Raw genomic sequence first — 144,179 nt, forward strand, 5'->3', positions numbered from 1 at the left:
AAATGGTCTTCATTTATATAACTGTAATCACTGCAGTTTTAAAATTTTTCTTTCTTCAGTCTCTGGGCTTCATACAAGTCTTCCCCACGTGTCTCAGCCTGGGGTAGAAAGAACCACAGATCTGGAAGTCCTGAGGCGGACAATCTCTCTGAGCTTCTGATTCCATTAACACCTATCTTACAGGGTTTGTTCCTTATCATGCAATGACATCCTTTTGACATATACTAATGTTAAAGACATTAAAAAGCATAGGAACACAAATATCTCCCCTTAATATGATGAAGAGCTGTTCATTTATTATTTAATTAAAATCAAGAGCTGTTAATTACATGTCACAGAGACACACTGGAAGCTTTCCCACTTAGTGATATGAATAATATGCATGATTATTATTGATTTTTCCCTTTATCTAGCTATCTATTTCTCTTTCTCTTCTCCTTTCCCTTTCCCCACTCGGTTAAATAGTGTTGCAGTAATACAAAATTCTATAAATGTTCAAAGTTTATTGTGAACAATTGCAGCTGGAGGATTTGCTCTCTTTTCAGAGCAATGGATCCCAATATATAAATATAATGCCATATTTATACAGTTGTAGACATATAGGAGCTCCATCAGATGGGAAATGAGCCAGCTTTAGTGTGGTCTGGATTGGAAAGAAGAGATAGAGTTTCAAGGGCAAATTTGATGGTCACATGGTGCCCATAGTCTTGGAAACTAGTATCGAATGGGAGAAGGGTTTGAGACAAAATTGTGCTATTTAGCTGTTCATAGGAGATAAGGGCACCTACCTGCATAGTGGGAAATGGGGGAGGATAGTCATGTCTGAAACACAGAAGCCCAGCTCTTATCCACAAAAACCCAAGGAGGACAGAGAATGATTTGGATATAAGAGAAAAACCAGTGTTTCCAGCTTTGTAAATTTGTACATAAAAATAGATTTCTTTTTCTTCAGCTTAAAAAAGGTGAACCAGTCCTATTTTCATTTCTAATAGGAAAATAGTTTGTAGCTTAAGTTAGACTGTGATAAGCATTTATAAAACCAAGCAGTAAAGATAGTGGGAAAAAAGAGTAAGGCAGATTTTAGGCACTGGCTTGAATCTTCCCTCCTTTCCTCCAGCTTATTTTTTTTATTAATTTTCTTTTGCTGTTCCTTTTTCTAAAAAATAATTTCTTTACTTTGTCCTCTTCATTATTCCTCTGCCCTTTCATCTATTTTGAATTATATTTTCTGATTTGTGGGCTATACCTTTATTTGTTCCTTTGTCCCTCAAGAGGTGAAAGCTTCTGAAATAGCAGGATTAACTTGCCTCTTCCAACCAGTTTCTCTATTATTGCCTTTATAGATCTTGTCCAACCTTCCCTTTTTCTCTGTTGTGGTTCAGTTTCAGAAGTTTCAGTCCATGAGGGAAGTGGTGTCAGACAGAAACAGCAGCATGTGGTGGAAATTTCCCTGTGTCCCATACCATGCTGCCCAACCTGATCCCCATGTTTGTCACTATTAGCAGAAAAAAAAAGGAAAAGAATGAAAAGAACAAGCATTGACAAAGAGGAGGCTAAATCATCTTCATTTGTGGACAATTCGATAGTTCACCTATGGAGCTCAGGCCCCAGCTAATCATGGGCCCCATGAAAATTACTCTAGGTTCAATGAAATATATGTGTACAGCATTACAAACCTTAAAGCACTATAAAAATGTTGTTATTATTATTAGAAAAATCTGGACATGCTTCAATCTAATTTTACCAGCACTTATTATGTGACAAGTACTGGGAATACAAAGAGAAAAGAAAATGCGACAGTTCCTATGCAGGACATTCTACTGGGGTGAAACAGCTCACATAAGAGACAGTAAATATATAATATATGTGCAAAGTAGTTTTTTTTTGGTGAGCAGTAGGGGAGAGGAATGAGGAAAGCACTAATAACTGGATGTGTCAGGAAGAGAAATTTTAAAATTTCCTAATAATTACAGCCATGTAAAAGTGGCATGGTGGGCCTGGAGTCAGTTTCCTCTCATTAGAGATCATGAAGAAAAAGCTAGATGAAAAAAAATTTAAAAAAAAGGCTAGATGACTTTTTTCATGTAAGGAAACCTTTGTAATGGTATTGGTGTGATTGTTATGGTGTCAGATTTAATGCAGCATAAATCGACATTTAATTTTCAGCTTTTGCTTTTGGAGTATTTGTTTTTAGAATCAGTGGACCACAGTAAAATGAGGGGGTTGGATTGGATGACTTCTAAGGACCTATGTGGGATGATAATCACAACAGCTAAGGTAACAAGGCATTTCACAAATACGATATCACTTTATTCTAGCAAAAACCCTATAATGTACGTGCTATCACTGCCTTTATTTTGCAAATGAAGAAATTGAGGCAAACAGCCTTAAGTGACTTGCCCAGGGTCACACAGCTAGTAAGTGCCAAAGCTTAGATTTGAACTCAGGTCTTCCTGACTCCAGGTCCAGTGCTGTAGTTTATGCGCCACTTAGTTCCCTCAGAATCCTAAGACCCTATTTGATTTGGAAAATGACTAATGATATTGGTAAGGCCTTAACAAAACAAATAACAAAAAAAATGCCCCACTCTCAACTATGTGATTTCCTTAAAAAACTTCATTAGAAACTTCCCTTTAGACATTTATTCAAATACCTAAACTTGCTTAGGGCCTATTTATACTTAATTAAGTACAAGGCATAAAGTATTCTACTCCTTTTTCTGCGAGTCTCCTCCTTAGATTATAACCTCCTTGAGGGCAGACGTTGTCTTTTTCCTCTGTTTTAGCACAGTGCCTGCTACCTTTGTTGTTGTTCCATCCGATCCTGTGGGACCATTTGTGATTTGGTGTTTTCTTGACAAAGCTACTGGAGTGGTTTGCGATCTCCTTCTCCAGCTCATTTTACAGATGAGGAAACTGAGGCAAACAGGGTTAAGTGACTTGCCCAGGGTCAGTTAGATAAATGTCTGAAGCCGAATTTGAACTCCTGACTCCATGAACTTGGCCTCATCCACCACCTAGCTGCCCTGGTCCGGCACACAGCGGGCGCTTAATAAATGTTTGCCCGGCTCCAAGGTCCGATCAGAAATTCTTTGTCCTTCCCCTCTCGCTCACTTTTCTTCCTGCGATGGAGGGGCAAGCTGGTGGTGCTTGGTTGACTCCATTTCCATCTTTCTAGTTTGGTTTTTTTTAGCTCTGCATTATTTTCATTGGGGCTTCCCAGATTTCTTTGTATCCCTCACACTCGCATTACAGAATTTCATGAAATCGAGGGGATTTTCCTTTTTTAGCTGCACGTTGGAGCATAGGGAACCCCCCGTGCACGGGTCCTTGTGATCCTGCTCCTCAGGGCTGGCTCACCACGTTGACCAGCGGCCAGACTTAAAGCCCCAGGCTCCCTCGTGCGCTCTTCCCTTTCCTGTCATCAGAGCGCAGTCGGCCCTTCTCTGGCCACCAGGGGGCGCCGATTCTCAAGGGCGGCCTCCGAGGTGGCAGCTCTGGCCCTTCCTCTCGCTGCTCCTTCCTGAAGGAGGGAGGCGGGGCCTGCGGCCGAGGGCGCTTTGCACTCTGGGTCGGCGTAGCCATGGCGGCCCGTGTCCTCTCCGCCTGTGTCCGCCGCCTGCCCGCGGCCTTGGCGCCGCCGTCCGGGCCCAGGCGCCCCGCGCTCGCCCCGGTCCGCGCGCTCGGCTCGGTCCCGTGCGCGGCGGCGGGGCGGAGGAGGAGGACGGCCGCGGCGGCCCCGGCCTCCGCGCACTTGCAGGTGAGGGAGGCGGAGCGGGGCGGGCCCGCGGGCCGGCGGTGACTTTGCCCGGCCCGCAGGGGTCACGGCCGGGCCGGGCCGGGCCCGGGGGCCGTGGGCAAGGGCGCCGCAGCCGACCTGGGCCTTGGGCCCCCGGCCAGGGCCGGCTCGGGTTTCCGAGGCCTGCGAAGGTCAAAGTACCCCCGGGGCGCCGGGCCCGCCTCGACCCCTGCGGGCTCGGGGGGCGGGGGCGGAACCCTCGGGACCGGAGCCGGAGGGAGCGTGGACACGCGTGCCCCGGGGGGTGCTGAGAACCCACGCTTCGGACTCAAAAAGCGCTTTCCTCCCAGCAGCCGGGCGCAGGCCGAGCAGTGCAGGGTTGTTTCCGTTTTTATTTCGAGCACCCGCTTTTAGAGGAAGGCCCCCAAAACTTTGGTTGGCGAATCTCCCCTCCCCCTCCTCGTGGCCGACATGGACGGGCCGAGATCCTTTTGCTGGGAGGGAATTCCCACCGCGATCCTTCGGAACATTTGAAGGATTTCATTGAAGTACTTTGTCCATGGTCCTAGAACAAGTGCTGGGGCTGTTTGAGCAGAGGTGGGATCACTCCTGGTCTAGGGTGTTGAGAGCCAGCCCTTGGAAGTCAGGAAAGGTTTGTCCTTGCTGCTCTGGGGTGACTTTATTCGAGTCATTTGCCGTCTCTGGAGCTCAGTTTTCCTGCTAGTAAAACAGAGGGAGCTCTTAGGTCATTTCTAGCTTTGCAGTTCTTTGGGGAGGTTTGCAGTGCAGGACTTTCCTCCTTTCTCTTAACCTCGAAGGCAAAGGGTACCCTAGCTTGATCTGAAGGATTAAAATTGGGGAGATCGAAGGGGAAGGGTTATTGTTTTCCTAGTGTCTGACTTTCAGAGAAGCGAGGACTTGGATGTGCTCCAGGGATAATGTTTGGGATAGGCTGCTGGCTGGAGAAAGTTGGTCCGTGAAAAGGGATTTCTTCTGACCATCAGATTTCTCCGCGTGGTGGTGGTGGAGGGTAGCTCACACCTGGTTATATAATGCCCCAGGTAAGATGAAAAGCTTCACCCTATGGTTAAAGCCGGTTAGCCAGACTCGAGGAACACAGGTTAGTTTAGGGAGAATTGTGTTGAAAACACTAGAAAGGAAGCTTTAGAAATCAAATAAACCCATTTTATAGACGCAGAGGTTGAGGCACAGAGAAGGGAAATAATTTGGCCAAGATTACAGATTACAGACCACAGCTCATTTGCCCTGACCCTAAGGATAGTGTTTTTCTTTTGAACTGTGCTGCTGTTGGTTGAAGTTCAGAATGACATTCCTATATCCCCACTGGATGATACAGGAAAAATGACAGTAGGTGGAGTTGTTGAGTAATTGTGTTACTGGGGCTCTTAATGCTATTAGAGCTTCAGTCTAGATAATCTGAAACTTTGAGTTGTCCCTATTCTAATAACTGATATGTTGCTATATCTAGCAATGTTTTCCAAACGAACTTTGAGTTATCAATACCACTGGCTGGTAAACATCTAAGTAACAGTATAATTTGTTTGTAAAGAGTAACCATGACTGTGTGTTCTTAGAAAATATTTCCCATAGATTTTGGGGAAGTCTGGGGGTAGTTCCACCTAAATTAATGTTGAAGGTTCTTTAGAGAATGCTCCAGTTAGGTTGGATTGGTCATAGAATGTATTTGATTCAAATTAAATTGATTTAAATTACTAGTCACAATTTTTTTCCTCTAAAAAGTGTATTTCATTTAGTATATGATGAATACATACCCATATCAATTCAAATTATAGCCTGTTGGAGCTAAATGACCTTTAAAGTCATTTAATCCAACTGTTTAGCATGACGTGGAGTTAGTCTATGTAAGTAGCCAAAGTAAGTAGTACTAGAGCCAAAACTAAATTCTAGTTTCTTTTCTAAAAAGATACATGTCCTTAAAAAAGGTATACATCTACATTTTATAACAGTGATTTGCCTGAGTAATTTTTCATTTTCGGCAAATGATTAATTTCAATGCTAATTTAAACTACTTTTGAAAGTATTACAGATCATTTCCCAAGCCTTTCTGTGAATCACAGATCTGGGGAATATTTTTGCCAAGTTAAGTTATAAAAATGACAATATGCTTCAAATGCTTCAAAATTGTTTGATTTGTCTTTAAGAAGGAGTTTGCATATTGTGGATATGTGTTTTCTTTGACAAGTGGTACTTTAACCAAAAACATACTTTTTGAATTTTATTGAAGAGCCATCATTCTTGACTATAAAGAACAGGGCCAGAAATGAAGGAGGAGGCAAACCAGGTAACTGATCAAAGATAGTAGATTTCACCAAGCCCATTTTACTCAGGACAGAGCTTCTCACTCCGTACTCAGATATGATTTAACTCTTATTTTGGGCATAATAATCCTGATAATCTGACTTCTTACGGGCAGCAGCCTAGAGGAATTACTAATGGAGTGCAGAAACACTGATAATAGCAAGAAGTGGCCACTGACAGTAATTAAAGCAAACCCACTGGAAACTGAGAAGCAGATAGGAACTCAGAAAAGTCGGATCTACTTGACTATCCCTTACAGCACTGCTGTATTATGGTATTTTATTGTAGTGATCTCAAGTGATTGTCAGAAGGTTGAGCTGTGTTCATTGTGTTCTATTTAAGAATACAGGGGAGAATATAATGCATTTATAAAACATTTCCATTGAAAGTTACAGTTTTAAAAGAAGCTGGCAATTCAAGGGAAGGGAAAGGAACAGAGTAAGTGTTTGTATTGTATCTGCCGTGTGACTGAGACTGTACTAAGCACTTTACAGATACATTTTGATCCTCACAACAACCTTGCAAGGTTACAAATGAGGCAAACAGAGGTTAAGTGACTTGCCCAGGTCACATAGCTAGTGTCTTAGCCTTCCTGATGTCCGGGCCCAGCACTCTGTCTACTGCACCAAAGTCCCCTTTTTCTCCTTTCTTTGACCCCTGCCTTCTCTCAGATTCTCTTAACATTATCTCATTTTTTTCCTTCTTTAATTTGTGAACCAAGCGACAACTCTGATTATGATGGCTAAGCAGTGACGTGCCGGTGTTGTGCTAGTGATAGGCCTTTTCAGAAAAAAGTTAGGAGTGCATTTAAGATTGAAATTGGATAGGAGGATTCTGGGGAGACGGTGCAGTAGGTGAGCTCTCCAAATTTCCTCCACAGAAAAATACAGAACTTTGCCTCGGAGGAAATGAACAAAAGTCAATGAAAAGCAGTTGTTCTCCTAAGATAACCTAGAAGGCCCTAGGACAGACCTGACCTCTGGGGGCAGAGGTTCTGCCTGCGTGAAGTGCACATGTCTCCAGGCCAACCTTCTGGAATCAACAAACAGCAAGCCCTGGGTGCAGACTCAGCCGTAGAAACTTTGGGGGGTCTGGTGGCTGAGGACCTTCCATTGTTCAGGGATACAAAGCAGAGCAGTGCTGACCAGACTGTCTTGGGCTGTGGCTGTAGGGAGAAGGAGCTAGCACACACCTGGTGAGCGTAGTGGCAGCAGGCACCCTGCTGCCTGTGGACACTTGGAAGAGAGCAGAGTCCCTGGCTTCAGTTCCAGGGCAGAGAGGACAGCTGTAGTTTGTAGTCATCAGAGGGGCAACAGGAGCTAGCCGTGGCTTAGGGATGGAGAGCTCAAGGTTGAGCCCCAGGACAGAAAATAGTAAGGAAGACCTGAGGCTTGGGGCATCATCCCCCATACTTTGAACTATAGCTTCATTATACTGACAGTTACTAAAATCGATAAAACAAATAAAAATGAGTAAGCAAAGGAGAAAGAACTCAACCTTAGAAAGCTAAGGTGGGGATAGAGAAGATCTGGGTTCATGTTCACACGAGGATAATGGAACTAAAAAAGCCACTCCTTTTTCATTGAGGAACATCAAATGGTCCTGAACACAAAGACTTCTTGGAAGAAGTTAAAAAGGACTTTAAAAATCAAATAAAAGAGATCAAGGAGGCCAGGGCAGCTGGGTGGCGCAGTGAGTAGAGCACCGGCCCTGGAGTCAGGAGGACCTGAGTTCAAATCCACCCTCAGACTCTTGACACACTAGCTGTGTGACCTTGGGCAAGTCACTTAACCCCAATTTGCCTGCCTTCTCCCCTCCAAAAAAAAAAGAGAGGTCAAGGAAAAATTAGAAAAAAAAATAAGAACAATCCAAGAAAATTACAAAAAGAAAGTTGGAATAGAGAATCAAGAACTTCAGGAACAAAATGGTGCTTTGGAAACTAGAATTGGGCAGAGTCTAAGACCAAGAAATAATAAAATCAAAAGGATGAAAGAACAGAAGAGAATGTGAAATATCTCATCAGAAGACCAATCTGGAAGACTGATCGAGGAGAAATAACGTAAGAATAGTCTGACTCCCTGAAAATTACAATTAAAAAAGGACCTTGGTACAGTATTACAAGAAACCATCAAGGAAAATCTCCCTGAAGTTCTAGAAGAAGACAGAGCAGAAATGGAAAAGATTCACTGATCGCCACCGGAAAGAGATCCCAGGAGGAAAACTTACAGGAATGTGATAGCCAAGTTTCAAAGCCCCCAGGTTAAGGAGAAAATGTTGGAAGCAACAAGAAAAAACAGATATTGTGGAGCTACAACAAGGATTACATCTAGTGACACAACAAAAGGGAACCACATGTACTGAAGAATTAGTGCTAGACAGATACTGAAATAAATCCAGGCAGGGAGAGAGAAGCTGGCAGGCACTGGCATCATGTAGGCCCCAGGTACTAGGAAGCTTTGATGAGAGAAATGAGGCAGGGGACATGGACCGTCCCTTTTGCTGTGTCACTGAGCCATAATAGAAAACCACCATCACCAGTGACTCCAGTAGGTGAGAGCTGCTGCTGAGACCAAACCTTCTGTCCCAGTACCCTTCTTTATCATTACTGGAGAATTGAGCTGTAGTTCTGGCTTTTCAAAGACTGGATTTGGAGACCTCCTTGCCCTAGAACTTACTGCCTGTTGTGTGTGGAGGTACAACATCGTAAACCATCAGATGTCCTTACACTAGGCTCTTTGTTGCTAGGACGTGGAGTAGAGAACTAGGACCTCAAATATTGAGCCCAATCAGAAACCAAGGGGATGCGGCATATCTTCAGGATTTGCGCCATCTTGTTTTATAGTTTTTCGTCATAGATCATTTGTACTTCAGCTAGTTTATGGGATAAGTAGTCCTTTTTGAGTTAGTCTAGGCCAACCATCGGAAAATGTTTTCTAAACTGCAAACAAATGAATTTTTGCACCACAGCCTGCGTGAGGTGGGGCTCCTTTGTGTGAACATTGGAGAATGGGTTGGAAAGTTGATGAGAACATGTACAACTTTTTGTCTCTCTCAGGCTATAGCAGAATTTGTACATAGCAGGGAGTCAAAAGATCAGGGTTCGGGGACTGACTCTGCCATTTAACTAGTCATGTGATCAAGGCAAGTCACTCATTTTCCTCATTTGTAAAATGAAGATCATCATACTTGTTCTATCTGCTTCACAGGTTGTTGTGAGGAATGTACTTTGTGAAGTGCTATATAAATAGGAGTTATTATTTTTGTAGCAGATGCTTATTAAATGTTTGTATGAATGTTGTGCAAAGCCCCTGAAATCTAGCGAGGCAATAAGATCTGTGACAGCAGTGATGTATTACTATATTAAGGCACATACCAATAGGTGGCAGTAACTTTTTTTAAAGTAAAAAGGAGGCAGAATTTGATGTTTAATGGAGGTAGTGGCCGTGTTTCCTAAGTCAGAACTATTCTGCAGAACGGTCTTCCCATGCAGTTGTTGTGTTTTGGGCCCAACTTATCCATTTAGACTGTCTAAAGCAGTTGGATGGATGAGCACTATACAGCGTCCCTCTTACTGTCTGGCAGTTTGTGGACAGTGAACATTCTTTTTTCTTGTGCAGATCATAACAGACTAAGTCAGCTTTTGGAAGACCAGTCTAGTTAAGTTCAGAGAAGCTTGTCAGCAGCAGCCTGGCCCCTTGGTAATGATTTATTTGGCCTTGGCAACCCTTCTCACTGGCATAATATTGGTATTAAAAAGATAATCTGAATGCTTTACTGCTCACTGTTCTGCCCGCTTTTATAGTTCAGAGTATGAGGCTGGTGGGAGCAGGGAGAACCAGGAATGGGCGTTGTAAGAGATGGAAACAAGGGACTGTTACTTTAAAAAAAAGTTCCTGGGAAGTAAGAAGACAGGGACTTTTGGTAGTAAAAGTATTGTTTAGTCGTGTTTTACTCTTCGTGACCCTGTATGGGGTTTTCTGGCCAAGATTCTGACTGGAGCGCTTTGCCATTTCCTTCTCCAGCGGATTAAGGCAAATGGGTTAAATGACTTGCCCAGAGTCACACAGCTAGTGAGTGTCTGAGGCCAGATCTGGACTCAGGTCTTCTCGACTCCAGGCCCGGCATTTGTCTGCTGCGCCACCTCGCCATCCTAGTACAATTTTAGTGGACCTCTAACAAAGAGTGTCTTATTGGTGGTATGGAGGACAGCTATACCATGGGTGAAGTGTGTCCAGTTCTCTGTGATGCCTAGTTAGAACCTTTTCACTGCCAGTAAACAGTTGGGGAGATAATCCTCATTTGAGCCTCTTATTTCTGCATAGTAGTTGTTGTCTATGGGCTGTTCTTAGGACGACGTATCCCGTATGAGAAGCAGCCAGTTGTCGTAGAGCGAGCATTGGACTGATTTTGGTTCTGCCACTAACTTGGCATAGGGCCTCGAGCAAATCTGCCCCTCCCTGGACTTCAGTTTCCTTTTCTTTAACATGAAGATATTCGGATGATTTTTTGTTTGTGTTTGGGAGGCAATTGGGGCGACTTGCCCAGGGTCATACAGAACTAGTAAGTGTCTGAAGTTGAATTTGAACTCAGGTCCTCCTGACTCCAGGGCCTGTGCTCCATCTGCTGTGCCACTTAAGGATCCAAATAGCCCATTCGATATTTGTGTCTGTGCTGGGTCACTTCTCTGTAAGTTGGGGCTTAATAATACGTATACTACTCTATCTTATAGGGTGGTTGTGAGGAATATGCATGACAAACTTAAATCACTAGACGTGTGAATTAGTACGTCTCCTCGATACTGTTTTTCAGTCTCTGCACCGTTAGACAACATGGGATTCTCAAAATGAACCCTGATACATTTGTGAAGGAGAGGTTCCAGTGGTTCATTTCAGAAGCACTAAAATGAGCTTGCTGTGCTTTTTACCTTGTTCTAGGTTTCCGGGATATTTCTACAGTTGAGCCGCCAATATAGTGACTTGCCCCCTCTGACATTGGAGAGCATTACGGACCGTGTCCTCTATGTCTTGAAACTATATGATAAGATCGATCCAGAAAAGGTAATTAATATATTTGGGAAAATTGTCTCCTGGGGGTTGACTGTTTTAATGACTAAACCAAAGGTCATAGTTATCAGAAACATTTTGAATTTATAAGCTCTTTAGTCTGCAGACCAACCACTATACCTGAAGAAAATGATTGTCACTTGAGTTACAACTTCTTAGTGCCAGTGCAGTTGGTGTCAGGCTATCAGAAACCAAGTTTCCCCTTTGCACCTTTAAATAACAGCATATTCAGAATTATTTGCAAAATAATGACTTTATGCAAAACAGTGTTCCCAAGGGTAATTAGGAACAGAGTTGTAAGCAGACTGGTGGTTGGGGGTTAACGCCATTGGACACAGCTGCTAGCTCCTGTTGCCCAGTTCAGGCCCTTGGTGATCAGGTGCACAATGTTACCTTTGGATTTCATGATATTATAGTAGGTTTAGTTATAAAGCATTAGTGCTGCTGTGTATCGGAGCAACAGTGCTGGTCTGAGGTGTGTTTTATATAGTGATTGACACATGGTAGCCCATGTTTTTGATGCAGGAAAACTATATCTTTGGTGGTTGGTTCCCTTAGAAACAAATACTCTTACGGCTGAATTCCATACTAATTCTATCTTGCTTTTCGTTTTTCATAGCTTTCAGTATCTTCCCACTTCATGAAAGACCTGGGCTTGGATAGTTTGGACCAAGTAGAAATTATAATGGCCATGGAAGATGAATTTGGTAATAAATCCATACGCTGTAATGTATCTACATGCTTTGGGTTATGATCAGAAAATGACAGAATTATGAACTGAGGGTTTGGCTTTAGGAGATTGAATATCCCGTGCTGCTCTTCTGTGGAAGTATCAATAATGAATGAATTAAGTATTCATTGAACCCCAAGAGGGGGCTTTAATGATCAAGTGGATATGGCCTAAGTGTGGAATTTGTGCCCTTGAGAACTAAAGATGTTGCATAAAAGAGAGGGAGGTTCAATAATTGTAGAGAGGCAGAGAAATTCACAATGCCCAGCATCTTCAAATTTTGAGTTATAAATGCTGTTTCCTGCTCCTCCCTCACCCATTGAGAAGGCAAGCAGTACGTCATTATACTTGTGAAGTCATGCAAAACATTTTTCCATATTAGGCATACTGCAAAAAAAATCCAAAAAACAATAAAAAACAAGAAACAAAGTGAAAAAAAGTATGCTTTAGTTTGTACTTGGAGCTCATGAGTTAAGAGCATTCCTTTTTTTTTTTTTTTTTAATTTGAGGGGAGAAGGCAGGGCAATTGGGGTTAAGTGACTTGCCCAAGGTCACATAGCTAGTAAGTATGTCAGGTGTTTGGGGCTGGATTTGAACTCAGGTACTCCTGACTCCAGGGCCGGTGCTCTACTCACTGCACAACCTAGCTGCCCCCAAGAGCATTCTTTTTAATATTAGTATTGATGTCTTCAATTTCTTACATCATTTTAGTTATTCCCCCTTCCAGAGAGAGCCATTCCATATAACAAATACTATTTTTTAAGGAGGAAAAAAAATCAGCAGAGCTAAACAGTGTATTGAAAAGACCAAAGGCATGCAATATGTAACACCGGTGGACAGTGTCTTCTCATCTCTTCATTCAAGTCATGCTTGTGCTTCATAATTTTGTTACATTTACTTTTGATTTTTTGCTGTGTGATGTTCTTTCCCTTTATGTGTAGGTATTGTGTGTGTTGTTTTCTTCACTTTGCTTACTCCAGGTTGCATCAGTTCATGTATTCATCTCATGGTAATTTATTATAGCGCAGTAATATTACATCTTCTTTCATTTTCAGGGTTTGAAATTCCTGACGTAGATGCTGAAAAGTTAATGTGTCCACAAGAGATTGTAGATTACATTGCAGATAAGAAAGATGTGTACCATTAAAGTCTTTTTTTTTTAAACTCAAGTAAGTAATTTATTTTCTATAAAAGATGGTTTTCCATGTAATAAGTGTATATGTACCTTTTCACATAAAACCGGAGTCTGACTGGAATGAATGTAAATATTCGTCGGGCATTTTCACCAGCATAATATTACCAGATGAGCCCTTGGCTGGGAGTTGGGAGCCCTGGGTTCTAGTCTTTACTAGCTAAGATAAGATCTTGGGCACGTCATTGTTGCTTCTCAGATCTCAGCTATCATGTTTGTAAAATTGGGGCGTTGGACTAGACGATCCGTAAGGCCTCTTGTGATGTCAGAACTCTGTTAAGTTCAGAGAATTGTACGATTCTAGCTTTGGCGGTGGTAAATAAATTTCAACAAACTAGTAATTAAATTCAATTCAGTAAACATTGTTGAGCATTTGCTTTGTACAAGGGAATGTACTAGATGTAGGGAATAAAGAACCAGAAAAGTCCCTGTTTTCTTTGTTAACCTAGACTAGGAAGGCAAGACTTCTGAGTTGGAGTGAGGAGAGATACAGGTTCAAATATCACCTCTGACACTTGCGCTTTGGCCGTGGAGCTCTCAGAGCTTTTTCTAAGTTATAAATTGGGGATCGTATAGGAAGTACCTACTTCCCAGGGTTGGGAGGATCATATTAGGAGGTACATAAAGCACTTTGTAAACATCAAAGGGCTATGTAAGAGTCCTCTCTTATTACCAAGCAGAATATAAGCTTATGGCTTATTACTGATGCTTAGCTCAGGCTCTGCCAGATCTAGTGTTATATTGTTCTAAATTTGCTGAAAATTTTTCATTTTTAACTGACAGTTCTTTTTTACACAGAGAACTCAGATGATCCCAGCGAGTGTCTGAATGTGAGACCACATTTTGAGACCATTGCTGCTGTTGTCAGAGTATTTCTGTTGGAACTATATTTAAGTTGTCTAAATATGTGTTGGCCTTTAAAAAATAAATATATAAAATCAATATTCTCAGGCCTTAATTCTGTGATGCTTTTGAGTACTGCCTTTGTTTTGATTCTGTTTAATGTTTTAAAAGAGATCTCATTGATAAAAGAACATTTATGTCAGATGCAAGTGGTTTTTCTGAAATTCAGTATTTGCATCATTGGTTCCCAAACTCATGTTTTCTCTTTAGTTCATGACCATCCCTCTCTGAATAAACACAGGTTTTACTTCCAAATCACTTTGTTAGTTGTACAGACTAATACGAAAGGCTGATCTCTCATCCCCATCCAAAGGACACTGTTAGACACAATTTTTACACATGCCGCTTTGCACCTAGAATTTTGAATGAATCTTGGTAGTTGGTTACTTTTTAGGGACTGTAACTTGAAGGGGAGGACAACCAGGAGGGTGAGAGCACTCCAAATCGTACCATGCATTGATTGGTCAAAGGAAACTAGAGTTATTTGACCTTGAGAAGACTTAGGTGAAATATGATCCCCATCTTGGCAATATTTGGAAGACAGTTATGTGGAAGTATGATTAGACTTGTTCTCTTTGGCCCATAGAAAGCAGAACTAGGACCATGCATGAAAAGTTACAGAGGCAGATTTTGGCTTGATGATAACTTGAAAAACATGCTGTCCAAAGTATAAAGTGCTGTCTTAGGACATAGAGTTCCTTCCTTTTGGGAGTCTTCAAGTAGAGCTGACAAAACTACTTGGGGGTATTGTAGAAGGAACTCCTTTTCAAGTACAGGTTGGACAAATGATTTCTGACATCTCTTTCCACTCTGAAACTCTCTGCTTTTAAGGCTAGAGGGCATTCTGGGAAGAGAGTCACAGCGGGAGCAAAGCTTTCGGGCTGAGAATCAGTGGGTGAATTTTGGGGCACAGTAAAGAAATATGCCTGGCTGGAGATACTGTGTAGTCAGTGGAGAGAGCCTCGAATTGTGACTATTGGGATTAGCTTTTGTCAGGTTGGAGCACAGACATTAAGAGGAAGATCCCGAAGTAATAGTATTCCCCTATAACATAGTTTGCATCTAAATACTGGTTTTATAAAAATGTCCCCAAAGGAAAGTTGACCTGGCACAGTGGAGTCTTAGTTTTTCAGAAAAGCCTGTCCCAGGTCCTGATGAGCTCTTTGGAGAGGAGTCCTTTGGGCAAGAACTGCCCTTAATTCTAGCCTCTTGTGTTTGGATAAATGCTTTTGTGGGTGATTGCAAAGTTAGCATGAAAGGTGCAGACTTGGAAGTCTGGAATATTCAAAGGAAAGTGACGCAGATATAGCTCTGAAGGTGCCACATTTGGGTATTTTGCTCTTTGCTGTATTTCCTTCCTTGGAGGTGGAAATACTGGATAGACTTCTTCCTTCGGCACAGTTGAGTGTACTGTGCAGAGGAAAAGATCTAGATTTCAATCCAGGTTTTGTCCCCTGCTAGCCTTGTGGCCTCGAACAAATTCCTTCATCTGTGAGTCTGTTTCCTTTTTGGAAAGAAGGGACAGTAATTCCTGTGCTTAGAGATTTGCACGGGGCCCCTGCAGGATTGTGTTGTTGGAGGGAGTTTCATCACCTGGAGCTTCCTGCAAAGACGAAATGATAGTTGTAGATCAAAAAAGTTGCTAACCTTCGCCTGGGGTTGTCACAGGGTTGTTGTCAGCATCAAACAAGAGGGGACATAAATTATAACGAGTAATGCAGACATCAGTAGTTACATAAAACTCTCCTCTAAGAGACCCTATTCAATAGCAGCAATCCCAAGCCTTTGCTGTGCCATCTCTGGGCCTCAGTTTCCTTGTCTCTGGAGTGAGCAGTTAGACTAGGTGATCTCAGGAGGGACTTGATCCCTTCTAGCTCTCTATCTATGAGCCTATAACCCGAGAGGACTAGTGTTTTAGAGTACTGATTGTAGCACAGGTTTTCCAAGTTTATTGTTTTGAGAAAGCTCTTACGAATTATTCTTTTTGAGGAAAAAAAAGGTTAGAGTTCTACCTCACTGTTTTTGCAGATATATAGGGGAGGTGGATCAGGGGATTCCCCAACCTGATGACTGTAGTTACGGTCTATTATGTACAACAAGAGTTATTAACCAGCAGTCCATGAACTTATTTTTAAAAAATATTCGGATAACTCAGTGCACTTGGTTTCCTTTTTTCCACTATTCCCTGGTTCTCTTACCTGTCTGATCCCTCTCAGTAGATCACACTCACTAACTACGGGTGTCCTGTGGATTCTGTCCTGGGCCTTCTTTCTTCCTCTCTTCTACTTGGTGATCTCATCCCATGAACTTAATTAACATCTGTAAGCGGATGATTCTCAAGTCCAACCTCTCAGCTGACACCCCTTTGCTCCCCACAATCTTCGGTGCACCGACTTCTTGCTATTCCACCAACAAGGCACTCCATCTCTTGGCTCTGGGCATTTTTTCTTGCTGCCCCTCATACCTGGAATCCTCTCCCTCTTCATCTCCTCCTGCCTTTCTCTAAGACCCAATTAAAATTCCACCTTGTCTAGGAGGCCTTTCCTAACACGTTATTTCCTATTCATCCTTGTTTGTACAGTCATTTGTGTTTTCTCCCCCTCCCACCCCCAATTAGATCATGAGCTCCTTGAGGGTAGGGATTGCCTTTTGCCTTTGTATCCCCAGTGCTCAGTACGGTGCCTGGCACATAGCAGGTACTTAACAAATGCTTGTTGACTGATCTTTGTAACACTGCATACTTTATGAATTTAAAAACATTATTGTGAGTTTGCAAGTTTCACCAGACTGCCAAAAGGGTCCATGACACAAGTTTAAGAAACCTAGGATTTAGAGATAGCTACAGGGTATTGCCCCCAATAAGAACATGGGTATGCCCACAGACATTTTACTAATAAGACCTAAGGGAATGCCTCATGACAGGCTGAGTGATCGGTGCTCCCTTCTTGTGGCCTATAAAAGCCAGCTGGTCGTATTCTTAGGATTGCCTCTTTACCTTTTCCCTTGTGCCCCATTCTTCTGGAATGAAGCAAGGGGATTCTCCCCCACCCCATCTGCTCCCTCCCAGCAATGGTACACTGGAAACATGGCAGTTGTGGACAAGGGTTTTCCCTTGCTATTCCTGAACCCTAACCCCCGGTGCAGAGGAGGAATATCTAACCTAGCCAGAAAAGGGAGATTTCCTGGGCAACATCAATTGTTTTACCAGTAACTCCCAAGTTTAAATGTTCCTGAATTTGAGAGTTTAGGCACTGGACCTCCTAGAGAAAGATTTCCTGTTGCAGCATGCTACTTGGAGAAAATAGGGGCTAATAATCCATGTGGTTCCCACACAGTGTCCTACTTAGAGAGCAAAACCAGTGACACACTGAGATAGCAAAGGTCCGATGGCAAGGCTACTGCTTCAACCTCAAAGTATGTTACCCTTCTGAGGGGAGTTTAAACTGCTGTGGCACTATGAGGAGGCTTAGTAAGTAGCATCCCGTGGGAAGGTGGGACTCACCAGACTGGCAAACTGTTGCCCTGACACCAAATCTAAGTTCATTTCCATTCCAGGGAGAGCTGATGAGCTGTTTTGAGTGGTTTGTGTTTTTGTATTTGTTCATGGATTCCTTAGCACCTTACTCATTTTCTGTGGTGGGTGAAATAGAGGCTGCACTGTATCGTATACATGTGTAACACCCCAAGTGCCTCTGCAGAGAAGTTGGACGCCCTATTCACTCTTGGGAAAACCTAGAGATGAGCTATACCTAAACTCTGCTTTGGTGATTTCCTTGGATTACTTCCAGGTTGGAGCAACTGACCAAATAAAGAAATCTGACTCCCAGGTCATTGGACCTGGTCTTTTTTGAGCCCAGGGCTTTTAGGGGGATTTCTCCAAATAATAGGGAGACATTCGGCAGAGAGGGCGACTCTTGCAGTTTGAATTTGGGACGGTGTCACATGTGAAGCGCTGTCTCTTTCTTGGTGTCTTTTGAGACCAGACTGGCCTCATGTGGAAAGTGGTTCTTTAGGATCTTGGTGTTATTTAGAAGGAATGTGAGTTTTCTCCTTTTCCACATGAAAGCAGATAACTAATATTTAAAAATCCTAATTTTCTTTTGAGAGTTTGAATTAGTTAATGAGATAGTTCTTAGGTTTCAGGTATCCTTTGAAGTTTTGGTTTTCAGTGCTAGAAATAACACACTTTTACAAGCAGATGAACTTGATTTATCAAGTTCTAGGCAAAATTCTCGAATACTTTATTAAAAGGATAGTGTGTGAACATTTTGAAAGGGGAACAGTGTTCACTACTGGCCAGGATGGATTCATGAAGAACAAGACACTCCAGACTGCATCATACTGAAATTTCATGTCTCTTCCAGGGCCTAGCACAATGTTCTGCACATAATAAATACTTAAACAAATTGAGTTAATAAACCTGATTTCCTTTATTGATAGTTACTAGAGTGAGAGATGGAGAGAATGTTGTTTAATTAACATTTCGGATTTTGATAAGGCACATATGACTCTTGTAGACAATGGAGAGATGGAAAGAGGGTGGGGGTACAGTTAGAACTGGTTGAATGACTGGACCTAGAGTGCTGATTAAGGGACTTTTTTTTTTTTTGGAGAGGTCTCTAGTGAAGGACCACAAACTGTGATTTTGGATGTATGCTATTCAGCACTTTTTATCAGTGACTTGGAGAAAAGTATGGAAAGCATAACTTAACCAGATTTTCACATGACGCATCTCAGATGCATAACTGATGTAGGATGGAACCAGTATCCAGAAATTATCAACAGGATGAAAAGATGGACTGAATCCAATAAGTCTATTAAATAATAAATATGCGATCCTATATTTGGGTTAAAATAAACTTCCCAAGTTTTGTCTAGATAACAATTCATGTGAAAAGGACCTGGGGGTTTCAGTGGACTGTGAGGTGGCAGCCAAAAAATAGCTAATTTTAGGCAGCATTATTGGCAGGTAAAAATCGATGATGTGTGTTTCTGGTTTTGCTGTCCTGCCCTGGTTAGATCACATCTGGAGGCAGTGTGGTAGATAGTAACTCCCCTTCAGAACTTGTTTGGAGGTCGGGCTGTGACTTGCTGGCTGTATCCCTTCTTTGGGCCACCCAGTTTGTGCCTGGGCTAGATGATTTCTAAGGTCAATCCACCTCTAACATTAAATAAGTATGATATTCTTCTATAGGGGCATCCTATTTCAGGAAGTAAAGCTGGAGTGTGTCCAGAGTACAGGCAGCTAATATGGTGAGAAGGCGCAAAACCGCTGTCTACGGTGATCAGGTGAAGGAACTGCAGATTTTGATCTTAAGAGGAAGTGGGACTTTACCTTGAAGAACTTGGAAGTTAGTATTTGGAAGAAGGGGTTAGACAAGGCAGAGCCGGGGCAGGGTGGGGTGGTGGAAATTATAGGCAAGCAGATTGACTCGATGACAATTAAAACTTTTCAGAATTAAGTGGGCAGCTACATGCTTCCCATCACTTGAGGCTGAATAGGGATGAGATAGGATTCCATGTTGAGGTGTGGGCTAGATTGCATGAGCCCTTGGTTCTTTTCTCTTGAGATGCTGTATTCTAATTTTGAAGGAGATCGTTGGCTCCTGTAAGAGATCAAATACATTCTCCAGTTTGAACAATAAAAATGGACTTCCCCCCTGCATTTTAGGGAGAAAGGGGTGAAATTTCAGGCAAACTAATACTTAACCTGTTCCGTTTATTCTGCTTTCATAGCCGGCAGACTAGACTGATGGTGGGGGGAGGTGTGACTTTTACAAGAGGTGGCATGATAGCTGGACTTGTTGGAAGCTGGAGGATGAGAGGTTCTCATCTTAGAGGTGGAGCTGGTCCGGTCTGAGACTATATGAAAGAAGCCATTTCATCAGATCTATTGAATGTCTGATAAATTCATGTCTGCTTTCCCATCTTCCCCGTTAGCTCCCTCTCTGCCAATATCAGTGTCATTTTGTCACAGGAAAGCAGCAGTAGTCTGAATTTACTTGGTTTGAAGTGCGGTAGCCAGTTCCTATCGTGAGCCAGCCTCTTTCTTTCTTCTGCCTCTGCAGTGTTCAGTTTGATTTGGCCCCTAATCGCACAGCTTCTCATAGGGTCACGCCTGAGATCAGCCTAGCCAAGCGTCTGCGTTGAAGCCATTATATCCTTGAGAAGCTTTGCTTTTGAGAGGCAAGTCACTTAACTTTTTGTGACCTAAGTTTCCTCATCTATAAAAGTTAGGGGTTAGATATGATCTGTAAAGTTGGTTTTGATTCTCAATATCTTTGTGGGATATGAGCAGTTTAGCACAGGACAAATCCTGGGTTTGTTCGTGACTTAAGTTGGATGAGGCTTTTGTAGAGGCCAACAGATCTTATTTGGGATGGACTTCTGGAACTTGTGAATGTGGGTAGTGGAAGAATGGGTGTGTGTGTGTGTGTGTGTGTGTGTGTGTGTGTGTCCTTGGTTAGCAAACAGGGCTAGTTCTGAGCAGGCTGGAGGGGAGCTGAGAGAGCATGTAGGATGGGGGTTCAGTTAAGTAGCAAAGAAATTTGTAAATGATTGTTCTTGGAAAGGATGTACCTGACCTTACAGAGAGGTGGTTTGGTTCTCTCCTGTGGGTAAGGGGATCCTCGTATCTTATGCCAGTGTTCTAGAGATAGAAGCAAAAGGGGGAATGGTTCAGGTTGTTCCAAGGCTAGAAGACTGGAAGTTTGTTTTTAACTAGTTAAATGTACATTGTACATGTAATGTATTGTATACATTGAATGTATTTGTGGACAATATACTGTGGACAAGTAGGGAACATTCAACATTACACAGTGTCACAGCTGGAAGTAACCTCTGAGCATGGAACTTAGGATACAGAATGTTATTTTTTAAAAAAATACAGTTAACATTCACTAAAAAAAATTGAATTCTGAATTCTCTTCCTCCCTCTTAACAGCTTTTCTAAATTGTCATCTACTTCCTCTTTCTTCTGTTCCCAGAAGATAGGGGTCCTATTTGCCCAATTTTCCCACTTCTCTTTTTGATCCTATGCCCTCTCATCTCTCCTTTCCCCAAACCCCTCTCCAGGTACACTCAGAAGGTCTCTATCCTACAGTAGAACATTTCTCTTGACTGTGGCATTGCCTTAGGCTACCATAGTTCTCTTTCCTTTCGCTGCTAAACTTCAAGGAAAAAGTCTAGGGGCTTCATCACCCACTTACTCCTTGGGCACATGTGATCTACCTTCTGATCCTTGACACACTGAGCTCAGCTGTCCACTTTCCTTGGCCTTTCTGCAGTATTTGTACGGCTAAATACCATTTCCTTGTTGATCCTGCCTGGTTTTCCTCCTGCCTGCCTTCTCCATTTCTTGTTCTAAATGTGGATGTTGTCCAAGGTTTTAGCCTGAGCTCTTTTTTCTTTATGCTATTACTTACTCTCCATTGGTGATCTCATGCGTTTCCATGACTTTGATTATCACTGCTATGCTGACGCGCCCTCTTCCTCTTCATATTATCCAGATTTTTACTTGGGAATCATGGAAACATAGGCCTGTTGTATAATTGAGGAATCTGAGACCCAAGGAGGCCGACCTGCTCAGGGTCAGGGGATGAGATCATTAATGTTAAAAAAGAATTACTACGAAGAGAAGTGGGCCAAGGCCAAAACCTTGAAGAATAAATGTCAGAGGTGCGATTTGAACCCAGGTTCATCAGAATTCAGAGGCAGTACTCTGCATGTGTTACATGTAAATCCCCTGAGTAGAATGTAAATTCCCTTGAGAACAGACTTTTGTTTTTGTATCTCCAGAGCCTAGCATAGTTCTTCGCTGTACATAAGCACTTTTAATGCTGAATTGAGAGGACTCCCAAATCTGTCTAGTCCTAATTTCACCCCTTTGTTCTGGTGCCTTGAACTCAGTATGTCCAAAACTATTCATCATTGCACCCAAACCTGCCTTGCCTTCCCTAGTTCTGTTGATACCACCAATTTCCTAGTTGCTCAAAAACCTGTCAACTTTGATTTCTTTTCCCTCATTTTGTACATTTAACTAGTTAACTATGTAAATTATACTTTGGCAATCTCTTCTTTGTGCTTTCCACTGCCACTGTCACTCTAGTTCTTGTCCTCCTCATCTCACAGTCTAAGAGGGCGTTTTGGCCTCACCTCCCACCTTTCACATCGGTGCCAAATTAATCTTCTAATTTGAAGGAATGATCACTGCCTTAACTGAAAAGCTAGCAGAGGTGCATCCTGTTGCCTACTGGATAAGAGGCAAACATCCTGATATTGATGGCTTTCCACACTCTGCGGACCTGTTCAGCCTTACTTCATAATACAAGTATTCTACGTTACAGCCAAACTAGATTACTAGCTGTTTGACAATTTTGCCTTATCCGTTTCTCATGTTCTCCCAACTTATTGTGTTCCTTACTGCTTTTTCTTGTGATTACTTCACACTTCTGCTTGTTGAAAAGTCTCTTTCATGAGGCCTTTCCTTACCATCCCAGTTAGAAAGGGACTTCTCCCTCAGTCCTTTTTTTTTTGAGGTAATCTAGTCCAACTCTCATTTTGTTGGTAAGGAAACTGAGGCCTAGAGAGATTAAATGATTTACCTAAGGCAGGGGTGGAAAACTGGAAAGCTATCTGGTAAAATTGGGCTCCAGGGGTATGGAACCTACAACTTCGAGGCCTTTTGACTGAATCCAAGTTTTACTGAACAAATCCTTTTATTAAGGGGATTTGCTGTGTGAAGTTTGGATTCAAGGGCAGTACTTGAGGACCTAGAGGCCACAGGTTCCCCACCCTTGGTTTAAACCAACATCTCACAAAATATACTATTTTAAGTACAAAATGAATCTAGATGAAGGCCTTCATAATACCTTCCTAATTCTGACACTGGCAGTGTGACCCCTGGCAAATCAAGACACAACCTAGCTGAGCCTTAGTCTCTTGTGAAATGCAGATGATATTACTTATCTCCAAGTGTTATTGTGAGGGAACCACTATAAATCTTCAAGGATTATATAAATGTGTTGGTTATAAAGCAAAGGAAGTTGCAGTGGCTACTGTCCTCCAGGGGCTAGATCATGACTGCAGAGACACCCTTTTCTCCACACCCTCTGTAGGGCCAGACCTCCTAGAAGTCTGAACCTCTGGGGAGAAGCCAAAGTGTCAGGGTCTTAGTCATTTCCAGTTCAGCTTTCTCAGATACTTCTTGTTAACTCACTCAATTCACCCAACTAATTAAGCCTTCCCTTCAGCCCCTGCTCCAAGAATGCTCCACAATGTCTTTAACACCTGCCCCAAACCCTACTTCAAGCTAAGTTTGGACCTGCCTGCTCAAGTGTCTCATTCAACAGCAACGTCAGACTCTAGGTCATCACTGGACTTCCACAATGCAAAACTCCTTTACCCTAATCCTTGACTTCTGTGTTTCAATGAGTTGGTTACTGCTGGTGTACACACACACACACACACACACAAAATTCAAATTATATACAAGGTTTTCCAAGAGTCTGAATGAAGTTTTAAGCTGTTAAATCCATTAAGCTCTTAGAGCTTAAAACTGCACTAAAACCCTGTATCAATCAGAACTTTCCATACACCCACACACACACACACACACACCCCTCAATGGTTTTTGTTTTTTTTTTTTTGTCCCAACTTTAACACCACAAGTCAATAGAGAAATCTCTCATAACAGAGGTTACTGAATACTAAAAGTAAACACCACCTTTGCCATTCTTAAAATCAGCTACATTTTATTTTTACACAACGAGCTCAAACTTCCTAAACACTTGGAACAATACAATTATGCAGTGATTAATTCACAGAGTCAATTCAAAACCCCAAGTATCAACTAATATAACCCTCCCCCCCAAATGTTTCTGAACCCAGATTTTCCAAAGGCAGTTTAGATTTTGGAAAACTAGTCAGTATGGAAGTAATTACAGATTAAGTGTGTTGAGAAGCAAAGTTTTCATTGTCCAACCAATGTTAATTAACACTTGAAAAGTTGAAAGTAATGCAAAACAGTTTGAAAAGGCAGCCAGTGGCATACAGGCATATTTCACATAAAGTTGCTTGACAACATCGTTAATACACTATAACCAAACCCTATTGTAAAGTCTATATTAACAATGATTTGGCTGGTTCTTCAAGATTGGCATTGTGATTGGTCTAACCTGTAACTGTTTCAGGTAATGTTTTTTCACAGAACAAACACTGACATTAGGTGGGTTATGCCTACACACAGGACATGCTCACTATAGTTAAGCCACTGTGAAAAGGGTCAGTTAAATGTGATGCGTCGTTCATTACCTTTATGTAACTAAGGTAGAACAATTTAGCACGATTGTGTTTCCACATGAGGAAGCTGTTTTTCAAAATGCTCTCCTTGTTTGCAAACATCTTGCTTAGGTGCCAGGAGGGCTCAAATGGTAGTGGTGGTTGTGGCGGAAATAGGAGGGTTTTTGGCTGGGAAGGTGTTCAGAAGGGAAGGAAGAGGGAATGGCAGTTTCTGATAGTTGTCCACTATTTCTGAGAGACTGAGGCTGTTTTAACTTTGAGATCAGACATTCAGGTGTGGGCGAGCATTCTGTTTTTGTCATTTGGTCCCTCTTGAAGAATCCAAAGCTCTAATTGCAACCAGAGCAAATAAGATTTTCCTTGTAGAAAACACCAATCCCAGTAACACAAAAGAGACAGATAAGTGCTGAGCAGCCAGAATGTCATGATTTATTAATATCTGAAGAAATTTCATAATTCAAACACAACCAACCTGTACATTTTACAATCACATTCTATTTGTAAACAGTTAAAAGCCACTGACTTCTTTTGCATCTTGGGACACAGACATTTAGAATCAAGGCAATGACACGATGGTGAATTCTGCACTGTTAAAATGGTTTTTTATCCTTGTTTAGTCTCTTTGCACTGACTAAGCAAGCATTCATTATAACACCGTTTGTGGCAAAAAAAAAAAAAAAATAGAAATAAGATGTAACTCGTAACTTTTGCAACAACGCTTGGAACATTAAAATTTTTCCTTTATACAACAAACGATTCTGTAAGCCCAAAAGCTTGGTTACAGGTGCATAGTTACTGAACTCGGCTTTAAGGTACGTACAACAGTCAAATGTTAACACAGTCACAGGAGAGCAGAAACAGAGCCACTTGATGGGGTTACAAAAACTGTAATAACTACCGAATATTATTAGCAAACCATCCTCACTCACTAATAAAAAGACAGCATCGGAAAGCGTATGTCAAACTCCAGCTTGAAGCATTTTTTTTTGGCAGAGAAAAGTCTTACAGAGCAATAAGTAGTATCAGTGCTAAAAGTTGGGTTTTTTTTTTTCCTATAAGAAACTACAAGGAGTTTTTACTAGGGAACTGGTTTTCCTGAGAACCATGCTCTTTGATTTAGGAGATAAGGATAGAAAACAAAAGAACACGGCCGAACGCTGCTCCTTATTCCCAGAGATAGAAAGCATCTTATCATCCTCCATTCTTTTTTTGTTTGTTTTTTAAAAATTTTTTTTAAGTGATGGAAGAGTAAACATTTTTCTCAATAAACAAAAAACAAAATCTGTAAACAAGAGGACCCGACGCAGGGGCCCTCAAAACAAAATGGAAAGCCTATTGAAAGTGCAGGACCCTCCTGGCTCGCAGGCTGGGTTGCAAGTCACAGCTGTGGCCACAGTTTTTCAAACTGTGGAGCGAAAATTCTTTAGTTTACACGCGAAAAAAACCAAAAACAAAAACAAAAACTGGTGCAATACTTTAATTAATAATCCTAAGTCAGCATCATATCTGGGTCTTTAAACTCCACAATACCACAATAAGGTAGGCAAACAGCATAGGCCTTGTAGGGCGCACACTGTCTGTTCATGTTCCTTGAGTAAACATCTACACTTGAACGGCTGCACCCCCATATTGCCGATTAGATGGAGAGAACACCATTCAGTGCAACGTTAAAAAAGCTCATACTCCAACATTATATTCAGCAAAAAATGCAAAAAAAAAAATTCAAAGAATACACATGATGAATATACACAGATGAGCTCATCTGAAGCAGTTTAATATGTATAGCACTATCTGGAAGTGTAAATATATACTTTTTCACATTATAATGTTGGCCTGCATGATTCAAGTATTCAAACTGATATGTTTTGGGCTAAAACAAAGTGGAAAATGTGCAGAAAGTAACTGTTTCCACAGGTGACCCCTGGCTGTAGGTGGGAAAGTCCAAGTTAGTGCTGCTTTGTTCTATCTTGAGGTCACAGTTCATTAGCTGAAACTGCCAAAGTTACATGGACTCTCCACCTCCACCTAGGTGGTCAACAGAAAGGAAAGCGTTGATGGGGGATGGGCTGCTAATTCCCCTGGTGTCACTGCTGTTTGGGGTCCCCCACAGGCTTGTGGAATAATTCGGGGTCCCCCAGAGTGAAGTGCCATGAAGGTCTCCACTGCTAGTTCCCGACAGCCCAGCACCATTCCAGTGATTTAGATCATTGCGGTTGGAGAATGAATGGGAACTGTCAATGGATCCCAGTCGGCTCTGGCTGGACCCCAAAGGCTGCCAGCCAGGAGAGGGAGTCAGAGACTGGCCTTGTGCAAAGAAACGACTAATCTCCTCTTCACTGGCAAACTCAGCAAGAATAGTAGTGTTCCCCAATACACACCTGAGGAAGAAGAATACAAGGTGCAATTACGTTCTGGACTGTTTGACACACACAACCCTCCAGGAAGGGAGGGTCATCATAATTATTGATGATTCTGAGCTCTGTAACAGAATCCCAAACTGCCCACCCCCACATTCCTCCCACCCCCTGCCCATCACTAGGAAATCATCCAAGTACAGAAATGCTGCAACTTACATGTGCAGAGATTTTTGTGCCTTCACTACCTCTTCTTTTGAACTGTAACGGACCAATGCATTACCATGTGGGAGGTTCAGATGGAATGTTATGAGTGGACCATGCTGCATGCACAGAGTACGCAGGGTGGAGCCATCGATCTAGGAACAGCCAATGAGACATCATTAACAGCAGGGCGTGGTCTACGGAAGTTATCCCAGGGGGTGCGTGCATGTGGAGGAAGTCACCTCTGATTCTATCCACCACCGTAAGGAACACCGGCTCCCCATCTTACCCATGTGCTGCTTCGGCTACTCAGTGGTACCAGCTCCTCCTCAACTCTGTAAATCTTTGGGTAAAATTTCTGTGGTTTTGAATACTCTGTACTTCCCTACTGATACAGTTATCATCCTGGCTCCTTTCCCCAGGGGAAGATGTACACAATATTGTGTGCATGTATGTGTGTGTCTCCCAAAGCTCTAAGCATCTGAACCAGGGCCTTAGTTATGGTCAGATGGCATGCCAGGGATGAGGGGCTCTATCTACTTTGTATGAAGTAGAGAGAAGAATGTTTACATAAACTCTGGTCTCTGTCCTCATGTAGCTTACAGTCATCCCGGGGAGATACAGCACCACACCAATAACTAGCTCTGAGCCCCCACTGTACTTGCAGCCAGTTCAGGCACATTCTACGCTTGGAGACCAGTGGCTGGCCTAGTTAATACGAGAATGGTGAGCCTTCTCATCAGGGGCTGCTGTTTTGTGACTTCTCTGCGATCGCTGTGTTCTTACCTGAGGCGTAAGATTTTTTAGAACGAGCCAATTTGTTATTCTCCCTGAGCTGCTCTCACCCCAGCTTGAACCTAAATAGGAATAAGAACAAAGAAATGACTAGCACAGTTCTTTAGCTGCACAGCATGATACCAAACAGGCAGCAGTATTCACAGTGACCCAGGCTGTGGATTACTAGAGTGAACTACTCAAGACACTCGGTCAGCATTCATGAGGACCGTCAGCTCCCTAGCAGTATTGCCAGAGATGGCGAAGACACTGAAGAGCTTTCTGGCCACTTAGTTGGTGCTAACACATGAAGAGGAAGGTGGTGGCAGTGAACAGATGATGCCCAGACCAATACTACAACTTCCATGTGGAATCAATCCTGTCAAGGGCAGAGGGTGCTATATGTGCTTGAGGAATACTCAAAGACAGTTGCTACTTGAACAAATGAATCCTACGGTAGGCGGACGTTTGTTTCCATACCGCTGGATGGGCATCTTATCATTTTTAGAGTAAAAATCTCTGCCACCATTTTATAATGTCTACTGCAATTCCTTCTTCAAGGGAGAATACTCTGGCTCAATAGTGGCATTTTTAAAAGAAATTTTCAAGGGAGAAAAGTGTCAGGAGATCCAGAATCCTGGCCACTGGCAGCTGTGCTTCTAGACCAGAATCTCAAAGATGCTGAGGATAGGGGCAGGTTAAGAATCGCATACTTAATTCTGCACCCCACGGCAAAGAAAAAATAACATTAGGAAATATGGCGTACTGCACTGCTGCGTGTCATCTAACAACTAGACATTCTGGTCAAGGGAAAAATGTCAACGGAAAACCCCAAACCCAATAACCCGCACTGCGTAGAAGATTATGACATGCACCTGGACCGGCAGCCCATCGAATCAGTCCATCAATGTGTGTGTCTTGGGCAGGCGCTGCAGATGGGTAATGAGCTGGGTCTGGAATTGAACAGGAAGAAATGGGGCTGGATGATTTGGGGGAAATTGGGCATCACTTTCGATGATCCTAAACTGTGACAGTGCAAAAGCCACTTTAACACCAATATTCTACAAGTGACGTTACATGGCACGAATCATGGAATCCCACAGTCTCGTAAAAATCAAAACTCCAAAGGAGAACGCAAAGACTCCTAAGTGAGTTACGACACACTAACACTGTGATGCCAACGTCAATGCTCTGTACTGCCACAAGAGAAGATTGTCATTCACGCGGTTAATATAAAAGCCCAACAGACGGCCAGTCAAGTGTGACTGTGGCACCCGAGAAAAACTGCCCAGGATGCAAGGTGTGGTGGGACGGTATCACAGCAACCACAGGTAGATGCTGACAGCCCCACGGAACCAATCTGATGGTAGTAATGATAGCAATTCACATTCAATAGTATTTTATCACTTCTAAATTAGCGCTTTCCTTCCAACACTTTCAGGCTCCATTTTACCAATGAGAAAGCAGTTTCAGAACGAGCAATACTCTCCAGATTACATAGCTAGTTAAGTCTCAGCGCTATAACTTGAACCCGGACGTTCTAACTCACTCTGCTGCTCCCATTCTATTACTAGGTGGTTGTTCACCCTGGAGACCGCACAAAATTCCTTCATCTTACCTGGGGTGTATCTGGCATCAGAATTTCCCCATCCTCCACCTATACGAAGGGGGGAATTATCCCACGTAGACAGGGGGGCCTTCTGACCAGTTAATCCCGGTGGTGGGCGGGACGGAGCAGTGATGTTTTTAGGTGGCAAAGGGACCTTCCACAGCTCATGAGCCAGAGAGGTGTTAGTGACTGAACCAGGAGACCATGTTGATTTGGAATCACTGTTTCTGGCTACTCAGAGGAAAGAAAGGTAAAGAAAAATGATACCGGCAAACAGGAAATCCAAAAACATTTGCTCGCTCTGTACAAACATTTGTGGGTTTTTAAATGGACACGGATTTGAGAGTTTGGTACAGGAGATGCTCCAACAGCCCAATTTAGTAACTAGAGCCTAGTACGACATTCAGGAGACTTCCAAAAGGACGGTTTACTTTGGGAATGGTGACCGAGCACTGAACAGCGCTAAAACCACAGGGCTAACACGTGGGAAGAAAGTGGAGGTAGCACGTGTCCATTTTCATGGATAATGGCTAGTTCCCACTTAACTGTACATGGAAGGAAAGAATCCACTTACCCATTTTTGAATGGAAAAAAAAAGGCTTTTGGAAAAGACAACATATAACACTTTAGACACAGGGAATGAACAAAGGGGAGGTCAGTGAAAGCGTCGCAAACAACTTTCTTCTCTTGGCAAACCACGGGCTAGAGGGGCTACCTGAAGTGCTTTGTGCTGTACTGCTGAGGGAAACATTGTAGTTGGAGGCACGAATGGATGACCAGGCACTAGTTGAAGGCAGCGTGGTGTTCAGAGATGAGGATGACCCTGTAGTGAAGGGAACACTCGAGTTAGTTCAGGACACAGTAAAACATTGTATGGCATTTTACTACAAGGGAGGAATTCCATGAAATTGAAATGGACAAACATGACAGAATAGGAGACACGATTTACGTACTAAATGAAGCATGTGTCACTACCATAAAAAACTGGGTAAATTTAGGCTCATCACTTCCCTCCTGCAGGGATGGTTCCTTCTGTCCAATGAAGGGGTTGGAACAGATGATCTCTCAGGTCTCCGTGTAGCATTAATATTCTGACCATTAGCCCCACTGATGTTCTTAGAAAGCTACCTTGCAAATCAGTCTTATTGTATGGGGTGAGAACATATGCTCTCCCTCCCCTGTCCATGCAGCTTTCGCAGGAGTCACTCAAGTAGCAGTGATTTTACAATTCAAATTTTCACTATTATAAAGGGAAGAAAAATGTCCTTTCCTAGAACACCACAAAATGCCCTGCCCCACCTATCACCATTAGACCTTCCTTGCAATGAATAAAGCCAGAGCCACACGCCTACTGAGCTAGCTGCTTCTTTCCATTCTTCTGTTGATAAAACAAAATAACAAAAAAACCTCTTTAACATTCCACAATCTGCCCTCTCTCTCTCTACTAGAATTTAATCTTTAAAATTACTCCTGACCCCGTTTCCTCTCCTATCCTGGGAAGTTTCTTCCCCTGGCTTCTCTGACAATACTTTGCTACCATCCTGTAGTGAAGCAGTAGAAAAAGCAGTGGGCTTTTGATTACTAGAAGACCTGGTTCTGAGCTGGCCTTCCCTCAGTTTGAGTTCCCTCTTTGACTGGGGATCCGGGATGGGGAGGGAGCACTGACACAAACACATTCCAACAAGATGTGGTAACAACTCTCTTTAAATCTGGAAGCCTTAGGATCATCTGTTCTAAGGAGGGCTCTGTGACACAAGGAAGACGCTCAATTTAGGAGTTAGAAGGTCTTTGCTCCAGTCTTGGTTCTACCACTTGTTTATGTGACTACAGGCAAACTGCAAAATGCAACAGAAATGCTATTCTTATATTAATCAGGTCCATTCTTAGCTTTAAAACACTATGATTTCACTTGTTAATACTTCATTTTTTCCACAAATTTGAAGACAACTCATAGTTCTTTTATCTTATCACCTGGGCAATTCACTTCACCCGTTTGCCTCCGTTTCTTCATCTCTAGAATGAAGATAATAATAGCTCTTAGCTCCCAAGGTGGCTGTGAACACCAAATGGGAGAACACTCTCAAGTGTGGGACACAGTGCCCGGCAACCAGGAAGCACCATATTCGTGCCATCTATTTCATCCACTGTTTTATGACACTGGGAAGGATCTTTCGATCTTCAAGACTGAATGAACTGAAACAAGGGAAATGCTCTGGTTTATCTGTTTTGTTTGATCCCCCCTTCTGCCACTCCGGTGAAATATATGAAGAAGCCCTTCTCAGGATAATAATTTTTAAATGCACAAAATAAAATGCACAGGGTAAGAAGGTAAACCAGCTATACTGAAAATAAAAGCAAACAAATTCGTGGACCCCAGGTTAAGAATACCTGTTCTGCACCACTATTAAAATTCTTGCATTAATGTGGAATTTTAAAGTTTATTAGGTTGGGAATGATTCTTAATAGAATTTATGAGACCTAATTGCCATTCAGTGGAGGTATAGATGGTGGAAAAAGTGCCTGACTTGAGATAAGAGTTGTGCTTGAACCCTGGTCCTGGGAGTTGTTAGCCATGTGACCTTCTCTTCACCTATAAAATGGGCGAGAAAACAAACTACCCACCTAATAGGGCTGTTTTTTAAGGAATATACTTTGCAAACAGTAAAGTATCATGAAAACGTGAGCCATTATTAATGTACCACAAAGATACAGTAGAAGTATATTTGCAAAGTAATAAAGTATTTTTGACAACCCATTGAGTGGGTCACTGCAATTGGAATTACTATTTTGAAAGTAACAGAGCAATTACGCATGTGATCAACATTAAAACACTTCCTACTGTATCTTGGCTATAACAAGATGTGCTTAAGTCTGTGGCCTTACCAAGTTTCCGCCTTCGCCCCACAAAGACTATTTAAGATATCTGCACGGAGCTATAGGGTAGCCCCGCCACTTTGAGGTCTTTTCCATCTCTAAATCTATGATCCTCTGAGCCTCACTCTGCTCCGAAACTGCAGATCTGACTATGTTGTTACCTGGTTGATTTTGATCCGCAAACATGAACCAACACACTAATAATTGAGATGAGGATAACAACTCATTTCTGTTACAACTTTTGGTTTGCAAAATGCTTTTCTCACATCAACCACACAAGGTGGGCAGTGTACCATATTTTACAGATAGGGAAACTGAGGCACAAAGCAATGAAGTGACTTGCCACCAGGTCCAAGTTGAGTAAGCAGCAGAGTGGGAATGAAAATCCTTGTGTTCTGATGCCCTTCCACACCATCACAATGCTTCGCTCAAGCAGCACAATAAGCTATGCTGGATTTCAAATGGTTACATTATTTAAAAAATCAAGTAAAGTGTTTTTATGCATTTAAAAAAAAGTTAATTTTCAAGATTTAAGAGATCTTGTTGACTATAATATGCCAGTAGTTATGTGTAGTATTAATTCTTGGAACCAAAGAGAAATGCAGAAGAAACAACTGTCCCACTAGAATATAATCTTTAGATTTGTTCCCACAAAAAACCTTGGGGAGAAGCAAGGAAAACAAAGGAAAGCATCGCCAATGAAACATTACAGAGAGAAGATGAAGGTAACAAAGAACAAATAAGAAAGAGAGACCAAGTAATAGGTTTTACAAAATGTACAGTAACCTCTATGGCTTTCAGAAAGAAAAACTTAATATATAAGATTTATTATTTCAAACAGCACAATTTATAAAAACAGCCAGCAGTAAATGTGGTCTGATTTGCATAATGATGCCTAACTTAAAACTACTATATTGTTGTTGACTGCAAAAGTGGTTAAGATAGTATTTTGGTCCTTTATATTAATGAATTTTTACCATACATAAGAAAATGAACCTTCTAATTAATGAAGATAATACTAATTAAAAACCAGTTATTAACCAACTAGATGAAACAGGACATTTTGTCAAGTGGAGTGTGCCAATGAGGTACTGATTTTTGCTGCCACCAACCCATACCAACTATGATTCATCATCACGTTAGGTACCCTAAGTTTCACCATAAATTCTAACTTTTGTAGGACCTACTTACCACTGTTCCTGTCCCTGAGGTGGTCAACTTCCCGCACAGTATTAATTGAAAGATTGTTTATGACACTGCCAGGAGTGACGTAAGGGTCAGTTTCAGGGTCAATGTTTGGATAACCTTTCCATGGTTCACCAGGGCGAAATTCTATAAATGAAAAAGCAGAAGATATTTAAAAGCCTAATCATTATTCCATAGTCCCCAATGAAAAGAAGAATTTACATTCTATATGGAATCAGGGCAGAGCAGGGGAGCTTCTATTTCTTTCTCTGACTCTGTTTAACTGAAACACTGAAGGCGGTCTTTAAATGTATTAGATGATATTTGATTAAAAGTCGCATACATACCAGCGTTTGAGATCATACTGAATTTTAGGGAGACAGTGAGTGATCAAATATTTTAAAATGGATTCACTTGCTAATATCGCAGTGGTCTCCACTACAGCAGAAAGAACGCTAGATTTGAAGCCGGAGTACCTGTGACCTTGGGCAGGTTACTTCATTTATCTACTTTGTTTCCTAATTAATAAAATTAAGGTGTTGGACTAGAAATCTGTAAGGTCTCTTAATGCTCTAAATCTGTGGTTTTTCTCAGTGCTTACAAGGATCCCTGGAGGTCCCTGAGACGCCTTATCAGGGAATCTGGAAAAAGCACTGAGGTGTTTTAATCTCTAATACAATAAATATTGAGAGATATAACCCACATCAAGCAAAAGTCTGTGGGGAGGTGTCCTTAGCAATTTTTAATGGTATAAATGGCTCCTAAGCCCCAAGAGATAACTGCTGCTCTAAATCCTTTGGTGTTACAAAAAAAAACATAGAACAAAAACCACATTTCCTTATTTATATTTTGAAAAAGCAAGATTTGAAAGCATGTTAAAAAAGAAAAAGGCACAATATCCTAAGAGGTCATAACTATATTAGAAATACAATTTACTACAAATTACCTAGAACCACTGCAGCTATTATCAAATTAGTACAATGACACTCATTTATTCACCAACACTTATTAAGCCTCTCAATAGGTACTAGGCACTGGCAATATAAGGACACAAAAACAAAGTTCCTGCCTTCAAGGAATCTCCATTCTATTGGAGGAAAACTAAACATGTACCTGTAAGTAAATACAGGATAATACAAAGTAATTCTGAGGGCTATCTAAAAAGAGGGAACTAGAAACTAGGGGAATCAAGAAAGGCCTAACTTGGGGGGCGGGGGGGATGGCGTCACCTGAGCTCAAACAAAAGTATATTAGAGGCACAGAGGATAGCCTAGACAAAGGCACTGAGACAGGAGATGGGATGTTGTGCAATCGGAATAGCAAGAAATAGCAAGTGGGCTAGTTTGGCTGAAACATGAAGAGGAGTAAGATCCAATAAACTTGGAGAAATAAGCTCTAATTAAACTGTGAAGGGATCGGAATGCCAGCAGAGGACTTTGTATTTTACCTTAGAGGCAATAAAAAGCTGACAGAACTTCCTGACCAGGGCCTGCTTTTCGGGCCTGGGCTTTAGGGATATGAATCTGGCAGCTGTGTAGAGGATGGATTGGAGAGCGAAGAGATTTGAGACAGGGAGGTCAATTAGACCAAGGCTGGCGACTGAGAGAGATGAACAGACAAAAGATGTCCTGAAAGGAGAAATACAAGACTCGGCATGTGATTAGACATGGAAGAGAGAGAAAAGTGTCAAGGATGACTCCAGTAGAACCTAAGTGACTGGAGGGCCGGATCTAGGTAGAAAAATAATGAGTCTGGCATTAGATATGTTGAGTCTGAGGTGTTAAATGGGCAGCTGACGATGTGGGATGAGAGGTTAGGAGAGAAGGAGTAGAGATGCATAAATTTTGGAGTAATCCACATAGAGGTGATAACTTATCCCCTGGGAGTCGATGAGGTCCTAAAAATGAGAAAGAGGAGAGAGAAAGGAGTGTGTAATAGGGCCCTCAATTCATCCAGCCTCACTGGATGGACATGGATAATGATCCTGCAAAGGAGAAGAAGAATGGTCGATAGACAAGTAGGACTTGAGCTAAGGGAATAAAAAATATCCACGAGGAGGGTTTGTTCCAATGCATCAAAGGTTAAAGAGAGGTCAAGAAGGAGATGAATGAGGAAAGGCCACGAAATTAAGGAACTAAGAGGCGGAACTGAGCTTTGTAAAGAGCTAACAATGCTCTTGGAGAAAGCAGTTCCAGTTTAGTGGAAGTAAAACTGTAGAGAGTTGAGAAATGACTGGGAGGCAAGTAAATGAGGTGGCAAACACAGGTGGCTGTTTCCAGTAATCTGGGTAGGTGAGACACAGGACAGCAGCTTGAGGGGATGGATCATCAAATGAAAGGTTTTTAAGGACAGGTGAGATCTGAGTAGGCCTGCAGACAGCACGGAAGGAGCTGGTGGACATGCAGGAGACTGGAGATAAGAGAGAAGGGATGCTTGGAGAGGAGGAGAGACTTCATCATAGACTAGGGCAAAGGAGGAGAGAATGAAGGGTGAGAAGGGGTTTTGAAACGTAGAACAGAAGTGAAGGAGAAGGGAAGGGAGAAAAGTGGGATTGGAAAGCTTGAAGAGAGAAGAGAGAATCTGGAATAGTTGCTATTGGAAGTGGAGGATAGGAATCAGTGAAGGAAGAGTAAAACAATTATTTTATGGCAGTAAGGGCCCAGCTGACAGCAGACAACATAAGTCTGAATTTTTCAATGTGACAGTGTGGCCATTTAGCAGGATCAGAGGAAGTGGGTAACTGGAGTTATTCCGGGTTGGGTTCTGGTAAAGGTCTGAATAATCACTGATAGGATAAAAAGGCAAGAGCTTTGGGAATAGAAGACAGTGTATACACTGAACTGGTGTATAAATGAACTGGTTAACTAGATGGTGAAGACTGGGGAAAGTGAAGCCAGCACAGGGATGACAGCCTAGAACAACAGTGGAGGATGGAGGGGCCAGAAGTCGCCATATGGACGCAGACTCGGTTTAGGAAGAATAAGGAACAGGAAGAGATGGAAGGATGAGAGTTTCTGGTTAAGAGAGGATGTCAAAGTTCATGATAAAGTGCAATTCTTCTGGGTGATGGTGAGATCAAGGCAATTGGGTGGCGCAGTCAGTAGAGTGCCGGGCCTGGAGTCAGGAAGACCTCAGTTCAAATTCAACCTTGCACACTTACTAGCTGGTGCAAGCCTGGGCAAGTCATTTAGCCCCTGTTTCTGTCAGTTTCCTCATCTGACCCCTCCCAGGGTTGTTGTGAGGATCGAATTAGACAATATTTGTAAAAGAGCTTAGCACAGTGCCTGGCACACAGTAGGCACTTAAGACTGTTTCCTTCTTTCTTGCAAGGGTGTGACCATCACTGCATGGCAGAGGGAGAATTGAAGTAGAGGTCATGAGGGGTGGAGGTATTTAAGAGACACAGACAGACATACACACACAGACAGACACACAGACACACTCTGGACTATCAGGGAGGTACTGAACTCCTTAAGAAAGCAAGGAGAATGACCTGGGGATTGGTAAAGAACTGTGGCCAGTGTCTGCATGACAGGGTGATATTTTGAGAGAAGGAGAACTTCAAAGGAGAGGGTCCTTGGTGATGGCAGGGAAGGGAGGGTCTGAAAGTGGGGGGCAAGGATGGCCATGCCTCCTCTTGGTCCAGTGTGTTGGGGTCTATGAGAAAAGGTACATTCGGTGCTGAAGAGGATGACTGGAGATGCAGAAGTGCCAAATTTCTGTAAGTGTCAGAAGGTAGAAGATACATGAGAGGAAAACATATATAAAGAAGGAAAAGTTCATCTGCAGTGACTCAGAAGGGCCAAACAGAGGGGCAGACAGTTGGGTAGGGACTTTGGAGGGAAATGCAGGAAAGGAGACAGGCGGCAGGGGGTTGGGAGTGGTCTTCACTTAGGTAGTTATTCTGCGTCACCAGGCTTAGGACAGGAAGAATCATTTGCTACAAAGAATAATAAATACTTTCAAGATTACAGACTGGTTGAGTATTGAGGTGGTCACCATGTCTAAACGTATCTCAGTAGTGATGAGGGCATACTCTTCATAGTGAAAACAAATGGTTCCGTGTTTACCTGGTGGCCAGTTAACACTGCTAGAGCCGTTAGGCGATTTGGCACGTGGCCAGCCATCCCCAATTGAACCAGGAGGACTGGCTGGTGAATTACTGCTGTTCATAAATTCATATGGAACAAACGGAGACTCTTCCAGCCTAAAACCACTTGAAATAGCACCTGAAAAAGAAAACAAAGTTGGTTTTCTCCTAAGTGAACTATTATTCAATTTACATCATATAATTTACAAAGTACCCAAGAGAACTTTTTACAAAGGCACTTCTTGAACAGAAGTGACAAAATAACCACACATATTTCCCAAATTTCACATGGGATACATGGAGCATCCCAAAAGTCTTTTGCAATTTTAAGCTACTAAGGCTTAAAAAGTTACTAAAGCTTAAAACTGCACTGAAACTCTTGGGACACCCTAATGTTAGAAAGGCATAGAAGAAAGAACTTAACCAAAAATGGAACGTGCTGCCTTTTGAGGCTGTTGAGTTATGAAGGTATCACATGTCAGAAGAAATGATGAAAGGGACAAGTTCAGAGAATACGGAACCAAGTGAACAGAACCAGGAGAACATTTTAGACAGTGCCAGCAACACTTAAAAACAAACCGCTTTGGAAGACTGACACATATGTTTTATATCTTCAGTTCAATGGAAGGTCCCTGAAGGGTAGAAACTGTTTTACATCGGACTATTTCCTATTCCCAATGTGCTAAGCACAGTGCCCTTACACACAGCAGGTGATTAATAAAGGCTCACTGAACTAGAAATTGTTCTACCAACGTTTTGTCGGCTTAGCTCCCCTTTGAAGGAAAGAGAGGCCCTTTTTCTTTTTCAGCAACAGGAAATACTCAGTTTAATCCTGGAAGTCTAGAGATATGGTCAGGAATAGCACAGCAGAAAACTGAGGCACGGTATGCCTGGTTATGGCTTCAATCTACCCTGGTGAGAACTCACTTCCCTTTAGAGTAAGCCATGCGATACGAGATACCAAAAATACTTGTAATAAAGGATGTTTTAAAAGAAACTGCATACATGGATACTTGAGAGAAATATATACTCACACCTAAAATTCTGGGATGGACACACACACACACTATTATTTTTTTCAAGACAAAGAAAATTCTGATAATAAAGCAATTGAAAACTTCTGTTTGTTGCAAAGAAAAAGGGGAATTTTGGAACTACGGGACAGCTGATGAGATTTTAGGATTAATACCACACCGTAATCACATGTATGAGAAAACATCAGGAAGAGCGGCGTAGAGCTCATCTGTCAAGGTTATTCTGAACATAGAAGTCAGATTTTGAATTCCCCTTGCCTCCTGGGTAGAAGACACATGACTGGAGGAGTGGCCCTACTAGATCCTATCCTTTTGCTCTACCTCAAGAACATTCTGAGTACTTTTCCCATGAAAACTCCTCTGAATGAGGAACTTGAGCTAACGTGTCTCTAAAAGCCCATTTTGGTTGCTGGTAATAGATGCTGGAAGGCACCATCCTGTGTCACTGAATTGGGGGACTTGGTAATGAACAAGAGAATTAACATTTTATTAAAGTTGTTCCAAAGGAATTTTTGTAAATAAACTTTAAAACATGAACCTTATGAACACACCTTTGAGAAAAGGAAAAAATTCACCCCCTCACGATAAACCACTTATCCAGGAGCCACCAACCCGAGGTTTGGGGAATTATGCTGACAAAATGATTATTAAGTCTTATGTGTTTAACAAGCATGCTTGCCTATATGCCAAATTTATCCAGATTGCTCTTTAAGTAGCATGAATTATATAGAAATATCCACTTGGTGACCACAGCAGCATGGCATCAATTTGTGTGACCTTGAGAATTACCCTTTGGCTTACTATAATTCTAAGTGTCATGATTTTTCTATCTTAGCCTTTGTAGATCAAAATCCTGGTTCTTCTCCTTCCTCTATGAATTCAGTTCTTGGCTCACAGTCTTTCTTTCCTCCCAAGCTCATGTCTTGAAACCAGGGGACTTCAGCAGACCTACTGATGTGCAAACACTCTGTTCCTGTTCCCGTGCTGCTGAATGGAGGTGTAGAAAATCATACAACCTTGCTGACTGGGTCCACTACTACTGGGCCTTTACTGTTGCTAGGAAATTCTTTTACACTTTTCCCCTCTTCACAGCAGAGAATTCCTCCAAACCTTTTCATCCCTCCTCAAACCTCCTTCACCCTCTCAGCTGAGATCCCTGTCTCATATTTTACTGAGCCCCCTCTTCTCTCCTCCTCATCTCATATCACCAGATTCCTTCTGCTACTGTTTCCTCTTTTGCCCTTATCTCACATGATGAGGGGATCCTTCTCCTTCCCAAGCCCCCCCATCTCCATTCACAAGTGATTCCAATCCACCCTCTTCTCTCCAGCAGGCGGATCCCTTCTTCAATCTCTCCCTGTCTACTGACTACTTCTGTTGCCTACAAACACGCCCATGGCTCCTCCATCCTCAAACAACTCTCCCTTCATTACTGCCAATTACTGTTTCATATCTCTTAGGCCTTTAGTGGCTACATTTCTGGAGAAGGCAATCTATGCTGAGTGCCTCTACTTCCTCTCCTCTCACTTTCTTAGCTCTCTTCAGTCTGGTTTCCAACCTCACCATCCAAATAAACTGTTCTCTCCAAAGTTACCAGTGATCACTTTCTGGCCAAATCCAGGGGCCTTTTCTCAATCCTCCTTTCCTTCCCTTTCTGCTGCCTCTGACCCACTTCTTGATATTTTCTTTTCTCTAGGTTTCATGACACTGTTTTCTCCTGGTTGTCTTCCTACCTATCTGACCCCTCCTCAATCTCCTTCCCTGGACCTTTATCTAGGTCATACCCACCACCTGTGGGTACCCAAGAGGTCTTGGGCCCTCCTTTCGTCTTCTTCTAAAATATTTAACTTGATATCCTCAGCCCCCAATGGATTCAAGGACCACTTCTATACTGATGGATTCTCAAATCTACTTACCTTGCCCTAACCACCTCACTACCTCCAGTCTTACATCCCCATCTACCTATGAGATAGCACTCCTGTACAACACTGAACTCTCTACTATTCCCCTCTTCACAAATGTATTCTACGATCCAGTGACACTGGCCTTCTAGCTGTTCTCTGAGCAGGACCCTCCATTTCCCGACTCTGGGCATTTTCAATGGTTGTCCCTCACAAATGAAATTCTCTTATACTTCAACTTCATTTTCTAGCTTCCTTCAAGTCCCTGCTAAAATTCCACCTTACACAGGAAGATTTTCTCAGTTGCTCTGAATTCCAGTATCTTCCCTCTAATAGTTATTTTCTATTTGTCCTATATATAGCTTGTTTGTACCGAGTTTTTTGCCTGTGGTCTTCCCTACTAGACTGTAAGCTCCTTGAGAGCAGAGACTGGATTTTTGTCCTATTTTTTTTGGTGGTGGGGAGAGGCGGGGGGGTTAGGGGGAGTTATTCCCAGTGCTTAGCACAATAGCTGGCACATAGCAGGTGCTTGATAAATGTTTACTGACTGATAGAGGTCAAAAAAGTCAAAGAGAGAAAGTCCTGTGCTGAATTTTAAAAATATATTCATAGCAATACATTGAGTATTGCCAAAAACCTGGAAAAAAGCGAGAGCCCATTAACTAGGGAAAGACTGAAGAAACGGCAAGATGAACATAATGAATATTATTGTGATGTAACAAATGATGAATATGAAGAACTCAGAGAATCGATGGAAAAACTTGAATGAATGATGCAGAAAAAGGAAAATAATGTATATGATGACGGCAGCGATGCAAACGTAAAAACTAAAATGAGGCTGAGCGATGCGGCTGGAATGGCTATCTTGGCTTTGAGGATGTGACAAAGAACAACGCTTGCTTTTCATTGAAGAGATAAAGGATCATGGAGCAGAATGCCACACGGCATGTGTTAGAGACAGGCAGTGTTTGATCAATTCAGCTATCCTTGTTATGAGAGAAGGCCTAGTGGCATGGGTGGGGTGCTGATACAGTGATGAGATAAAGTTGAGAGAATTTGGCTTGAAATAACACCAGGGTACTATCATTATGTCAAAATGCAACAACATATTTTATACCATGTTTGCTGGAATTTTGATCCAATGATGTGTTCACAGAAATGCTGTCCACTGTAGTCCATTTCCTCAGTCTTGACTGTGGCTCTTTAATACTGTTCATATCCATGTTTACATTCAAGTTTGAGTTCAAGCCTAAGATAATTTTTAAAAAAGATTTAACTTATAAAAGTTACAGTGACAGAAGAAAAACATGCTATTTTCAAAAAGCATATTTTTTCATTAATTTCATGCTTTCAATTGTCCTTAATTTTCCACAAATATGCTGCTTTTCAAATGTTATGGCACAGCCAACATAACTAGACATAAGCAAGGCAGTCAGTGCAAACAGACTGGGCTCTCAGCTGAAGTCATGCAAAAATGCCAGAAAAAAGTCATGAGGAAGACTAAGTTACCCAACAGAGGGGGGAGAGAGAAGAAATTAAAAAAGAAAAAGCCCAAATGAACATATGCAACTAAATTAATTTCCAGTCCATGGCAAAAGGTTTCGAACCATCTCATTTGGCGAGGTATTCAGCAACATTTCCAAAGCTGATTTACGGTGAACCAAACCCTCGTTTAAGTCGGCTTGTTTTACAAGGCCAAATTAGCAAGATTTTTATGTACCTCCTCAACTAGACATACTTTTTCAGGTACTTTTCATCTGTATTATATATTAGTGTACCCAAGGTTAACACTTTTATGTTGCCTACTTTGTTAAATCATAGAAAAATTTAAAAATTACTATCTTATTCTTGTTGTATTTAAAAATTCACCATTTTTTTCAGCTAGCAATAGTATATGTGCGCAAACATAGTTAGATTTGATGTTTATATGAGAATTTTGGTATTTCTATGAATGTCGGGAAGGCTCCTTTGGCCAGGTAGAAGAATTCTCCCATACAGATAGAGAAAAGATCTTTCCAGAAAAGATGGTTACAAAGTAAAATTTCAAACAGAGCCTTATTACTCCACTGAATTACCAAACTGGAGATGAATGTTAATCCCTCATAGTAATGGCAGGTAGGAAATATCTGTTGTGCGAGCTATGCTGCCACATTGGAAACTATGGTCCTTTCAGTGGGTGCTCATCGGCCACTGAAGTTGTTTCAGCCAATGAATCATTGGCTGTTGCAGACAGCTACGCTGATAACTGACAAGGAGGATGCTACTTTGGGAATGTAGCACCTACAACATCTTGAATGATCCCAAGTAGATGGCTGCTCTATTACAATATAGTTCAAATTGAGGATTGTCAGAAACCCAACTGCAGAAGGGTCTGTTCACCTCTCCTCCCCCCAGCTACACTGTGGAATGTGCTCTCACTAACAAAGTAGGAATAGCAACAAGCCCCCACCAGAAGTTAAACGTCAAGAGATACAGGGGAAAAGCAAAATGAGGAGCACAAAGGGGATATAAAAGGAGCAATATTAAAAGGGACCTAAGAAAGGAGAAAATATACAAGCCTGGACTTTCCACTGGGGAAATTGGATAAAAGCCTAGAGACACAGGAAAAAGGAGGAGAAAAAAGACAGAGAGGCTATTGCATTTGATAATGGCATTCCCTTCCGCCCAGCCCAACTTTCTCATTTACAGTACTGCTTAAAACATCATCTTAACTTACTAGGTAAAAGTCATTAGTATACATGAAAATTTCCCAAGAAATTTAATGGGAAGATTTAAATACAATAAAAATCATCTTTTCCTACTACTACTTCAGTGGGGTACTACTCTGGCATACTGTTTCCAAGATTGTAATTTCAGCTTCACTCAGTTAATATTACAATTAATCATATAATCTGCATCCTACCAAGAAAGAAGTATTAGAAGATAGTTTGACTTAGAATTTATAATTGTTTTTTAAAGTATTTCAAGGAGAAATGAACAGTTTCACCTACTGAAATTATATAGTTGGAAAATTTCTTTCCTGAATAGTAACGAGGTGATTACTAAAGCACTAGGGATATTCTTAATAAAGGAAGGACTAAAAAATTTTTAGCCAATATTGTTCCCAAGAAAGGGAAAGTGAGGAGGTTGTATATCAACCGACTATACTGGGCTAAGAAGGAAAAGCTCACCTATAGGGAAGTTGCTGAAAGCATTTATTGGTGATGGCCCTTTTTGCAGTTCGGGTGTAGTGTGGGGCATGACATTCTCAAGGAAGGATTTCATGGCAGGCTGATGGAGCGACTGTGGTTGAGATGGTGGAGTTTGCTGCTTCATCAACAGGTTTGGATCAAGCTGACGAGACTGTTGCATCATCTGCTGCTGCATACTAAGAGGTCGACCCTTAAAACAAATAAAAAAGATTAGTAATCTTGCGGGGGGATGTCTTTAGGAAGAACTACGTATTAGTGTTTCCTTGTTAACCGCTTATTCCTGGTTAAGGGGACTGTATAATCACAGAATGTACCAGCAATGTGATTTCTAGCAAAGGCCAAGCATTTACTGCTTAGCTGTAGCATTATAAAATTCTACTACCATTAAAACATTGGGACCACCTTGTTATACTGGGATATGACATACTGTTTCCTTAGAATGAGGACTGCTTTAATATTTAAGAGAAACTATCCAGGCTAATAAATACCTGCTGCTCTTGCTGCTGTCGACCACCAGAAGGCATGCTTCTCTGATTCTGCACCTTTTGCTGCTGGGTCAACAATCGCTTGAGGTAAGAAAAAAATTTCATAATATGTTTAAAAATATTTGTGCATGCTTTTAAAATGAACAAATTCTGCAAATTTGCAATAGTTATTAGTTCACTTACTTGTAACTGGGAAATCTGAGAAAGCTGGTTTAATTGGGATAGCTGGCTCAACATGGCTACCTGTTGAGGGCCAAAGAGTGGACTCAGGCCACCGCTGTTTGGTGCATACTTCAGTAATGAGACTGGAACCTAAAAAAGATCAAACTGGTTAGTTGATGGTATTTTCCAATCCAGAGATTCAGTTTGGCATTTGGCCTCTTCCACCATCCAGCCTCAACTGCTTTTATAAGAAATTGCTATTCATTCTCCCATGAGATCTAACACAGTATCTGGGAAGGCAAGTTTGTAGGAGTCATATTAGCATCATAAAACCATGAAATTCCATTTCGAGCTGGTTTGCTCAACATACTTGTTCAATATAACCACTTGGCTGTCTCTACCACACCTTCACCTTTCTCCACACTTAGTGCTAGCACAAAACTTCCATCGTCTTGGCTATTTCATATCTGTTCTTCACAATTACTGTAGGTACAAACCCCACTACCCTGACAGCTCTCAAAACCTCACCCTAACAGATTCCCAGGCTCACTCCAGCCCTGTATGCTATGCTGCTAACTCCTTCCATTATGCCTATTGGAATACATTTTTTTTTAAGTGAGCAAACTCTCCTTTCATTTTCCATTTTTCCCATCAGCGCTCCTTCCAGGTCCTTGCTGTAAGGGAATGAAATTCACTGTATTACTGGACGATACAACTTCCCCTGTAACTCCCTTCAACGCAGATGCTCCTTTCACTACTTTGGTAACTAAGGAGCTGAAGATCAGAGTTAGCATACTTCTTGCTCCCCACTGCTACTCCCAGACCTACTTCCTGTCTCTTTTCGAGTCCACATAACTCACTTATATTTTCCTTTTCATCTAGTGATTGATGGGAATTTGTATATAATTTTTGGTGATCAGTATTCTCTCCCAGCCCAAACTCTGTAAATCATATTCAATACTCCATCTCTAAGTTCTGAAATTAAAATTCCCCTGATGACAATTTCCTGTCTTTTCCTTAACTTTTACACGTCCACTCCATCTGCTTTTTGCCCTATATGAAACTTCCTACTCCTCTCACTCATTCATATTTTCTCCTTCAATCAATCTACGTATGGCTTCCCTTTCCCTCTGATCCGGCCCACATGTGCATCTGTAAATATCCAACAAACCTAGCTGTTCCATTTTATCTATCCTTGCCCATTCTCACCCTCCGGGTAAGTACCAGTGTTTAATTTTCTAGCTTCCTGTTCCAGGCTCCCAAACGTCACTGAAGAAAGTAAAACAAACAAACAAAAACCCCACCAGGTGTACTGACTCAGCATAAACTTGTGCTAACTTCAGCTGATATCTGAAATACTCACATCTCATAGACTTAGAGTTGGAAGGGGCCAGAGTCATCTAGCTGAAGTAAGAAACAGGCCTATGGAAGAAGGGTCAACACTTGGACACCAGGGGTTGGGGAATTTACAAACAAGGAATAGAGCTACAATATGAAGCCATGTTCTCCTGACTCCAAATCCAACACCCTTTTCCACTAAACGCTACTTCCTGTTCAGAAATCCTTTCTAATTTTTTTCTCTAACTTTATCTGTCTTCTCCTTTCATGGCTTCTTTTTCCCGAGATAACTTCTTCACATCTGCTTGTTACCACCTTAGAGGGCACTGCCCCATCAGTTACCTACCTCCTACCCCCTTAAATCTCCAGCCCTTCTTTACTCCGTTGGCTTCTTGCACTCCACCTAAAAGTACACTCTAATCTTCTCACCCTAAAAACCCACCTCCCCCTTCTAATTCTGCAATCTCCCTTTCTCTAATTCACTAGAAAGCTTCTTGAAAAAGCATCTGTATTAAAGCTTCCAATTTTTTTTAGTACACATTAGTCCCTCAACTCTCCAGAATCACTTTTGTCTCTATTCCACTGACTCTATCCTTTCGAAGGTCACCAGGAATTTCCTCCTAGTCAAATAAAATGGTTTTTTCCCCCTGCTTTCTCCTTTCTGCTGCAATTGCTGTAAAACAGCACTTTCTTCCTAAAAATCTTTTCTAATTGGCTCCTGAGATACTACTGCCTGTTGCTGGCTCTCATCCAGTGGTGTCCCAAGCTCAAAAAGAAGAGGATCCTTGAGGGCTGCAAAATGATTTAGAAAACCACAAATTAACATTATCTATGTTGTATTGTATTTTCATTTATTTTATTAAACATCTCAATTACATTTTAATCTAGTCTGGCTCTCCTCTAGTCTATCTTTTGAGTTACTTCTTGGTTCCTCACCTCTTCCTACTCCCTGATTTTGAATTCTCCGGTGTCCAGTTCTTGACCTTCTTTTCTCTCTCTATGGGGATCTCTTTCAAATTTACATGGCCAGTTAATTCTCATGTAGCTGCAGATCTGCACCTCCACCTATACTTCAAACTAAATATGTCCAAAATAGAAGTCATTAGTATCACTCTAAAACCTTTTCTTCTTCCTTTGCTTCCTTATTTCTGTTAATGTTGCTACCAATCTCCCAGCCATCCAGGCAAGATATCTTAGTCTTCCTTCCTCTTTGGAATCCAATCAGGACATTCTTGTATCTGTCACTTCCTCTCAACTTTTTGAAAAGAAACGGTTTTCTAATTGGTCCAAATCCCTCTCATCTTGGACCTATTCTAATCTACCACAGACATTGTTGTTAAAGTAATTTTTCTTAAAGTATTCTAATTACCCAATGAGGGAAAGACGGGTAGCAGATCAAATTATCACCATTTCCTTGACTTTCGAGGAGACAGCCCAGAACCCTGAATACCCCAAGAGCCATGAGAATAGCAGTGTCTCTCAAATTACTAGCCACTGAGGGGAGAAATAAATCATTGTGGAAAAGGGGTCAACATTCCTTACCACCACCAGCAACAACTACTGGACTGCTGACCAAATGATGCCCGAAGGCAAGTGAGCACAAGAGCCCCGGCAGTGGCAGCACTGCCCCCCACCCTTGCCCCAGTGGTCCTACTTCCAACCTAGCCTTTATATCCATCATCCAAGGAAGCCACTCCTGTGAAGAAGGGATTAGTCATCCCCACCAACTACTGACCAACTGCCACTCGCTCACCAAGCATGCAGGCACACCAGTGTGGCTGACACATGCCAAACAAATCAAATCCACCACCATCTCCCCTCCGACCCTGACAGAGACAAGCCCAGGACTCTGAATTCAAGAGACTTGGAAATGGCATGCTTCCATGATGCCTGTAGACATCAGCCCCGGAAGCAAACTCTGTAGAGCTGGAGCCTGGCAACAGCCCCTGTAGGTGCCACAGTCACAGCTAAACCCAGAAAACAGAGTTCTTTCCACCAAAGTCCTCGGCAGTTCCAAATGGTTCGACGTAAAGAACTTCTATGACTTTATCAGTGGAAACAATGATAAAGCAGAGGCATCGCCATCTGTTCTGCCTCTGGACACTAAGTCCATCGGACTGCTCCATGTGACTGGCAAGTGCTCCCTCTCCCCTTAGCACGTGACCTCCTGGACACCCAGGACTGCAGAGCTGTCTATCTGGATCCTTAGCATTCAGCCTAGTGCTTACACTTACAAGAGGTTTTATTCCTTCTTTCACCCTGTTGTGAAGAAATCATAACTCATTAAATAATTTTTGGACCTCTCTGCCTGACATTCAAGGTTCTCCATGATCTGGCCTCAATCTCCCCTCTGAGCCTTATTATACATACACATTGCCATACAGGCAAAAATAGACTTTTGTTATTGTGTGAACATGTGGTGCCTCTGCCTGGTACATCTTTGTGCATTCTCCAAGATTACTCTCCGGTGAATGTGCCTTGTACCTTCCAGCCTCTGTCCTTGCACACGCCGTTGTCATTTCTGCTTGCGATGCTCCATCTTCCCCCCTGCATCCTCTCCTTTATGCTGATCTAACTCATGCAAATACTCCAAGACCTGGTTCCCAGGCCATCTCTTTCGGAAAGCCTTCCCGACCCTCTAGAACTTCCTTTCTCTGAATTACTGCAGCGCTCTGCAGGCACCGCACCATCAGACTGTCAGACAAGTTGTGCCCTACATTTTTTAGCTCACTTGTGGCTCTTATTTTATCAATTCAATTCACGTTCTCTTAAGTGTCTGCTACGTGTGATGGCTTTACATTCTAGTCTCCATATTCTCCATCTCTCATTACTCTGGACAAGTGACCCTGGATGTAACTCAAAGATGTTACACCAGCAAGGCTGACTTCTGGTTTAAAGTTCTAAGTAATTAGAATATGGGAAGTATATTAAGTAAGCTTTAGAAGAAGCACATGTAAAACAAGTGGAGTGAATTTACCTGAGGGGAGAGTAATGGAGGAGGCACTTGAGCACGGAGATGAGGCTGAGATGAATTGAGAGGTTGTGCTGGAGGCTGCTGCATGCCCCGGGGTTGTGCTGCTGTGTTACCAACACCAAACATACTGGGATTGCCATTCTATAAAGGGAAGTGGGAACTCTTTAGTGAGAAACACTCCATCGCCTTACCACAGGAAGACACTACTGATTTTAACATAAAAGCTCCAGATAAGTGACCTCAGTGGCTAGGTCATTTCATTGAAAACACCTAAAATATGTACAGATAAGCACTCACCTGTCTAACAGAATTCAAGTTTTGCATACCCAGCCCTGCTATGGAGCCAAGGGCTTGGTTAGGTAGTGCACTATTTGAAGGGGGAAGCTTCATGTTTTGATTGGACATAAACTGCATGTTTTGGGACTCGTCTGCTACAATGCCATCCTGATTGGACAGACAGAAAGATGTGCAACACCAGCCAAGCAAGCAAGTAGGAGGGAGAAATCATTGCCAGGAACAGAAGAGAAGTCACATGAAATTCCAGCATCAACAGGAAACAAGTAGAAAACAGAAGACATCGGATTAGTGTTACTTCTAAGGCAAGCAAAAACAAAAAAAATTCATATGGATTAATAGGAAGGCATATATTTAATTTCTATGATAAGCGAATGCTTTAAAAGGGACAATGGTGTGCAGATGTTTCGTGAGAATGGTATATTTTGGCATCGGACTTACAGAGTTTTACATATAATGTTAATGTGAAAATGCGTAAGTCAATTTGTTTATTTCAGAAAAGAAAAGCAACTGCTTACCTTATCAAAATAAGGACTGCGATCCATGGAAGACTCTTTGGAAATCTGAGGACGAGAGCCAGGGCCTTTCCCTACTACTCGATTGTAATCGCCAATGTTTAGGCTATGCTTATCAATATCCATTCGTTTGTCCTGTAACATTCCTAACAGACAAGGAAGACGAGACTATGAAATCTGATTGCGATGGCCACCACAGCTGTTTATTTTATATGAGCTAGCAGAACATAAATCGAAATAACTTCTGTCTTAAGTAGGACATGAGAAAGTAAAAAGTTTTTTTTCCTTGATCTATATCCTATATGAGTGGCCTAGGTTGAATGAACCCTTTCATTTTCATGAAGAGGAAACTGAGACTTTGAGAGGTCATGTCATTTGTCCAAGGCCACCCAGCTAGTGAGTGTCAGAGGGAGACTAGAGCCTGGGGGTTCTGATCTCCAGCCTTAGGATCTTCTATGATAACATACTGCCTCACACACTTTCACTAGGATGCCACATAACTCACAATTATATTTTGGAAAGATCTAAATAGTTTGGTTGGAGGATTGCTGGGTTCTATAATCAAGCCTATATTGTTGAATTTTACAGAAAAAATTCTTAAGATGAAACTATAGTTTTGTTAAAACTCTCACTTGTTTTTCTGCTTCTACTAAAGTCACACTTGAATATTCACACATATTTTTAAACGTTTATGAGACTCCACTAGATGCACGCCACTTTATGAAGTGCTGGGTGAGGCAGACTGAGTGCCTACTTTCACGAAGCCTACAGTCTAAGAGGGAGATAAGACAGACACACAGAACACTTCAACACAGAATAATGCACAAGCGCACAAAGTCACAAAACAAAGCAAGGTGAGAGGTCGCTATTTATCATGGGTATCCAGTTAACTTTTATGTTTCTAAAGGGCATCTGAGTTTGGTTTTAGAGGCACAGAAGGAATTCAACAGAAGAGTAAAAAGGAACGTATGGAGGCAGTAAGATGGAAGGCCGTTCTAAGAGCAGTAGTATCATCTGGTTAAGGCATAGAGTGGGAAGAAAAAAGCAAAGTGAGATAAGAACAGAACCATGAAGTAGAACCAGATTGTTGAGGGACATGAATATCAGTATGAATGTGACTCATTAGGTAACACGAACTAGTATAACTCTCATCATAGTATGCAGAGAGCTATGTGATCTCAGAGGCAATGCCAGCAGAACAAGACTTCTGGCACATACTACCACTTCAACTGTCAGCAGACTTATCTCAACCATTTTGTTTAGTTTTGCTGCCCTTTTAAAAAAATCTCTTTTTTATTCATATAAGGGATGGATCTGTGGAAGGAGGAGGAACATACAGGGAAATGAATGTGATATAAAAACAAAAGTTATAAAAAGATTTTTAAAAAAAGAGAAATCTAAATGCCAGTGACATTTCCCCCTTTAAAATATTAAATTTGAAATATCAAAAATATTCATGTTCCATTCTGGGAATAAGAAAACAGACAAAATGTCTTTACATGTTAAAACATTTCTTCATATGCAAATATGTCCTTTTTGCAATATTTATCTGTCATTGACAAGAATCATTACAGGACAGAGTGTGGCTAGGTTGCATTTTGGACCAGTTATAGGAACGTTCACATGAATGAAATTACAGATAGAATTGCCAAGCATCACGTATGCACCGTCAATATATTTTACTCCCAAAGCCCTTAAGTGCTTCATGACCAAAAACTAGTTTGGGAAATACTGCGTCAAAAAGTGGGAACCAGAAAAAGAGCCTAAGCATGGGGAGGAACAGAGTTGTGCTTTAGGAAGATTAATCTGAAATTAATGTTTATGACGGGTTTGTATTTATATCACCAAAAAACAGCCTAATAATGATGCAGAATAGGCACAAAATAAATGTTTATTGATTGATAGATTGGAGATTTCAAGTCTGAAGAATCACCTGGGAAGATGGTAGTGCCAGAAGAGAAGGAGCAAACTGGGGGTAGATGACAAGAAATTTGGTTATGGATATTTAGAGCATGAGGTGCTAGCTAGACTCAGAAGGGAGTTAGAAATGCTGGACTGGAGCACAAGAGAGAGAATGGAGTTACAAACTATGTGTATAGAGGTGATGGTTAAACTTGCAAATGCATGATCCACTTATCTGCCAGTAAGCATTTACTTTTAAGCCAGAATGCTTTGGATTTTTTTTACTAAGAAATTTTTGGATGAAATTTTGAGGCCTCACTGAGGACAGATCAGGAGTGGTGAACCTGTGGCCTCGAGGCCACATGTGCCTTTCTAGGTTTGACCGAGTCCAAGTTTTACAGAACAAGTATGGCTTCAGTCAAAGGGCTGCACTTGAGGACCTAGAAAGGCACATGTGGCCTCAAGGCCACAGGTTCCCTACCCCGATAGCTCTTTTACAATTGCAGAATCCTGACGGGCACAGCACAAAACAACAAGTACTTTCATGTGCTCTTCTATCATGCAAGGCAGTCAAAAATAGGGTAGTGGGCAACCAAACTGTTGTAGGCTTGACAATCACATGTTGATTTTGTGTTTTCACCTCATCTAGATAAGACTCACATACTGTCTACGTACTCGGATTTTGGACTTTGTCTTCTACCTCTTATCTCACCTCCAGTTTGACTAGTTAACCCATGATTCTGTTTGCCTGGACAGCATCTGAATCTTGAACACATCTTTTGATTTAATACAGAACTATGACCTCAGATTACCATCTTGATTTATATACCTGAATGCCCTCTCCTTTCATATTTATTTTGCCTTTCCCCTTCAAATCCCTCCAAGCATCCTCTTGATCATGAGCTATATTATACCATGCTGAATGGTGTGGTCTACGTTTTACTTCCCAACTCTTATCTACTGCGCCCTATCCTACTGTTGCCATACATAATATGCTAACTTTCCAACAAAAAAAATGTTTAATAGAAAAATGAAAGACTATAGGATAATGCAGGAATATATTCTAATCTGTGTTTAGAGAGAAGTAAAGAAAAGGATGGAGATTTTCCACTTTAAGGACTAAGAAAAAATCCTACTATAAAATAATTGCCAGGGAGGAATCATACATGTCACTTATATCTTAAACTCCTTTCCGGGAGGGTTTATTTACTTTAGGAATTCATTTAAAGGCAATCTCCCATAACACAGATGCCAAGAACAATGATATAATACTCCATCGAGAATTGGTAGGAAGGAAGAAAATAAACATTTATTAACCATCAATTATGTGCGAGGGACTTTGCTAAGTATTTTCCAAATTATTTCATTTGCTATAAAACTGCTGAATTTTCTCCTACTCTTACCTCCAGATAGGTCCATCTTATTGCTCGGCAGAGTTTCTTCTGGTGATTCTCTCTGAAATAATAAAAAAATCAGTAGACTTCAAATTCATGATTTAAGTAAAGCCTAAACATTAAGTGAATTTTTACAGTATTTCATTAATGTAAGTCATATAGTCCCATTTTTCCATTCTGTAAAGAAAAAAAGGGCATTTCTAAGAAAATCAGGAGCCTGACTGATCTATGTGGCTTTTGGCCTTAGGGGTAGGGAAGCAACATCAGTCACCATGCAGACTCCATAAGAGCGGAAGAACACATTTACTCAATCACCAAGCACTATGCTAGTGAGTCCAGTTAGACTTCACTTATCACCATTTCACAGGCTGTTGTTGCCAGAAATTCATACATACCGAAAAACTTAAATTTGAGAACTGCTTAACGAATGGATTTATCCAGGCTTCATCTTGTTTATTTCCACCTTTCATTGTTCCCTTTAGGAAAGAAAAATCAGAATGATGAATGAAAAAATACTAAAGTGCTTATTATGTGTAAATATACATAACCATGGTACTAAGTTCTAGGGATACAAAGAGAAAAAAGCAAGTTTTTTTTTTTTTCCTCAAGAAGCTCATCTTCTAGTGACTCTATTATTTAAGGAAAGCATGGATGAACTGATTTCAAGATACTTTTCAAACCTAATTTTAACAACGTCGTATGGTGCATCATATATGGAACATCAAAGTCTACAAAGTACTTTATGTCCATTCTCTTACTTGCGCAACAACCTGAGACAGATACTATAGGTTTAGTGTTCCCTTTTTAAACATAAGCAAAAAGACTCATGAAACTTTAAGTTCCTTGCTCATAGTAGTTGCAGTGTCAGAGGGAAAATTTGAACTCAGTTCTTAATCCCAAGTCTCCCTCTTTATTTGCTCAAACTACCTCTCCAAACCCTCATTTTAAGCAATATGTTCATCTTTTAAGCAGAAAACCTTCAGTAGCTATCAGACTGGTGCTCTCTTGCGGGTGTAAGAGTACCATGGTAATCAAATGTTTTACATACATGATCAAATTTGATCTCTATAACTCTCTAAGTTAAGCAATACAAGTATCCTCATTTTACTAAGGAGGTGACTGACGCTGAGTTACATGCTTAAGGTTACATGGTTAATGAGGGCAGAGCTAGGACTTCTTATTCAGCTCTTCTATCTCCAATACCAGTGCTCTTCCCCTATACCAACCTGCTTCTAGAGGTTTAACTTTAATGTGCTTGCCAGATGGTAAAGGGTTTGAAGTGGAATACAGGTGAGCCAACTGCCTAGATAACCAAGTTTTTTTTTAAATCCTTAGTAATGGAATACTAATTGTCTTATGGTTAACATAATGGCCAAACATATTGTTTTGGGTAAATATTTCTGAACTTGAAATTGTATGACCCTGTCCCCCCTGAAATATTCACCTTTGAGGACATTTTCTTTATATATGGTGGCCAGTTTAAAGATGGGTTAACTTCTTGGGATGAATTACTATTCCACATTCCAATTTCTACATCTTCTTCCTCCTCCCAGGCGGTGGGTCGATTTCCAGTCAAAGGCATATCATCTCCACACCAACCATCTTGCATAGATTTAGGCCCTATTTATAAATTTGATTTAGATAGAACAGAGGACAATTTTAAATGATAAACAATTTTACAATCATGGCTAATCCTTTCCAGGAGAAAAGTATACTTAAACTGTAATGCAAATTCTATATCCATTTTATGCCTAAATTTACACAGGTGGAATGTATCATTTTCTACTATGTTAAAAGTCTGACAAAAATAAACTTTTTTTTTAAAAATAATGATTTCTTTGATGCTTCTCTATTTTAGAGGTTACAGAAAAACTGAATACAATAGTATCCACTCTATGGTTATGCATAATAAAATAGAGTATAAAGGGGATAAAAAGATTCCTTAAAAAAAAAATTAACTTCAGTGATGGTGTCCACAGATGGTTTGCATATTTATTTGGCTAAATCCTTGATCTGTGAAGTTACTGGCATGCATACTACTTCCTTCCACAACATGATAGACAGTCTGGGATAGTAAATGTGGTTTAGGAAAAAAACTCACTATTTTGGGGATGAGCTTTCTGATTTCACCCAGGCTGGTTCTTGTACAATAGACATATAATGGAACTATGTCTATCCTGAAAGCATTTCCTGATTAGACAAATCTATCAGGGCAGTGCTACAGTGCCGTAACCTTTGAGAACCCAGGATTAGCCACATGGCACAACGAAGTTAGCATAAGGTCTCCAGTGGATGTTATTTCTGTACTTAGGCCAGACAACTATGGTATTGTTTTCAGTGGATACAGACAGAAAAATGCCTCAATGAATTGAATCTTACATATATACCCAGGCTAGAAAACCATGAAGTTCTTTTCTAAATGGAAAGGTTCCACCTCTAGAGTAAGCCTGAACTTTTATAATTCTCCAATAACCAACATTTTCCGGGCACTCCTCTGGAATCCAGTTTGGTCTAGAAGTCTGCGCTATGGAGTGCCAGGGTCTGACTGTAAGAGTTGAGGAGAAATTCATTCTATGGATTGGATTTTAATAAGTCAGTTTAATAAGTCATAGTAATGTAATGTAGATGTGAGAAGTATAATGAAAATTATAAATAGTAAAAATCTTAAGAAATTATTAACTATGAAGTGAAAGATGGGTATGTTTATGTACTAGGCTTTAATTCAAATGTCTAACCATGCCACAAATATTAAAAGCCAGCAGTTATCACAAACATTACATTATTAGGAAGTTAGATTTCAAATAAACATGGTCCATTTTGGAAGTTTTTAAAAGTCTTTTTAGATCAATTGCTTTGAGCACTGTAACATAGATGACACAGAAGCAATTCGAAACATACCAGATTTGCTCGAAGTCTGTGGACCAACAGAAGTGGTACCCCACGTGGAGGAGCTAGATGAAGCAGTAATGGGTTCCCCCCAGTTAGTACCAGTGTCCATGGGTTTACCCCATGCTGAAGTTCCATTATCTACAGTTGTGGCTGGAGTAGAAGGCTCTCCCCAGGGTTCTCCCCAACCTTTAAAGATTAAGAAAAGTTCAACAAAACAGATACTTTATAGAAGATTATTAGCATATTTAAATTGCTACTTATTCTGCCCCTTACATGCATGTGATGGTATAAACTAATATAGTGAATTAACGCCCAGAAAAAAATTTTCATTTTTTGGATGCTAATTAAAGTTGCAATATGCAGAAACTGACTTGAAATTAACTTGAAAAAACTGAATCTACATGGCTCTCTCGGAGTGGAGAGGGAGGAATACAAAGCAAAATTCAGACAAAGTGGTAACAAAAAATATCAATGGAATCCATCAGAAATGGAATCTTTGGTAATAGGCAATTATTTCATATCAAAAGTTCATTTCTTTAAAGCCTGGTAAAATCAAATATGTCATGTATTATAAAAGCAAACATAATTATTATATAATTTTTAAAATCCCAAAACAATGTTGTTTATTCTAAGGTAAATTTAGTTTGTCCTGCCACCTAGCTGCCTCTATATATTTTTAAAAGACTTTTTATTTTGTTTTTTCTTTGTAGGCAATTGGGATTAAGTGACACCCAGGGTCACACAGCTACTAAGTGTCTGAGGTCAGATTTAAACTCAGGTCCTCCTGATTCCAGGGTTTTTCTTTGGAGCAAACAAATGTGTCACCACAGGTGCTTTTACATAGTGTCAAAGGCAACAAGAAATGTTTTTTTGCGGAATGCCCTGTTTTTTCAGACCACAGTGCTCCTGATAAGCATTTGCAAGAGGACAACCATGAAAATAACTGTGACTTACGCATCAATACTTGATGTGAAGATGAGGAAATAAGAAATTTGATGAGGAATTCAATTTATCTCCAAAATAAAGTAAAATCATAAAAAAATTAAACTAATTTTATCTGAAGAGATAAGAAATGACTTGGTTATTTATCTAAGAATCATTTCTGCATCAGTCATTAGTATAGTCAGATCACAGCCTAGAGTTGGGGTCCTTCAGACACTCCTGTTTGTGGATTACATTTGGTTCGCTGCAATAAGCCTCCAAAATCAAGATTTATGCCCAATCAAGAGTTTGGACTCACCAGTTACACAGGAAAAACTAAGCTGATAAAATGCCCATTTCCCAGATTACCAATGATCTTAACTGCCAAATGGCCTTTCCTCAATCTTTATGCTTTTTGGCTTATCTGCACTCCTTGACACGCTCACGCTCTTTTTGATACTGGGTATATATGCAGTGGGATTGTCAGCCCACAGATCAAGTCTGTTGGATAGACAGTGAGGATGGGCAAGGAGCTAATTTTAGAACCGAGCAGAAGAACAGCAGGGGTAGCAGAGGGCAGTCTCTGACTTCTAATCCAAATCAGAGGGCAGTGCTCATCTTCAACACAGGGCATTAACACCATGGCAAAGAATTACACCCCCAGCTTTCACAAGCCAATTTACAAATTCATGCTGGCCATTTAAGGGGGATCTAGTTCAGCTCTGCTCTTTGACAGAATTGTGTTGGAAAAGCAACTCAAAGTGACGGTTCTATACTGGGGAGCATCATCTTTGTATGAGGACAAGCATTCCACCTAGAACACTGGGCAGTTTGGCTTCTAAAACTAAACCTACAACCACAAAACTCATTACATTTGATAGAGATTACACTTAGGGAATTTAAGCCTGAGGGATTTTCAATTTAAAGGCAGCACTAGGGTCTCTACCTCAAAAGATATTGTTTTCAGGAAAAATGTGAATGTTAAAATTCTGATCTTAGAAGAAACAGATCAACTGGGAATCATCTACATTAAAATTAGAAAATGGCTTTTGAAGTGCTACACTAACTACCTGCAGGACAGACTCCTTTGAAAGTAATGGAAACCCAGAAAAGGCTTTGAAGAAACAACAAATCTAAATATTTTAACCTGGTATTTGAGCTCTTCCACAATATGGACCAAGCTACCTTTTTGTTCCAGTCAAATTAATTTATTCATTATCCCTTAAACACATCCTTTGTTTTTCTGGTCAGTGATCATGCCCTTGCCTCTTTCCAAAAATGTGCACACAGCCTCCCTTTTGGTCCTTAAGATTCCCACTTGAAGCAAGTAACCCTAGTTAGCCTCAATGGTTTGAGGACAAACAGAAGCTGAGTTAAAAAAAAACAAACAATTTGTTTTGTCCAGCTGTATATGGCTGGACAGTAGGGATGTTACAGCTGAGTTATACCTATGAAAATACCTTTGCATATAAAAAAGCAAAAATGCAGACATCAGTCATTTTACTATAAAAAAGCTTAGCTCTCAGGGCACTCATTAACAAAAAGTCTCACTCTCTGTTAAGTCCATAATAGGGGTTCAAATATTTATTGAGATGACTTCCAGGGATTTGTAATACTCAAAAAAAAAAAGAGGAAAGAAACTAGGGTTATTTGGGAAAAAATGGAAAATATTTCTCCATTTTGTACTCTTTTTCAAATGCTCTCCTTCAACCATGGAAATGGATTTTGTACTAAAGCTCAGTTAGGTGTCAAATACCAGCTGTTAAAGAAGGTCTTTTAAAGATTCTCACCTTCCCTGGTGGCATATAGGCAAATATTTTGACATTAAAACTCTACCTTGGAACTCCTATGGGGCTAGAATTTCAAAAAAACTTTTGTGTGTATCAAGGTAAAGGAATAACTTCAGCAAATATCTGAAATATTTATTTTGTAACACTTTGCTTCTTAAAAACATTATACTCTATAAAATCAGAACTTACCAGAACCACTACTGCTCTCCTTGCTTGACATGGCACTTGAAGATGGTAGCGGCTGATGTACCTGTGCTTGCTGGTCTGAACGGCTGCCACCATTTGGGACATTTTTATTCCACATGTTCACATTTTTGTAGTTATATTTGCTTGGATCTCCCCAAGCGGAAGTTCCATCATCAATTTCCATTTTGCGGCGTATTGATTCTGGGGATGGCTCCTCCCATCCAGTAGGTTCTTCTTCTTTTGTGGGAGCTGGTATTGGTCCACCGAGCCAGCCCGTACCAGGTGGCTTATTTGTGGAAGGTGGTGCTCCCCAAGATCCACCAATATCTTGTTTGTTCCAGTCCGGGGAGTTGATTGACTTTGAAGAATCTCCCCAACCTGAAGGCTGATTCGGCTTTGGAGGTTCTCCCCAGCCCTGGGACTGACCCGATTTTGCAGATTCATCCCAGCTGGATGAATTATTCGGATTAATATTGTTATTGGCCCAGGTAAAAGAATTTGATTTACCAGGTTCGTTCCAACCGGATACTGACCTGTCACTGTCACTACCTCCCGAGCTAGATTTCTTAGCCTCACCCCAATGGTTGCTTCTTGAAGCTTCTCCCCAGTTGTCATTGGCAGAAACTGACCACCCCTGGTTTGATTTTTGTCCATCTCCCCACCCCTGTTTAATTTTTTGTGCATCATTCCATGTAGATTTCTCCTCTTTGCCATTTCCCCACAACTGATTGCTCTTGACCATTAGCGTAGCAGCAGAATCATCTTCCCATCCCCCTTGGCTGCTTGAGCCTTTAGAATCTCCCCACCTCGTAGCAGGCTTTGGATCTCCCCATCCAGATACAGATGAGGCATCATTACTATTAGTCTTATCCGCACAACTCCCCGAGTTAGAAGTTTGTGCCAAAGAGCGTCCCCAGGCCTCTGTCCCATTGTCGGTCTTTCTCTCACCTCTCGGTGATGTTTCAGTGTCCCAGGCAGTATTTTGTTTGATTGGAGTCTCTCCCCAACCTTTGTTGGAGAGGACACGTGGATCTAAGTCAGTTCTGTTTACTATGCTTTGGAGCAATGCATGCTGGTCAACTTTCCTTCTCTCTCTACTCTGCACTTCCCCAACCCCTCTTTCCTCACGGCATCCAGTGCTTTCTGTGCTACCTTCACTTTCCCCAGGACCTGCTGTTTTGGCCCAGACGGTGTTCTGCTCACTTATCTGAGATGCAGCAGAACTCTGATCATCTTCCTCAGTAGGTTTCCATCCATTTGTAAACTTCCTACTGTTCCCACTCATACTTTCATTGGAATGCTGATTGCTAGGCAGTTTATTCCATTCCCCATTGGATACATCAGTGCCAGTGTTTTGTGCAGGGCTTCCCCATCCTCTTCGGTTTCCTCCAGAATTCGCACCGTTTCCATTTCCCCAAGGTACATTCTGGGAATTCACCATCTCTGACTCCCATAAACCTCCTCCTTTATTCCCATTCATTTGAAAGTTAGTGCCGACAGACCCATTTATACCAGACTGCATTAGAGTTGCGTTCACAGTGTCACCATTTGCTTGGTCATTAGGGCCTGAACATTTCTCTCCGGAATAATTAGAACCATAGGCACCCCATGTAGTACCATAAGAGCCACCATTTTTGGACTCACCATTGCTAAGATGAGAAATGGAAGTGCCATTCGTAACCGAAGAGGCCTGTATCTGAGAATGATTCCTTGTGCTCACACGCCAGGCCCCGTGCCCTGTATTATTAGGCAGTTCGTCCATCTGCACTGAACCAACAGCGTTTGGTAAACTAGAGGTCATAAAGTTAGTAGTGTTATTTGGTCCGTTCATTTCAGTGTTAAGGTTCTGAGGTTGTCCACTGAATGACACCTTCCTTGTACCATTGACTTCAGACTCACAATTTTCCTGAAGATTTCCCCAGGAATCGTGGGTGGAAGCACCCATTTTAGAGTTAATACTCTGATTGTTAGGCATCTGGCCTATGGTACTGCACTGAATATTTGTGCCAGAATTACCACTCCCTACAGGCCCTTTAAGGGCCTGTCCATTGTTCTCTAATACAGGCCAGGCACCATGGTTGCTATTTGAATTCAAAGTGCTTGGATTTAACCCTCCATTTGATGAAGAACTTACGGTGCCCCAAGCATTCATTCGATTGTTGCTACTTTCAGATTTGCTGTCAGGAGCATCCACAGAAACTTGACATGTGCTTATTATGGTTCCATGAGACAGACTCCATGGTCCGTTATTATTTCCGTTGCCCACATTATTGCTGTTGCTACCCACCACAAATTTGTTTTGAGAACTGTGTCCGATGCCGTTTCGAATTCCATCATTTTCACCACTTGTACTCCCTGAAGCCATTATCAAAAGGTTCTTCTCTGATCCAGAGCTAGAGGCAGAGTCAGTGTCCATACATTCTGAAGTCAACTCTGGGTCACTGTCAGTGATAGAAGGCCATGCTTCTTTGTCAGAGCCTTCTACAATAACTTTGTCCCAGTTTGTGCTGGAGTCACTGTTAGAAGACACTGGTCCCCAGTGAGAATTTTCATAATGAGATCCTAGATTACTATGGTTCAAATCTAGAAGAAAGAAAAAGCACACACTGATGAAATGTCTGGAGTTTTAAAGGACACACTGAAGACAACTTATTCTACGTAAACTTAATTACCGCACTCTAACAGGCGAATGAGTAGGACCTGCTAAGATGTTGCCACCTGGCAGCACTATGAGATATTGGGAGGAGATAAAACCAGCCACCTTTCATTCTCTTCTAGGCCGTTGGAAGATGCTTTGGTTCCATACACCTGGAATCTTATTCCTACACATCTCCTGTTAATACCATCCTATTCATCAATAACTTTCTTGAAGATCGACTTCTCCTGGCAGTGATTCTAAAAGCCCTAATGAGGGCATCGTGCTCCCTCTGAAGGAGGACTTTAATGACAGCAGCTTGGGTTACCTTTTACAAGGGCTTTTCTCACTTAAATACAGGCCGAACTAGATACCAGATTGTCCCTTCAAAATAAGACTCTATAAAGTCACTGTTCATCTGATCCCTTTAAACTGGAAAAATCTTAGCCTCTCAGTTTCCCCATCTGTAAAACCGGAATAATAAAGTCTATAATATGCACTCCCTGAAAAGCTGTTATAAGTTTAAAAGAGACAATAATACAAATGTAAGGTGCTTTTAACACTTTAAGGAACCACACAAATGCCAGCCGTTATTTCTAACTACTCCTTAGTGTGTGCTACGTAACTCCCACTAAGAGCCCAAAGTAACAGCGCGGTGGCGGAGAGGATCAGCAAAGACCTAGGTTCGAACACTGCCCATCATATTAATCAGTTGTGACTCTGGACACGCAAACAGGCCTCTGAGACTCGATACGCTCACGTGTGCCGGGCATGATATTTATGCTGCCTGTATCGTGTGGTCGTTGCAGTGAAAAGGCAGTTGCTTTACAGAAATGAGTTTCTATTAGCACCATATACCAGTAACTATATTGGGATTAGGCATTAAATTAGGCATTAAATGAATTTAATAAAATACACAAGTGCTCCCTGATGAATCATCAGCATCAGTAACATTCTTTCAAACTCATCTTCCTCTTACCAAGGTTTCCTTTGATGGATGCATCTTAGATTGTGATGCCAGATTAATCTTTCAAAAGCAATCTAGACACATCATGGTCCTGCTCAAGAACCTACAACGGACTTCTTATTGCCTATTACATAAAGTCCAAATTCCTTTCCCTATATTTCAACCTTGCATAATGTGGCTCCACTTTTAATGATTTACCATCACCTGTAACCTTAAACTGACCCACTACTCCAGGGAAGTAGGTCTCTTTATTCTTTCAAAAATCAAAACTTGCCACAGCTTTCATGCGTTTCTTATATTGTTTTCTCCTCCATCCCACTCCTAATTCATATTCTATTAAATCTATCAATGTTTGGTTGTACATGCTTCACAAAGATTTCTCTGACAATTCTCAGAGAATTTTCCCACAATGCTTTTTTCCTTCATTAACTCCTTTTGTATTTATCTGTACTATATATTATTAATACAGTTACATACACTTGTGTTTTCAATCTATATTTTCCAACACACACACACACACACACACACACACACACACACTCACTCTTCATTAACTGTTTCATTACTGTGTCTTATCCTCTCATATCTCATCAGATTGTAAGGAAATCTCATGCTTCTTTTGTACCCCACAGTACTAGGGATACAGCAGATCAAAATCAGTTGTTGGTTGCTTGATTCATAGAACGATGGTTTGAATTTAGAAGGGTAGAGTGGTTTTATGGGGAGAAAATTATTCTTTTAAAATGGAGAATCTGGAAAAGTTGAGTACCAGTTTTGGGGAATATACAGTTAAGTCACAAGACTCTGGTTGTTAGTTTTAGACATCCACTAGGACCCTATATCAAAATTCCTCACTCCCTAGAACAGAATTTCTAGTGGTCAAATTTTCCCCTAAATCTTAGCTGACCCTCTCAAAACCATGCTGTATGAAGATACTGACACAATTCAGAACACAACATCCAATCAAGGAAAGCTTAAGGAACAACCCCAAATATTGGGCTGACCAGAATAGAGCCAAGACTCATGGGAGGCTCCCTGAGACACTTCATCTTTAGTTGCCTCTCTACACCACAACTGGTTGGACAATCTTCTATAGGAAAAAAAGCATCTCCTAAGATAACCACTTCTTCTTGGCTAGGTAGTGGTGAGAAGGGGGTGAGAGGGGCAGAGAACAGCAAGCTCTTCAGAATAAACAGATTTAGTTTCTAACAAAGTAGTCTTCCATTCCCGTTAGCTTGGAGCTTCCAAGATTGCAGTCCTTACTAGTATTTAAGTGAGAATTCAGGAATATAACAGGCCTAAATGGTAACCTGTTAAGTATCTTTTGCCTCAGGGAAGAATTTCTCTCTGAATCACTACTCCCTTTTCCCTAAAGTGGCATTTCTACTTGGTCGCTCTTAGAAGATGAAAAAAGAAATTCAGTATAACTTTATCTATGGTATTCTGATATTATAAACATGTTATAGTCAATGAAGGCTATAAATATCAGAAGTTAAGTACAGTACTATATAATTTAAATTTTGTTTCAGGTCTTTTGATCCCAAATCTAATAAGTCCTAGCTGGTAGCACTCTTGATATATGCTTTATTATACATCTAAACAGAGACACAGAAAATGGGGTTAAATAATTAACACAAAATTCGTACAATGATTAAACACGTAAAAATATAATCTGCTATTAATGATGATAGAAATAATCATACAATGCTGAACTATAAAAAAGGCTAAAATTTTGACCACACAAGAATGAAATGTTTTTATGACTATTAAAACAGAAAATGCTGGTTACTACACAGGTATGCTTCTAGAATTATTATTCCTGGTAGTGCTTTAAGGTGAATAATCTTTATAATAATACTAGAAAGCTTCCATATTCATTTTTGCAATTTGTGATTTCAATTAATAACCTTGTAAACTACATCGTGTCAATCAAGCTGCCAACAAAAGAAAAGAAACCTATAAACACTAATTTCTCTTAAAAAAAAAAAAACATGCTCCATTGATGTACATGGTGTAAAAGATAAAATTAGCCTCAAAGCCAGGAAAACTGGATTCAAGTCCTACCTCTGACATACGCTGGCTGTGTTACCATAACTGTTCAGTGTTCGAGGGGACTGTAATAAGCTGCAGAGGAGGTGCTGCTCTGCATTGGTAGATGCCTGAGAATTCCTCAGAGCAATGGAAGATCTGTATTAAATTTCCACTCTGATCAATTTCTTTTGAAAAGGAAAAAATATCACCTTCCTCCTTAACCTCCAGATCAAAATTTTTCCTTGAGTTCAAGTACCAATTACACAAAAACAAAGTCCCAACCATGTGTCCTGCTAGTCCCTCATTCATCTTTCTTCTCTGTGCTCCATGACCTCTGTCAGTTTTCAGTTACTCATAGCTGGACTACCATTTACCGATCTTTTCATCTGCATTGTCATAGTCAATTTGCTTACTGTTCTAACGGTTCTCCTTATTTTACTGAATCAGATCTTATAAAAACTTCCAATGGTTCTGTGAATGTTCTCATATTCACCATTTCTCACTACAAAGTAATTCTTTTACATTCCTATGCCATAGTTTCCACCCCCCCCAGCATTTCCCCAAAATATGTGTAACATTTTATTTCTAAATCTTATTTCCATCTCCTCACAAAGATGTTCCCTCCCATTCTCTGACTTTTTTTAGGGCATAAGCCCTTTCGTAGAGGGATCAAAAGATTTAGACAGTTAAGTGACTTTTCTAACAACCAAAATGATTTCAGGATGATATGCCAAATTCACGGATCCACCACAGTGTATTAGAATGCTCATCTTCCCATTTCCCTCCATGTGACTATTCCCCTTTTTTGACATCTTTGCCAATCTCCATTATGTGAAATGAAACTCAAGAATTATTTTAATTTGTATTCCTTTTTCTGTTAGTAATATGGAATGTTTTCATTTGCAGCACCCAATACTTCCTTTGAAAACTGTTCATGTCCTTTGACCTCTGATCTTTTGAGGGAATGGCTCTTAGAGTTTTCTGTACCTGTCAATGTCATATATTTTTTAAGTCAGGTTTTATTTGATATTTGATACAATCAGTGATATTTGATGCAGAATATTATCAACTCAATAATTTCACTTCTAATCCCATATTAATTGGTTTTATTTATACAAAAGCTTTGAAATTGTAGAGTTAAAATGATCAAATTTACCTTTTCTAATCACTATCTCTTATTTAGTTAAGAATCTGCTCCTTGGAAGAATTATGAGAAGACACCTCATATTCTTTGGAGAAGCGTGGCAGAGGGGCAAGGGGTGCACTGACACTGCACGTAACATCAACCCATTTGGATCTGTTGCTTAGTTTTGTGCAACTTTCTTCCCTTTTATTATACTTTCTTACTAAGGGAAAGGGGAGCAGTAGAATGGGAAATACTGGCATTAAAGCGGCACCAAATAGATTTGATTGCTATAGTTTGGGGACAATCACTATGTATTTGTTCCCCTTCCCCCAGGCACACAGTAGATACTTAAAAGATGCTAGCTGATTGACTGAGGCCTGGTAATGCTTTGACACCTGCCCCCCAATACTTTTTCTTGTTCTCCTCAAAATTACAGACATTTCCCCCTTTGCCAATGAGTTCTGTTATTTTGCCTAATTCTATAACGTGTCCTCAGGTAATAATTTTTAAAATACACCATATTTTTATCTTGAACATAGCAGGCATTAACAAATATTTCCGTATAAAAAGGACCATGAATCTATGATATAGCTCATGTTTTTTCAAAGTACAGTCCAATTTAACAAAGCATTAATAACACTGCCCTTCTTGTCGGTGTCCCATTCTGAACTCCTTTTTTGTGTATTTTTAAAACATGTTTCTTTGACACTTTTTTCTTTTTGGCATCACTACTGCTAGTTTGAAAGGCCTCCCTTCTAGTGTGTCTTCATAGCAAACGATCAAACTTCTGGGTTTTAATTTGTCTTAGACTGTTTCTCTAACCATGTATGTCTTGTCCTAACCCTATAATCCACCACCTTTCTGCTAAGGAAGCATAGTTTTCATCATTGGTAGTCTAGGTGTGTGACTGCATTTTTATATAGGCAGTACTGCCCTATTATATCGTCATGGCCCAAACATGAAAATGAACCTTTCTCCACTTACTATTATTATTGTCAGCACATAGTTGGCTAAAATGAAGGGAGTTACTGTGTATTTATTTGAATCTTCTATGTGGGATAGTAAGTTCACTCAGACACTTTCTGAATTCTGTAAACATTTTCAGTGGAATTTATTGTTCTACCTTCTTACTATGTAGATATTTGTCCACGGGTTTTATGTCCTGTTACCTTGCTGAAGTTATGAATCTCCTGGATTAGTTTCTCTTCTTCTTTTTCTGGGGTTTTCAAGTACACTATCATGAAATTTGCAAACGGGGATAATTTTTTTTAATCTACGTTGGCAATGTTCATACCCTTAATTCAGGTTGCTTATTTTATTGCTAGTATTTCTAGAACTGGCAAATAATAGTGGGGAGAAGAGACACATTTACTTTGGCACCGTTTGTACCAGGGAAGCTTCTAGTGTGTTTTCATAGCAAACGATAAAACTTCTGGGTTTTAATGTATGCTTCTGATAATATTAGAGAGCTCTTCCATGTATATGCATTTTAGGGCTTTTAAACACAAATAACCACTGTATTTTGGAAAGAAGCATTTTGGGGGGTATTTATTGAAGTAATGATGTGGTTTTTGTGAAGACCTTGATGAAGAAACTTCCTTTTCTTAATTTTATATGGTATCCCTAGGGTCCTCTAAGAGGATATGAATATCCTCTGCCAATAGCAATAACTAAGCCCTCATTGCAGCAGTGCGATCTTTTTACTCCCCACAGTCATTTGTCTACTTTACTGACCACATGGGCTTTTCCAAACCTAATTTCTCATCAAGTCTTCCACAGTACCCTCCCTCCCCATCAAACTGCGCTGAAGACCTTGCTTCAAACTTTACTGAAAAGATGGAAGTATTCTGAGAGTTCCCTCTTCTTCCCTTCCCAACTCATACTCCTCTGACATTACTCTCTACTATTTTACCCCCTAGTATAAAAAAAAAATAAAGAGGTGGCCCTTCTTCTTGTCAAGATCAAACTGTCTACATGAACCCATACCCCTATCTCTTCCTTTTTTCTATGGATTACCTGCCACTATCATCCCCAATATGTCTCTAATCTTCATTCTCTATTCTGTCTCTGTATCTTCATTCAGTCAGCTCCCTTGTTTTTCACTTATCTCTCCTCCCTCCTTAAAAATCCATCACTAGATCCTGGTATTCTTTTTTTGTTTTTAAATTTTCAACATTCAATTTTACAAGATTTTGGGTTCCAAATTTTATTCTCCTTCCCTCGCCACCCCCCTCCCCAGGATGGCAAGCAATCTGATATAGACTATACATGCACAATCAGATTAAATATATTTCCACATTAGTCATGTTGTAAAAGAAGAGTCAGAACAAAAGGGAAAAACCTGGAGAAAGACAGAAAATAGTCTGCTTTGATCTGCATTCAGACTCTATAGTTCTTTCTCTGGATGTGGATGGCATTTTCCATCATGAATCTTTAGAACTGTCTTAGACCACTATATTGCTGAGAAGTCTATCAAAGGCGGTCATCGCACAATGTTGCTGTCACTGTGTACAAAGATCTTGGTATTCTTACTAGCTATTTTTCCATTATTTATCCTTCTATTCTCAGCTGAACTCCTTGAGAATGGCGGCTACAGGTGCTTCCAAATCTTTTCCTCTTACTATCTTCTAACCTCTATGCAATTTGGCTTTTAACTTCATCATTCAACTGCAGCAGCATTCTCCAAAGTTAGTAATGATATCTTAATTGCCAAATCTAATGACCTTTATACAGTCTTTGCCTTTCTTTGACACTGTGGACCACTGTCTCCTTCTAAAGACTCTCTTCTCTCTGGTTATTTGTGACACTACTTTCTCTTAGTTCTCCTACCTACAGGAGAGTTTGGTACAGTGACTTAAGTCAGAATACCTAGTCTCTGATGCTTAATTACTTCTGTGAACTTGGACAGCAAATCCCTCAACTTTCCTGAGGATCAGTATCCTCAACAATAAGGATGAGGGGTTTGAAACAGTCCGATGACATACTACTCCCTCCCATCCCAGTGATTCTGAACCTCCTGTTCTCTATCGCTCACTGCCTACTGCCTTATTTTTTTCTCCCTCAACCCAACACCTTTCCTCTACCCAATGCCCCATGATAAAGCTACCTACCCCTTCCACTGGTAACAAATAGCTTTCATCTTAAATCTTTCCCCGTCTCACTCCTTCCATCTTCTTGATCTTACTGAAACCTGGCTCCCTCCCGATGACAGTCTCCCTGGCTATCCTCTATAGCACTGGTTGTACATTCATTCATTTTCCCCAACTCACTGGTGGGGGTGGTGGAATATTCCTTTCTCCTCGATTACCACATTCAAACTCAATCTACACCATAATTCAATCCATATCTACAATTGAATCAAAATTCTGGAGGGTGTCTACCAACCTCCAGGACATTCCCTTCACACCAAGCTTCAACATACATTTTTGATACTCCCTCAAATACCCTAACCTGCCAGTTCCTCAACTTACTCATTCCTCATGACCTACTTTTTCACTCTACCTCAGCTACAGAGATATCATAGCCTTGATCTCATCATCACTCACAAATGTACTACTTCCATTTTCACAAACTCTGAAATTTCCTTATTTGATCACAGTCTCCTGTCATTCCATCTCTCCCTCTGCCTTGCGAGTCCAAGCTCTGTTCTTTGTCTTCACCATAACCTTCAATATTTGAACCGCTAAGTTCTTTTCTAGACGATCATCCTTGCACTGAAGACATTCTCTTCCACTCTCCCTCTTGATCCCTTGGTGAACCAGTTAAACTCTACACCATCTTCTTCTCTTGAGTCCCTTGCCCCTTTATCCTATAGCTGATTTTGCCCTGACAAGTCTCTGCCTTCAATCACTCCCCAAATCCACTGCATTCTCTTCTACTCACATACTACTGAATGAAGTTGAGAATATTATGAATCTGTGGATCTGCCACAAATTTATGCTACATAATTTAAACTGGGCCCTCACTGCAACAAGGCAATTTCTCACTTAACTCACTCAATTAAGCCACTATCTCATTAGTCACAGAGGCTTTTTCAAATCCTTTAGAGCCTCCTCAAACCTGAGAGCTTTCCTCCATATTTCCCTGTAAAAAAAAAAAAAAGAGGCCATTCCCTGAGAGCTCCCTCTTCTCCCCCTCTCTTTATCTTGTATCACTTGGATGCCTTCTGCCCGTGTCTCATCCTTCATTCCTATCTCACATAACGAGGAGGCCCTTCTCCCTGCCAACACAAACCCCTCTACATGCACAAGTATTCCCGTTCCATTCTATCTTCTTTGAAAGATTGTTCCTTTTATCACCCCCGCTCTCTGAATAATGCTCGATTTCTCTCTGTCTACTGGCTGCTTCTCCACTACCTACAAACATGTCCATGTCTTCACTCAGTCCATTCATCCCCACTAGCTAGCATCCTAACTCCTCCTTCCATTTCATGGCTGAATTCCTTGAAGAGGTCATTTGAAACTGATGTCTGCACTTCTTTTCCTCTTGTCTTCTTAATTCTCTGCAGTCTGGCTTCCAACCTCATCATTCAACTGAACCTGCCCTCCCCAAAGTTGCCAATGTTCTCTTAATTGCCAAACTGAATGGTATCTTCTCAATCCCCATCCTTCTTGACCTCTCTGTAGCCTCTGATATGGTCAAATATTCTCTTCTCCTCATAATTCTGTTCTCTAGGTTTTTGTACAATGCTTTCTTCTTGCTCTCCTCTCACCTGTTTGACTACTCCTTCTCAGTTTCCTCTGATGGTTCTTCATTCATATCACGCCCATAACCACGGGTATCCCACAGGACTCTGTCCTCAGTCCTCTTTTTTTTTCCTCTCTCTACACTATTTTCCTTGGTCATTTCACCAACTCCTATGGATTCAATTATCATCTCTATGCTGGTGATTCTCAAATAGCCTTAAGCTCTGCTGACCTCAAGTCTCCTATCTCCAACTGTTTTAAGACATCTTGAAGTAGATGACCCATAGTTATCTCATACTCAACATGTCCAAAACAGAACTCATCATCATCTTCCCCTATCCACAAACCACCCTCTCTTCCTAACTTCCCTACTACTGTCCAGGGAAGAACCATCATCCCAGTTACCCAGGTTTGCAATCTAACTATCATCCTCAATTCTTCCATATCCAATCTGATGCTTAGTCCTGTTGTTTCTACCTTTATGACCTCTTTTGTATGTTTTTTCTTGTCTCCTCTAACACCGCCAACAACAGTCTCCAGGCTTCAGGTCTCTTGTCATTCCAGTCCATCCTCCATGTAGATATGAAAGTGATCTTCCTAAAGTACAGGTTTGGCCATGTCATAACCCTACTCAATAAACCCAAGTGGCTCCCTATTATCTTCAGGATCAAATAGAAAAGCCATTCTTGGAACATTCAAAGTCTTTCATAACCTGGCCTCTACCTGTCTAATGTTCTTATACCTCATTCACCCTTGACATGATTCAGTGACACCAGACTCTTTGCTGTCACTCGAACAAAATAATGTATCCTCTGACTCTGCATTTTCACTGGCTGTCCCCTATGCCTGGAATTCTCTCATTTCCTCATCTCTGCTTCCCAGCTTCCTTCAAGTCCCAGCTAAAATTCTACCCACCAGAAGTCTTTCTTGATTTCCCTCAATACTAGTGCCTTTCCTTTGTTGGTTATCTCCAATTTATCACATATATATTCATGTATGCACACAGTTGTTCGCATGTTGCCCCTCCCATTAGACTGAGCTCTTTGAGAGCAGGGTCTGTCTTTGGCCTCCCTTTGTATCCCCAGTGTTTATCAAAATGTCTGGCACACGAGGGCATGTAATAAATGCTTAATGACCACTTTATGACCTGATTAAAAAGCACACCTTTAAAATGCTTCCTTTATGTTCTCTCCAAGGAATTTCCACTAAGTTTAAATTTGCAGCCTGAAATTACTCATTCAAAATAGCTATTAAAAGTTTTACAATTGCCTGAAAACCAAAAAGTCGCAGAAATTTAAGCTATGATAGCATTACCAGCACTGTCTTCCGACTTAGGATATAGAAATACTTTAATAATTTACATATGAAAGTAGATCCATTTAATAACAGCAGCCTACAGATAGCCTATTAATTTATGTATGCTCATAGTACTAAATTTAGTTTTTCTACTTTAACAATCAGAAATGAGGCAGATATGAAAACAGATCTGTACTTTTTAAATATATGTAAAAAAGACATGTAATGCACAACAAATATGAGATTTTAAAGAGTCATATGCATCACCTGACTGGTTAGGGGAGTGGCTGACCAAATCCCGAATGGGAGGCATGCCTATGAAAAAGCAAGAGATTACAGAATTATTACTAAATTGAGGTTGGTTTTTTGTTTGTTTTTGGTTAAGGGAGCTAGCTCTCTGCATAATTCTTCTAAGCGAATTATTAACTATAGATGGAAGGCTAATCTTCCCCAAAATAAATTTGCTGATAATTTCTTACCTGGGTATTTTATGCAGTACAACAATAAATGATTCTAAATTTTCAAGTAATAGTGAAATCTGATATCTTGCTTACATATATCTATATCTATATCTATATATCTATATATCTATTTTCAATTAGCTCATCTTAAAACACATTTCAAGGAGTAGAAAACCTCATGATACTTTTGGGTATGTCACAACTTGTTAGGAATTTAACTTTTTTCATCTTTCCCATGAGGACATTAAGAATATATGATTATTTGGCTATAAAATGCCACGATTCTATTTGCAAAGCTTTGGAGATTAATTTTACTCAATGACTTGAATTTCTACATGCACAATTCCACAAAACAAAATGATATCCATAAGCTAATGTTTTTTAGTTAAAAAATTATACCAACCATAGAACTGTTTTGCGTTTCATCATTTGTGGGTATATTCCTTATGAATTGTAGGGCCAAAGAGTAAAATTAAATTAGTGGTCCTCTGCTCTAGACAGTTTATCAATGACACTACAAAATCAATTATCACATAGAATAAGGGCATAGGTTTGTCATAACATGAAGAAAAAAAAAAACCCAAACCAGCTGTGCAACACAAAGATTATTTGAGGCTTAAGCTTTTTCAACAGTGTGCCTGATACTGGGCTATTTGGTTCAAAGTGTTTTGAGGCTTTGCATTAACACTCCTTAGCTGAGTCACCAATCCCAATCACATTAACCTATACTAAAGGATATTTAATTCAATTATCCATCTCTATCTTTACAATGGGATAGGAGGTTGTAGTTGGACAAGTGACCTCTAAGAGGCCTTCAAATTTTAAAAATCTGATTCTAATGACAACAAACGGTAAATCTCACTAAATAGATGTCGAATCCCAAGTAAGCGTAAAACCAATAATTGTCTTGCAGAATAGATGTGAAAATATATTTTGCTCTCCTAGGCAGAGAAGGGTAAGACTATTTGGGCCTTATGTTACATACGAAGCGATGGTATTATTTGCTTAACTGGTTTTCTTTCTCACAGGGGAGGGTTCAAACTGGCAATAGGTATAGAAAGATATCCAGGGATGGCTAATACAGAAAAAAAAATAGTATCAATAAATTGTTTTTAAAATAAAATTTTAGAAAATCATGTATGGCAATAATCTTTATGTAAGCTAAAAGTGGCAAAAGGAAGAGATATTCAGGATAGCTTCTCAATCAGATTGTCAAAAAGAGGTTAAAAAACCAGGATCAATGGGGTCTCACCTGATGATTTTAAATGAACTCAAAGAATAAAACAGGGAAACCATTGGCTAAAATAGGAAATTATCAATGTGCCGGAGGGACTGATAGTTTACACGTGGGAGGTCTTGCTCGTATAAACTCTATGTGATTCTAAGGGGGACAATGGAAGTAAGAATTGTGTTTCTGGTGAAGCTGATGTAAGCTACATTTAAAGACGTCATCATTTAATACACTAACAAAAATAACCTACTGGGGAAATGAAACATAGTTGTTGGGAAATTAGCCCTGATTTTTTATGGTTTGTTGATAGGATAAAAGATGGGTACAGACAGAGTAACTGGCACATATAAATTACTCAAAGACTTTCAAAAATGCTTAGACAAAATTTCCCCCAAAAAGCTATTTTAAAAAACTGAATCATAATGCCATAAGAGGGTCTAGGACTTAATTTTTTCACAGATAAGAACATTTGTTTGGATATAGGATATAATGAATAAACAGGTACTTTTCTTTGAGGAGAAACATAAAATGCAAGGTTCCTTAAGTTTTAATGTAAAGACTAATTTCATTTAAAATAATCACAAACTATAAGATAAAATTAAACTTTTCTAGGCTTCCACATGGAAATTGGCTACAACAAAAGCTTACATATCATAAGATGGAATTAAGGAGTTGAATAGATTCTGGATGTCATGTGGTCCAACCCCTTCAATTTACAGGTGAGAAAAATAAAACCCAGAGAAACTGAAGGACTTTTCCAAGGTCATGACATAAGTGGTGGCCCAGATGGGATTCAAAACTAGCCTAACTCAAGCTACAGCACGATTTCCACTCTATTCCACTATCTATGTAAGTGGCCCAGAGTGGCAGGTGAATTTTAACAATTTAAACAAACAGAAGTTTCTGAAATATGTACCACAGTCCAGGAGTTATTACAAATTGGGCTATTATTGGGAAATAACTATTACAATGATGCTTAAGGCAGTTTGCTTTGAGATTATCTGCTCCAAATAATATTACCTTCATTTTACAAAGTGGAGAAAACGGAAGGTCAGAGGGCTTAAGTGACTTTTTTTTTTTTTTTTTGCAGTAACATGATTAGTAACTGGTGAATGTGGGATTGAACAGAGGACTTTAGATCCCAAGTCCAGGGATCTTTCTAACATAAAATGTATTCTGTTTTTCTAAACATGCAGATAAAAAGTACTACAAGCTGGTAGGCAGTAAGAAATGTATTAAAAAGGAAATATTTTACTCATATAAAAATGGTGGTGTAACAGCACCCTGTGGTCCTAAACAAATAACTAAAATGACTGAAGGATGAGGCTTAGGGAGTTGTAGTATTTAGACAGATAAAAAAAATAAGGATCCTTTAGTCTAAAAGATACAAGGTGAAAGACATGACTAAAGTCTATGAAATGATGTCAGTAAATGAGGAACATTTATTAATCAAATCTTGAGATACTAAAGCACTCTATGAAACTTGAGGGAATTAGTTATATCTGTACAGCACTTTTCAAAAGCTTCCATATCTACTGTCTCTTTTGTTCTTCATAAAAAACCTTGAGAATAAGGTTCTCATGAAGTCTTTAGTCATGGAGAAGAAAGTATTAGTTCATAAAACGGGTAAAAAGCTTGCGGACCTCTTTACAGAATAAGCAGAGTGTATGAAAAGTCTCAGGAAGGGTTTGGGCAAATTTACCAATCAGCCAGATACAAAATGGCCGCTGAGAACATCTCGCCTTTTAAGGAGGAAGGCTGCGCTCGCTCACGCTGACACACGGCACCAGATCATTACCATGAGTACATTTAAGGAATCGTATCCCTTTTTCTATGTCTGGGAATATACTTGCTCTACTAAGAATTCGTACTTTCTGATGCTGTCTACACATCAGCTAAGTCCCAAGTCTTATCAACCTAAATCTACTGCATTTCACTTTTTTAGTTATTATGATTTTGTTCCTTCAGATATTCAAACAGAAAGCTACTTTTTTTTCCTGTACTGCATAGGGACTGCTAGGCAGCATATTTATGCAGTTGGACCTATATAAGTGGTCATTTATGAAAAAGGTTTCTCACATGGCCTTTCTAAAATTAAGAAAAAAAGCAGCTAACCATCTCATGAAACAACAATTATAACAGCCCAGAACTTTTATAAAAACATAGTTGGTACACTGATTAGAACTATATTTGAAAAAGAAAAAACTAATAGTAGAAATAGACTTTTAAAAAGAGACTGAGCACGAGCATTTCTGTTGTTTGCAAATTACTTTGGTAAAAATTTTGTTAAATGTTATAGATTTATGTAAAATTTTATTTCTTATTTATATATTCATTTGATTGCTTTATTAACTATAGTTATATTTATAATAGAAAATGAAACCAATTTACAAAATTATTTAAAATAAAATGTTAAGGGGAAAAGTACCTAAATCAATTCAGAAACCAGAACTTAAAATTTGAAATATCCAGTATGTTGATGTTTTAGGAAATTGCAAGCTAGGGCTAGGCATTTTTTTTTAAAGTGCTTGATACAATTCAATGCCACTGCCACCTTTCTGGTTAAAAATGGACACACAAAAGGACATGATCAGCACGATAACTCCAACTCCTTGTTTATATTATAAACTGAAAGTATGTACTACTCAGAAACAGGTATTGGGAAGGTAGTATGTTCACCTTCTTCTCCTGGAGATAGGCAGTTACAGGCAACAAGATTTTACTGATGTTTAGTTTTCTGAAGAAAGTTTCAACTCCTGACCCCAAGAATTCCAAACTCCTGAAAAAGATGGTGAAATAAAAAAAATCTATACTTACACTTCAATACTTCAAGGACTTCTGATTTCCTTGGTGTAGGTACCCACTCCACTGACACAGATCCCAACCCCTCCATCATTTAGTAGGTGGCCTTTGTGCACTGCTGTGGCCAAAAACCAATCATCATCTGTTTATTGAGACTCTTGGAGCTTGGCTGGTTTGATCCTTGGACAACTAACATAAAGTCTGTTGTTAGGGCTCTTCCAGCCTGGCAGAAGTTGTCAGAACTGATCCATTGCTGGAACGCTCACTTAAGAGTCTCCCTCCACACAACGAGGCGGAACTAAAATAATTCTTGTAATTTCCAGAAAGGGAAACATCAGCATCACGCTGCTTTTGGCTATTTTATTAAAGATCCAAATGCTTATTTCCCCGAATAGAGATATATGATTAGGGGAAGACCACTAAGTTCCCAATCATGTCGCTAATACCACGTTTTCATATCTATGAAACTTTGAAATACACAAAATCAGATGTTGGTCACAAAAATGATTTGTCCAGGTAGTAAAAATATGTCTGTTAGCGTCTCCTAAATTTTGTTGGTATATCCGTCTACAATATCTGAACCATTTTCAGTCACTCCTAAAGGATTATCTCTGCAAACTATCTATAAAAAGACAATTCCTTTCCTCACTATAGTTAAGAGATGATATATCAAGTTTAGTAGTGAGCAGTTCCTACGGTTCCTAGAGAATCATAGATTGGGCAAGAGCTCAAGTAGGCCTCGCAAGGGCCACGTTTACCAATTCTCACACTTTACCTCCCCAATGGGGAAGCCTGATTTCTATTCAAGTGGTAGCAGATTGTCTCTACTCTACTTTATCAAATCACTGGTCTCTCCTGCTATTAACATGTGACAGGAATAGAAAACAAGCTCAAAAACATATTGGAATTGTTCTTTGGAGGTTTGACGGAATTTGCTTATAAATCCATCTGGTCTTGGAGTTTGTTTCTTGGGAGTTAACTTATGGATAAATTTTTTTTCTTAGATTGAGTTTAAGTTACATATTTCTTATTTTGCTAATCAATGACAGGGACAAAGGTGGTATAATTAGGGGCTTAACTATGTGTAGAGTTTTGTTAGCTGTGGGACCAATAAGAGCTGTCTATTAAACTTATTACCTCCCTCACCAGCAGGTCCTGGCACTGTTCCTTGCATAGTCACTCATTAAATATTAAATAATTTTATTCTATTTCTGCTGTCATCTACACAGAAGTAAGATTAAGAACTAAAGAGATCATCCGTGCCCTTGTAAATGATGTAAATTGTCACTGTTCTCCTAGTCTGTGCCATATTCTGCATTGTCCTGTGCTTCGTATATGTGGGAACAATCTCTCTCAACTAATTTTGGTGGAAGAGAAATTTCATATATGGGCAAGAACGTGCTCGAATGGGCCACTGCACAGTGGAAGTGTTTCCTCGTACCAGAAGAGCCTCTTTCCCAAACTGAGGTCTTAGACACATTACTTCAAACAATGGTATGTGACTTCTTAAAGACCTCTCTGTAATTATGACAGGAGCTGGGATAAGAGATGTCTTCCATGCGGACATTCCTAAGCACATGTTCCTAAGGTCTATAACACTATATTTCCCTGTGGGGGTGGCCAATTATGAAACATCTTGATGAAAGTATTATGGCCAATGGTCACGTTTACTAGGAAGGAACTTTTTTCTTGCAGTTAAATTAGCCCTTGGCTCCTGGATATTTCTTACTTGTTTCCATGTAGCCTGCGAGCTCCATGAAAGGAGGGATCATAGCTCATTTCATTTTTACATTTTTCACTACCTAAAATAGGTTTTGGTCTATCAGTCAGTTATCAGTGCAACTGCTAGAGAGGAACCTTTTGTAGGAGCTAAGGAGGGAAGGAACGAGGATGCGGAATTTTCAAAAAGCTAAGGCTTTTTAACAGAAAGTAAAGACTAAAACTAAGGCAAGTCTGATTCATGTTGGTAATATTTCTACTCCAAATGCCCTAGATTCTGAACATATAATTGCGGATATAGATAATCTATATCTATCGCTGTACACCCCAACCTCCCATTTTAATCTCAAATATCACCTCCTCTTTTGTTAATATTGAAGTTACTAACCTGCTTGTAAAGGGCATTTTTTTATGCTAATAAATTTAGTTTGGCTTTAAAGATAATTAAAACCATAAAAGTATTTTTTGTTCCCTTTTTCAGTTTTTTTGACATGTAGATAATCTTATGGAATTAGAAGAAAGTCAGTTTGGGGCAAACAAAGGGATATACTTATTTCTCTTGAACACAGCCTGTGCTAGTCCCTACTTACCTGCATATATGAAAAAGAATAGTATAATTCATTAAGACCTATTTCTGAAGAAGAGAGAGAAAGGTGGAAGCTTGGATGGCGAAAATTTTAGTGGACAAATTTCTGGAAAATCTTCTTCAAGCTTCTGCATACATATGGCTATCTAGACATACTTTTTATATTCCTATACCAAGTTTTTAATAAAGACTAACATCATTAAACAATATTCAAGTATTATTAAATACAAATATATTATTACAAGGGATAAAGTTTTAGAACTGATTAACTGCTAAGATACAAATGACTATATGGGCATTAGAAATAATGATTACCAAATATTTCGTTTGTTCATTCATGAGTGGTAAAAACTTCAGCTGATGTTGATACATGCTAAATTTAATTATTTTTCTCAATAGAAGAAATACCTTTTCTTACCTGTTTGTTTTTTCTTGTTCTGTATCTCTCCATTAGTCACCGGCTGTTTACTTGTTATACTGTTGCCTCTTGACTGGGTATTTAATACTTTAGAAGCAGGTCCCAGGTTTGTTGCTATAGTAGGCAACTGCTGAGCTCTCTTTAGAAGCTGTCTATGTTCCTGGTGCCGGAATCGCGGTGGCACTTCACCACGAGGGTAGCGAGGCGAGGCCTGCTGCTGCTGCTGCTGACTGGTGGCTGGAGCCCGCTTGGCATTATTCTGAGTGCTGGTTGCTGTGGAAGTGCCGTTAGGAGAGCTGGCAGGCTGAGGCTGGCTGACACTGGGCTTTGTCTGTTCTGGCACTAAGACCGACAAAAGGAAGGGAAATATAAAAGGTGAGCCACTAACGCACACAACTACAGCAAGAAATATGTCAAAAGAAATAAAATCTGTGAAAAGCAATCCTACTGGAAACAAGAAAACATACTATGAACGGGCAGGGGCATAAACATGAATGAGTGGAACATCTCATTTATTAAGGTAAGAACTAGCAGTCAAGTTGTGTTACTGTCGATGACCTGTTCACAAAGCAGGGTACAAGAGCTCAAACTGCTTCCTTCGTCAAAGTGCTGGAAAATGAACTTCAATTAATTACATGATCATGAGATTACAGGACCTAGCAAGAATAAAAATACAGTCAATCAGTGCCCAGTGCTTCTGAAATACGAGAGCTTGCAACATTTAAAAGATTATTTCAAACCGTTCTAGCCTTACTTGTTTCGTCCCCCTGTTGAATAACCACTTAAAATAAAAGAGCATAAGGGGAAAGTTACAACTGTTTTATGGGGAAAAAAATACTGCTCAAATAATGAATACAATCCATAAGCAACTGAAAGATGTTCAAAAGCCCTGATAATCAGAGAAATGCAAATTAAACCAACTCTATGATACACCTTCCCCTCTCTACCCAAATAGACAAAGGTGGAGAAGGCCAACAAAATTAAGCTTTAGCCTGAATGTCAGAAAACAGGTATGCTACCGCAGTGCTGGTGACACCGTTTCAGAGAACACTATGAAATTATATTTTCCGTGGAAAGCGGACTTCCTATGGCAGTTTTACGGCAGGACATAGATAACGATCACTCAGGATGAGAAAGTATGGATAGACTTTGATCTGTATCACCAGAGGCAATACCGCATGACGACATATATGAAGTACTGAAGTATGGTAGAGTCAATAGGAGCTACCAACAGATCTCTACCCACTGGTCTAGCAATCTCATTTTTAGGTTTTTACACTAGGAGTAAGAATAGACTTAGTTGTACAAAAATAGACATAGCACTATCTGTAACACAATCAACTGGAAACAAATTATGTGTCCAAATATTGGAGAACAGATTCACAAATTATAGCATATGTATTAAAATATTAATGTGCCATAAGGAAGAATACAAAGAAATATGGGTAAACATATGAAATCATTCCTCTATAGAAGAGGGAAAACAACATATCCTTACTATAATTATGCAAGACAAAAATTAAATAGCAACAAATCTCATGGACAATGTTGATAACTTCATTGAAATTAATATGCAGTTTTCAGTTCCTTTTAATCAACTGATAAGTAACAAAAGGGTATGGTTGCACATACAATCATCTGAAACCGCGCTTTATGTGTCTCTCTCTCATCTGGGTGGTTCTGGGGTTTGGCTTGTTCTTCCTTGGCACTTTTTTCTGGGTGCTATCCTTATGATCTTGCTCGCACAATCTCCTTGTCCATATATCTGAACACTTGTGCGGTATCTCGCCTAATCTCTCTCAGCAACAGTCTCCTCGCCTGTAGGACAGGGATAGCAACAGCAGCCACCTCATGGGGTTAATATATGGAAAGTAGTTTGCAAACTTCAAAGCATCATATAAAACAGGCTCTGAAGTACTTTAATTCCAAACAGGATTTTGCATTTATTGCTAGAATTAATGAAGAACAAGAAGATCATTTGAATCAATATTTATTTCTGTTACATTTATCAGAAATAAATGTCTGTTATGAAATGCTTTAGGATCCACAGAGATAAAGCCCCATTTCTCCTATTTATGTGGCTTTCGAGCTGAAAAGGATCACAGAGATCACATGACCCACACGAAGAGGTTAAGGGGCTTGTCCAACACCAAACAGCTAGTCGGTGGTAAAGCAGAGATTCCAAGTCGTATTTTCTCACTTCAGCTGATGTGATGTTTCTACTGTACCGAGTGACAGTGCTAACCGAGGGTATGAGAAACTCACACTGCTAGGGAGACTGATAACATATTTAATATACGTGTTTACATCTGTGTTTCCCCAAATGCTTTCACATATGGAGCATGGCGCAGTGTAACGCACTGGAAGACCTGGATTTTAATTCTGCTACTGTCACTCACTCACTGCCTATCTGACCCTGGACAAGTCCATTCGCTGCCTTGGCATTAGTCTCCTTATGTGTAAAACAAGGGGACTGGATTATTTATGATCCTGAGGGTTACATCTAGTGGCAGCTCAGTGATAGTGTGGAAAACGCTGGATATGCAATGAGAGGGCCTGGGTTCAAATCCCAGGGGGAAGGGAATAAGCATTCATATAGCACCTACTATGTTCCAGGCAACGTGCCATGTGCTTTACACATATTATTTCATTTGTCCTCACAACGACCCTGAGGGTGCTGTCATTATCCCCGTACAGTTAAGGAAACTAAGGCAAACAGAGGTCAAACGATTTTTGCACAGGGTCACGCGGCTAAATCCGAAATCAGGCCTTCCTGGTTCCAGGCCCAGTACTCTGTCCACTGTGCCACCAGCAGCCTCTAGAATTCTGACAGTTATTAGCTTGTGACCAGGGGCAAATCACTTCAGATCTCTAAGTCAGTTTTTCCATCTATAAACTAAAGTTTATTCTACTACCTCACAGGACTTTGTGAAGGAAGAGCCTTTGTAAAGCTCTAAGGGCCTATACAAAATATGAATTATCAATATTATTATGATGGTGATTATTAAGAACCTCATATTTAAATTACTCCTCCTTTAAAGACTCAATATCGATATTCTAAGTAACTGTCCTAAAAAGAAGTCTGGCTAAAAGGTTTTTACTCTAACATTTAACTATACAGTTTTAAAGTATTTGTGACGTTTTCCTAGGTAGATACTAAACTTTATTGCTATACCTTTGCCTAGCAAATCTATTTTCATAGTAAAGAAGTAAATCAATTCAGCACTGATCAAATCACCACAGATTCACATTCGGAGCCAAAGGCATAGAGGGTAAAACTGCAAGGAACCTTAGCGGCCAGCTAGTCCAATTAAACCTCAGTTTACAGATGGAGAAATCAAGGCCCAGGAGGGTAAGATGATTTGCCTCAGGCTTCACCAACAACTTAGTGAAAAAGCTAAAGCTAGGTCTCAGGTCAGGTTGACAAAATGGTCAACAAGCACTGAGTGCTTCCTAGGTCAGGCACAAAGCATTCCTAGGGAAGTAAACGGAGGAGGAGAGAAAGAGACAAAGTGATTGGGGGTAGGGCTGTCTTGCTGTGGGAGATCAATGAAGGTCTCTGTGAAGGAGCCAGGGACTCCAGAGGCAGCGATCAGGAGGAAGGACACTTGAGGCATGCCGGGGCGGGGGGTGAGGCACCTGGCTGACTAGCCTCCTCACTCCACGCCTGGTAGTTCTGCTGCTGCGCTAAGCCCACCTTTCTGAAATCATAACTAATAATAAGGCCTGAAGAACAAAGCTGATTATTTTATTTCTTCTTTGATCTTTTAAGATCAACCAGCCAGGTGTTTATGACGTAAAAACAGCGCTACCTCCGTCTGGTCTCTTTACCTCCCTGGGCCTCAGTTTACTCATGTGCAAAATGAAAGGGCTGGAAATGACCTCAGAGATCCATTTAATGAAGTCATTATCATTTTTGTGTTTGTGTTCTTTATGTTTATTTTACACACACACACACACACACACACACACACACACACACATATCTCTGTTTACCAGGAGCTTACATATGAACAGAGAGACACATTATCCATCCATCCATCTGTCCATCCCTCCACCCATCCATCTGTCCATCCCTCCACTCGTCCATCTGTCCATCCCTCCATCCACCCATCCCTCCATCCATACATCTCTTCTGCTAGTCTATACACTTCTGGTAAGCAGAGATGGTTTCATTCCATGCATTTCTCTTGGGGCTCCCCCCACTCTAATACACTTAGCAGACACATTATCCATCCATCCATCCATCCATCCGTCCATCCTTCTACCTGTCCATCTGTCCATCCCTCCACCCATCCATCTGTCCATCCATCCATCCACCCATCTCTCCATCCCTCCACCCATCCATCTCTTCTGTTAGTCTATACACTTCTGGTAAGCAGAGATGGTTTCATTCCATGCATTTCTCTTGGGGCTCCCCCCACTCTAATACACTTAGCAGACACATTATCTATCCATCCATCCATCCATCCGTCCATCCTTCTACCTGTCCATCTGTCCATCCCTCCACCCATCCATCTGTCCATCCATCCATCCACCCATCCCTCCATCCCTCCACCCATCCATCTCTTCTGTTAGTCTATACACTTCTGGTAAGCAGAGATGGTTTCATTCCATGCATTTCTCTTGGGGCTCTCCCCACTCTAATACACTTAGCAGACACATTATCCATCTGTCCATCCCTCCACCCGTCCATCCGTCCATATGCTCCTGGTAAGCAGAGATGGTTTCATTCCATGCATTTCTCTTGGGGCTCCCCCCACTCCAATACGCTTAGCAGACACCTTAACCTTCAGGCACTTAACCCATGGCACAAGTAAGAACAAGTCAATACAAGCAAACCGCTAAAAAGAGTAGCAGAGCCCACCAATCGGGGCATTAACCTGGGTCTGAATACTTGTTTTGAATATTTTGACAACTGTATTTCAGTATAATGGGTTTCCTTTGTAACCGTGTGTATTCTAAAACATTCTGAGAAGGGGTCCGCCAGACTGCCAAAGACATGAATCTCTGTGGGCTGCATGCAATAGTGTTCCAAGGCGAGAAAAATCAGTGTGGCTTTAAGCTTCTCGGAGGAAGCGGACTTGACTTGGGCCGTGGAAAAGGATGGTAAAAGACATTACAGGTTTGGGTAGAGATTGGGAGTAGGGCAGCACGAGTAAGAACAAAGATCAGAAGCCATTATGTCATAGAATTTTAGAGCTAAAATGGACCTTAGGGACTCAGTTTGTTGTCAAGGGGAACTTGAAGCAGAGCCAGGGCTAAGTTCCTGGCCTTCTGACTCCTAGTTCCCACCAGGTGGCCTGTCTGAAGGAATGTGAGAATGGCTTGGTTTGGAGAGAATGGTTTAAACTAGAGACAACTTCACATTGGGGAGGGCAAGGAAATTAGGCTAAACAAGCAACTGGGACCAGGTTACAGAGGGCCTTGATATCTAGGCTGGAATTCAGACTTAATGTAAACAGGCAGGTGAAGTATGAAATAATGTAAGCAGTATTTAAGTGGCATGCAATATGAATTAAGAAGAAAGGATCAAGTCTAGGATAAAGAAAGGGAGGTGGCTGAAGCTGCTATTACAAAATACCGGCATGAAATCTATAAGGCCTAATGGGCTGCTAGGTTTCAAAGCAGGAGAGGACTATGTTCACCCAGGAATCCCAGAGTGGAAGAACCTTTTAAAGGAAGTATAATGAATAAGCAAAACATTTTAAGAGAAAAAATGAGAGAACCCCTTAGGAAGAGGAGAGAATAAAGAGGAAGGTGTCTCATAAGGGCAAGGGCAGAGGATGAACAGATCAAGAAGGAAAAGGGTCAAGGGGCTTAGTGAAATCATCCCTAAGAAAGCAGCTATGTGACGATGACCTAGGCTGCTCATTTTACAGTTTTGGATACTAAAACCCAAAGAGTCACTTCGCCTGCCCAAGGACATATAAGGAGTAAGTGGGATTCAAATTCAAGAGTCTTCACCTCAAAACGTACACTCCTACTCCACAAACGCCTTCTCCCAGAGCTATCACTTCTAGGTTTATTTGAAAATTTTACCACTACCTCACAAGTACAATCTCCTTCTTCCCCTCAAGCCCCTCCCCCCCCCGCCCCAGACATCATTCCCAATATTCTCTTTGACTTAACTCCTCTGAATTTACCTGTCTATATCAGTGTTCCTACAGTTGTCCCAGTCGCCCAGAGCTTAAACTTTGGAAGGCCTCTTTGACCCAATCACCCACATCCGGATGTTTCTTCCCCCTTCATCTCTTAGATTTGCTTTCTACATTCCTAGTTTGTATGGCTAGTTTGCTTTCCTCTTAGGATAACAATTTATTTGGCAAACAGCAGGAAAGAGACTCCCTTCCTCTTACCGAGACTGCCTTATACTGAACGACATTTTTCAAAATGTTAAAGTACTTGCTTGTCCTTGAGCATTTCAAATTGCTCAATAACTCCTGCTGGGACAGACCCCATTGGCTAAGTATCTAATGACGGATAACTGACGACCAAAATGAAGTAAAACAAAATAATCTTGCTGATGAACCTTCAATGGCTTTTGAGGACGCTATCTCTAAAAAGAAGACTATAGGCAACTACAAGTTCTAATACTCAGACTGGCCTGGGATTTTCTTAGGAAGAGCAAGTGATTAAAATTTACCATATTTCTTTTCTTCTTCTTTAATTCTCTCCCCGCAATGATCAAAGCATCTTCTGAGGTGGGGGGCGGAGCTCAGTACAACACCTAACAAAGTCAGCAAGTGAAACAACTTTCTCCTAAGCAAGTCCTTTTGTGATGAATTTGAATTTGCTTCTATAAACTTTGCAATAGTCAGCAAAACCTCTCCAGGGGATTAATGTTCAGGTACAATTTTTAAAAAAACTACTTTGTTATCCAAATAAATTTTTATGGCACACAGACTGATCGGAAAGTAAAAAATAATAGGTAGGGATAGTTAATCCCCTTGCATTTCTGCACGTACACTGTCTGAATTATAAAGGAAGAAATATGACTCCATGTCACCACAAATAAAGATTTTAATGCATGTATGTGCCTGAGAACAGTATGCACAATAACATAAATGAAAATGTCCTTAAAAGGCAGCTAAATGCAATGACCTTGCTTTTTCCTCCCTTTGGAGCAGGGATTTTAACCTGGGGTCCAGAAACTTTTTTAAATTTTGATAACTGTACAAAGTGTCCCTAAAGTCTTAGGGCACTAAACGTACTTAAGACTTTTGGGATACCTTGCAATTCAGAATAACTGTTTTCCTCTGTAATACTATGTACTTTATTTTATGCATTTAAAAAAAGAAGGGGTCCATAATGTGAAAAGGTTAAGAACCACTGTTTTAGATGATAGCATTGGACAAGACACACACCATAGATGCTGAATGTCCCACAAGCTGACAGTAAGATTCAATTGCTCGTGCTGGTTCATTCTGCTCAACTACTTCTACTCCTCTTGGGGGGTGGGACCAAAACATACACTCTCATATATATAAACATGGAAATAACTAGCATGAAAAGCAAAAAGTATCAATAAAACTTTTGAAAATTACACATATACATATATTCCATATGTAATATGTATTATCCATATGGAAACTTATTCCATGTCACTAGGAATAACGAAGAAAGTTCCAGGGGAAATAGAAATTCTAAGAGCTACTTGTCACTGCAATATAGTGAGTCAAGAAAATGACTGTTTTACCTGCCAGCTAAAATGAATAAGCAATTTACAATTAAAGACAAATACCCTTCAACAAAATAGGTAGCGAACTCTTAAACATTTTCATAGTAAGGAGCCCAACTTTATTCCCTGTTGATAGGAGGGAGGGGGCTGATGTCATTTCCCAAGTAAGCAAAACGAAACCTTAGAAGCAACAGACTGTCATTCTAACCTAGTTTCTTATTCTGGATTAATTAATTTACATTTAATTAGGGGTTTACTGTACTGTCTCAGTATATTTTAGAGTAGTCTCAAAGCCCTTTGAAAAATGCCTGTATGCATCTGTGTTGTCTTTTTAAATTGGGCAAATCTATTTAATTGATTGACATACTATCAAACACAGCAGTGTGGGTATATGCGCTCAATCATAGTAGTTTGCCAGTAAGGCAATCTGACTTAGAAGCTTCTTAGGATATGAGGTATCAGGTCTAGTTCTGACATACATTGGCTGAGATTCTAAGCCAGTCACCTAATCTCTCTGAGCTCCAGTTTCTTCACATACAAAAACTGGGATGATAACAATCCTTGTGCTACCTTTTTTAGAAGGTTGCTGTGAGTATGTAATGCAAAAATGAAAGTTATTATGAGTATTTCTACCATATAAATTGAAGGGAATTTTCCAAATTAAAAAAAACAAAACAAACTTACTCTCCAAAAGGCACTGCACTGAAATATGCCTTTAAATACCAAACTTCTGTATGACATTTAAAATTATTTGATTTGAAGCAAAATTTTCTCCAAATTAATATCTAAGAAATATATCTAGAGCATTAAGGAATTTTTGAGGCTGTCTTTAATGAAAAGCAAAAGACCATAAAAGCAAGACTTTAAATTTATTTCAAAGTACTTTATAATATTATCTGCTCTTAGAGTAGGAAAAGTATTATAACCTGATTTTACATATAAAAATACTGAATTAAGTCTAAATGTATATTGAAAAAATAATGCTGAGATTCAGTATTTGGTAACGTTCTTCAGATGGTGTGACATTTCTATATTGTGAGGTGGATATTTCTATATTGGCAAGGGTAGTGTCTCTAGTTAAGACAATATAGATCAACAAAAAACCTAGGGCTCATGCTTTTTACCTCCGATGAATCATTTTTACATAAGGTATATATACAAGAGAAAAACATGGATCAGCACAGAAACAAATTTTGGAAAGTGATAAGCCAAGTTAATCCCAAATCCAGTTCAATACGCATAGTGCTTAAGATGTCCCAGATACCTTGCTAGGCACGGGGACACAAAACCGTCCCTGTTCTTAAGGAGCCCACACTTCTACTGGAGTTAAACCACAGGTACACAGATTAGTATATACAAAGCAATTTTGGGGGAGGAGGAAGAGAGAGAACACAGACAATTGGGAGACCAAGAAAGCCCCTTGTAGTGGGAGGTGGTCACTACACAGCTGAACCTTGAAAGAAGCTAGGGATTCCAAGGGTAAGGAGAAAAGACCATTCCAGGTATGGTACAGCTATATAAAGGCATAAAGTCAAGAGATGGATGTTATATATGGGAAGAGCATGAACTCAGTTTGAAGAGAGAGGCTGAAGTCAGGTTAGGAAGGGCTTTAAATGCTTGAAAAAAAAAAAAGAGTTTGCATTTAATCCTAAAGGCAACTGAGTCATTGAAACTATCTTAAAAGTCACTGAAACTTCTGTAGCAAGTCTTTAATTGTTTTGAATGTGATTAACATTTGCAAAAAAAAAGAAACAAAAACCCCCAAACCCAAAAACCTCCAAATAATTAGGATGTAGATTTTAGATTAAGATCTCTAAAAAATGTGCTTTAAAATACTACATCTTGGAATAGGAACATAAGAAACATGCACTGACTATTGACTTTTAGATTAAATGAGGACAAGTGTAAAGTTTGCTTAGTATCACTTCTTTTAAATTTGTGTGGCATTGATTCCACAAGGAAGAGAAAAGTGCTAAGTTAAGACACTTGGAATATAGAAGGCAAATGCACTAGGTGATAATTCCTTAGCTAGAAAGTTTCATTCTAACACAAGAGCAAAAGAATTACTTTTATTAGTTTTTGCTTTAAGGGAAAAAAGTATAACAATAATCTCCTAACCTGTCGATAAAACTACTTAAGAGTAAGACTTACTACCGATTTATTAAAATTGGTTATTAAAATAAAAATAGAAATAAATACAAAATCAATAAATATTAAAATACAAATAAATATAAAATTAAAATTTATTAAAAGCAAGATACCTTCAATACCTCAAACTAAATACCTCCACTTATTTAAACTAAATTACGGCTAACATGCTTTAATTTCATCCCCCAATTTCAACTTGAAAAAATTAAAAAAAAAAAAGGCAGCTGCTCAAATGATTCACAGCAGTTTTATTCAAATAAAATCAGCTTACAAATCAAGTTCATTAAAAACAAAGAGCAGCACTATGCCATCATAAAAATTCTCTTTCTGTTAATAAATAAGCATATTGGATATGTTATAATAACTTTCCTCGCACGTCATGCCCTAAAGAGTTGTCAGTCCTGGAATGTTGAAGGGCAAATAGAGAAACTCTGGCTTTCAAGCTGATACACATAAGATCCAGGGGTAGAATTTTCACTGTGGAAAAATGGCCACAGCTATGAGCCCAGCAAGCTGGAAAATATCTACACTGTTTGCAGATCCATTAACCCCTGTGCATCCATGCTAAGCTTCAGGGCATAGCTGTTTCAAGTAAGCTTGAAGATAAATTTGGCCTTCTGAAACAGAAAAGTCAACAAGCACAGCTTGATGGAGCTTATAAAGCCACAGTTTAATAATGAATATTTTTTCAAAAACTGCCAAAACAATAAAGAATGCCTCAAGTGAATGGTTTTCAAAAAATAAAGCAAAGAGATTTAAGTTTAAACCTAAGCTAGTTTTAACATTTGGTTTTTTAAGATGAGGCTGACATTTATTATACTTGATGAAAATAAAACAAGTATGTCTGACATACTTATATTCTATATAAGCAAGAGATGCAAATTTCAAAAATTATTCTTTCTTTGTTCATAAGAAAGTAAATGGTCTCATTCCCCAGGTAGATCCTACCTGCCTTACAATACCTTGCTCATCTCTAACCTGTAAAAGAAAACAAAGCAGGACTGCCATAATACAGCCAATTAAGTAGAGGGCGTCCAAAGTCTCAGTGCAGTTTTAAGCTATTAAAGCTTAACAACTTCTAAAACAGTTTTTTAGTTTTTAGTTTACCAGTTCTAAGTTATTCAAGGTTAAAACTGCAATAAGACTTTTGGGACACCCTAGACCTTTCTCGGAATAAGACACAGGCAGACAAGATCCTTTCATAACTGGGCCTACCTGGACAAGGTTTGGTATGTACCCACCTCACACCAGATTCTACTCGACAATATGGGGAGATGTTGATCCAGCACAAAGTCTCCCCCTTTACAAAAATGTGTTAGAAGTTAAAGCAAATATATGCCCCACTCAAAAAAGCCCCTAACATTGAACAAACACTTACTTAGTATTGCCCCCCAAAACCTCAAAACATTTTCCTAAAAACCTACCATCTGCAAGGTGATGGGGATAGGAGAATGAACAAAGTTCCTTTTCTTTAGGGCTTACAACTTAATGAGAGGGGGGAGATGTTTACAAAAGCTCTAATATAGGACTCATAAGATGCAAGCACCCTGTATGGACAAAGGGACGCATTAAGCAACGAGGAAGCTACAAAGCAAAGGCTGTCCCTGTCCTAAGAACTTTGGGTCTAGTAAGACAAAACATGCAAACCAAACAGAAACACAGAATACGCCCGTGACCACCTGAGGCAGGAAGGAGTCTAGGAAGGGCCCAGGGAGGAGCAGCAGAGAGGGCCTCCGGAGGGAAGCAACTCTTCAGAAGCACTGGGGAAGATAAGAGGGGAAAGGAGTCATTCCATGGGTCTGAGCCATCCCAGAGATGAGAAATTATTGAGATGCCAGAATGCACTGAACCTGTTTGTAGATAGTGAGGAGTCCAGGTGAGCAAGAGCCGATTTTCTGTGGTTGGAAAGAGCTACACCGATTCTTACATCTAGGAATATTAAGTTATGAAAGGAGGAAGACTGGAACAAGCTAAGGAATTCTCAAGTAAAATAAAATAATGCGAACCTAAATTTTAAAAAGAACAAACAACAAAGAAGGCCATGATGATCACCCTACAGAAAATCTAAGTAGCTTCTCCTTAAGGGCAGAAAAGGTCTCAGTCTCTTATAGCCCCTAACAACACACACCACGGTTATCTAATCAACTTTTGTTTCATGAAGCTGAGAATGAAAGGAAACTTCAAAAATCAAGCACTATCTGTGACTGCTGTGAATTTGAGATTCTCTACACTGTCTCCACTCCGCTGCCACCATTTAGTACGCAGAGGAATGCTGTTAATGTTCATTGGGATGCTGAGAACAAAAGTCCAGGCAGCTCTCAGACACCAGTTGGGTGGAACCTTTTCCCTAATTACCATACTCAGTAATCTTGAACTAATTTCTCAAAGCTTTTCTTATTTTCCTGAATTATGTTTCTAGGATTAATTTGGTTTCTCTCTCCATCTCGGATATCCCTGCTTTCTCTCTATATTTACATTTATTTATTTCTCCCTTTCCCTACCAAAGAAAGGTCAGGAAAATTTTTGTCTATTACTTTTCCAATAAAAATATTTAAAGAGCCTATATTTGGATTCATCTACACTAAAATCATCAATGTACCACCATGCTATGAAAGAGACTCAGTTCGAAACTGCTAACTGAATTTTTACCGAATTCTCAAACTATGTATTTTTCAATTTTCATCTTTTGTTGGAGAATACTATGAAAAGGATTTTTTTTTTAAAGGGAGGATGGAGGTCTATCCCTTTGGATTTTCTATCTTTCTAGGCAGATAAATTATCTTTGGCAGAGTGAAGAATTTTTCTTTCTAAGGTGGGTAGGATGGATCCAAATTATCGAGAGCCTTGAGAATGATGAAGTAGAGTTTGAATATAACTCAATAAGAACCAAAGACGTCACCCAATACAGGCTTCCGGACAAAGGACTGCCATGGTTTAAGTAGTATTAGGAAAAATCAGCTTGTCAGGAAAATGTAGAATGGATTAAAGGAAAGAGATAACATGATACTGTGGAAAAGAATACCACAAGGGGAATTCGGAGACAAGAATTCTAGCTTCAATGCTATCACTAACTACCTGAGTGGGACCTTGGGAAGGTCACTTTCTCACCCTGAACCTTACCTCAATTTCTTTTTATGTAAAATAAGGGAGTTACATTAGATCGTAAGATCGGAAAGTAGAAAGAACATTGACTCTAGACTCAGAAGACCTGGATTAAAATCCTACCTCTGACACTCATTGCTTACATAAACCTTGGAAAAGTAACTTAACCTCCGTGGGCCTCAGTTTCCTCACCTGTAAAATGAAAAGTCTGTTACATAAACTGAAGTCCCTTATGGTTCTAGATTTAAGATACTATGACCTCTAAGGTCCCTTCCAGCTCTGAATTCTATCCTTTTAAAAGGGAACCTGAAGAACAGAGATCAACTAAGAAGCCGCCATAATATGTTGGGATTTCCAATTTACTAGCAACATCTTGACACTATCCTCACTGCCTACTCCACGGCCCTCCCCCCAACATAGCACCAACAATATCACCTGAGTTGACTTTTCCTTCACAAAGCATTTGAATGCTGACATACCTGAGTTTCTTTTAACCTTCCTTAAGGCTAAGGCATAATTGTATAAGGGTTGATTTGAGGGAATTAAATGTAAAGGGCAAAAAAGCCTTCAGTTTCTTTGTCCTTCCTATTTCCCTGGCCTAGCTATATATCCCACTCATTTTTCAAGGCCCTGATCAAGATCCCGCTCTGAACAATCGAGTCCACATGCAGCATTCAAGGTCTTGGTCTGACATTATCAATTTCTGTGTACTTAATGTATTTACCATGCATTATTATTGAAGTGGTTCATGTCTAAATGACCTTTCTTCCCAGGCAGATCTGAGGGCATGGACTGTTTTTACGTTTATTTTGTATCCCATTCCTCTGTCAACCCTTAACAATACTACACACATAGCAATATAAAGGATAACTAATGTTTACATATAGCACTTTGAGATTTACAAGACACTTCACATATATTAATTTGAACCTCAAAATAGTCAATGAGGCCATTCCCTGGGAGCTCCCTCTTCTCCCCTCCTTTTCACCTCACATCACTCAGATGCCTTCTGTCAGTATCTCCTCTTTCATTCCTGTCTCACATGATGAGAAGGCCCTTCTCCCTGCCAAAGCAAACCCCACTTTGGGTACAAGTATTCCCATTTCATCTTCTTCAGAAGATTGTTCCTTTTATCATCCCCACTCTCTCAATAATTTTTAATTTCTCCCTGTCTACTGGCTGCTACTCCACTGCTTACAGACATGCACAAGTCTTGCTCATCTTTAAATTAAAAAACCTCATTGATTCATCCATCCTCACTAGCTATCATCCTAAATCTTTCCTCTATTTCATGGCCAAATTTCTTGAGAAGGTCATCCAAAACTCACACCTCCACTTCTTTTCCTCTGACTCTCTTCTTAACTCTCTGCAGTTTGGCTTCCTGAACCTGCCCTCTCCAAAGTTGCCAAATCGAATGGTACCTTCTCAAACCCCATCCTTCTTGAGCTCTCTGTAGTCTCTGACACTGTCAATCACTCTCTTCTCCTTATAATTCTCTTCTCTCTCTCTCCTGGTCCTCCTCAGTCTTCCTTAATGGTTCTTCGTTCATGTCATGCCCAATAATCACGAGGAATTCCCAAGGCTATCACCCTGTACCCATGCTAGCACCTCCTCTATAATACTTTGTCCCAGGTCCTCTTCATCTCTCTCTACATTATTTCACTCACTGATTTAAATGACCATTTCTATGCTGGCGATTCTCCAATCTATTTATCCAGGCCTAACCTTTCTGATGACCTCCAGCCTCACATCTTCAGCTGCCTATAAGACATTTTGAGCTCGACATCTTAAACTCAACATGCTCAAGACTGAGCTCTTCATCTTTTCGAGACCTTTCCCTTTTCCTAACTTGCTTATTGCTATCCGGGGTATTAATAACCTTCCATTAAAACAGGCTCGCAGTTAGGTGCCGACCTCAAGCTCTTCACTCTCCCTCATCCCCTGTATCCAATCTGTCTCCCTCATCCCCTATATCCAATCTGTCTCCCTCATCCCCTATATCCAATCTGTCTCCCTCATCCCCTATATCCAATCTGTCTCCCTCATCCCCTATATCCAATCTGTCTCCCTCATCCCCTATATCCAATCGGTCTCCCTCATCCCCTATATCCAATCTGTCTCCCTCATCCCCTATATCCAATCTGTCTCCCTCATCTCCTATATCTAATCTGTCTCCCTCATCCCCTATATCTAATCTGTCTCCCTCATCTCCTATATCCAATCTGTCTCCCTCACTAGGTGCCAACCTCATCTCTTCACTCTCCCTAATCCCCTATGTTCAATCTGTTTCCCAATCCTGTGGATTCTATCTTCAAAATATCTCTTGTATATGCTCCCTTCTCTCCTCTGACACTGCCACCACTCTAGTGGAAGCTCTGATCACCTCATGCCCGGACTACTGCAGAAGCTGACTAGTCGGTCTCCATGCCTCAAATCTCTCCCCACTCCAGTCCAGCCTCCATTCAGATATTAATGTGATCATTTTAAAATGCAAATTCTGATCATAACACCCGCCCACTGAATATACTACAGTAGCTCCCTATTGTATCCAAGATCAAATATAAAACGTTCTGGTGTTAAAAGTCTTTCATATCCTGGCTCCTTCTTACGGCTTGCTCACTCCCCTGTACTCTCCAATCCAACAACACCAGACTCTTTGCTTTTCCTCCAACAAGACAGCACATCCCTTCACTCTGGTCCTTTTCATCGGCTGTCTCCCTCCTCATCTGCACCTCTTGGCTTTCCTAGGCTTCTTTCAAGTCTCAGAAAAAAAAAAATCTCCCTTCTGCAAGAAGTCTTTAGACTGCTAATGCTAGTATCTTCCCTCTGAGACTACATAAAATCTGCCCGGTCTGTACCCTCTAAGTACGGCTGTTTCCATGTTCTTTCTTCTTTACAATATGAGTTCCTCGAGGGCAGAGACTATGTCCGCCTTTCTTGTTACCCTCAGGGCCTAGCGCAGTGATTAGTACAGGCCAAATGCTTAATAAATACTGGATGAATGGCTGAATCCTGGGCGATCAATGCTGTTGTTACTCTGCATAGTTAATCTTCCTACACCATAGCTCACTTGATTCAACGCTGAATCTGCAAGCAATGGTTTCAATATAGACAAGACACTGCCTCACAATTGGGTGAAGAACTGATGAGAAGTCTTAATGTCAGCAAACAGGTACCTAAAATCAGTGTTTCAAAAAGATCTTCTGAGGTCTCTATTCTTGATTTTGAGAAAGGTTAAGTGACTTTCCCAAAGCCACACCACTTGTAGTCTTTTATACTCATTGTTGTCCTTCATACTTGAAGAGGACCAAAACAACATCATGATGATGGGGTCAACGTATAGTGTGTCTGGCTGTGGTTGATCAGACCAATAAGAGCTTGGAAGGCTCTACTGCAAGTTGGGCACAAATAGTCCACATAATCAACTTGTAACAGGATTTGAACCGTGGTATTCCTCAGTTCAGTCACCTAGGAATCTAATAGAGTTTAGCAGGGGATCAAACACTTGCTCTGACTGAATTAGTGTGTCCAAAACTAAACTCAATTGCTTCCTTAAAAATCAATTTCTCCTGATTTCCCTACCTTGGATTGTCATTCAAACCTTATCCATTTCCAACCAATGTAATTCAGTAATTCTGCCCCGATTCTGAGCTATGATGAGCATTTAATGAACATCTACCATGGACAAGGCGCTGTGCTAGACTGTGGGAATATAAAGACAAAAATGGAAAAGTCTTTGTCTCTAAAGAAGCGTACAACTTAAACAACATATAAACAGATAGGTAAATACAAAACAATTTTAGGAGGGAGAGGATCAATCAAGTTTCCCCTAAGAAGGTAGCATATGAACTGAGCCTAGGAGGAAGCTAGGGATTCTAAGAGGCAGAGCTTAGCAAAGAGTATAGTCAGATACAAGGGGAGAGACACTTTGTGTAAACACACAGATGAAAGATGAAGCCTTCAGTTTGGGTAATAGCAAGTAGGCTAGGTTTGCTGGAAGTAATAAGAAATAAATCTGGAAAGCTAGGCTGAAACCAGATTGGGAAAGGCTTAAATGTCAAATTGATAAGTCTGTATTTTATTCCAGAGGCAACGGGCAGCCAGTGAAGATGTTTATGCAGAGAATTATATGGTCAGACTTGTACTTTATGAGGATGATTACTTTGCCAGCTCTGTGGAGGACAGACTGGAGAAGGTGCTCAATGAGGAGGATATTATAATAGTCCAGAGAGGAGGTGCTGAGGTCTTGTATGTACTAGGGTGGCAGCTCTGTGAGTAGAGTGAAGGAATATATTCCAGAGATGCGGTAGACATACAATGACAAGATGTGGCACTTGATTGAATACAAGATATAAATAAGGGAGAAGGAAAAGGCACTAATGTTGGGGAGCCTGGGTGACTGGAAAATCACGAGGCCTTTATAGAAATAGGGAAGTTTAGAGGAAGGAAGGTAATGAGTTCCACTTGGATCCAATGAGTTTGAAGAGTCTACAAGACATCCAGCTAGAAGTGTGGAGCAGGCAATTGGCCGAGTGGAACTGGAGTGCTAGAAAGACTGGAATTATATTACGAAGCCTCCTCAGTTCAGCCATCTTTGGCACATCAAAGTTAACGAACTCTACACTAGTAGGGGTATGAATCCTCTCTCACTTGACACCAACCAGTACAGAAGTATTTCCCAAAGTATTTCACAGATTGAGGGAAGTCATTTTCTATCATGAATAGAGAAAAATCCCCTCGAGTCAAAGCTGTCGTCTGAAATGAGTCAAATGGACTGGCTTGAAGAGGTGACTTTCTGTTAAAGTTCAAAATCTAAATTTACTGAAAACATTTTCAATGTAGATGAGATATTGCCTTACCATGGGTGAGGAACTGATGAGAAGGCTCAGATGCCAGCAAAAAGGCAGCCACTAAGAGAACGTGATCTGGTTACAGAAAGTTGTAAGCTGCGATTCAAACAGATCTTCGGAGGTCTCTAGTCTTGATTTGATTTTTTTCCTCTTTGCTTCCCATTGACTAAGAAGATGAACCTATCATCTTTGCTCCTCCCTGACTTTCTGTCATGACATTCTAAGCAGGGAGATGGGCTCATGCAGGCTCAACTTCTGTGGGCAGAGGTGAATATATAAGGTTACTCTTCAGGTGCGCAATTCTTCAAGAGCAGGTCATGTCAGACTGACCCAATTTCCTCTTTTGGTAGGACTGTAGTAAATGAAGGGAATGTTGTGAATAAAGTTTACTTAGATTTTTACAAAGCTTCTGATAAAGTACCTCATACTATTCTTGTGGAAAAGATGAAAAGACAAGAATTAGATGACAATACAACCAGAGACATGCAGAACTGATACATGGCTTGACTCAAAGAACGCTTGTTAATGATTTAGCTTGGCAGGGGGTTTCCGGTAGAGTACCCTAAGGATTTTGGCCTGGTCCTGTGCTGTCACAAGTGTGATATACCAAGAGAGCTAACGCAATCTTTGGCTGAATTAAGAGGGACAAGGAAGGTAACTTCAAAGACTAGGAAGATAGAGTCCTACTGTACACTTCCCTAATCAGACTACATCTGCAGTACTGTTTTCAGTTCCAGGTATATGGTTCTGATAAAATGGAAAATGTCCAGATGAGGGCAACCAGGACGAAGAAGGGACTTGAGTCAATGTTATATGAAGATTAGTTGAACAAAGTAGGTAGGTTCCGTTTGATCACAGGAAGCAAAACAAGGAGCAATGGGTAGAAACTGCAAAAAAGCCAATTCGGGTTTAATGCCAGGATTCCAACAATGAGAGTCCTTCTAAGAGGCCATGGGGCTCCTCCTCCTTGGAGGTCTTCGAGCAGAGGCTGGACTACCACTTGTACGTGTCACTGGGAGGTTCCCTTTCCTGTACAGTCGGACCGGTTGGATATTAAGGCTATTTCTAACTCTCAAATTCTTCAACTCAGTGACCAGTCGTCTCTTGTTCTCTCTTTTCTTCCATCTGCCAACAGTTAGAAGGTCCAAATGGGCCAGAATCTGCTGGGAATGGAAAAATTTCAACTGCTAATCTACTGCCACTCTTACTCCCAATGTTATATGAGGAATGAATAGCTGAAAAGGCATTTAATTCGTGTTATCTACTACCTGTCAGGCACTGAGAGGTGTGAGGCTACAAAAACAAGAGTAAGACACCCCTGCCCTCAAGGAGATTATATTCTAATACAGGAAGACAACACATATAAGGCACTGGTGGTCAGGTAAGGGAATTTTTGTCTAGTGAATCAGGAATGGTGAAGAGAATCATAAAGCAGTCAACTGTCATACCCTTTCCATAAGCAAACTTTCCTGGAAAAGCGTCTCTATTTTGTGGGATTTAGCTTTTAAGTACTCTAATATCTAATTAGATGTAAGGGACAAGTGGGATGGATAGGATTGTTGGAGGTAAGATTTGTCTCCCATTAGTCTTCCTCTTGCATACCTGATATAGGTTTAGAGACAACAAAATCAGTGCCAATAATTCTGGGAAGTTCAGGAAAACCATTTCAGTATACTTTTATAATTTTTTAAAAGGAATACATGTGGATCAAAGAGGTGTTTCTAATCGCTTGTTTTCCTCCCTCGTGAATGAGATTTTTCTGTGGTCATACTACGTTTTTACTTTTCTGGTTTAAGAAAAGTGGCAACATGAAAGTAGCTATAAACAACACAAAAGCAACATTATTCAAAATTAGTTCTCAGAATAAGCCTCAAGATAATTTCCTCAGAATAAGGCCTCTTTTACTTTTTCTTACCTCAGGTATTTTAATCCCATAGCAAAGGGAAAACAGTATTTTTTTTGTAACAGTGATCTTTATTAAAATTAAGGAAGTAATTTTTAGCACAGAAAAGTTTGATTTCCCTGACCAAGTGATTTGGTTGAATTATTAAAACGAAGAGCAAGAAATTCAGAGGAACAAGGGAGATGTGAATTAAACAATGCAGAACAATTAAACCAAGCCAACTAAGAAATGATGACAACAGTGTAAATGAAAAGATTCCTAAAAGGAAGCTGAATCTGAATAACTGAAAAAAATCCTGAAGGTTCTGGTGAGCAAATAACGCGATCCACTGCCCTCTACTGACAGAAGCAGGGAACTGCTATGACAGATATTTCAGCTTGTCGGATGAGCTCATTGTATTGGATGCTTTTCTTTGACAGAAAGTGAAGGCTCCATGAGGAGGAGGCAGGGTTTGAAAAAACCATGTTGTAAAGACAAAACATGAGCCCTGCGTGTGGAGTAAAAGAAGTTGGGGAAATACAAGACAACATAAATCTGCAGATAAAAAGAGCTGGGCACCGTACCAATGTAAAGTGGGGAGAAGGGAAGAATCAGAAATTCCCGCTCAATCTCCAATATACCTGATAAGACCACAGCTATGGTTTGGCAGCAATTACAGGCTGTCTGCTGAAAGAACATAAAGGAACACCTATTTGCTGGCTCCTTGAGAATCAGCTAATCTAGCTACAAGCTTATAAAAAAAGCCAGTTGGTTGTAGCCCATCCCCCTGCCCTCCAGGACATCCTTTTATCCCTGTGCCTTTTCTCAAGGTGCAGAAAGGGGATGTGTGCTAATTTTTTCCTCTTCCCACTCCTCTTATCACAGTAGTTACGGTGACTTAGGGCAAAACCAGATAACAATGCAAGACATGCTTGCACTCAAAGAAGAGCTCCGAGATACTGGTCTAGTCTTCTGTGCAGAAGAAGGAGGATTTTGAATTTCTTATGCAGACTGACACTGGAATTTAGTGAATCACAGGATTCATTTTCAATGATTTCGCTGTTTCTCTGTCAATTTACATTGTTGTAGTTATTTTTTATATTGTTTTCCTGGTTCTGCTTACTTCAGTTTGCATTAATTCACGTCTTTCCATGCTTCCATTAGATGAAAAGAAATACATAATTTTTTAAAGAAGATGTTCAGGTTATCAAAGGTTGAATTTCTCGAGTCCTTCAGAAATTCAGAGTAGTATAAGTACTAGAAATAAAATATTTGTTCCAGGGAAGGATAGTTCCAGAAATTGACATAATTTTGGCTCACATGTCCACAGAATGGACAACCAGGAAATAGAGTACTATCAAGTGATTAGAAGATCTATAGATTATAAGTAGCCTATGGTTTCTCTATACACTGGCCAGATAAAATTTCCCTAAGTATATGTCTTTTGTTGCAGTCAGCTTAAGGTCTCAGAATAGCCAGGCTTCCCAAATAGTTAGGTCCCTCAACTGAGAACTCTGTGCCTTTCAATGAACGTGGGTTAAGTCCTGGTCTATACTCCCAAGAAGCTAAATGATCACCTAGAGCCAAGGAATGAGATATTAGGAGCTGGTAGGAAGTTACTCCTCATTTTATGGGGGTGTAAAGGCTACTTACAACTTCCTGAGTGATAATGGCTATGTGATAAAAGTCTGGGAGTAAAGAAGGTATCCAAATTAGTGTCTGCTCCTGTAAGGATAAAAAGTTTCTGAGAAGTAGTTAGAAGCCTATATCCACGCAGTCCTTCTGTGGCACCCTCCATGGAACACAAAAGTGTTCACTACATGATAAGGCAGGGTAATCATGAGGTTATTAAATCACTATTCTCGGGTGGGAATTTCAGGTAAGATCTTTGAGGATTAGAGATGAACAATGCTCTTGGAGTCAAAAGACCTTGGTTCAACTCAAGTCCAACACTTACTAGCTATGTAACCCTGGTCAAGTCACTTCCCTTCTGTGAGCCTCAGTTTTCCAGCAATAAGATGGGAAAGTTACTTATACTACTTACCGCACAGAGTTTTTTATGAAAAGTACTTTGTGCCCCATAAAGCGCTGAACGGGGCTATGAGGAAGACACAAGGAAGCTACGTAGAATAGAAGGAATGTGCTGTAACATCCAGAAGCTTTTCAAGAACTTCAATGAAGTGCTATGTATATATTTACTGCTGTGGGAGTCATGGGGGTGGCGGGAACGCATAGTGTCAGGTGGGATGCCTGGACACTGCACGTTTAGACAGTCCTGTCCTAACAACCCACAAAGGGTACATCTCACTTTGCCTGTTCTCAGGTCACGTCTCCAGAGGATTTGGCTCCCTATACATCTGCTCTTTTTTTCTTAATCCGCTCATGTAGTCCCTCCTCAGAGCTTTACAGTCTGTTTTCCAACTTCATCACAACTAAAACTGCTCTCTCCAAAGGAAAGGTACCAACAATCTCAACACTCCAATCTGATGGTCTTTTCTTAGATACTATCATTCTGGTTCTTCTGGCTGACCTCTCACCTTACTGACCACTCTTGCTCAATCTCCTTTACTGGCTCATCATCCATAGCAAGTCCTCAACTGGTGGTATACCCAAAGCTCTGTCCTGGGCCCTCTTTCTTGGTGACCTTATCAACCACCATGGATTTAATTATCTTCTCTATGCAAATGACTTCCAAATCCATCCCCAATCTCTGGAATTCCAGTCCAACTGGCAACTGGATATTTCAAATTGGATTTCCATTAAGTATTTTTTTAAAAAATCAACATATCCAAAATAAAACTCAGTATCTTCACCCCCAAAATCTGCCCTGAACTTCCCTATTTCTATAATGGACACCATCATACAAAGTTACCATCTCCTAGGTTTGTAACCTCGAAGTTATCCTCAACTCCTCACTTTTCCTCACTATATACATACATACACACACACATACACACATACATACATGCACATCTCCAACTGGTTGCCACATCTTGCCATCTCCACCTCCACAACATCTCCTATATAAACCCTTCTCACTGTGCAGAGCCATCACCTTAACGAAGGTCTTCATAACTCACCTAGACTAGTCTCTCCATTTCCAGTTTTTCCCCAGTCCATTCTATCCTCCACATATCTGCCAAAGTGATTTTCCTAAAGAACAGATCTAATCCTGTCCCTTCTCTACTCAAACTACAGAGGTTCCACGTGTCAAACACAGGATCAAAAAGACAATCAAATGAAAATTTCTCTGTGTGGTTTTTAGGGCCCTTCACAGCCTGGCCCTAGCCTATACATCACTTCCTTTCCTATGCCTCACTAACAATCCAGTGAGATCGGCCTTGTCTGTCACACACAGATGTCCATCTCAGATCTGTGTCTTTGTACTGTCCATTCTCCGTGCCTTGGATGCCCTCCCTCTCAAAGGAATCCTTGCTTCCTTTAGAATGTACTTTAAAATGACCTTCTAGTCAAAGTCTAATCTGGCCGCCTTCCTACATATATCATATCTCTCCCTGAGAGAGAAATGGAAGTCCCTTGCGAGGAGGGTGTTTCATTTTTGCCTTTTTATCTTTAGCACAATGCTTGCTAGATTAGTATGTGCTTAATAAATGTTGGCTGACCTGATCTCTTTTTAAAATCACTCCTTTAATTCCATGCTAAGTCTATAACCAATTGTCAGTCTCTCAGAATTCTCTAGATTATTTTTCTTTTTCATGTATATACATGCATACCTCATTCTTATTTTCACTTGTCTGCAATAATTCAAATACAAATAGAAAAACTCAAAGTTATTAAATACAAATTTTAAAACAATCTGTTCCTCAAAACTTCTAGAAACTATATTTCAAGTAAATTCAATTTGGTTTAAAGTTAATAGTTTAATTTCAAACCAAGGGTGTAAGAAATTCAACCTTCCTTTGCCATTCCTGTTAATTCTTATATGCTGAAGCACTTATGTAAGCTAACTGTAACCTTTAGTTTGTTATAATTTAGCTTAATTCCATTTATTAGTGTGTACCTACAACAACAATAGTGCTTCATAGTAGCACAATGTTAGATTTTAAAGAAATGTAAAGTGACTTGCCCTAGGTACCAGAGTCAGTAAAAATCTAAGGAAGGTACCGAACCTAAGACTTTCTCCTGTCATGTAGTCAAAGCATTATATCATAACTTAAGTTAATAATCTGTAGGACTATAGATCCTTACTTGGAGAGTACCTTAGACAATTTACCAGGGAATGGCTCCTGCTCTTATACATCTGTTATCAATTCTATATTTTGAATATTAGATCTTTAATGGAAAAATTTGTTGTCCAAATTTTCCAATTAACTGTTTCTCTTCTAATTCTATCTGCATTTATTTTGCTTCCGTGAAAACTTTCCAACTTTTACATAACCAAAATTTTTCAAGTTTTATTTTGTGATTTATCCCCTTATTTGGGTAAGCTTTGAAAACTACTGCCTTCCTTTTTCAAAGACTGTACATACCCTCTGACTCAGTGAAAATATTAGGCATCTATCCCAAGGTGTTCAAGGATAGAAGGAAAGGATCCACATGTATAAGAATATTTATAACAGCATTTTTTTGTAGTAGTAAAGAACCTGAAAAAATGGGTGGGTGCCCACTAACTGGGGAATGACTAAACAAAATGTGGTATCCAAATGCAATGGAATATTATCCTTCCATAAGAAATGGTACATTACCAGATTCAGAGAAACATAGGAAGACTGTGAACTCATTAAAAGAGAATGGAACAGTAATTTTTTTTATTAAAACGCCTGAAATTAACAGGAGGAACAGTTTATGTGATGACAACAATAATAACGAAAAACTTTGAAAGATTTAGGAATGCTGAGCAACATACAATAATGACTTAAAAAGACTAACGAAGAAACATACCGCCCACCTCTTGACAGAGAAATAATGAACTTGAAGACATTCAATGGGGATATTAATGACATGTGTTTTCAGACACAGCACTATCTATCTATCTATATGTATATATATACACACACACATACATATACATTATACGTATTTGTTAGAAGTTGGGGGGGGGTTCCTCATTAAGAAGGTTTGGCGTAGTAGGTCAATGGATATTAACATGTGCAAAAAAAAAGAAGCATCAATAAAACATTTTTTTAAATGTACAGAACAAAAAATTGCAGACGAAGACACAAATAACAGTTTTCTTACTACCCTGTTAAAACAGGTATTAATATACTTCTTCAAAAACAAACTAAATAGCAGAAGTTCAGTTTCTTTTATAAGCCTTTCTGTTTTGTATACTGAAATGTTTGTTGATAATTAAGTTCATAATATAAAAGCAAATTTTCTAAAGATAAAGGACCTTAGAAGGTTAATGGGGATCATAGAATCATAGATCAAAAGCTGGAGGGGACCTAAGAAGGCATCTAACCCCAACCTCTCACTTTATAGATGATGAAACTGAGGCCAAGAGAAATTAAGTGACTCGTTCATAGTGACACACAAATGGCAAAATGGCGAAGTGGGGATTTGGTCCCAGGTTATCTGACTATTTGTCTTTCTACTATACCACAGAACTATACTTAAAGCTGACAGAAATCACACTTCATTAACATTTTATAATTTTGGCTTCTGATTAAAGGGGGGGGGCAGGGAAGGAAATAACATTGAAAAGATTTACACAGTGCCTATATGGATCAGACACTGGGCTAAGAACTTTACAATGATTATTTCATTTGATGTTTACAACAATCCTGCAAAGTAGGTGCTATTATTATCATCCCAATTTTATAGTCGGGGAAACTGAGGCAAAGAGAGTTTAAGTGACTTTCCTCAGGGTCACACAGTTAAATAAATGCGTAAGACTGGACTTGAAATTAGGTCCTCCTGGCTTAAGGCCCAGTGTTCTATCTACTATGCCACCTAATTCATAAGGGTCTTCTTCCTCATTATTATAATGAGTGGTTTTATTATTCATAGTCTTCAAAACCACCCACTCAGGAATGTGATATTTGCCTTTTACATATAAGAGATGTTTAGAATTTAGCTACAGTAGGACATTTAGAAAAGTCAGTAACAAGGAAAGGAAGGGGAAAAAAGTAATATCAGGAAAATTAGTAGTAATTTTTAATTTATCTGATTTTATTGTTTTTTTTTCAGTTAGCTCAATGGTTAAACTATCAAGATCTCTCTCTATTCCTTTTTCATAAAATATAAAAAAAGTATACAACCAGCCTCACTTTAATTTGAAATGTAACAAAGTAAAAAACAATAGCTTTAAGTAACGTACCTTTGATTTTTTGTTCAGTGGCCTAAAATAAAAACAAAAAACAATGTAAATATGAAATAGAAAGAAATGGATTTCTCTGATAAAAATGTTTGTTATCATTGTACAAGCAATAGCTACTTTTATTGATGAAAAATGTGGATTTTAGAGTAACTGCATAAGAAAAGGATCTTGCCCCCACAGTCCTTGTTACTTTGTCTATTAATGCAAATAAAATCTTCAAATCATTCTTTAGAAATTCTAAAGAGAAGCTCTGCATGTTTAAGATTTCAATAATGAATATATTTCTCTTAAGAAGAATTTAAGTAGTTACATTTATTTGCAAAATTAAAATAATTATACTGGAAGGTATGTCTATTTTTAATATTTTAAAGTCCTTGTTTCTTAAAAGCAAAAAAAACAAAAACAAAACAAACCACTCTGCTTTGCTCAAAGTAGTTATGAATATTTATCTCTTGAGGGTTAGAATGGAGATAGATAATCTTTGTAACTGAGGCATGGGATAGAATGGATGTTACTAAATTATTTTAATTATTAGTTTCAATTTTTTCCTCCAACAAAGTTTTCTGAAACTAGCAACTAATTAATGACCTTTGCTTCCTACGCAGAATGAGTACTAATAAGAAAAAATGGAAAGAACAGGGGACCTGGCCTTTTTCTGATGTGGACAATTACACTCATGAGAAGCCATGTCACCAATATGGGGAGGGGGGAAGGGACCTGGGATTGGTGGGGGAAGTGTGGTGCTGATGGGAAAATGAGGAAAAACAACAAATGACCATGATATCCCAGCAGCTAGTAGCTAGGCCACCTCCTTGAAGTTCCTTGGCATTTCAAGAATCTCTGGGCCAAATGGGATGATGGGGGACAGGTTGCCATTAAGGACAATACGAAAGACTGGCAAGGAGCCTAAGTAATTCATAATCTGAATTAATTATTCCTTGAATAGTAGGTACAGAGCTGTTAAAACATGGAGGCAAAAGCTTATACCTTTACTCAGTTAAAATAAATTTTGGGGAAATGAGGTGTACTGGTTCAAATATTCTAGTTAATGGTTACTATATATAGAATATATTTTCAAAAGAAATAACTGTTTAAGTACCACAACAAACTGCACTGTACATTATTTAATATTCCTTTGAGGATTCAGAAGGTACTTTAATATCCTGTAGCGCTTTAGCATTGTTATGAATATGAATTAACATGAAAATACACCCCAGACAAATGAGCTTTTACTATAATGTTTAGAGATAAATATTATCTAAGGCAAAACTATGACTGGAGTTAAGACTAGTGACAAAAGGAGTTAAATTAGAAAAAAGTTGTTATTAAAGAACTAATTGTGAAATAGTCTTTTAAAATGTTTTTAAAGAAATCATAGGAGTATCATTGCCAGACAGTAACAAAGAGAAATCTTCCTTCTGAAGCCACACAATGAGAACTATCTGGAAATCCAGTATGTAAATCAACGTTGTTCTACGTCAGCTTAACCAAAATCACCCACTAGAATAATCTTATATTTCTCTGTAAGAAAACAAATTATTTCTACAACTTAACTATAACTTACTAAGACACAAAGAAGTTAATTTTATTCTTTAAGGTCACAAGTGATAGCTCTAATTTACAATTTATATAATCAAATAAAAAATGTAGCACTGTTTCAGATCAGTGGCCCATACGACTTCTTAGTGTATCTTAAATATAGGACTTCCATTTAAAAACGCGAAAGCTGATAAAGAAGTTTGTTCAAAAAATGAAAATCAAAAAGTACAGTCTAAGCTGTCTAGGTTTATCGCCTCTTTTGAGTTAAACACTGACCATTTCACTATGAATACTATTATAAGATAAATTAGAAAGAGAAGCAACTCATATGAGTATAGTTTGCTATTAAGAAAATGACAGATTTTTTAGAGGGGAAAAAAACCCCAGAAGACTAATGGTTAAATAGTATTATAATTTGTCAACTCAAGTTATTCTAAAGATAATGTATACCTTTTATGAATTATAATTTCCATTAACTTTCCTCACTTTATTTTACTACGTTTTTATAATGTATATGGTATTTAAAGTAATGAAATAGTATTTTTCTTAAAATATTCTAGAATTTAGAGCTAGAAGGGCCTTTAGATATATTTAGATTTTACAGATAAGGAAATTGAGGCTACCACTTCCCAGGGAGCTCACAAGTAGCAGAGCAGAAATTCAAATTCAGATCCCCTGTTTTCAAACCCAGGGTTCTTTCCACTGTCATTCTGCTTCTCCTTTAAAAAAAAAAATCAGATGTTTCCTCAAATAAAAAAAAATTCAGCAGACAAGTGAAAGCATATTTATGAATAAGTAGTTAAAATGTCAGACAGAGCATACTGGGAGCTTTATTAACTAAAAGTGCTTCCTGATTCTAGAATTCTATTTCAGTCCCCTATCTGCCCAAAGGAATTTCTCCCTTGTCTAGAGATCTCCCAATTTCATAGTCAGAGCTCTCAGACCTTCACTTTATTTTTTTCTGGCTGGTTATTTATAATACGAAATAGATCAGGGTACAAAAATCACATTTCATCGTATACTGCAATTCAACAGAATTAAAAACCAGTAGATCCCACCCCCCAGCTGCTAACACCATCTGTCTTCCATTCCTATTCTCTTTCTCTCACATACATAATATGTATTTGTAAATAAATTTTTATGTATCTGCTTATTCACATGTTGTCTCCCTTCTTTGAGGGCAAAGACTTTTTTTTTTGCCTTTTTCTGTATCCTTAGATTAGCACGGTGCCTAGCACATGGTGCCTAGTAAGCACTTAATAGATGCTTGTTGACCAGAGTTTTAAGGGACTTTAATAACTGTCTAGTCCAGCCCTCATATTTTAAAGAAAATGGATGCCCAGAGATGTTAAGCAATTTGTCCGAAGTCAAACAGTCTAGTAAAATAAGAAGCTGGAACAACCATGTCCTCTGACTTCTAGTCCAGAACTCTATTATACCATGATGAATTCCAGCCTAAAAATTGCTTTAAAATCAAGGCCTCAAGCTTTAAAAGAAATTGTACTTTATCAGTGCTTTAAGTTTAAAGGTCTCTGAAGCACATTTAATTAAAACACAGGATTTCTTTTTCTACTCTGCCATTCAACTTGTCCTCTATTTCATATTAAAGTCATCATAAGATCCAAGCCACACATTTATATTTAATATTTTGTGTTTATTACATGGCAGCTATCTCTAAAAGGGGAAAAGGATAAAATTAAAAAGAGTCTGTTTACAGCAGTATATGAGCTCTTAAAATGAATTCAGTTATCAAAATTAGCATCGATATAATGGGATCAGAATGTCATAAAGTTCAGCACGTGTTGATAAGCATCTTCATATCACACTCTAGGTTGGAATTCAAAGAACATCTTTAGAAACTGAGATGTGTTTAGCTTCTGGAAACTTCTTAAATACTGGCAATGATTTTTCTAATTATCACTCCTTACTACATATCTTACCACACCCAGAGGAAAGAACCCAACTAAGACACTCAATTTAACAGCAGAGGCTTAACTAAGTAGAAGTATGAAGAATTCTATGTAGATTGTTTTTTAAAAAAAATGTCCACACTTGTCGATGGATTAAAAAAAACAAGGCTTTTTGGAAAAAACATAAAGCCAGGTGTTAATATTCTCCTACTAGGTATCTTACCCACAAACAAATTTCCAAATGCTATCCCAGATCTACATTATAGAATCTAGATCAAAAGTATTTTACAAATTAATATTAATAAACTATTTATTCAAAACAGGCAAGGTGTTCTTGCTAGCAGAGTAGATAAGAAGACACAGATCATTTAAATTCACACTTAGAAAGACTTCTTTGGCCACTCTGGCTCCTGATATTAGTGAAAGATAAAGATAACAAATTCCATAACTTTTCAAAGTTTACAACTGGCCAAAATGAATTGAAAAAAGCACCAACAGCTTGTATATTAGATATACTTTTGTTCCAGTAAAACAATTAATTCTAGAAGTACTAGCTCAAAAAACAATAACTGAAGCTAACCAAACAATAGACATAATACACAAATAAGCCAACATACAACATTTTTACATTAAATGTTATAAGTTCATTTAATGCAACTTTGTAAAATCTTGTCAAGTTATAAACTTAACACTAAAAGTGGGCAAAACATGACAGGACCTTTACAGTATACAGATTCACTGAGTAGAAAGCTAATATTTTGTTGAAAAAAATTTTTTTTCAATTGGCTAACCTATAAAACCCCAAGATCTGAAAATGGTTTGAGTTAGATTTTCTCATTGATATGGCACTGTTTTACCTATCTTCAATAAACTTTAAATGAGAAATATTATCTAACTCGAGGGCTGAACTGCTTCTTCCTTCTGGAGAAAAACAAGACTAATTCCTCTTCCAGAAGAAAGTCTCTTGATCATAACTATCACAACCATGACCTATCCTCTTCTTCAGGCTAAACATCCCCAGATTCTTCAACTTACCTGCATGTGACATGGACTCAAGGCCCTTCACCATTCTGCTTGGCCTCTTCTGGAAGTTCTCTAGCTTATCATTGTTCTTCTCAAACTGTGGAGCCCAGAACTGATTGCAAAACTTGAGACAAGTACCGAGAGATTATCATCTCCTTTTTCCGTGAAAGCCAAGCCTCTCTGAATGCTGTCCAAGATCTGATTGGCTTTTTTGGCTGCAATGTCTTATTACTGGTTCATACTGAACTTGTAACAAGTCCACTAAACCCACCAGATCTTTCTCAAATTGCTATCTAGCCGTAGGTCTCGCATCCTGTACTTGAAAAGTTGAGTTTTTTAAAAACCCAAACGTGATTTTTCATTTACTTTCCCACTAAGTTTCAACTTAGATTCAGCGAAATGTTCTAGTTTGTTAATGTCTTTTTGGATCCTATCATTGATAGCTATCACTCCCAGCATGGTATCATCTGAAAATATGATGAGCATGCCATTTAAACTTTTATGTACAGTATGAGATACTTTATTAAAAGCTTTGTTAGAATCTAGATAAACTATATTTACAGCATTCCCTTCATCTACTAGTTTAGAAACTCGTATCAAAAAAAGAAATAAGGTTAGTATGACATGACTTGTTCTTGATGAAACCATGCCAGCTCCCTGTAACCACTTGCCCTTATTCTAGAATGTTCCCAGGAACTGAAGTCAAGTTCATTAGCCCAGTGTGTAGATTTGGTTTTCTTTCCTTTTTGGAAAACTGAACCAAGATTTGTCCTTTTCTGGTCTTGTGGAACTGCTCCCTTTCCATGGTCTGCCAAATACTGACAGTGGCTCAGAAATCCTGCCAGTTTTTTCCTTATTCAAGGATGCACTTCATCTGGACAAGGTGACTCGAATTAATCAAGGATAACTAAGCCATCAAGACCCTGCTAGTTATTTTTGTTTTGTCATTTCCAATGCAAAGAGAAGCACTGTAAGAAGTGAGCACCTCTGCCTCTTCTCTGAATCCCCCTTCCCTTCACCCAACTGCCCAAAGAGGTTCTATTTCTTTGATCTTTCTTCCCCACCCCTAATATGGAGATAGAGTCTGGACCTGTGATTTCATTAGTATAGGGAACTCACAGGTGGGGAAACTTGAATGCAACTTTGTAAACAAAAAAAATCCCCTTTTCTTCTCCACAGTTTCCTTGCCACCATCAGTTTTTCTGGGCTGACATCTCAAACACTTCTGATACCATCTACAGAGCTATGTTCTTATTCATGTTCCATTAGATGGCCATGCTCTATTTTATGCATTTTTAAAGAAAATCTAACTTGCTTGATGAGTTACCTGTTGACAGTCTCTTCAGACAAGCCCCACTCCTTCTCCTCATTGGACTTATTTTTCCCTCCTTTTCTTCAGAATGTTATTCTTAAGATTTCCTATTCCTTCCACAGACTTTTGCTCCATGAAATCTTTTCTCTGAAACCTTTGGAATTTGCATTCTCTTAATTTAGGGTACACATCAGACTACACTTAAGATTTCCTCTCCTCTCTTCCAAACACAAAGAGGGAGTGATCACTTCCCTCCAGGTTCCCACCATTTTGACCACAGTAACTAGTTCTTGTGAATAGAATTTCTCTTTGTAGTTCCTCAACTTTTTGAGGATGAAATTATCCCTAAGACAAGTCAAGAAGGTTAGCTACTCTTCTTTGGGCATAATGAGAACTCCAACAAACATTTGGATAACTGAAGTCCCTCATGGCTCTCTCTGTGACAGGCCTGTGATGTATTTTCTGAACTTCTCATCTGTTGTCTCTTTTTGTCCAGGTGGTCTGTAGTAGAACCCAATGACAAAATCACTTCTCTTCTTCCCTTGATTGATCTTCATTCAAATGCTTTCATAGGCTTCATCCCTCTAGTTCCTAGATTTTCTTGTCTGAGCATACCTTTTAAATATACAGTTCTATCTCATCCCACTCAACTTGACTTTTAAATAGTTTTGTTTTATTTTTGGGATAAGGCATACCTATATCCATATACCACATTCAGTCATTGGTTTTACATAACTATCAATAAGACTTATGAAGTCAAATTTACTTCTTTGTGTTAGGATCTCTGATTCCTCTAGCTTTACTTCCTAAATTTGGGGTATTTATGCCCTTTATTTGGATTGTCTCAAGTGACCTTTGGATATCTCAATCGCTATTTTTCTATTTTCACTGTAGCTACTTATGGTATCTGGCTTGTTGCATATATATATAGACTATTTTCCCCAAGGATCCTAGTCCCAGACCCCATTCTTTGTGGGTTAAAGCCTTTTTGATTACATCTGTAAGACACCAGAAAAATGTATTAGTCCAGGAATAGCTAGATATCTCATCCCTGTATTTTCAGCTATGATCCAGAAGTCCAAATCTCATTCTGTACACCAAATTCCTAGCCAGATGCTCACTTCCCAAATTAGTTTTTTTTTTCCTTCTGAATCCCTTGCCAGCAATGATTATGGTAATAATGAGGGAAAATAATTTATGTTTCTTGCCCAAGAATCTCTGGCAAAACTTGGTAGGTTCCTTCTATCAACTACACCCATATGAATTACACAAGTGGATGAATTCATCTATTTGGATTATGATCATCTGTCTAGTATTTTGTAAATGGCATTCTTCTAGGGGGATGGGTTAGACCACATAACAACTGAGATCCCTTTCAACCCTGAAATGACTATTGTAACAGCTTCCTAATTGGTTATCTTGACTTCATTTTCTCTTCTTAATTAATTAAGCAAGGTGGTACAGTGGAGAGAGCACCCCTTTGCAGATATAATGCAACAAAAGCTTTTGGGAAAAAAAAAACTTTAGATGAAACAATTTTCATTTCTTAAATTATATGTTTGTATTTAAATACACATTACCTTCTTTTGAGCAGCTTCCTTCTTTTTCTTGTCGTCCTTTCTCTTTTTCCTTTCTTCCATCAACTGTTCTTCCTCTTCTTTCACTAAATCCCTGAACCACACAGGTTGCAATTAACTTTCCCAAAACATATTAGGGAACACACACATGTTGCATACAGCTTATTTTTATTCCTCTTATGAGGAATAACAGTATGACGAATGGGGCCATTATACCTCTCCTATTTTGGTGACATTTCAACAATGCAAAAAAAAAAAAACAACTGTCACCTAACTTCAAAGCTATGACACATAATAAATAACTGGTAGTTTTTGATTTTTACTTGGGGGGGGGGATGGAGGAGAAGAGCTGGGACAGCACAGACCTGTTATTTCATCACTGTAGGGATGAGAGAAGAAACCCCCCTTCCCCATCCATGCAGATTTGTAACGCATCTTTAACTGAGAAACTAAGAGCTGCCTCACTTAGGCACTTAGAAATCAAGTGACTTAAACATTACCACACAGTTACTGTGTCAAAAGTATTACTTCCTAGGATATACATAGAGCAGGTACTGTAACCACACATATTCATACTATGTAATAATTTTGACCATCTTATCAGCACACACTTATTGACACATTGAAAATAAATTTATTTCAACTTCTTGCAATAGATATTTTCGATCATTCCTACAATGAATTCTACTATTTTACTTTGGCAGCACGAATCTATTTCAATTAAAACTAACAAAAAAAAAAAAACAAGCCCTTCCCCATTATCTGAAAAAGGAAGTAAAGGCTTTCTTGCCTCCTGAACTCCTATGAATAATCTCCATGTGCTAAAAGAAATAAAACAGATAGGAGATAACACCATGGTATAGTGGTTCGTTTTTGTGACCATACTTCAGTAAAACTAGGAAGAATGTTAATCGGCAGGTCCTACGAAAATGCATTGCCAAAACCTAGATGAAGGGCAAGCCCTTCTTTGCTCTACTCTTTTCTCCCTATGTCCGAATACAGGTCTGATTTAGGCCACAATCTGTTACCTGAGTTTCCATGTTGCTAAATGTCTTCAATACTGCTACTTAAAATATATATATATGTATATTTCATATTTATTGACTTCTAAAACCTACCTTCAAAGTACCACATCACTAAATGGTTTCTGCCTGGTGATCTCTCCATAGTAAATTTTTACCACACTTCCCTGCTTTTCACCCTGGACATTTCCCTCTAATTCTGGATCTGAGCAATTTCCTCATTTAATATACATTTTTTCTTACTGATTATTATACTGAATTGTGCTAGGGTGGATGGGAGAGAAAGGATGTGAAGACAAGTAAGACATGCTCTTTGCTGTCAAGAAGATGTGTTTACAGCAGCATGGAAAAGGATTATTCTAAAGGGGACCAGATCTTTATTATCCTCCTGTGCTCACTGTTTGATTACAAAATGCATTTGATTTGATTGAACAAAACATCACTTTAAAGCAGCCCTCTTTTTTTTAACCACATCCAAATGTATCACCCATTCAAACATTAAAATCATTCAAGCTTCCTTGAAAGATATTGCTTAATGACTTTATTCAATAACCCCTGATCATAAATATCAGAGGCAAAAAATAAAGAGCTGTATGTTCACCACTGTGATGTAGGATCATGGTCTAGAAGGGACCTCAGAGGTAACTCTGACTAACCCCTTCTTTTTACAGATGAGAAAATTAAGGCCCAGGAATATGAAATGATTTGCTTAGTAAAGTAGTAAGTGTTAAAGATAGAACTCTAGAGTCTTTTTCTTGTTACACAACACCTCTGGACAGGAGAATGAGATACAACCATTTTTGTACTGGAAGAGATGTTCCTTTGTTTGCAAATGATATTGTGCTGTTTACATCAAGCCCAAGGACAACAAAGGGCTTCCTGGAAGAGATTCATAACTCTTCGTGGATTTGAGATGACAATCTACATGAGAAAGACAAAGCATATCAAGAATGGCTATTCTCTAGATCATAACGTACAGCTGAATAAAAACCAATAGCATTTATCATTCGGTAGGTATATCTGCAGATAGAATACAAATAGACTACAAGACGAGCCCAGAATTAAACAGAAGAGCAGGCTGCATTGCCTTTAGGGAACTATTCTACCACTCTTGTGGTATAGCTGTGAAACATGAACAAACTGAAAAACTGAAAATGACTATCACATAAACAACAATGGAGAAGGGAATGAGGAGTATGATTAGACTGTAAGACACAACAAATAAGGAACCTATCAGGGAAATGTTAAACTGAGAGAGGAAGAGAGGCTGACCATTGGCCTAAGGAGCCAGAGTGTTCCACTGGTACCCTTACAAAGTTATGATAAAGTGTAGAATGAAGGAAGGCCTAGAGCATGTGAATTCCCCATGGCAAACATGGACAAAAGTCACGTAGGTTGGGCTATAATCTGCATCACTGGAGGGAATATCCAAATCAATGAATCATATATTTGCTTCCATATTTGAAACAAGTCCTCCACTTGTCCTGTTGGTCCCATCTTCCTGACTCCTGAGGAGCTCTGCTTTCCCAATGCTCTCCCTTGCTAGTGGTTCTTTCCCTTTCTTATTTCAAACATAAATAGGTCTCCCTCACCCTGAAAAAAAAAATCCTTCACTTTACCTACTGATCCTTCTAGCTACTTCTAGATTCTTTTATCTTTCCTTTTACTGATAAGACTTCATTTTAAATTCTCCGCAATCACTTTTCCCCCCAATATATTACTTTTTGCTTTAAAAATTCCATTTATTTTTATAGTTCTAAATCCCACCCCCAAATTGAGAAGTCAAGAAAAACAAAGTTCATTATAAATATGTATAGTTATGTAAAATTTTATGTAATAAAAATGATCTATTTCACCATTTGTGACCAATTTCTTATTTGCTCAGGAACTCTTCCCCAAGCCATAGATTTGACAGGTAATTTCTTTCATGCTTCCCTAATTTGCTTATGTTATCACCCTTTATGTATAATCATGTACCCATTTGGAGTTTAGCTTAACATACAGTTGGAGATGTTGGTTTACACCTAGTTTCTGCCAGACTGTTTGCCAGTTTTCCCAACAGTTTTTGTTAAATTGCTGGGATTTGGCAAACACGATGCTACTGCGCTCACTTGCTTCTGCATACTGTGTACTTAATCAAGGTTTCTATTTCTTACTCAGTACCAAATTATTTTGATGATTATGGCTTTGGAAAACAGTTTGACTGCTAGGTCCTCTTTCTGCTAATTTTTTTTCATTGATTCCACTGATATTCTTGACCTCGTGTTCCTCCAGATGAATTGCTATTATATTTTCTAGCTTTATAAAGTAGTCTTTTGGTAGTTTGATACTGAATAAATTAACTTAGGTACTACTGTCATTTACACTGGCTTGGCCTAACCAGGAGTAATTAACATTTCTCTAATTATTTAGATCTCTTTGTGTTCTATAATTGTGTTCGTAAAATTCCTTTGTGTCTCGGCAGGTAGAGTCCCACATATTTTATATTGTTCACAGTTTTTCTAAATGGAATTTTTCTATCTCTTCCTGCTGGATTTTGTTGGTAACATATAAAAATGCCAATGATCTGTGCAGGTTTATTTTTATGTCTGCAACTTCGTTAAAGTTGTTAATTGTTTTGATTAGTTTTTTATAAACTCTCTAGGGTTCTCTAAGTAAAACATCACATCCATCATCTTCAAAAAGCGAGTTTTGTTTGTTCTTTGCCTGCGCTTATTCATGTATTGTTATTGCTAGAATTTCTAGTACAATATTGGATGGTAATGGTAATAATGGAAGTCCTAGTTTCGCTCCTGACCAGCTTGTCCCTAGCACAGATAATTCTAACTACTGATTTTAGAGGGACAGATAGATGTCATTCTGAGGTAAGTTCCATTTATTCCTATGCTTTCTAGTGTGTGGTTTTAAAAAAATAGGAATAGGTTTTGTATTGTCAAAAGTTTTTTTTTCCCCTGGGTCTGTTGGAATAATCATGACTTTTGTTGTTCTTGTTATTAGTACGGTCACTTAGGTTTATATGAAACCAGTCCTGCATTGCTGGCACAAGACCAGCTTGGTTACAGTATACAACCTTTGTGATATGCTGCTGTAATCTCCTTGTTAGTATTTTATTTAAATTTTTTGCATTGATATTCATTAGGGAAGTTGGTCTATAATTCGGTTTCTGTTTTGACTTTCATTGGTTTAGATAAGAAAACCATATTTGTATAACTGAAGGAATTTGGTAGTATCCCTTCTTTACCTATTTTTTTTTCCAAACAGTTTATGTCGTAATGGAATTAATTGTTCTTTATTTTGTAGAATTTGCTTGTGAATTCATTTATGGCTTGTTCAATTTCTTTTTTCTAAGATAGGGTTATTTACGTATGTTATTACCTGTTCTGTTAAGCTGGGCAAGTTATATTTTTTTATAAATATCCATCCATTTCATTTAGATTGTCAGTTTTATTGGCATATAGTTGGCCGAAATAGCTCCTGATAATTGCTTTTATTTCTTCTACACTGGTTATGAATTTGCCTTTTTCATCTTTAATATTGGTAGCTTGGTTTTCTTATTTCTTCTTTTAAACAAATTAGTTACTCAATAAACTCCAGTGGTCCCTGTTGCCATCAGAATACAAAATTCTGTTTGATCTTCAAAGCCCTTCATAACTTAGGCCCTCCAAACTTTCCAATCTTCTTACACCTTACTCTTCAACAAGTATTCTTTGATCCTATGGTACTGGCTTCTTTGCAGCTCAGAAAAAAAAGAAAAAACAAAGGCACTTTTTCTCTTGGCTTTGCATATTTTCTCCGGCTATCTTCCATGCATGGGATACTCTCCCTCCTTATCTCTGCTTACTTCAAGTCCCAACCAAAATCCTATCTTCCACAGGAAGCCTTTCCTAACTCCTCTTAATTCTAGTGCCTTCCTTCTTTTAATTATTTATTTTTCTTGTATACAGACTGTGTACATATGACAGCTGCTCATAAAGAACAGGCTGGGTGGAGCCTTTTGGCAGGCACCAAGGGGTAGCCAGAATAAGCCAATGTTAATCATCTAGATTGCCAAGCTCTTCAGAGCAGCCACTCACCACACTTCCTTTGAGAAGCAGTTGCTTGCCTCTTACTGGGGCCTAGTTGCTCGGGATGATATAGGGGCATACAAAATCACTCTTTGTCCAGAGTTGCCTATAACAGGTTGAGTGAGACAAGATGGTCCCTTTAGCAAAATGGTTGGAGCTTGTATTGCTAAACAGAAATGGCACATTGGAAATCACGCTTGCCTGGAATCTTCTGGTGTTAGTACTTGGTAACTACATCAGAGACTGAAGTCTCCAGTCCAGACTGTAGAACCCTGCTTCCTTCTCTGCTCAGTAAGCTCCTACCCGTAAGGACCCGGCTCCTACACAAGATCATTTTGCTAGATTAACAGACTATGAGAGGCATATATGTAACTGGATTTCAACAACCACTATCTGTTAACAGGAGATACCTTTAGAGTAAGGTACTGGCAAGTCCTTCTAGTTGGGTGAGCTCTAGGCTACATAGCTGGCATTGTAAGAGTCTTAAGGTAGGGGCAGAGAAGATCTTTATCTATATAAATTCCCTGGACCGTGGACACAAGTATGGCCAATGAGTCTAGGTCCTGGAGAGTACAGGACTCTAAATGAAGGAATTCTGCTGATGCCTCTCACTGCATACAAGTGCTTGTGGACCATTTCAGCACCTAGCAGAGATATATGCTAAACAACCAGGTTGGAGCTATTGTAAGAGTAGCACAAGTTAGGGAGTGGGTCTAGTGTTAATTCAGACATTTGGCCGGTAATACCATTCTGTTCTTGGCACAGGACCATATGATTCCTTCACTATGGACAAGTTTTTCCTAACCCCAGTGGCCTTCCTGTACCCAACCGGCAGAACGACATTCTCCCATCTCAGGTTAAGAGTGTCGTCCCTACTCAACAGCTGCATCATTATGCATCTGACTACACATGTTAAGTGTCCAACTTCCCAGAAGCCAAACTGATGCTACCCTGGAAAGGGGTGAGACTCCCTTGTCCAATAATTTCTTGGATCCAATCTCCAGAAAAACTTAGCTGATAAGAATGGATTGTTTCTGGACACAGTTCTGGTTAATCCTCTCTGGCTCCTCCTTATTCTCTCCCCTGAACAGAGTTGCTTTAGCCTCAAGGTCTTTGCCCCTCAAGGGGCGCTACACACCCTAGAGAAGTAGCTCAGGTCCCCTTTAATTTATAGATTTCCTTTCCTCTGGGATGGTTTAGAGAACTCTTTCCCAGGAAGAGCTAGGGTACCAAGGGGTGGTATTACTAGGAGGCATCTTGATTTCCATTAGCATGGGGAAAACTTGCTATTTGGGTATTGTGGTTATGTGTTTACCTGAAATTAAGATGGAATCCTTTAGTTGACTTTGTGGTAATTCTGAATTATTGCATGAAGGTGAGAGATGGTTCTTATTTAGCTGCTGTGGAAGAATGGAGCAGTCACTCCACAGAGGTCCCAAAAGGGGTAAAGATTTTGTATTATTCTTCTGACACAGTACTTGGGAAAGGGGAGGCCTTGGCAGGCGGGCCAAGGAATACTGAATGAGTGGTGGTACAAGAAGAGTCTCAATATCAAATAAGATCCCAGGACAGGCTGTATACAAGAGGCTTATGACCTCTCAGCCATTTTACTACAGGCGATGCAGGCTAAAGGAACTGTTGATTGTGCCAGAAGGGTCCATGCAGAGGTTCTGATTTTTCTGGAGCTGCTCCTGCTCATCATTACTAGCTCACATTAAAATAAGAAATCTGTGACTATACTGGAGGTGGCATCATCTGCGTTGGGCTCTGATGTTCTTGGGGCTGCTCTGCTTCATCACCACTCTGCATTAGGTAATCCACTGTGAGCTTCAAAGATGTGATGGCATCATTCATCACATGGACCTAATGTGAGACTTAGTCTTTCTGAAGGAGGAAGGAATAGCTTAGGACTTCTAGCTTTTGTCCTTCTCCACATTTGTTTTGTTTCTGTTCTCCCTTCTGAAGCAGGGAGGAAAAACTTAGGTTAGTACCCACATTTCTGTTTTATTCTTTCTCCTCCCTTCAGGTATTGCCTATGCTAGGAGGACTGTCCTGTAAAAGACTTAAAACTTGGCCCTTTCAAAAGGGGAAAGAAAGGCCCAGACTCCATTTTTTTTCTTGTTGTGTTTTCCCTTCGTCCCCCCTTTCACTACCTTGGCAGGAGGACTGTCCAGTCATTTAAATAGTGAAAAAGATGAACATTTTCCTGATGCAGTTTCCCTGAAATAGCTTCCTTCTCTCATGCAACCTGAGTGGCCCCAACTTCCCTGATGCAGGTTCCAGCTATGTGTTATCTTAGGCCTCTCATAGTTGGTGTGCACATCAGACCATGAGAGTCTACATACCCTGATGAGTTACTGAGCAGACTGTTTCAACATAGAAATGAGAGGGTCTGTCCAGAGAAGCTAAGTACCACCGTACCCTTGTTGTGTATCCTTGCTATGTTACGGTAAAGTAAACCTCCTCCTTTTTTAAATGCTTAGGGACATGTGAATACTTCCAAGTAATTTTTAATCTTGGATTCAAACGTTCTTTATTGAATGTAGTTTTTATTTCATTATGGTCAGAAAAAGAAGCATTTAATATTTCTGCTTTTCTGCATTTGTTTGTAAGGTTTTTATACCCTAATATAGGGTTGATTTTTGGGAAGGTGCTGTGGTAGATAATTAATAATAACTGAAGAAGCAATCTGAGCTATACAACTTATTAGAAAAATTGGCTTGATAAATGGGTCAATGGACTCCCCAGTCAATCCAAAGACTTTGAATACGGAGAGAGATTTTAATGCATTAAAAACAATCAAAGTAGACCACTTAATTAAAAAAAACAATCAGAATACAAAATTAGGCAATCTGATTTCTAATTGGAAGATAGAATCTGATTTCTAATTAGAATAGGGACTTTCCAAGTTGGGAAGGGAGGAGCAAATGGGTGCAATCTCTGAAATAAAAAAAAAAAAAGAAGTATCCCACTCCTCCCAAGCATCTGTATATTATTAAAGGAACATGGAAACAATTACTGATTAACCAGTACAGGGCCAGTTTTAGATAAGACATATGAACTGCTTGAGATGTAGAATTGTGAGAAAACTCCTTGTATCACTCTTTGGATCTGACTGGTTTCTGGTCAGTATAATCCAGGTCCTTAGAAGCAACAAGTAAAGGTGGTCCAACTTCCCAGCCATGCAGGGCTAGGTTCAAATAATGCAATAAAGTTTTCTCACAATTCCCATAAATGACTAAAATTTTCTCATAAGACAGAAATTGGATTAGCCCTATAACTGAATAAAAAAGGAACTGAGTTTGATCCAGAATTGAGTCAGACGATTGAGTCGGTATGGTTCATTCAATTCCCATAGTGCTATTTACAGCTGAGTAACAGGTATACTCCTTTGTATTCCCATTCAATATTCTCCAGAGTCTATTATATCAAACTTTTCTAAAATTCAATTCATCTCCTTAATTTCTTTTGTGGTTAGATTTATCTAGGTCTGAGAGGAAATAACTAAGGTCTCTCACTATTCTAGTTTTATTATTTCCTTCTGTAACTCATTTAACTTTTCCTTTAAGAATTTAGATGCTATGCCATACGGTACACATGGTTAGTATTGGTATTGTTTCATTATCTAAGATATCTTTTAGTAAAATTTAGTTTCTTTGTCTTTTAAATTAGGTCTATTTTTGCTTTTGTCTGAGAATATGGCTGCTACCCCTGCCTTTTTTACTCTAGCTAACAAATAAAAGATTTTGCTTCACATTTTAACTGTGTGTTTTTTTTCTGTTTCAAGTATATTTCTTGCAAATATTGTTGGATTCTGGTTTCTAATCCATTCTCTTATCCTCTTCCATTTCATGGGTGAGTTCATCCCATTCCCAGTTAGAACTGCTAACTGTGTATTTCCTTCCATCCTATTCTCTTATACTTTTCTCCCTCCCTCCCTCATCCCTCTTTGAGAGTGTTTTACTTCTGACTACTGCCTCCCTTAATCTAACTCCCTCTTATTTCCTACCTCCTTTCTCTTAATCCCTTCTCCTTCTCTTTTCCTGCTGGGTATGATTCATTTCTGTACCTGACTGCATGCACATGTGTATTCTTCCCCCTTTTAACCAGTTCAGATGAGAGCAAGGTTGAGTGATGATTACTGATTCAACTACCGCCTCAGTTGTATAAAGTCTTCCTTGCCCATCCCATTTATATGAGATAAATTCCCTCATTCTTCCTCTCTTCCCCCCATCTCCCAATGCTTTCCACTTCTACAACCTTCCATTCTTCTTTTGACCTCATCCAAACATAATGAATCACACTGGGGCTGCTCCTCTGTTCAACTAGACTCCCTCTAAGCCCCTGATGATTATAAAGTTCTGAGGGGTTACATTAATCTGCTCCTGTGTCCTATCTTGGCTGTTTCCATCCCTGTATGCTGGAATGATCCCTACTACATATGCACATGGCTGGCCCTTGTCCACAGTGTCCACAGGTCTCTCTTGCTTTCTCCTAAGCTGCCCTGGGCTAGAAAAATGACTCATTAGAACTTTTTCTTGGCTTATCTGATCAGAATGCAAACTGCTGCATTTTCCAGGTTGCTGGGAAGGAGGTATGCTGGGAAAAAAAGTTTCCTCTTACTCTACCATCTTGACTCTTCCCCCTATTGTTACCTTTTGTGTACATCCCAGTCATTTTGAGGAAAAATAAAAATAGTTTTCCTTTTTCTCCCAATTGAGCCCCCTTTGTGACAAAGAAAAGCAATTAAGCAAAAACAGAGATTATAATGATTGCATCTGTTCTCTAAACCCATCACTGGTTTTTCATTTACTGGGCTCTTGTTTTCTTTTCATGTACATTGTTTCTGCTTGTTTTACTCTACATCACATCATATAAAACTTCCTATGCTTCTCTAAATTCCTAGCAGTTGCCATTTTTTTTACCCCACAATACTATCCTATTACGTTCTTATGCCTTAGTATTTTTTCCCCTATTCATTCCCAATTGAGATGTACTCACTTTGTTTCCAGTTCCTTGCCACCAGAGAGAGAGCTGCTATGAAATTTTAGGTCTGTACTGGACCTTTTAAAAATATCTTTATCTTCTGTGGGTAAATGTCCAATACTGGAATTGCTGGGTCAAAGAGTGTGAATAGGTAAGTCATTTTGGGGGGAATTATCTTAGAATTAACACTCGTAAGTTGTGGTTCTAATCTAATCCAACCATTTAATTTTTTCAATTCAACAAACACCTATGCAGACTCAGTGCTAGATATCAAGCAAACAAAAATAAAACAAAACCAAAATTCCCCTGCCCTCAAGGTGCCTATATTTTCTAGTATGAAACAAGAACAATACAAAGCATTATCAAGAGGGAGAGAGCACTCTAGCAACTAGGGATGAGAGAAATCAGAAGATGGCACTTGAACTGTACTTTGAAGGGAGTTAGGGAAAGATATAAGGGAAAGATGAGGAGAAAGTACATTCCAGGCTCCCAGGTTCTATAAAGTTGAAACTGAGATTCATTTGAATTTGATACTCACTGCCATCACAGCAACTTCTTCAATGCAAGGAATTTTTCCCAAGGAAAACGGTGAGAACATTACTGGAAGGGTATCGTTTCACCAAATTATATTCAGGGGGCCAAAATTTAAATTTATACCTGTACCTTAGATACTATTAAAAGACAATTGCTTTATTTTTAAACGTCTGATTTTACTTCAAAACTTTCCAAATTTGATCCATTAGTGAATCATTATAAAATAATCCAACCAAATTTATATCACATTAATGGAGTCAATTTTTTTACCTTGGATAACCTAGAATAAGTTTACTTTGAATGAAATCCTGATTCTTTTTACCCATGGTGAATAAAAACATAAATTATCAAAAAACAATTAAGAGTTTGAAAAGTTATATTCAGTTTTAGCCTGCAGATGCTCTCTACTCTTTTTGTTCATTCCAACTCCTAATGGTCCTGGTATAATTTCTCAGTTTACAGGTTATAGTTACAGGCAAGGAAGATGATGATGTTAGAATTCTACTTTTTCGGCCCTTCCTTCCCCTGCGTGTTTCTAAAGCAAAGACAACCTTTCCAGGGTACGATTACTTCCAATAAACAAAAGACCAGACTCAAAAGGAATCATTAAGCACATACTACAGGACAAGAATATGAGATGCCCTACTTGCCTGGCATCACATAGCAGTTTCTGAAATTCATGAAAATTAATAAGAATGTCACAGCTTTAGATGAAATAGGAATTTACATGTTAAAAGTTATTTTATGCTTTTAGCATAAGTATAGTATTAGTATTTATATATGTATGTATTAGTATAGTAAGCTATAGGGATTCTTGATTGCACATACAATCCTCTTTTTTCCTTGCATACAGAAACATTCATGTGAAAACAAGTACCAAAAAATAAAATTATATATAAAGGAAAGGAAATTAAAATAATACAAGATTTTCCACCAACCGCAAAACTGCAGAAGGAAATGGGATAGTATATTCTGAAAAGTAAAGAACCCAAAATGACATATCCTGTTATGGTAGGAGCAGTTTCCTAATTCTTTCCCCCATGCAAATTAGGGTGGTTTTTCTCTAAAAAGTTTTGAAAGTATCCTTGAAACTTGATTGGTTCAGAAGAAGACTGAAGGCTCAGGCTATTGACATCATCTCCTGGTCACCTGGGTAAAGAGCCAGGAAGAGCTCTAGATGCTTGTCTGGTGGAAAAAGATGGGCAAGAAAGCCAACGGAGCTAGACTCAGCTTAATCAATAAGCTGTATTCAACACGAATCATATGGAATATCCTGCTATGGATGATAAATCTCCTTTTGTTAACTGCTGAATAACATAAAAGTGTTTTGTTTTGTTCCAGTATCTTATATAAGCTACCAAGGGAGTGGCCTGAGTCAGGCCCAGAACAGAACATTTGCAAACCTAAGCCCCTAACCTTCGTCAAAAAAGATGGGTAATGGAGAGGCATTTTGCTCAATTGAAGCATTTTTTTTAAAAGTTCCTAAAACAGAAGTGAGCAGAATATTTGACCCACCAAGAACCAAAACAAGAGAAGTGCAAGGTCAAGGGAAGAATTTCTTTGTTAGGAACATGGGGGAAGGAGAAAGAGGAGAGAACAGCCTTCTGGAATGGTGAGGGAGAAGAGTTAAGTTTGATCTTTGAGAAGTTATTGCACTGGAAAGCCACCTTTCTGTCTCGTACCTCCATGAGAAGCCTCCAGGCCCAGAAGGTGTGTGAGCTCCTAAAGGCAGCAGGCATACAAAATGGAAGCTGGTGGGGTTGTGTGGAAACAAACATGGACCCCCGGATATGAGATAACAAGGTCTTTGGAATGATCATGGGGAAGGCAGGAGACAGAAATGGACCAAAAGAGAATTTCTACCAAGTAGTCTTTTTTCTCCATCATCACTTCTTTCACAAACATATTCTGAAAAGTAAGGCATGGTAGAAAAATGGGGTGCTGGAACAAGACAGGCAAAACAAAGAAACTGACTACAGAAGCAGTTCGATTCCAGTACTTCCAAAGTTTCAACCCAATAGAGAGATATGAAGAAAGAATAAAATAAAGGCATAGTTACTGATCAGAGAATAAAGCAAGCAAAGTAAAGAAAAACTTTTTAAAGTATTATACAAACATGTATAATATTATAGCTTATTAATTATAGCTTATTAAAATATATAATATTATACTGTTCTTCCTCTAAGAAGACCAACTCAATATGAGAAGAGTCCTTTTCCAATAGTGGTGACAGATGCCATCAATGGAGCAATATCTATGGCCACGGAATAAAGTTGCCAGACAATGGGGAGCAAACTCATGATCTTGGTTACTAAAATAACACTAATGATGTCAAAGAGACAGACAGGCTAATGATGTCAAACAGCTAATTAGTCAGAGATCAATGAAAAAAAGATAACTTCACCTCAACAGATGGTACAGTTCTTGTCAATACCAATACAGCAACTATATTGGGGGGCGGAGGATGGGGAGACATCACGAAAGGTAGAATCTCAAAGATCTGAGAATATGGACAAAAAAGCAAGCTCACTTTGCTGTTTGTTGATGACTGGTATATGTTAATTTTAGGTTTCATATGTTGTTTTATTTTGTATTTTTCATGGGTTTTTTGATGGCTAGGTTTATTTAAAATATTTTTGGGAAATAAAAACACAGCATATGCCTTCCCTCAAGCCTATTTATTGCTGTACCCTGCTTTAAGTAAACTAAATATATTTATATAATTTATATAAATATATGTATACATGCAAACAAATATATTTAAACAAAGTTTACTGAACATATCTGATTATTTATATAAATTCAGTTTGCTATCCTTCCTCCCACCAATAACCCAAACTTAAAATCTCAAAGCCATCTTTGACTGTGTACCTTCCCGCACCACCCCCTTCAAATAGTTACCAAGTCCTATTGATTCTTATATTCCAATCTCTCTTCACTTACAGCTGTAGATTGTCCTATCTCAAGCTATTATTACTTCTCACCAGGACTACTATATTAATCTCCTAACTGGTATCCCTGCTTCAACGGTATCCCCTCACCAATTTGTCTTCCACAAAACAGCTGCTCAAAATCATCTTAAACCAAGGTCTGACCGCTGGGAAAACAAGAAACACTTTAGTAGTTCTTTATTAACTAAAGAATAAAATATAAACTCCTTAGCCTTCTTTGGACATAGGCAATGGCATAAGAGCCACATTTGGCTCCAACCTAATTTTTTCAGATTTGTCTCACATTCCTTTCTCACATGCTCTATGTGAGTTCCCTGATTTTTATCCTGATCTTTCCTATGCAATCCCCCTTCATCTAAGTCTGCTGAAATCATTCTCTTCTTTCAAGCTAGTGCTCAGATATTTCTCTCCTTCATAAAATTAGCCTCCACTTCAAATTGTTCTAAGTGTATTTTGGATCTCTCCTTTGTCCCTATCATTAGACAGCCAGGTGGCACAGAGGACAGCATGCCTGGCCTGCAGTCAGAAAGACCTAACTTCAAATCTGGACTCAGACACTAGCTCTGTGACTGTAAGTCACTCAACTCTCAGCTTCACGTTCCTCATCCATAAAGTGAGGTTATATTTGATGCCTCTAAAGTGCTTTCCAGATCTAAAAATCTATCATCTCTACATTATATGAGTTGTTTTACACTTATGAATATGTCATATTCCTCATTTCACAATAAGCTCCTTGATGGTATAGACTATCTTTTTTTAATCTTTTTATCTCCTGTGTCTAGAGAGCATACATTAGGTTTTTAATGTTTGTTGAAGTAAGTTATTAGTGACAGCTGTTTACCAGATCAAATCAGATAACATGTACTGAGCTTTGCAAACCTTAAAAGCACTATATAAATGCTAGCTATTACTACCACTGCATTCTTCACTTCCCAAAACTAATTTTACTAAGGGTTTTCTTTAAATAATGCTACTTGCCTAGTATAACTCAGGTTTAAATTTACAAAAATTAATTTACCACATAACCTTCTGAGAACATAGCCACCATATATGTATATATCTTTTGCATATTTCCCTTTCTCACTGACTATTCTACAATAGTTAAATCAAATCCACTAGATGGGGCTATATGATTTATAAAAACCCACCAATGGGTACTTCATTTAATTCTCAAACCGATGGAATCATGCTGCCTCACAATTTTACAAGGTTTTTAAATGATACTAAAACTTCTAAACATTTTTAGGAATTTTTATTATATATCATAGACAGAAACAGAATAGAATCACTGGAAAGGTCTGCAGAGGGGGAAAGGGAAAAAGGAAGACAAATCCCCAACAATAGAAAGGAAAGGTGAGTTCCTTCTACGTGGGTCCTATGTGGCAGGTATAGCTCTCTCTACATAAGGGCTATGTATAAATGATGCATAAGTTGGAAACTGTTTATTTATACTTATAAAAAAATTAATGCATAGGACTATGAGTATAAACAAGGATTGTGGTGGGAATGGGACTGAATGGCTGGTCACTTTACAAATTGAGATTATATTTGCCAGATGATTTAATTATAAAGGCTGGTATGCCTTTGGAATGACACATTAACACAGCAAATCCGTGGTACAGTACGGCTGTTTGCACTGACCAAGACCACATCTCCAAATAGTCATTCAGATTTCATTTGTGTATGTTCTTTAGGGTTAAATTAGGTGCAGACCCCCATTTTATACTCCAAGATTGTAGAGCTGTTCTAGCCTCTTCCCAACTCTGTCAAGGTAGCTGCTGCATGCTACACTGTTCCAACACTCCCCTCCCCCCCATGCCAATTTTCTTTACTATGTGTAGCCAGAGCATTTGTTAAGCTTACTATGTACTATGAATTGAGCTAAGCACTAGGTATATAAATACAAACAAGTGAGCTTACATTTTAACGAGGGAACACAATACATAGAAGGATGCTAGAAAGGGTAGGGGGAACTCACATGGGAAGGGCTTGGTGAGGAGACAGTTGAGAAGGAGCAGAGACCTAGACCTGTCAAGACAAGGCGGAAAAGCTCACCTACTGGCGGGGGTGGGGAAGGGGGAGGTATGGGGAGAGGAAGAGATTGGGACAGGGGACCACAGGTAGAGTCCAAGGTTCTGGTAGGAAAGGGATAAGGATGATGGCTGGAGGGCAGATAACATAACTTGGATGGCTGATGTCACCGTTAGTTTAATTACACAGTTGTCATTGAACCTGTACCTGAAAGAAACTCCCCTCTTAAACATATTTCAATATATTTAACAAATGGTCATCTTAGAATAAGAATATTAAAGCTGGATTACTTAAGGATCCAGCTAATCATTTCATGATTAGATCATCTAATCCAACCCTTTCATTTTTTACATGAGGAAACTGAGGTTGTTCAAAGAGGAAAAATGATTGGCCCTAGAACACTAAGCTATTAAGTGGTAAAACTGGGACTAGAACTCAAGTCTCCTGATTTAGGATTCAGACCAATCACCCTGACTCCTTTTATGCATTCCTTCAAGATGACTGTAAGAGGATTTGACCTGCTGCCTATGATGACTGTTGGTGGAACCAAGGTGAGTAGCCACTATAAGGTTCTTAACAAAATTACAAGGTAGGAGATGTCCGTCTTTTAGTGCCCTTCCACTTCCCTTACACAATTCCTCTCTCCATTGCTGGGAACCCAATGCCTTCTATCTTCTGGGTCTGCAACTTGACATTTTACTTCTGTTGTTGACATTTCATAAATATTTATTTTCTTTACTATGCAAAAGCAAAATTCACAAAGCTGCTGACATATTCAATATACGACTTCCCCTGGACATTTAAGGATGTTTCCTAAATCACTCAAGTTAATGATCTATGGTTATTCTAAATAGTATATGATTTTCTCAATCCAAGCCCTGATCATGGAATTTGAGAATTGGAACATACCTCAGTAGCCATGTAGTCCAACAAACCCTAAGTCCATTCACTGAAAAAAATTTAAATTGCTTTAAATTTTAGAGAAATTTGGGCATATTTTTCATACCCCTAATGTTCAGAATGAAAAACCAAAAGTTATATATGTTGCCAAAATGCTGAATTTAGCACACACTAATTAAAACATACAACAGAACTCTATTTTAGTTTAAATGAAATTACACATTAGTAACATGGCTTCAAAGTTCAGTAAGATGGGTAAAAAATTGGCCAAACTGAATAAAAAAAAAGTCAATTAAATATGCCCATTCTTCACTCCTCCATGAACTTCTGACTCTTTAAACTTCTTGAAGGTTTTTAAATGAAAAAAAAAATAACTAATTATTTCACAGCATTTGTGTTATTCATATCTGTCAGGTCGTCTTCCTCCTTTCCATTTCCATTGCTACTATTCTAAAGACAGGCTTTTACAACTTCTCCCCCAGACTAATAGTGGCTTCCTAACAGCTCTCTCTCTCTCACTCTATCCCCTCCAAAATAGTCTATATACTTTGCCTGATTTTGCCTTTCTAAAAAAGAGTTGTAATCATGTCTTGCCCCACTGCTCAAAACCTTTGGGGGCTCTCCACAATTTCCTAAATAATAGTCCAAATTTAGCCCGTGATGCAAGGCCTTTCATAATCTTTCAGCCTTTCTTTCCTGCCTTATTTGCCACCATTCTGCTCTATACATTTTCGCTAAACTGGACTAACTGTAAATGTTCCAAATATACTCTTTCCTCTACCTTTTGAAAATCTACCCATCTTTTTAAGGTCCGCTTAAAATGTAGTTCTAACTTCTAAGGGAGCTGAAACATGACGGCAAAAGTTTTAAGAAGAGCCTGGTTGCAGAATGTAACTGGACAAAGGTCCAAGGAGACAGACAGCTGATACAACAGGTGATTGTACTGATAGCAGAGGTGCTGAAGAGAGAAGTACAAATCATAAGATCTGGAGCTTGAAGTGTGCTTAGGAGTGATTTAGTCCAAAGAATACTGGGAATAACCTTTACAGAAAGTGAAGTTTAGAAGGAAAGCCGATTTTGAGGGGGACATGTAAGTTTGTTTTAGGATGTTTACTCCGAGATGACAGTAGATTGAAAGGGAGAGCCTGGAAACTGCCTCTCTGTTACTCTTGAGACAACTGAAGCTGGACCACTCAGAAGAAATAGCTCTTCAACAAATAATTACCCTCAAGGGAGCCCCTCCCTGTAGAACCCGGTCATCCTTGTCAGTCTGCAGTCAGTCCTGGGATATTTAACCCAAATTGTACAGATGCAGCTGTGAGGAGCTATTTAAAACTAAAGGTGATATTAGGCCACACAATACTCTTTCCTGCTCTCCCTTTCTCTGCTTCTTGCCCTGCCTCCACTACTCTATCCCTCTTCATCCAGAAGAGGGCCACTAGGCCAAGCAAGAAGGCTGGAGAAGAGAGGGCTTGTTGGAGGGGGAAGGACAAGACACAATCTTTGCCTTCATTTTACAGATAAGGAAACTGAGGCCAAGGAAGGTAAAGTGACTTACCTGAGGTCACATAGGTAGGAGTCTGAGGTGGGATTTGAACCCAGGTCCTCTGATTCCAGAACCAGTGTTCCACCATATCAACCAATTCTGAAAGAGGGATTAGATGTGTTTTTCTTGGTCCCAAGGAGTAGTACTCAGAGCAACAGGTCAATATAAAATGGCCCCAGACTGTATTTTTCACTTTTTAAGAGTTTTTCTGTCTCCTCAGTCATCAGATGCCACTTCTCACTATCATCAGTGAGTTCACCTGCCACATTCCCTCTCCTCTCTTCTGAACTTGACACTTTTAACTACTGTGGGATGGGGAACAAGGTAGTCAAGCTTGTCAGAGTGGAGCAAACAATGGATTCTGAGTGAGGAACGGTTTTTTAAAAGACTAGGTCTCCCTGCCATACCCAGGTTATAAGTTCAGGGGCTACTCCTGGGTTCAATCCCAGTATTGACTGGTAGAAGATCTCTGACAAGTCCTGTTTCTGAACTGGGCTGGTTTGCCCCTCCTTAGGTAACCTGGACTGTTCCTCCCCTCAATCCTTTTCTCCTTCTGCAATGACAGTGATAGTGTTAGAAAAGGGGGCTGAGGGTACTAAGAATCATGACTCTTAAACAATTTACAAAAATTAGGTTTAACTATTTCTATGTTTAACTTGTCATCTTTGTCTAAGACAAGAAGTGAACCATATTTACACTGATATTCTTGTTATAAATGAAACCAAAATAAAGAAGTTGTGGCTGAATGGAAAGATGGTTCACAGGTTCTTCTCAGAGTTGAAGCAAATGTTGGTAGAAATGGCTTTATCAGGTACATAAAATAAGAAATATGATTTTGTGGAATATTTAGTCATTTCACCAAGGTATGCGCATGAGAAGTCTAAGGAAAAAAAAAATCACATTTCACGTTTCAATAGCTTGTGCCAAAGACAAACTAGAGAGAGTCCAGAAAACTTCCTAGAATATCCACAACATGTATAACGGGATATTCAGCAACTTCAATGTAGAAGTGAACACAGGGCAGGGTGGTGAAAACTATGTTGGAAAAATTGTTCAAAATCAAGAAGTGAGAGTACCTAAAAGCTTCTCAAAAGTGTCATCTTACTTGCAAATTCTCTTCAAGGAAAGAATGCAAAGGTACTGGATGTAGTACCAAAATTAATTAAATAAATCTCATTGTTTCAAGGTATCTTAACACATAGGAAACAACCACAGCAATCATTTCGGAATTGGCTGACTTTGTACAATAAGACCATTGAGCGGTTAAGGCAAGGTCAAGGTAAACCCCAAACTAGAAAATGTAAAATAAAAATTCGAAGACACTGGGGGATTATAGCAGCTCCAACACAATATGTTTAAACAACTGTTAATTCTCTAAAAAAACCATAAACAATAAGTAAAGATGCTGTCATCATTTAGAGAGAAATTTAAGCAATGAAAAAACAGTCACCATAAGGTGGAAGCCAAGAGCTCAGAAATCACTTTAGCCAATAAGACCCTTTGTCAAATAGACCAAAATGGAAGCCATATGTTTATAGTGCAAGTTCGTTTACAAAACATTACAGAACAGCATTAAACGAGAAACATCTATTAAACACCTAGAATCTATAAAACAGAGATAAGAAGTTCAGAGAATACTTCTGCCCTAATGGAATTTACAGTCTAATGGGAGGATTAGACACCAACACAAATAAGCCAGAATTGTCTTGCAACTAGCACACTTAATAACGTATTGAAAGGCAGCTGGTGGGGCAGTGGCTAAGTGCTGCATGCGGAGTCAGGAAGACCTGATTTCACATTTGGCCTCATACACTTATTAGCTGTGTGACCCTGGGCAAGTCATTTAAACTGTTTACCCCAGTTTCCTCAACTGTAGAAAGAGGATAATAATAATAGCACCTATCTGGCAGCTGTTGCGAGGCTCAAATGAGCGGACGTTTGTAAAAAGCATTAGCGCAGTGACCAGCACAAAGCAGTACTACATAAATGCTTATTAGCTTCCTTCCCTACTAGGTTGGAAGGGGAAGGTCATTACTAACTCATGAAGGAAGGCGATCAGAAAAAGCTGGACCCTTAAGAGTGCCAAAAGGAAAGAGAGTCCTCTAGTCAAGGAACCTTAAACTTGGGATCTGTTTTTACAAACTGTTTTGATAATTGCATTTCAATAATTGGTTTCCTTCCTTTCCCTACGTATTTCATTTTTTTGCATTTAAAAACATGATTCTTAGAAGGGGTCCCTAAGTTTTACCCAGCAGCCAAAGGAGTCCATGGCACAAAAAAGGATTAAGAATCTCTGTTCTGGTACACCTCGCCCCTCGCTGTCGTGGGATGGACTCTCCAAAGGCTGTTGCCCTGGGTGACGGCAGTGAGGATTGGGGGATCACAAGGCCATTGCATTGGCCTAGGGGAACATTGCTTTCTTAGAGGCTCTTAGGTCTAGGAGTCCTGAACTGCTTCCTCCAAGGTCCAGGTGGTGGTGGATGTTTGGCCTGCCTGTCGGTGCCAGCTGGTCTGCGCTTGGATGTTTTCAGGTAGCAGGGATAACAAGGCCTCACCCAGAGGCAGGAAGTCCTGAATTCAAATCTGACCTCTTCTATCTACCAGCTTTGTTGCCCCTGGATTAAATCATTTAGCCTCTGTCTGCTTCAGGTTCCTCAAACTGTAGAACGGATGATAATGACAGAGCCTGCCTCACAGGGTTGTTGTGATGATCAGATAAGTAGTTAGCACAATGCTTGGTATACAGTAGGTGCTATATAAATGCTTATTCTTATCTGTCCTTGTCCCCCTGTTCCTACCCCACCCGCCACCCCCATCTCCACAGGTACTGATCACCTGGATAAAGGCTGCTAGAATCAGATGGGATGAAAAAACATATTGTCTCATCATCCCCTCTTCCTCCATGATATCTGTCTACAAGCCTAGGATCACTTGCTGAAATTTCCCTCTGGTCCTTTCATCTCTGTCTGTCCTTAGGTCTCACTCTTCCTTCACCTCTTGCCATGACCTCTGGTCCTTCCATCCCTCTCTCTCTTCCTGCTTTAATTTTCCTTTCCTTTCTTCATCCTATAGTTGATTGAATTCTCCATTGTCCTCCATCCTTGAATATCTTGTTCCTCATCCTCTTGCCATTCATATCTTGCCTGTTCCCCACCCTGAGTCACCTCCACTATCTCATACTGCTGGAAGTCCTACAACCACACCAACTGGGTCCACTACAAATTTATGTTATCCAATCTCTACTAGGTATCAGCAATTCTTTTTATTTGTCCAATGATGTGTCCCTGTATCTCCTGGAGGTCAGAACCCTGCTAGTTGGGCTCAATTTGTAGAATTCTGGAGAATTACTGGAATGTGATCTTATTTGTAGCACCCTTTGCCTGAATTCGATGGCTGTTCCCTAGTTTTACAACCTGTGAAAGCTCTTTTTTAGGCTCCTTTACTGGGTTTTCTTACATCTTTACACTCTCTAAGCTTGAGGGTCCCTTAAGGCTCTGTCCTGAAACCTTTTTACCCAGCTTTTTTTTCTTTTAGACTTTTCTTTTCCTAATTTTTTAATTAAAAAAAATCAAACATTTCTATATACATATTAGGACAGAAAGGGTTGTACCTGAAATTGTAAATATCTTATGTAAAGCTTGCTTTTCAACACGTTACCTTGGAAGCCACCTTGTTTATCTGTGATTTCTTCTGGCCTTTTTTCTGTTCCCCTGGGCATTTCACAAACAGGTTTCAATGACCCTTATTTTTTTTTTTTGGCAACCCTTATCTCTAGCTCCCCTTACTCTCCTTATTCCACCTCTCTCCACCCTCTTCCACTGCAAAAAATAAAATAAGATAAAATCTTCATAACAAATATGCATAATTAAGCAAAACAAATTTCTACCTTGGCTGTGTCCAAAAACCACACATTTCATTCTTCCCCAAGTCTGTTATTTCTTCAAAAGGACATGGGCAACGTGTTTTATCACCAGTCCTTTGGAATTACAGTTGGTCACTGCGTCGATCGGAGTTCTGAAGTCTTTCCAAGGAGTCTTTACAATTGCTATTGTTGCATAAATTACACTCATGGTCTGCTCACTTTGCTCTTTGCATCAGTTTATGGAAGTCTTCTCAGACTTCTCTCAAACTGTCCCTTTCATTATTTCTTATGGTGAAATAATATTCTATTACAATCATGCACCATAATTTTTCTGTCTTTCCCCAAGTGATGGACACCCCCTTAGGATCTAGTTCTTTGCCACTACAAAAAGAGCTGCTATAAAATATTTTTGCACATTGTATCACCAGGTCAAAGGGCATGTATGTATAATTTAGTGACTGGGGGTATAGCTCCAAATTGTTTTACAGAATGGCTGGATCAATTCACAGCTCTACCAACAGTGCATTAATGAGCCTGTTTTCCTACAGTCCCTCCACCAACTGTTGTTTTCCTTTTTTGTCATTTCTGTCTATCTTGTTATTTAGCCAGGTTTATAACCCCAAAGTCATCTTTAACACTAGAAGAACTAGTTGCATCAATTATTAAGAAATATTACAATTTTATTTAGAACTAAAATTTTTCATCTTATCTCTATTTTCTTTGCCTTATGAATAAAAAAAATACTTTATGTCAATCAATGCAGCTTGATCCTTTGAGATATTATAAAATTCTAGTCCTTCTCGTGTTAATTCTTCCCTTGGTTCACTAACTCAAATCTCACCTTCTAAGGAGGACTTTCTAGGTCCTCCTAGTTTGTGAATGCCTTCCCCTTTCATTTTAACATCATGTATTTTGTATATATCTTGTATGTACCCAGTTTTTTACATGTTGTTTTCCCCATTAGAATATCTACTTCTTGAGGACAGAGATTTTACCTTACTATTCCCAGCACTTAGTATGAAGGTTAATTAGCAGTTCTAAAGTCTTGTCAATTTACCTCCCTAATACCTCTTGAACCTGTCCTCTTCTTTCCCCTCACACAGCCATCACAGATCCTTACCAAAAAAAGTCATATTTAGCTCCAACATGAAGTGTGCAGGAGGATGAAAGTTGGAAAAGTAGGATGTTAAATTGTGGAAAGCCTCAAATCAAATTTAAATCTTACTCAGGAGGCCACAAGGAACCTTTTTTAGCAGAGAAGTGACATGATGAGATTTTTCTGGCAGAAGGTATGGAAAACAGAAGAGGTGCAATACTGCCATAATGGAAATTACTGGACTCACTAACTAACAGGATATAAAGAAATGAGGGAGAAAGAAGAAACAAAGATGTGTTCAAAGTTGTGAACATGGGAGATGGAGTAATGGTGCTGAAGACAGAAATGGTAAAACCAGGAAGGAAATTCAGAAGGAAAAACAATGAAGTGACAGCTAGAAATCCAGGTGGGTCTGAAGCACAGAAGACAGATCTGACTAGACACACAGATTTGAGAGCCCTACACACATAGAGGTGATAGCTGAAACTGTGGGAGTGAATGAAGCTGCAAAGCGGGTCACCACTATATACACTTCACTCCTGAGCTGACTCCTCTCCAGACTTTCTATCTTGTCCACAGCAGTTTTACTCCCCTCTACAGGTAGAAGACAAGGATGGATGAGTTCATGCCAGGTAGAGAGGATGGTTTGTACAAAAGCTTAGTGGTCAAGAGTGACGTCAAATTTGGGAAACAGGAAGAGTAATATGATATAAGGTTGTAGGGGTAGGTTGAAATCATATTATGGCTTTAAATGCCCATCTAAGGCATTTACATTTTATCTTAGAAGCAAAAGGGAAGCCACTTAACACTTTTTAAACAGGTGACTTGTTCAGCCCTCTAATAAAGCTACAGAGAGGTCAAGGGAAACAAAGGACTGAAAAAAGCCTCTGAATTTGGTGGTCAAGTGACTAATGTTCCCCGAGAAAAGGGTTTCACTAGAGAGGTAGAAACTAAACCTTGACTGCATTGAAGCTGAGGAGACAGAAAGACATATAGACAATTTTTTTTCAAGAAATTTGCTAGAGGAAGAAAAAGACAGTGCCATATTTGGATGGAAGATGGGTCAAAGGATGGCTTTAAAACTGGGCATCCTAAGCATATCTGTAGCCAAATGAGAAGGAGCCAGTAGTAAGAGAGAAAGAAAAAGGATAATAGAGAAGGCAAGAAGAAGCAGGATCAGAAATGAGGAATACAAAGACAAATAAAAAAAGGATATCTCTTCTGTGACAAGAGGGAAAGAAAGAGTAAGTGGTTGAAGACATTAAGAAGCTATGTGGAATAAAACAGTATAACTGAAAACTACATGCAACATCTTATCTTTCAAAATAGCAAAAAGCAATTCAGGAGAAAATGAGCCTGAAAAGGATTCAACATAAAACCAAAATCATCTCAAGAATACTTATAAATGAAATGGAAAGGAAAAACACACAAAATGGAATAGACATGCCTGTTTTTAAAGTGCTTGTTTCTCAGTAATGATAGTAGACTACTGTAGACACTATCTAGTTTCAATATCCAATGTACTATGTTTCAAATGACTATCAATTTTGAGCTAAAAGAGACCTTTGAAGCCCAACAACCACCTCCTCACTTTTTTTTTCCAGATGAGACAACTGAGGCCCAATAATGTGAGATGACTTGGCCAAGGTGACACTAGTATTAGGTGGCACAGTCAGGATTCAAATCGAGGTCATCTGACACACACAATTATAGATCTAGAGTTAGAAGGGACCTCAGAGGTCCGACTCTAGATGGATGAGAAAACATTTATTTTATAGATGAGAAAACATGTTCAGAGACATTAGCCAAGGTCATAATAAGGGTAATTAAGTATCAGCTGGGAGATGAATCCAGGTCCTATAACACCAGAGTAAGTGTTCTTTCCACTAGATTAAAATGAGAAAATAGCAATGGAACTTAAGAATATTTTAGTCAGAAAAGCTAGCTGGACCTGACCAAATACAAAATCTGTGAGAAACATGCCTCCTAGTTCTCACCAGAAAGCATAGGCAAAAGGTACAGAATGAGGCATACATTTTCAGACGTGGCCACATGTTCATATGTTTTGATTACAACGAGGAACCACTGAGAAGTGATAGAGATGTAAAAAAGAGGAAAAAAGCATAAATAACACTTCTAAAGAAAACGAACCATGCAGAAGGTAAAAACAAATGTTAAAGTACCTAATTCTTAAGACATCTCAATGAAAGGATGATTCCAAAAGAAATTTAAGAGCTCAGACTTTTTTTTTTTTACAACAAAAAACTTGACTAATCAGACAACAGCAACTACCAGCCCACACACCCACTTTTACATCTCTATGAAAACTTTTTGACAGTGGTCTGTGCACTAGTCAAGGGTAACCCCAATGAAAACATGAGAAGGGAAGAGCTAAACTTTCAGATGTTTTTTATGGTGCACCACATCTTTTCTATGGCAGACTATACAACTAGTTCCATTGTATTGGCTCAATAAGGTCAGCTCTTCCTCACCGAAAGGAAAAAAAGGAGGAGAATATAGGCAAAGATACAGAGAACTACTGAGGAAGAAAAAATAAGTTAATAGAGTTCGGGTCAGTGAACTCTGACCTTCTTAAAGAACAGGAGTTAAAGTTAGACGTTTGAGGGCCAGAAGAGTAGAAGAAGTCTGAAACAGCTACAGAGATAAAGAATTATCTGGAGATGAATAAAGGAATAACTAAGCAGTAGGAAGGATACACCCGCTCGCTACTGACTTTTAGCAAGTTCTTCAACCTCCCTGGGTTGTTTCCTCCTATACAAACTGTGATGGGTAAGATCAGTAAGGTCCCTTCAATTTCTAAAATTCTATGCTTCTTTCTATGTTTAGTCTGCCTTGCTTACTATAAAAACTATGGGCAAAGACATCATCTTTCTATTTCCGTAGTACGCCTTCCAAAGGGCCTACTATTGTGTTTGCACATAACAGGCCATGAATCCCCCAACCTGGGTTTTCCCTTCTGGCACTCTGATGTTTATTCTTTCAAGGGATGTAGTAAAATATTCAAACATAAGTTTAATTATGTGTGTTACTCTCTAGTTTTAGGGATAGTAGTAGGTAGGATATGAAGGCAGCTCTAAAAAAAAGCTAAGAAACACTGGCAGCAATAGAAGCTCAATAAATGCCTAACAGTCACTAGAATTGACATCGACCTGAACCTTGTCATAACAGAGAGAACTCAATCAACAGCGCTTTTCAGAAAATAATCTGTAGGATTCAAAGTGTGGATCAAAGGTTTAAAGCTGGAAGGTCCAACAAACAAAGTCTACCTAATCCAACCCTCTCTTTTTACAGATGAGGAAATTGAGGCCCAAGAAGGCTAAGAGCCCAGTCACTCAGGCATTATAAGAGGCAAAATTTGAACCCAAGTCTTCTTTCCCCTGTTATCAGCCTGTCACCACAATTACTCATTTTATAATTACTCGCTTTTTCACAACCAAGATTTCAATCTATTTTTAGCACTCTATTCCATCAGATAAGTCACAGTCATAATTAGGTTGTTACTTAAAATTCAAATCTTTTCCTTAGGAACAGCCATAGTAGAAATGTTAGTTCTCTTTTATATTCAATTACTGACAACCACAAATTTCAGTATTTCAAGTGGGAAAATTTAGTAGTATACAATGTTCCTGTCTAACTTAAAAGAAAACTATGCCTCAGAATACTTTCTCCTTTCTGAATATCAATATACTATTCTCTCTCGATGGTCTTCATCTTTCTGATATTCTCTTACAATGGAAGAGTGCAACTCTGGCTAACAGCGCTCTTTAGAAATGCTTACTCCAAGCCATACCTCAAATCTGGCTTTTCCCTAGATAGCGGTCCTCCCTTAGTCCCACTCCAAAACAAGCAACTCTTATGACTAGAAACATTATTTTCACAGCAACCTACAGAAAAGATTACACAATCATAAAAGCAGCAATTAACTTTATCATCTGTAAACTACTAACATGAAAACCTGCAATTATTACTACTTCAAATGTTTGGGGGAATATGTCTCAGTTTAAACTAATAAAACTGTTAATTACTGTTCTTATTGTGTGGTCTTTCACAGCAGGTTGTTTAGAAATGCTTTACCCTGAAGATACAGCACGTTAGCATGGAAAGAGCCCTCACAAGCTTAGGAGAGAAGACCTAGATGCAAACAACTGTGTAACCTTGGGCCAAGTCACCTCACCACTGGGGGGACCTCAGCTTTCTCTTTTTTAAAAGATGAAGACTGGACTACAATTGTAGTATCTTAACCTATTTTTGTGCCATGGACAACTCTGGCAGTCTGGTGAAGCCTATGGACTGACCACTTCGCAGAATAGTGTTTTTAAATGCATATAATGCATAGCATCTCAAAGGAAAAAAATTGAATTGAAATACAGTTATCAAAATACTTAAAAAACAAGTTCACAGACCCCAGGCTAACTCCTGAACCAGATAATCTCTAAGGTGCCTACCAAATCTAGAACCTATGATCCTATGAATAGTAAAATCACTTTCTTTTCCCCAATGCTTGTTAGTTTTGGCTTAGCTGGGGTTAGCCTGATAAATTCAGGTTTTATGTATGACTGTAACAAACAAATTTTAGTTATGCTAACAAATTTCTATACCCCAAAAACCACACATCTAAAAAGCACAAAGTTTTCCTAGCCTATACTTTTTTTTGGGGTGGGGGGGAAGCAATCAGGGTTAAGTGACTTGCCCAGGGTCTCACAGCTAGTGTCTGAGGCCAAATTTGGACTCAGGTCCTCCTGATTCTAGGGCTGGTGTGCTCTATCCACTTCGCCACCCAACTGCCCCTCTAGCCTATGCTTCTAAAAAGAAACATTTTGGATGTCAGAAGCCTAAAAAGGAAGTATCTTAAAATCATCATCAATCATAATAAAAACTGGGCTAAATTACACACCCCAGAAAGAATCTTTTCGGGATATGCCTCATACTATCAAATCATATATCATATATATGAAAGAGATAACAAGAAACTTGGCAATTTTATCAGTCCAATGGCACATAAACCTCATCACAGAAAAAGAAAACAAGGCCCAAGAAAACAAACGTAATAAAATTTTCAGAATTCAACTGATAAATGACAGGTCTATTGAGGCATTTTTCACAAACATTTTAGTTTCTAAAATGGTATTCAACAATTAGCTGAAAAAGAGATTCACCCAGTAACATTTAATATACACACTAGACTAAGGATGACAACACCAATGTTCAATTAGGTGAATGCAATGAACAGAAAAAATTAATTTAGATAATTGTATTCTTTTTTATTTTTTAAATTAAAAGTTATGCCACAGGGAATAAGACCTCAAATTAAATAATCAAGGTTTGACTACTCAACAGAGTTAAGCATTTATGCCAGAGTGAAACTGGGGAAGCATCTGGTGCAATGGAAAGACACTGCGTTCGGTCAGGTGACCTGGGTTCAAATCCTAGCTGTTTCATTTGCACGATACCAGAGAAGCAGGGACTCAGAGGGGAGAGGGACATCAGAAATCATCTAATGCAAGCCTTCTCATTTTACAGATGCACAAACTGAGGCCTAAAGAAGTAAAATGACATGCCTCCATCTATACAGGCAGTAAGCAGTGCAGCTGGGAGTTCCAATCCAGGTTCTCCAACTCTAAATCCTGGACTCTTTTCCAGTATACCAAGATGCCTAACGACCCTGGGAAGGTAGCTTAAATAGTCTGTACACCAAGGGGTGGTACTAACTGACCACTAGGGTCTCCCCTTCCAATTCCAAATCTATGCTTCTAGAAAATAATAAAAAGTAGTAACTGTTTCCTCTCTTTGTTAAAAGGGGATGAGGGAGGAGTCCGGAAATTACTATAATAAAGCAATAGGCAACAATGAACATATTAAAAAATTAAAATGATAAAATAATAAAGAGCTCTCAAATTAGTGGTTTTAAAAATAAAGCCAGTTTTGGCAAAGAGTAAAATTCTAGCTACTAAAACCTACAATCACAGATTTTTACAACTGGAATGAATCTTAGTTATCTAGTTCAACTCTTTCTTGTCCAATATCCTGTTAGCACCAGGGTCAGAACTAGATCTTAAATCTCACTGCCTGACTCCTAGTTCAGTGTTCTTTCCACTATATTGTAGAAACAAATTTGGACCACAAACCCAATTAGCAGAATGTCAGCCAAGAGACTATTACTTGAAAAGAAGTACAGAATTGACATTCCTACGTGGTATATTATCAATGCAAGCCACTACTAAAGCCAGAACCACCTTTTTTTCGGAGTTGGGACCTGTGATTTTCTGAGACTCTGACGCCTCAGGAAGTAGGGAGCTCCCAGGAGGGAAACTCAGTCTATACATGCTACGTATAGATAATTCTGTAACTCAGTCTTAAAGAGGTGCTTGAGACAATGGGAGATTGAATGACTTGCCCAGTTTCATGGAGCTGGTAGTATCTGAGGCAGGACTTGAACCCAAACTGTCCTGATTTTAGACTGCTAGCCTTTTAGCTTATCCACTAAGTCACACACGGCCTCTCCTAACCACCTTTAATGCATGGTAAATATATTTGCTATAGGGGTAGAGATGCACCTCAGGGTAAAACCCCCAAGGATTACTGAGAGCAACAGGTTAGGGGACCTGTCCAAAGGAAAAATAAAACAACAAAGGGGAGTGAAAGAGACGCCCAAAAAATAAATCACAGTTTTTTGTTTTTTATCTCATTGACTCAACATGTTGACATTATTTTAATCAGCATTTAACTATCAAATGCACTTAAATCTTGAGGAATTTATTGTTGAGCAAACGAACTTAAGATTCCTTTATTTCAAGCAGACTCCATTATACAACGATGCTGTAATAATTGTGTAAAAGAATCCTAATCAGAAACCTATTAAACAACCAAAGGTTCTATATCAGTGCCTAATTATATAAAGTAATAACCTAAAGTAGTTTATTGATCAAACTCAAAATTTAAACTAGGAGCAATATTTTATGATGGAAATGTATTTAGGGGACTTGAACTCTCAAGCTTTAATAATGTAATTTAAAATATTAACTTCTGGGATGAACTGCACATATTAAGACCCCAATCCAGGAGATATGGCTTTTGGTCCAGACTTGGGCTACTTACCAGACATGCGACCTCCAGTGAATCACCTCTCAGAGCCCAGTTTCTTCATTAATAAAATAAGCGGGGGTGGGGGGGGATGGGGACAGGAGATGGTGTTCTCTAAATTCCCTCTTTCTCCACCATCTTATGATTCTACCCTTAAAAAAATGAACTCTCTTCACTATACCACAATGGTATTCTTTCTCTGTGTGAGTAAAACTGTTCATTGATTTTACTGGCCTAGAAGTTTCTCTCGGGGTCCAAATATAGCGTAAAAGGGAAGTGAGGAAACCAAAGAAAGACCAAAAGGACTAAAGCGAAAAAGCACAACAAAGACAGAAAAATGGATTGGCAAAACAGTTCAGTATAGAACAATCTTCTACTGCTTCTCAAACAATATTAGCAAAGTGAAGCATTTCATAACAATATTTTAAAATTTTCCCTCTTTTTTAATCTGCGGTTTGAGTTACCAATGCCAAAGCACTTTGACAAAACTGAAACTTATTGGGACCAGATTTACTTCTTTACCGTTCTGATTTTCTTAAATTACAAATCAGACGTGGAAACAAATGTAGCTTAAAGGAAATAAACCAGAGCTGTTAGGTGAAGTTCAAGGGCAAAGGCGGATTCAGAGGCCACATGACTGCAGCACTGAAAGATGCTTTTGGAAAACGACAGCAACATTGTATCTTTGTGAAGGCAATTATTTGCGCTGCGAAGTGATCGCCGAGAAGCCGCAGCATTTTTGACAGCACCACGGAGGGGCCGCCTCTAGCGCCGGTCCCACAATGCAGAGAGGGATCAATGCACGGGGTCCATGATCAATGTCTGCGCAGCGGAGGCTCGTTTGTTTTCAAACGGAGTTTAAAACAACTGCGCTTTTTTTTTTTTTAAAGAAACGCCAGCATGTCACCCCCAGCGCTGCGGTGCCTCTTTCCTCCACGGCTGCTCGCCTTTACCTCCGACGGTCTGACAGCCCCCGCTCGCTAACGCGGCGGAGAAAGCTCCACCGAAAACCAGCCCGCGGTACCCGGGGGCCAAGGGAGAAGATGCGAGGTTGGGGGGAGGGGGTTCAAGGGCGCATCTGAAACGCTCTTCTTACCTGCTTGGTTTCCTTCCGACTTCTTTGGTAGCTTTAGCTTCCAATTCTCTGCAGGAGAGGAAGAAACAAACAGACAAGAATCACCCCGAGCCGCAGCCGCTGCAGGAATTGCAATCAGGGGCAGGCGGGGAGGGAGACGGGAGGGAGGGGGGCCTCGCGGAGGCGGGCGGGAGGGCGCCTGCAAGGAGGGGGCGGCGGGGAGCCCGGCCGAGCCCCCTCCCCCAGCTGCCGCCGAGCTCTCGGGCCGGAGCCGCCGGGGATGCTGCGCGGGCTTGCAGAGGAGGGGGGACGGGGAGGAGGAGGCGGCGGCGGCGGAGGCGCAGCCCCGGGGCGAGGGGAGAGCGGCGGAGCCCACCCGCCACGGAGCCCTTGCTCACCTCATGTGTGTAAAGTGCACGGGGAGGAGGCGGGGGGAGGGGGAGAAGGCGCAGAGAGGCCTCAGTCCGTCCGCGGCGCTGAGGGGAGAGGCCCAGCCCGCTGCACAGCCGCCATTTTCTACACCGACCCGCCGCCGCCGCCGCCGCCGCCGCCACAGTCGTCGGGACCGGAAGAGAAACAGCCGCGGTCGCCATCCCCTTCCGGGAGCACCTGTACTCCCAAAATGGCGGCCCTAGCAACCCCGCCCGCCCGCGGAGCCGGCCCGTGGCAACCGGCTGAGGCCGGGAGCGCCAGCCAGCTGGAGTGCTGGGCTCGAGCCGGCATGGGTCCGGGACGGATTTCGCACACTGACTGTCGCACCGGCTGAGTCTCTCTCCTTGTGCCCAGACGGAATCTCCTCTCTCCTTTCTCCCCGCCCCCCCCAAGAGGAAAAGCCCTCGGGGTGCCCCCTTCCCCAGCCCAGCGAAGGTCACCTCGCCTTGTGACCTCCCCAAAGCTCAGGGCTTGAAGGGCCTTCCAGGGCGTCTTGTCCGAAGCCCCAGCTTTACAGCGGGGGAGGCCGGTATGCAAAAGTGAAGGGCCAAGCCCAAGTTCATAGCGTAGTAAAGAGGCAGAATAGGATTCGAATTTGGGTCCTTTGACCACAGAACTAGTGCTTTTCCCCATCTGCCACGATGAGACATTCCAGGCAGCCCTTTTCCCTTTCAAGCCACCTTGAGGTGAAAATTTTAAATTAATTTTTTTCTATTATCAAGCATTTTTAATTTCCCCCTCCCCCAAACAAAAACAATAAATAAAACCAACTATGCATCTTTAAGAAAAACATTCTCATCTTGGCCTTGTCCAAAGATGTGTCTCATTCCGCCCATTTTGTCCATCACCTCTTTATCTGGAGGTGGGTAACATTTACTATTGGTCACCTTTTTGGAGGAAATTTTAATAACCGTGTCACAACTATTTCTTAATAGCATTGTGCATTCCATTTAACAAATATTTATTAAACTCCTACAGTGTGCAAGG

The 144,179-nt window shown here is 39.7% G+C and overlaps 2 protein-coding genes across 2 annotated transcripts; one reads left to right on the plus strand and one right to left on the minus strand.

The window, feature by feature from the left end:
* Positions 1 to 3,550: 3,550 nt before the first annotated feature.
* On the plus strand, positions 3,551 to 14,009 carry NDUFAB1 (NADH:ubiquinone oxidoreductase subunit AB1). The gene is made up of 5 exons (XM_036737508.1): positions 3,551 to 3,759; positions 11,013 to 11,135; positions 11,761 to 11,848; positions 12,927 to 13,040; positions 13,862 to 14,009. Exons 1-4 carry the CDS (start codon positions 3,583 to 3,585, stop codon positions 13,016 to 13,018), a joined length of 480 nt encoding a protein of 159 aa, XP_036593403.1. The 5' UTR covers positions 3,551 to 3,582; the 3' UTR covers positions 13,019 to 13,040; positions 13,862 to 14,009.
* Positions 14,010 to 24,669: 10,660 nt separating this feature from the next.
* TNRC6A (trinucleotide repeat containing adaptor 6A) lies at positions 24,670 to 118,532 on the minus strand. Its single transcript, XM_036738301.1, has 25 exons — positions 118,419 to 118,532; positions 111,596 to 111,631; positions 104,232 to 104,253; positions 78,289 to 78,630; positions 71,339 to 71,386; positions 58,335 to 60,914; positions 55,444 to 55,620; positions 53,990 to 54,165; positions 52,941 to 53,021; positions 52,555 to 52,606; positions 49,253 to 49,395; positions 48,444 to 48,581; positions 44,150 to 44,278; positions 43,970 to 44,047; positions 43,461 to 43,671; positions 42,849 to 42,881; positions 41,408 to 41,539; positions 37,336 to 37,494; positions 33,272 to 33,412; positions 29,922 to 30,029; positions 29,216 to 29,437; positions 28,473 to 28,550; positions 27,610 to 27,680; positions 26,839 to 26,978; positions 24,670 to 26,643 (listed from the first exon to the last, which is right to left on the minus strand). The coding sequence occupies exons 1-25, from the start codon at positions 118,530 to 118,532 to the stop codon at positions 26,268 to 26,270; spliced, it is 5,787 nt and encodes a 1,928-aa protein (XP_036594196.1). The 3' UTR covers positions 24,670 to 26,267.
* Positions 118,533 to 144,179: the final 25,647 nt, after the last annotated feature.

This window comes from Trichosurus vulpecula, chromosome 9, assembly GCF_011100635.1.
Source record: "Trichosurus vulpecula isolate mTriVul1 chromosome 9, mTriVul1.pri, whole genome shotgun sequence".
Lineage (NCBI taxonomy): Eukaryota > Metazoa > Chordata > Mammalia > Diprotodontia > Phalangeridae > Trichosurus > Trichosurus vulpecula.

Coding starts and splice junctions, on each gene's coding strand:
- NDUFAB1 (XM_036737508.1), top strand. CDS start 3,583: ATGGCGGCCCGTGTCCTCTCCGCCTGTGTCCGCCGCCTGCCCGCGGCC. Junction 3,760..11,012: donor CGGCCTCCGCGCACTTGCAG/GTGAGGGAGGCG, acceptor ACCTTGTTCTAG/GTTTCCGGGATATTTCTACA. Junction 11,136..11,760: donor ATAAGATCGATCCAGAAAAG/GTAATTAATATA, acceptor CGTTTTTCATAG/CTTTCAGTATCTTCCCACTT.
- TNRC6A (XM_036738301.1), bottom strand. CDS start 118,532: ATGAATGATGCCATCACATCTTTGAAGCTCACAGTGGATTACCTAATG. Junction 54,166..55,443: donor ACAGACTTCGAGCAAATCTG/GTATGTTTCGAA, acceptor ATTTATAAATAG/GGCCTAAATCTATGCAAGAT. Junction 26,644..26,838: donor GCACAAAAATCTCTGCACAT/GTAAGTTGCAGC, acceptor CTTCTTCCTCAG/GTGTGTATTGGGGAACACTA.